General features: G+C 36.4%; 1 pseudogene; it reads right to left on the bottom strand.

The window, feature by feature from the left end:
• Window positions 1-52,140: 52,140 nt before the first annotated feature.
• Window positions 52,141-120,045, bottom strand: LOC131056144 (probable pre-mRNA-splicing factor ATP-dependent RNA helicase DEAH2; annotated as a pseudogene).
• Window positions 120,046-144,179: the final 24,134 nt, after the last annotated feature.

The raw sequence follows: 144,179 nt of genomic DNA, 5'->3' as shown, positions 1-144,179 counted from the left end.
AAGTTGAATGAGTAATTGACAACCGTTATTCACATCATATGACAAGTGATAAAAGAAAATTTGTGACTAGGGAGAAGTATGATGATGGTATAGTGAGATTTGGAGATGATAAAGCTTGTGTAATTCATGGTAGAGGTTCTATTTCTCTTGATGGTAAGCACAATACTGATGATGTCTTATATGTTGAAGGTTTGAAGCATAATATTTTGAGTGTTGGATAGATGGTTGACAAGGGATATGATTTGCAATTCAAGAATGGTAAATGCAAAATTTTGAATGCCTCCGGTTGAGAGATTTCATCAGGAACTAAGACTAAAGGTAATATATTTCATTTGAATGTCGGTGACAAAAGTTGGTTATGGCATAGAAGAATGTGCATGTTAATTTTGACCACATGATAAGGATAAGTTCTATTCAAGCTATTACAGATTTGCCCAAAATTATGGAACCTTCTAATCCAATATGTAAACAATGTTAGTTGGGAAAGAAAACAAGAATTTCATTCAAAAGTAAGTTATATACCTCTAATGGACTATTGGATCTTGTGCATATTGATTTGTGTGATACTATAAGAGTAAGAAACATGTAGGGTGATAGGTATTTCAAGTTGTTGATTGATAATTATTTTAGAATGATATGGGTTACCTTTCTAAGGGAGAAATCAGAAGCACTAGATAAATTCAAGACATTCAAAGCTAAGGTGGAGACAAAGATAGGATTGAAGCTGAAATGTTTGCAATCTGACAGAGGAGGATAATTAACATCCGGTGAGTTTGATTCATTTTGTGACAAGAATGGAATTAGAAGACAATTATCTACTGGACTAGAATCCGTCAGTACAATGGAGTTGTTGAAAGGAAGAACAAAACTATTTTGGATGCTGCTAGGACTATATTGATTCAAGGAAATGTTCCACGGACCTTTTGGAGAGAAATAGTTAGCACTATTGTATACACATTAAACCGGGCGCATATAAAAGGTGATTTCAATAAGACTCCTTATAAGCTATGGTTTGGTCATGTTCCTATAGTTAGATATTTCACAATTTTTGGAAGCAAATGTTATATCAAAAGAGATGAGGATATAGGGAAGTTTGGTGCTAGAATGTGATGAAGGAATCTTCGTGGGATATTCTACTAAGAGCAAGGCCTACTGGTGTTACAATAAGAGGTTGAGAAAGATAGTGGAAAGTGCAAATGTGAAGGTTGATGAATATCATGATAAGCATATCAAAGCATGTAGATATGAGTTTGTTGATCAGGATTTTATCTCAAAGAAAGTTCCTACTAAGACCCTAAAGCAAAATGATCCAGTAGAGATAGTTAATCCAGATATTGCTGCTACCGGTGAAGAAGTTCAAGAACATAGAATCAAAATAATTAGAAGACTCTGAGGTTTGTAAGATTAAATCAATCAGAAAATCAAATTATTGGTGATAAAAATAAAGGTGTGATGATTAGGATAAGTATTGCTAATGAAGAGATATGTTTGATTTCCAAGATTGAACCTAAATATGTTGCTAAAGGTTGTAAAGATTAGAATTGGATAAAAGCTATGGAAGAGAAGCTAAATCAGATTGAAAAGAACAATACATGGGAACTTATTCTAAGACCTAAAGACAAGAATGTGATTGGCACTAAATGGGTGTTCCAGAATAAATTGAATGAAGTTGATGAAATTGTAAGAAACAAAGCAAGATTGGTATGTAAGGGATATTCAGAGATGGAAGGAATTGATCATGAGAAGACTTTTTCTCTAGTAGGTAGAATTGAAGCTGCTAGATTACTTCTTCCATATGCTTCATATAAGAATTTCAAAGTATATCAGATGGACATGAAGTCAACCTTTTTGAATGGTGATTTGGAAGAGGAAGTCTACATTGAGCAACCAAATGGATTTTCATTATCAAATGAAGGAGACATGGTATGCAAATTTAAGAAAGCACTGCATGGACTTAAACAAGCAACAAGAGCTTGGTATGCTAGATTCACAGGTATTTGATGAAGTTGGGATTTTGTAAAGGTACTGCTGATAGTAATTTATACTTTAAGTTTGATAATGATAACATTTTGACTGTTGAAGTTTTTGTTGATGACATTATCTTTGGAGGAGATGATGATTTGAGTAAGAAGTTTGATGATGATATGCAAAAAGAGTTTGAGATGTCTATGATAGGTGAGATAAAATTCTTCTTATGATTGTAGATTACACAGATTGATAAAGGCATATTCATCTATCAATATAAATATGTGAAGGAATTGTTAAAGAGGTTTGGGTTAGCTGACTCCAAACTTGTTGGAACCCCTATGGTGACTGGATGCAAGTTGTCTAAGCATGATGAATCTTAGAAAGTTAAACAGACCTTGTATAGTGTTATCACTATTTAAGAAATGGGTTTTCTTTTCCCATAATTGGCTAAGTTTTTTGAAATTTTGAGTCAAGCACGCTATTAACTGCTTCAAATCTGTGTTCAGTCTTTCAGGTTTTAGGGTTTTTGGTTTTAAATCACTCAAATGTCTGATTAAAACCTTCTGGTTTCTATTCCCATGTTACTTTAATTCACCTAAGTAATGGGTCTTGGGGTTGTATGGAGTGTTCCCCCTTTGTCATTTACCTAGGCAGTCATTAAATAATCGTAAAAGATCATGCCTTATGTCTTTTTCCTTATAATGTTGTCGGGCCCAGTAAGTGTCATGCAACTCTTAGATGGATCTACGGCTTTTGCCATTTTGTTAGGTGAAGTTACGAGTGCTTTAAGACTTGCGAAATAGCGAAAGGAAAAGCATGTTCAATGGTGCGCATTTGGTCTAGTTTAACAAGATTCCATCTCGCTCAACATCTAACAACTGTTGTTGATTCGCAGCCAAAACCAACAAGAAAATTACCTTTCACGAAATGGCAAAAAGGCTTGGCGAGACCCTGAGGTGAAGACTTTTCCGCAGCTAAAAGGTGATCAAGTTCAAGAGAAATCAACGGTTCACGTTGTTTCGTGGCTGATAGATGCTCATGTGTTATGCCCTGTGAAGCAGCGAAAGGTTTTTGGCCTGGGCAAAAGAGGTTTATAAAGAGCATAATAGATGCACAGGTTCTCGAAGATCTAACGGCTAGCGCAACTTCGTAGGGGAGAGATGCTCGAAAGATAGCTTTTGTGAAACAGCGAAATGACATGGCGTTCCAGGCAAGCAGTCCAGTTGGTTGAGATGGCAAGTAAGATAATGGCACGTGGTAGAAAGTCAAAGTAGTCAGCAAGTTGGATCTAAGGATTAAAAGGTGGGTCCAAGAGGATGAGTCATGTCGCGGGGTGTGAAGTGACTTGGCAGATCCACATGGCAAGGATGAAGTGGAATCTAGTGTTTTCTCTCAGTGAATAAAAGGTTGACATGTCAGTTCGGGAATGATTAGACACCAGGTGAATAGAGCTAAGTCAGAGGGCCCACATTTGCCAAACCTTAGTAGGTTGTTAAGCATCGAGCAAGTCAGCCCTAATCTAGCGGTCCGCATGAGTTTGCGAAGGTAAAATGCTCATGCTTAAAAACCTGCAAAATAGCGAAAGGTTTTTGGGGCCCGAAGAACAGATAAAGCATGAAGGTAAAAGGGGATAGACTCCAAAAAGATCCAAGGGCTTGTGTTGTTTCATGGCTGCGAATTAATCGAGCATTAAGGCCTGCGAAATGGCGAAAGAGAAAAGAATGTTCTTCCCGGCATAGAGCTCGATGGTGACGTGTCGATTGACACGTGGTTTCAAAAGGGATTGAGGGCAGCAAGGTGTAACCAGTGGTTATAAGGGAAATACGACACGTGGTTGACTCTGAACTAAACTCGAAGAGTTTTCCAAGGCTAATGGCTGAGTGCCATGTAGTATTTGGTAACCACTGGAAGAGCGGGGTAAGCGATGCAATCATAAAGGTCTCACTTAAAGGATGGTCATCTTAGGATTGATCCAACGCTTTATGTTGTTTCATGGCCCAAATTTGAAAGTGGGTTGAGCTTTATGAAATAGCGAAAAACCGTTAGCCATTAAGATGAGGTGCGGTTAGTGAAAAGGCTGACTATCCGGGTAAGAGTTAAAGGACGGGCGGTTAGAGTCCCATCTAACTCCTGGTGTAGCTTCACGAAAGAAAAGTGCTTGGGGGACAAAGCCCGCGAAATAGCTAAAAGGAAGTAGGGCCCGATGCCAAGGCAGTGGTGTTAAGTCAGTGTAAAGACCGATCAAGTTTCATTTGATCGGACAGCGGGTGTGATTTCGTTAAGCGAAATTGCTAAGATTTTATGCTTTGCGAAATGGCAAAAGAGGGAAAAGGAAAATACACAGGCATGTTGTGACCCGTTGGAGCAAAAGTTTTGAATTCTTCTATGAATTCAATGCTGAAGGGACGGCCGAAGCATGCGGTATCAATGTCACAGTTAAGAGCCCGACTACCGTATATGATCTCATATCAATTGAATGAAGGTATCATTCTAAAGAATAGTTGTAGAGAAGCGGTTGCAGAGATAATTTATTCAGTTGTAGAGCTAATTTCTTTAGTCGCAGAGCAATTTTCTTTGAGCAAAAAATAGGTTCTCTTATACTCTTGTTTGGCAATCACTTAACAATGTGTTTAAATTAAGGTCTTGATTTGTCACAGAATAGTTCAGGGTAATAGTTAGATTGCTTGCATAATTTTTTAAGATGACACCTAAGAGAGAATTCTCAAGAAAGGTTAATTACCAGGAGAGGGCTATCTGTGATGACTTCCTTGAACAGATGACATTGTCAACTAATGTGGCCACAAAGGTAAAAGAACTTGTGCCAAGAGCTCCTCGCCTAAAAATAGGGGAGGGATTATATGATAAGGGTAACTGGCTAAGAGACCCTCAAATTGGGTTGTCTGGGTTGGGATTGTTTAAAGATGGATTTGGCATGAGAAACTCCTTAGCCCCATAGAACAGTATCTGGGAGTTGGATGTTGGCAAATTAGTGGTCCCTGGAGTATTTATGGATGTAGATCTCTTAACTCGGACTGCACACAACTATGACCCAATTACAAAAAGTGTTAAGGATATAAGTGGGAAAACCCTCATTGAAATAAATAATGAGGAATTTAGAAATGCTTTTGGGCTTAGTGAATTTACCAATTTTCTAGAGCCTATTAATTTTAAATCACTAGCTCAGGTTTATAGTGTGCAGAGGAACCACCTTAGAAATGGTCCTCTCAAAGAATTCTTTGTGAAGATAGGTGGGCTAACAGTTGTAGGACCTAACACTGAGGACCCTTTCTCTTTAAATTTGTTTACCCTTAGGGCCAAAGGATTATATTGGTCACTTTGCCAAATTCTAGGAGAAGATGCTGAAGCAAATATGCCAACCCATTACATGTTGATTGTTGCTCAGATTTTGAATCCTTCTCTTGCAGTGACCTTTGATTATGCTTCCTTTATCACTGATGCTATCCATGAACGATTAATAGGAATAAAGAATGGGAAGGTAGATAGGCCTTTTGGATGGTATTCCCTCCTCATGCATTTATTTTTATTCAAGGGTGGTGATTATTTTGCAAGTGGAATGGATCTTGTAAAAGTGAAAGATGGAGAAAAGATGCCAGTGCAGTTATGGAGTACAGTGTTGTCATGGGATAGAGAAGATGCAAGCTTCTTAAAGTTTGATAAGTGTTTTGCATCTAATATTAGGACTCTCCTTTGTTCAGAGAATCCAAGAGTCCCCAAGGTTCTTTTGGAATTTATTAGGCCAAAAGAGTTTGCAGAGGATATAAAAATTGTCCACAATTGGGGTTATATTTACTTGTACCCTGTCTCCATAGTTTTCAGAGTATATGGTTTCAAAGACACTCCATTTTTGTTGCCCTATTAGGTCCCCCTCAAAGTGGGAATTGCAGAAGTCCTCAGGCAGATTGGTGGTGTGCACGAGGAAGAGTTAATAGGTAGAGGTAAAGGGACCATCTTCCCTATAGTTAGCATAGCACACCAATTTGTGATAATTAAAGGAGGTTGGAAGTGCTTTGAAGTTTTTCTTCAACCTTATCATTTGTCAACTGCAGTATCCAGGTGTGTTGACCCTAAAGATTTCTTCAATGGCATGTTTAGAAAGAGGGCAATATGCAGAGGTAGACCCCATCAATTCCAGTTTCCTGAAGACCTCATTAGGAATGAGTTTGATTTAGATGAGCAAGAGCTAAGGAAGGAAAAGTGGGTGGCTTATAAAAAAGCCTTAGACTTTGTACACCAATTTGATACCAGCTATGACCCATTGTCTAGCTTCCACCCTTTTAAGGAGAAGATAAAGTTCCTAATTCTTTGTTTTGAGGATGTGATGCAGACTTTAAAAGAAAAGAGGGAGGTTGTAATTAAAAACAACCCTGAGAAAGAAAGACTGGTTCTAAGTAGGTCTGCATCCACTAGAGCAAGCCCTCCTAGTGACTACATCTTGCATAAGAAGTCCAATTATAGTGTGTTGATGCCTACTAAAGGGGAGCCCTCTACTTCAAAGGGGAAGAAGAAGATACAGGATGTCATTGACATTCAAGATACCCCAAAGAAACAAAGAGTGGTAAAAGAAATACAATCTAATGAACCTTTTTACTCTCCATCTCAATCCCCTATTCATATAGGAGATGAACAGGCAACAGCTAAGCAACTATTATAGTTAGGTAGCCTTGGAGAGATAGCATATACATATGATGAAGTGGAAGAGGGATGGCCAAAAGAGCCCCTTACTGCTGAAATGAACATCACTGCTAATGAGTTGAAAGGCCAAGAGTGGGATCCTAAGATTAAGTAGGCCAGTGAAGATTTCTTAGCTGACAATAACTTTGTCACATCAGGAGCATTCATGCAATTTGTGTGGAAGCAGAACATTGACAAATATAATGCAAGGTGTGAAAAGAGAAAAGGTGAGTAGCCCCACAAAGATCTAGCTGTGGTTGAGGAGGAAATAAAGCAAGAAATTATTGATGAGTTTAAGACCATCACTCCTGAGCAAGGAAGAGACATGGTGGCACAGGCTGTGGTACTCATTCTCCCCGAGTGGGACATAGCAGATGCCTTGGTATTAGAGGCAGTAAGAAAAGAGACCAAACCTATGGAGGGAGTCACTTTCAGCAAAGACAATGTTGCACTGGTCATGTGGTCTCTTAAAAGAGATGAAAATAAGAGAAATAAGAACACCCCAAGGTCAAGTTACCTTGGTGGAATGATAGTAAAAAGAGTTCAGAGCACTGGGGTAGTGGAAGCTGCTAGCACTGTGCTAGAGACTGCAAAGTTTAATGTTGCAGTAGCAAAAAGGGAGGCTAAGGAAAAGGAAGATCTCCAGGTTAAGCTGCAGACAATTTTAAAAGCCCATAATAGTGCCAAGGAAGAGGTAAGTAGTAAGGAAAACATCGTTGCTAAGCTAGAAAGCCAGTTGGCAAGACAGTTCCATCAAGGTGAGTCTTCAACACTAATGATCTCCTCTTCTCCTGCAAGAACTCCACCTACCAACCCCATTATTGAGTTCCCCTACCAACCCCATTATTGAGTTCCCACCATCTCAAACACATTCTGACTCTCAATTGGTTGAGATCACTCCTCATGAGTTGGAGGATTTAAAACAGGCTCAAGGCTCGTATGCAAAGAAATATGAAGAAAGAGTAAGGGCTACAATTTCAAGTTTTGCCGACACCATGGGGGCCTCATTATTGTATAACAACATGAGCAAGATTCTAGATATGTGGAATGAACTTAATGGAGATAAGGCCATTTTAATGCCTATTTTTGACAAGTGGAAGCCTAGAGAGCAGGATTTGGAGCTTATTTGTGTATCCTATGATGAAGCAGGGGCTGATCCTATTATCAAATCCACTTGTGATACCACAAAGGACCTAGTAAAATTAGCAGAAGGAATAGATAATGCAGATAGGAAGATCAATTTGTACAAGAAAGAGTACACCGATCAAGTATTTGAATTACTTCTAGGGGGTTTTGCTAGCCCAGTTGAATTGAAGGACAAACAAGTATGGCTTAAGGAATTAGAAGCCTAATTGTCAGTTAGAATAAAATGAATTATTAACTCAAAAGATGCTTCCTTTTTTGTCATAACAATTGAGGAGATAGAGAGAATCGAATCTCATTATGATTTTCTCAATTAAGAGGTTAACAAAATGAGGAATTCTTGGAAAAGGTTAGCCAAGACAAAAGAAAAAGTGATTAACTTCGCATGGCTAGCTGATGATGTATACAATGAGTGGACAAGAAAATATGCCATATAGGATGTAGATCAGTTAGAAGAGGTTGCAACTGGACAACAAGTAGGAGAAGCTACGGAGGTTGAAAAGGACTTGTAACCACATTTGAAAAAGACTTTGTAACTTCTTCTTGAGAAGTAATGATTGTAACAAACTCTCCTAGGAAATTCCGAAGCTTTGTATGCATCCATATTGTTATAAATGGATACCAGGACTAGTAGAGAGAGGATCGCAAAAGAATTGTAAGAAAATGGTGTAGAAATTTATCTGAGCTTTTCCAAGTTTTAATGGAGAATATTCGAAGGTTTCTTGTAATACTTTTTTGAAGAAAAGATTAATATATAGACCATTGGTTTTGAGTTAAAACTTTGTGTTGTCTTCAAATGTGTTTGCAAGTGTTTACTGTTTCATTCTAAATAATCCAGGGTTATTTTGTTTGAATAGGGGTTTTTAGGCAACTTTCAGTAGATATGTTTCTTAGCTTTTCTCTTCAGGAGGGGAATTGAATATGCAGGAATCACTTCTACCAGTAAATTCCTTGTGAGATATTTTGAATCTTGATGAGTGTAGTTGAATTGGGTATGAATAAATTCTTATGTGTGTAAAGCATATATAGGGATCTATAGAAGCCAAACTAATGGGATATGTAGAGATATTTGATTGTGGGAGTATTGTTTGAACTTAGATGACTCTGTGACCTTGGATAAGGCATTGGTATAGATCAAGGTTGTCTATTACATATTTTGTAGGTCAATACTAAACATGAGTACAATTTTCATTCCTTTGTTTCAGTTAGTTTTAAGGTGATTAGATCCACTGATTTTTGGACTCGTTTGCTGTGGATTTATCATTTAAAAGTGTGAATTTAGTTCACAAAGGTATACCCGCGTGGACTTTGAATAATTCCAAAGTGTAGAAGGTTAATCAAACTGAGTCATATGTTATCCTGGAAGTTTCTTTCTCTTTAATATCTCTTCTGCATACAGAGTTATCATATCACTATAAGGATGTTGAAGTGAATCAAATTTTGAAGACCACAAAAAGTGGCGACTCTGCTGGGGAGAGTCACATTGAGGATCCAGATGCAGATTTGTGCCTAAATTTATAAAGAAAATCATTGTGTTTGTGGATTAGATCGGTGCATGAGTGAATATAGCAGCTGTGCTCAGAGGTCTCTATCTGAAAGTGCCCTTTATTTTCTTTTCATAGATGGTTTTGGTCTAAAGATTTTCAACATTTCTTCAAAGCTTGTTTTCATAATTCCCATAGTCTTGTGGGTGGTGACTCTGTTATCTTGGAACCAGTCCTTGTGAAGTACAAAAGAAAGGAAGACAAGCATAATGCAAGGAGGAAGAAACACCAGATCATTCATGAAGAAGCACCCTCATGAAACTTTGCAAGAAGGTTTGCCAGAACAATCGCAAAGAGGTCAGAAGAGATGAATGTTTCACTAACCATCAAATGCTTCTTGGGTGCAAAAGAATAACAACACCAGTAAGATACCTGATCGACCTATTTATACAAAGTCTAATTCTTCTTCCAAAGATTCTGAACATGACATATTAGGTTTCCATTCTGGATTGTTTGGAAATATTGATAATGCTCATGCTTTAAATCAAGATTTATCTCATGTTAGTGTTTCCACAAAAGATAGGACTAGTTCAAATGCAATTAGACATTCTATGCCTAGAATAATCGATGGAAACATCAGCTTGATTAATATAGATCAAGTCAATATATCTGATTCTAAGGAAAATTTCCCTGATGAAGATAAAGTGTCACAAGAGATTGAAGATTTGAATAGGAGGGTTCACCACTTAATCTCCCTAAGAGCCCAAAAGGAAGCAAATAAGGAGAAGGAAGTCAAAGATAAATTAATGGAGAGAGATAGGCTTCTAAAATAGATAGCTGATCTTGAGGTATTGGCCAAGGAAAAAGAAAAGAGTGATGAGGAAGGCCCTATGATCAGAGAGATTTTGATCCCTAAGGCCAAGCCAGCGTATAGGTCAGTAGTCCAGCCGAACAAGGAAATGCTCAGTGATTCACAGCCTCCTAGGAATAATGTTGATAAAGGAAAGCAGAAATGGGTGGATGATGGAACTGGATCTAAAAATATAGAAGAGATTTCTCATAGGCTGTCAGCACATGAGAGAGAGATGGAAAGAATGAGGAAGGAAAAAGAGGATCTCCAAATGGAACTAGAGAAAGCTAAATTGGAAGTAGCTAATCAGGAAGTGAAAAGAAAAATTAGCTACTTAAAGCTCCCCCTATTATTTTCCCATTAGAAGGCCTTAGTAAGTCTGATCCTCAGCCAATTTCCCTTCCCCCAGTTAAAATTCAACCTACGGTGCCTGCTACTATAGCATCAGTGAGTCAAATCCCTATCAACAACCAGCATATCCAACTATCTCAGTCCCCGATTCCAAAAGTCAGAATGACTATGGGAAACAATAATGTTGTTACCCCTTTTCAAAGGAGACCTATCAATTTGGAGCAGTATAGACAATTGTTTTTTGATGGGATCCCAGGATATCCCAACCATGTTCCTACTGAGTTAAGGGACAGACTCCATAAATTTGCTGGAAATAGTGCAATTAGTGTTGAGGAACATTTAAAATCTTTTGGGGACCTAATAAATGATTATGAGATAGTGGATGAAGATGTCATCATGAAATTGTTTGTTCAGTCCCTAGTTGCTGATGCAAGAGACTGGTACAGAGGTCTTCTAGTTAATAGCATTGGGTCATGGGAAGATTTTAAAAATTGTTTTCAAGAACAATATGGTGACAAAAAAAATGTGAGCTTCATGCTCAATGAATTTAATAACATCAAAAAGTCTGACAATGAAATGGTCACTGATTTTAATGCTAGATTCCAAAAGGCCATGCATAGATTGTATCAGGTGACGAGGTTAGATGATAACATGTGTCTGAATACCTATTACAATGCATTTAATTCTAAGATAGCCTATATCTTGAGGGATGCATTTAGGATTGCCATTAATGTGGAGAGCAATAGAAAAGAATCTGGGAAGTTAGGAAGGAGAACAGATGGTAGGTTATGGCAAGAAACAAAACAACAACCTAGCAAAGCTGCTAAAGAAGAAGACAAGATAGAGAAGTTGGTCATTGTTATGAAGGATCTAACTGCCAAGGTAAACAAAAATGATAAGCCTCATTATAATTGGCAAGATAGACCCCCTAGATTGCATGACATGCCTTATAATACCAACTGGAAAGATGGTAAACCCCAAAATGAGAAGCCTAAAATTACTCAAAATCAAGACACTCCAAATCCCTTAAAAGGGAAAAATGTCCATAATATAGAAAATACTCCTTGGTGTATTGCTTGTGATGGGCCACATTCTCCTCATCAGTGTGCAATAGCTCAAGCCCTTGAAGAATCTATGAGACAAGAAGTTGAGCCTAACATTAACATGTTTGAGACTATTATAGAAAGTGATGAGGAATCTATACAAGGTGAATACAGTGATGTGTTGGATAATGAAAGGTTTGTTCAAGGACAGCTAACACTAGACTGGCATCCTACCTTGAATGTGGTAACAATTGAGGATGAAGAAGTTCATCTTAGAAGGCCTAGTGAGGAAGAAGTTAAAAGTCTCACCAAAGCTGCTATTGCTAAAGCAAAACACAATTATAACTTAAGGAGCACCAAGAAAGACACTGATCAGGGTGAACCTGGTTCCAAGTTCATAAAAAAGATTACTCAAAAGGGGGCAACAAGTAGTGCTACTACTATCCCTAAAATTGGTCAAGAAAAGAAGGAACAGGTTAAAGATGTACCCAAGAGTACAGATACCAATGATATACAAGGAGCTGTTATAGCAAAAAGGACAAATCAGCTTAAGGCAGAAAGAGTTAGAGCTAATACTGAATCAAGCAATAGTTCTAAATTTGACATGGCTCAAGCTCTTACACAAATGAAGGTCACTGTCCCATTAGTAGAATTACTGAAAAATAAAAGAGCACAGGGATGCAACTTTGTCTTTGTTTTATAATATATCTAACAGTGACACAGTCCTACCCACCGGTTCAGCTAAAATTGGAAAGGATCAAGATTTCCAAACCCCAAAGGTGTATGTTGGAACCACCATCACTCAAGAGCCTTCACAAGTAGATCTGTTCTATGTTACTTTGTTGGTAAATAACCGGTTGATAAAAAATTGCATGATAGATTCAGGAGTTGTTGCTAATGTGATGCCCTACTGTGTCATGAAAGAACTAGGACTGTCAATGACCACTGTATATGGAAAATCTTATGCTATGGATAACAGGGAAGTACCTGTGATAGGTACAATGAGAGCTGTTGAAGTAAAAATAGCAACATTCCCTGAGGCAACTTATAAAATGGATGTTATTGTTACTGACACTAAACCCCATTATGGTATGTTGTTGTCCAGGTAGTGGGCAGCAACAGTAGGAGGAAATGTCCAACTGGATTTGTCTTATGCCACCATTCTAATAAATGGGAATCAGGTCAAGTTGTATAGAGAACCACGTGCTCCCAGAGTAATTGAGAGTGTAGATCCTAATATGCTCAATTGTATGATTGATGTGGATCTTGATAATTTCATACTACAACCAATTTTACCCCAGTTGAAGAATACTGACCCCATTGTGGTTGAATTAGAATCACAATAGTATGGTTTATGACAAATGTATTTTGATGGAGCTTGTTCCAAGGAAGGATCTGGAGCAGGGGTTCCTTTTGTATCCCCATCAGGTATAACTTTTAAGTATTCTTTCTTATTGGCCTTCCAGTGCACAAATAATACTGCAGAGTATGAAGCCTTGTTATTGGGGCTTGAAGTTGCAAAAAGCCATGGAATCCAGCTGCTGAAAGTATTGGGGGATTCAAAATTGGTTGCCTCTCGGGTAAGATCCAAATATGTATCCAAAAATGATAGATTAAAGAGATAAACATGCAGTTTGGGATGTCATTGAGCATTTTAGTGCATTTTCTATTAATTGGATAGAGTGATCAAAAATATTATGGCAGATTTTCTAGCTAATGTTGCATTGAAAAATGATGATGCAACACTAACCGACATCTCCACTGTGGAGATAAAATCTAGGCCTGCCATCCTCGATAATGTGTATAATTGGCAAGTTTTTGCTGATGATGAAGATATTCTTAGGTTCATCCAATGTGTTGATGATTATGATGGACAAAAGATTGATTGCAATGCACTGGTGGAGGTGGTAGACAATAAGGAAATAGTGTTTGGAAACGACCTTGTTTAGTTGGAAACAAATGAGATACCTAAAGGGTTAGTATAGCTAGAGAGAATGTTCAGTTATAATGATAGTCACTTACATCAGCAGTCTACCACTAAGTTGGAAGAATTGGAGGAGGTAAACCTGGGGATTGAGTCATCCCCTAAGTTAGTATACATTGGAAAGAAATTACCCCCTCATGTCAGAATTAATCTTATTAATTTATTAAAAAGATATAAGCATGTTTTTGCTTGGTCTTATGAAGACCTAAAGGTGTATAGACAAGACCTTTTTCAGCATGAAGTTCCTTTACTTCCATATGCTAAGCCTTTCAGATAGAAGCAGAGACCTATTAATCCCCTGTTAGAAACTAAGATGCAGTAAGAGTTGACTAAGTTAAGAGAAGGGGGGATTATCAAACCTATAAGGCATTCTTCATGGGTCTCCAATTTGGTCCCAGTAAGAAACAAAAATGGGGACATTAGATTGTGTGTGGATTTTAGAAATTTGAATGTTGCTTCTTTGAAAGATAACTACTCTTCTCCAAATATGGAAGCCATGCTACAAAGAGTAATAGGTTGTGATCTCTTGTCCATGATGGATGGTTTTTTAGGATACAATCAGGTGTTACTAAGGGAATCTGAACAATTTAAAACTGCTTTCACTACCCCATGGGGAACATATGTCTATGTAAGAATGCCATTCAGATTGAAAAATGTTGGAGCTACATTTTAGAGAGCCATGGATGTAGCTTTCAAAGAATTCATTAATATCATCATGGTGGTTTATCAAGATGATCTAGCTTGCTTCTCCAAAAGGGCTGATGATCACTATGGATATTTGGAAAAGGTGTTCAACAAAGCTTTGGAATTTGGTGTGTCATTAAATCCCAAGAAATGTCATTTTGGTGTCACTGAAGGAAAATTATTGGGGCACATTGTCTCCAAGGAGGGGGTAAGAATAGACCCTGAAAGAATTGAAGCAATAAACAAAGTATTTGAACTGAAGAACATTAAAGGTATTCAATCCTTTCTAGGCAAAGTAAATTTTGTTAGAAGATTCATTGCAAACTTTGCAGAGATAGTGAAACCCATTGTCAAGTTGCTCAAGAAGGATACCAAGTTTTGTTGGGATCAAGAATCCTCAAAGGCTTTTGATGAGATTAAAAAGGCCATTTAGGAAGCACCGGTGCTGAAATCTCTTGATTATAGTAAGCCCTTTTCTCTGTTCTCTTTTGCTTCATACCATATAGTAGCTGTAGTATTGTTACAAAAGGATAATGAGGGATATGAACATCCAATAGCTTTCTATAGCAAGTCTTTGCAAGCAGCAGAATTAAAGTATGAAACCATGGAGAAACAAGCTTATGCTTTAGTTAAAGCTGTCAAAGCTTTCAAGCCATACCTTGTGAATGCAAAAATCACTGCTTATGTCCCACATGCTGCAGTTAAGGATATTTTGTCCCAATCTGAGGTTACGGGAAAAAGGTGCAGATGGATCAATAGAATCCAAGAATTTGACTTGGAAATAAAGATCACTAAATTGGTGAGAGGTTTAGGTCTGGCCAAGCTCATGACTAGATCTAATCTTTTGAATGTTGAGATAAATAATGTTGAAGTCAAAAGTACTTCAGTCACTAGTATTGAAAGGCAACCTTGTTATTCAGAGATAGTCCAATTTTTGAAAAATGCTACATTTTCAGAAGGAATGACACATAATCAGAGGACTCTGAAATTGAAGTCTCGGAAATATGTTCTCATTCAAGGTGACTTGTTTTGGAGAAACAGAGATGGAGTGTTACTCATGTGTTTAGATGAATTCCAAGCAAAGAAAATGCTGATTGAAATGCATGATGGAATGTGCAGAGGTCATTATTCTACTAAGACAACTACTGAGAAGATAGTTCGAGCTAGGTATTGTTGGCCTACCCTGTTCAAGGATGCTCATGAATATGTCAGGAGATGTGACCCATGTCAAAGGTTTTTATCCAAACTAAAATATGAAGGAGCTCTACCCTTGAACCTAGTTACAGTGGGAGCACCTTTTGTCCAATGGGGGATAGACTTCATTGGAGAGATTGTTGAGAGATCAGGAAGAGGTCATACATGGATCATAGTAGCCACTGATTATTTTACTAAATGGATTGAAGCCATTCCCACCAGAAGAGCTACAAGTAAAATTGTTATTGATTTCTTGATGGATTGTCTCATAACTAGATTTGGAGTTCCTGTGAAGTTACTAATGGATAATGCTATGAGTTTTAGGTCAAGAGAGTTTGTCTATTTTTGTACTAGTCATGGGATACTCATGTCTTACTCTTCACCTTATCATCCTCAAGGAAATGGGCAAGCAGAATCCAGCAATAAAAGCCTCTTGAATATTATTAAGAAAATCTTAGAAGAAAACAAGAGGTCATGGGATCAAAAGTTGAAACTAGCTTTGTGGGCAGACATAATCATTGTCAAGAAGGCCATTGGGATGTCACCATTTGAATTGGTATATGGTACACAGGCTAGAGTGCCTGTAAACAATCTCCTTCCAGTGTACAGGTTCTTGCAAGCTGAGGACATGGATTTATTAGAGCCTATGGAGGACCGAATGATCCAAATGGTCGAAGTGGAAGAGATCAAAGCTCTAGCTCATAAGAGAAACCTAAAGATCCAACTGCAGTCCAAGTACCTTTTTGATAAAAGGACATCATTAAGGAAGTTTCAAATTGATGATATTGTTCTTCAGTGGAATGCAAGAGGACAGGACAAGGGAAAGCACAAGAAATTTGAATCATTATGGATTGGCCCTTTTGTGGTCTGTGATCTAAATGGAAAAGATTCTTATTTTGTGAAAAATATGAATGATGAAGTACAAGAATTTTCAGTGCATGGACAATTCCTGAAACATTATTTCTCTTGAAGTCCATGCACAGTAGGTCCTCTGTTTGTATATATTTTGTTTGTTTCCTGTTGTTTTGTTTGGGTCTATTCTCCAGATTTTTCGGAGTTTCTTGTGTTGACCTTGCGATCAACCATCCCCAGTCAGAGCCGTTGTTACCACTATTTTAGAAATGGGTTTTCTTTTCCCATAATTGGCTAAGTTTTTTGAAATTTTGAGTCAAGCACGCTATTAACTGGTTCAAATCTGTGTTAAGTCTTTCAGGGTTTAGGGTTTTTGGTTTAAATCACTCAAATGTTTGATTAAAACCCTCTGGTTTTTATTCTTGCGTTACTTTAATTCACTTAAGTAATGGGTCTTGGGGTTGTATGGAGTGTTCCCCCTTTGTCATTTACCTAGGTGGTCATTAAATAATCATAAAAGATCATGCCTTATGTCTTTTTCCTTCTAATTTTGTCGGGCCCAGTAAGTGTCATGCAGCTCTCAGATGGATCTACGGCTTTCGCCATTTTGTTAGGAGAAGTTGTGAGTGCTTTAAGACTTGCGAAATAGCGAAAGGAAAAACATGTTCAATGGTGTGCATTTGGTCTAGTTTAACGAGATTCCATCTCATTCAAGATCTAACGGCTGGCATTGATTCGCAGTCGAAACCAACAAGCAAATTACCTTTCACGAAATGGCGAAAAGGCTTGGCGGGACCCTACGGTGAAGACTTTTTCGTGGCTAAAAGGTGATCAAGTTCAAGAGAAATCGACGGTTCGTATTGTTTCATGGCTAATAGATGCTCATGTGTTATGCCCTGCGAATCAGCAAAAGCTTTTTGGCTTAGGAAAAAGAGGTTTATAAAAAGCATAACAGATGCGTAGGTTCTCGAAGATCAAACGGCTAGCGCAGCTTCGCAGGGGAGAGATGCTTGAAAGATAGCTTTCGCGAAACAGCAAAATGACATGGCGTTCCAGGCAAGCAGTCTAGTTGGTTGAGATGGCGAGTATGATAATGGTACGTGGTAGAAAGTCAAAGTAGTCAGCAAGTTGGATCTAAGGATTAAAAGGTGGGTCCAAGAGGATGAGTCATGTTATTGGGTGTGAAGTGACTTGGCAGATGCATGTGGCAAGGATGAAGTGGAATCCAATGTTTTTTCTCAGTGAATAAAAGGTTGACATGTCAGTTTGGGAATGATTAGACACCAGGTGAATAGAGCTAAGTCAGAGGGCCCACGTCTGTCGAACCTTAGTAGGTTGTTAAGCATCAAGCAAGTTAGCTCTAATCTAGCAGTCCAAGTGAGTTCACGAAGGTAATATGCTCATGCTTTAAAACTTGCAAAATAGCGAAAGGTTTTTGGGGCCCGAAGAACAGATAAAGCATGAAGGTAAAAGGGGATCAACTCCAAAAAGATCCAAGGGCTCGTGTTGTTTCGTGGTTGCGAATTAACAGAGCGTTAAGGCCTGTGAAATGGTGAAAGAGAAAAGAAGGTTCTTGCCGGTGTAAAGCTCGATGGTGACATGTCGATTGACATTTGGTTTCAAAAGGGATTGAGGGCGCCAAGGTGTAACTGGCGGTTATAAGGGAAATATGACACATGGCTAACTCTAAACTAAACTCTAAGAGTTTTCCAAGGCTAATGGTTGAGTGCCACGTAGTATTTGGTAACTAGTGGAAGAGTGGGGTAAGCAATGCAAGCATAAAGGTCTTGCTTAAAGGATGGTCATCTCAGGATTGATCCAATGCTTCACGTTGTTTCGTGGCCCAAAGTTGAAAGTGGGTTAAGCTATGCGAAATAGCGAAAAACTGTTAGCCGTCAGGATGAGGCGTGGTTAGTGAAAAGGCTGACTGTCCAGGTAAGATTTAAAGGCCAAGCGGTTAGAGTCCCATCTACCGCCTGGCGTAGCTTCGCGAAAGAAAAGTGATTGGGGGATAAAGCCCACGAAATGGCAAAAAGGAAGTAGGGCCCAATGCCAAGGCAAAGGCGTTAAGTCAGTGTAAAGACCGATCAAGTTTCATTTGATTGGACGGCTAGCATGATTTCATTAAGAGAAATTACTAAGATGTTATGCTCTGTGAAATGGCGAAAGAGCGAAAAGGAAAATACACAGGCATGTTATGACCTGTTGGAGTGAAAGTTTTGAATTCTTCTATGAATTCAATTCTGAAGGGACGGCCGAAGCATGCGATATCAATGTCGCAATTAAGAGCCTGACTACTGTATATGATCTCGTATCAATTGAATGAAGATATTATTCTAAAGAATAGTTGTAGAGAAGCAGTTGCAGAGCTAATTTCTTTAGTTGCAGAGCAAGTTTCTTCGAGCAAAAAATAGGTTCTCTTATACTCTTGTTTGGCAGTCACTTAACAGTGTGTTTAAATTAAGGTCTTGATTTGTCACAAAATAGTTGGGGGTAATAGTTAGATTGCTTGCATAATTTTTTAAGATGGCACCTAAGAGAGAATTCTCAAGAAAGGTTAATTACCAGGAGAGGGCTATCTGTGATTGCTTCCTTGAATAGTTGACATTGTCAACTAATGTGGCCGCAAAGGTAAAAGAACTTGTGCCAAGAGCTCCTCGCCTAAAAATAGGGGAGGGACTATGTGATAAGGGTAACTGGCTAAGAGACCCTCAAATTGGGTTGTTTGGGTTGGGATTGTTTAAAGTTGGATTTGGCATTAGAAACTCCTCAGCCCCGCAAAACAGTATCTGGGAGTTGGATGTTGGCAAATTAGTGGTCCCTAGAGTATTCATGGATGTGGATCTCCTAGCTCAGATTGCACACAACTATGACCCAATTACAAGAAGTGTCAAGGATATAAGTGGGAAAACCCTCATTGAAATAAATAATGAGGAATTCAAAAATGCTTTTGGGCTTAGTGAATTTACCAATTTTCTAGAGCCTATTAATTTTAAATCACTAGCTCAGGTTTATAGTGTGCAAAGGAACCACCTTAGAAATGGGCCTCTCAAAGAATTCTTTGTGAAGATAGGTGGGTTAATAGTTGTACGACCTAACATTGAAGAGCCTTTCTCTTTAAATTTGTTTACCCTTAGGGCCCAAGGATTATATTGGTCACTCTACCAAATTCTAGGAGAAGATGTTGAAGCAAATATGCCAACCCATTACATGCTGATGGTTGCTCAGATTTTGAATCCTTCTCTTGCAGTTACCTTTGATTATGATTCTTTTATCACTGATGCTATCCATAAAGGATTAATAGGAATAAAGAATGGGAAGGTAGATAGGCCTTTTGGATAGTATTCCCTCCTCATGCATTTATTTTTATTCAAGGCTGGTGATTATTTTGCAAGTGGAATGGATCTTGTAAAAGAGAAAGATGGAGAAAAGATGCTAGTGCTATTATGGAGTACAGTGCTGTCATGGGACAGAGAAGATGCAAGCTTCTTAAAGTTTGATAAGTGTTTTGCATCTAGGATTAGGACTCTCCTCTGTTCAGAGAATCCAAGAGTCCCCAAGGTTCTTATGGAATTTATTAGGCTGAAAGAGTTTGCAAAGAATATAAAAATTGTCCACAATTGGGGTGATATTTACTTGTACCCTATCTCCATAGTTTTCAGAGTATATGGTTTCAAAGGCACTCCATTTTTGTTTCCCTATAAGGTCCCCCTCAAAGTGGGAATTGCAGAAGTGCTCACACAGATTGGTGGTGTGCAGGAGTTAGAGTTAATAGGCAAAGGTAAAGGGACCATCTTCCCTATAGTTATCATAGCACACCAATTTGTGATAATTAAAGGAGGTTGGAAGTGCTTTGAAGTTTTTCTTCAACCTTATCATTTGTCAACTGCAGTATCTAAGTGTGTCGATCCTGAAGATTTCTTCAATGGCATGTTTAGAAAGAGGGCAATATGCAGAGGTAGACTCCATCAATTCTAGTGTCCTGAAGACCTCATTAGGAATGAGTTTGATTTAGATGAGCAAGAACTAAGGAAGGAAAAGTGGGTGGCTTATAAAAAAGCCTTAGACTTTGTACACCAATTTGATACCAACTATGACCCATTGTCTAGCTTCCATCCTTTTGAGGAGAAGATAAAGTTCCTATTTCTTTATTTTGAGGATGTGATGCAAACTTTGAAAGAAAAGAGGGAGGTTGTAATTAAAAACAACCCTAAGAATGAAAGACTGGTTCTAAGTAGGTCTACATCAACTAGAGAAATCCCTCCTAGTGACTACATGTTGCATAAGAAGTCCAATTATAGTGTGTTGATGCCCACTACAGGGGAGCCCTCTACTTCAAAGGGGAAGATGAAGATACAAGATGTCATTGACATTCAAGATAGCCCAAAGAAACAAAGAGTGGGAAAAGAAATACAATCTGATGAACCTTTGTACTCTCCATCTCAATCACCTATTCATATGGGAGATGAACAGGCAGCAAATGAGCAACTGTTACAGTTAGGCAGCCTTGGAGAGATAGCTTATACATATGATGAAGTCGAAGAGGGAATGCCAGAAGAGCCCCTTACTGCTGAAATGAACATCACTGCTAATGAGTTCAAAGGGTAGGAGTGGGATCCTGAGATTAAGCAAGCCAGTGAATATTTCTTAGCTGACAATAACTTTGTCACATCAAGAGCATTCATGCAATTTGTGTGGAAGCAGAACATTGACAAATATAATGCAAGGTGTGAAAAGAGAAAAGGTGAGCAACCCCACAAAGATCGAGTTGTGGTTGAGGAGGAAATAAAGCAAGAAATGATTGATGAGTTTAAGACCATCACTCCTGAGAAAGGAAGAGACATGGTGGCACAGGCTAGGGTACTCATTCTCCCTGAGTGGGACATAGTAGATGCCTTGGTATTAGAGGCATTAAGAAAAGAGACCAAAGCTATGGAAGGATTCACTTTCAGCAAAGACAATGTTTCACTGGTCATGTGGTCTCTTAAAAGAGATGAAAATAAGAGAAATAAGAACACCCCAGGGTCATGTTACCTTGGTGGAATGATAGTAAAAAGAGTTCAGAGCACTGGGGTAGTGGAAGCTGCTAGCAGTATGCTAGAGACTGAAAAGTTTAGTGTTGCAGTAGCAGAAAGGGAGGCTAAAGAAAAGGTAGATCTCCAGGTTAAGCTGCAGACAGTTTTAAAAGCCTATAATAGTGCCAAGGAAGAGGTAAGGAGTAAAGACAACATCATTGGTAAGCTATAAAGCCAGTTGGCAGGATAGTACCATCAAGGTGAGTCTTCAACACTGATGATCTCCTCTTCTCCTACAAGACCTCTACCTACCAACCCCATTATTGAGTTCCCACCATCTCCAGCACCTTCTGGCTCTTAATTGGTTGAGATCACTCCTCATGAGTTGGAGGATTTAAAACAGGCTCAAGCCTCGTATGCAAAGAAATATGAAGAAAGAGTAAGGGCTACAAATTCAAGTTTTGCCGACACCATGGGGGCCTCATTATTGTATAACAACATGAGCAAGATTCTAGATATGTGGAATGAACTTAATGGAGATAAGGCCATTTTAATGCCTATTTTTGACAAGTGGAAACCTAGAGAGCAGGATTTGAAGCTTATTTGTGTATCCTATGATGAAGCAGAGGCTAATCCTATTATCAAATCCACTTGTGATACCACAAAGGACCTAGTAAAATTAGCAGAAGGAATAGATAATGCAGATAGGAAGATCAATTTGTACAAGAAAGAGTACACTGATCAAGTATTTGAATTACTTCTAGGGGGTTTTGCTAGCCCAGTTCAATTGAAGGACAAACAAGTATGGATTAAGGAATTAGAAGCCAAATTGTTAGTTAGAATAAAAGGAATTATTAACTCAGAAGATGCTTCCTTTTTTGTCATAACAATTGAGGAGATAGAGAGAATAAAATCTCATTATGATTTTCTCAATTAAGAGGTTAACAAAATGAGGAATTCTTGGAAAAGGTTAGCCAAGGCAAAAGCAAAAGTGATTAACTTCGCATGGCCAGCTGATGATGTATACAATGAGTGGACAAGAAAATATGCCATACACGATGTAGAGCAGTTAGAAGAGGTTGCAACTGGACAACAAGTAGGAGAAGCCACGGAGGTTGAAAAGGACTTGTAACCACATTTGAAAAAGACTTTGTAACTTCTTCTTGAGAAGTAATTATTGTAACAAACTCTCCTAGGAAAGTTCGAAGCTTTGTATGCATCCATATTGTTATAAATGGATACCAGGACTAGTAGAGAGAGGATTGCAAAAGAATTGTAAGAAAACGCTACAGAAATTTATCTGAGCTTTTCCAAGCTTTAATGGAGAATGTTCGAAGGTTTCTTGTAATACTTTTTTGAAGAAAATATCAATATACAGACCATTGGTTTTGAGTTAAAACTTTGTGTTGTCTTCAAATGTGTTTGCAAGTGTTTACTGTTTCATTCTAAATAATCCAGGGTTATTTCGTTTGAATAGGGGTTGTAAGGCAACTTTCAGTAGATATGTTTCTTAGCTTTTCTCTTCAGGAGGGGAATTAAATATGTAGAAATCACTTCTACCAGTAAATTCCTTGTGAGATATTTTGAATCTTGATGAGCGTAGTTTAATTTGGTATGAATACATTCTTATGTGTGTCAGGCATATATAGGGATCTACAGAAGCCAAACTAATGGGATATGTAGAGATATTTCATTGTGGGAGTATTGTTTGAACTTAGATGACTCTGTGACCTTGGATAAGGCACTGGTATAGATCAAGGTTGTCTATTACATATTTTGTAGGTCAATACTGAACATGAGTACAATTTTCATTCCTTTGTTTCAGTTAGTTTTAAGGTGATTAGATCCACTAGTTTTTGGACTGGTTTGCTATGGATTTATCGTTTAAAAGTGTGAATTTAGTTCACAAGGGTATACCCACCTAGACTTTGAATAATTTCAAAGTGTAGAAGGTTAATCAAACCTTGTCATATGTTGTCCTGGAAGTTTCCTTCTCTTTAATATCTCTTCTGCATACAGAGTTATCATATCACTATAAGGATGTTGAAGTGAATCAGATTTTGAAGACAAAATATAGATCTATGGTTGGTGGACTACTATACTTCACTCAGACTAGACTAGATATTATGCATGTTGTTTGTCTTTGTGCAAGATTTCAGGTTGATCCTAAAGAAAGTCATGTTACTCCTGTGAAGAGGATTATTAGATACTTGAAGGGGATAATTGACTATGGTTTGTGGTATCCAAAGAATGATGATTTCATGTTTTGTTCTTATAATGATGCTAATTGGGAAAGTGATACTGATGACCATAAGAGTACTATAGGTAGAGCATTATTTTTGGGAATGAAGTTGGTTTCTTGGGCAAGTAAGAAGCAATCTATGCTATTTCTCTATCTACTACAGACACTGAATACATTGTTGTTGCTAGCAACTTTACTTAGGTAGTTTGGATGAAGCAGATGTTGAAGGACATTAGAGTTATTTATGATGAGCCTAGTGTTATATACTGTGACAATTCAAGTGCTATTGATATTTCCAAGAATCCAGTACTGCATTCTAAAACAAAGCATATATCAATTAAGTATCATTTCTTGAAGGAGAAAGTCAGTGATAAAGAAGTCAAATTGGAATATGTATCTACAAAGGATCAAATTACAAATATTTTTAATAAGCCTTTGCCTGCAAATACATTTGTATATCTGAGAGATAATTTAGGGGTCTCTGCCCCTCCTAATGAGAACTAGATGCATTGAGATGCATCAATCTGGTGGACTTCATAATCTTATCTTCTTATCCAAATTAATGAGTGGGTGCTACTACTCAATTGGAGTAGTCAGTGTGTGATGTTCTAATTTGTGAGTTTGTTCTAAGGGGGAGAGAATAATAATCTATATGTGTCTTTGGCATTGTTGTCAAAGTGGGAGAGAAGCATGTGAAAAACAACCTTATCTTGGAATCTTGTTTGCATGATCTTAGGGGGAGATTGATGGATATTATTGGGGATTTTTCGGTGTTGATTTCTTTCTTTGCATTGATTTTTTTTCACATTCATATGTTTCCATCAATGCTAAAGGGGGAGATTGTTGGATATTGCTATTGCTAGGATCTATTTTTGTCATTGATGTCAACATATTCTTGTGTTTTGGTGTTCCAATGATTGCAGAGAGTTGATCTAGTTGGTTTATCTATTTGATACACTGAATCAAGTATGTGTTGGTTTTATGATGCTAAGTGGTGATTTGATCAAGTTATCAATTCCAGTATGAGGAATGGTTTTTCAGTGTTCAGTGTTGCAGTTTTCTGGTGTTTGATTTTTTGTGCTCTGGAATAATTACATCTTGAGTTGCGGACTTGGGAGAGTGTTTGGGATGTTCATGTGTATCTACAATTCAGATGGTTTATGATTTGGTCCTCTGCAAGTTATCTTTCTAGTCCCTATTGCTGTTGTTTAAGTGTTCTTAAGTATCAACATGTTGATTGATGAAGATTTGATTAAGTTGTGCTAATGCAGCTATTGCGGATGGTTCTAACATGGTTGTTGGTGTTTCCTAATCGTTTCCTATTTTTTTCTGGTCCACATGGATCATTGTGCATGTTATTGTGGATCTTATGGGTTTGGTGATGTTCATATTGTTATGCAACCTTTTTGGTGGTGTAGCGTTTTGCAGATGATCTTGGCGAGATTTTTGGTGGTGTTGCATGTTCAAGGATTTGATTTAGGTCCATGTTATGTCATCTTGGCATTATATTGGTCTGGTGGTTAATCTATGTATCATGTGATGTAATTTTGTAATTAGGTCTTGAGGGTTGATTTGACCTTGTAGTCAAGGTTGATGATTTGTATAAATGGGTGTCACATTCATGTAATTTGGAGATCGGTGGTTGTTAGGTGTTGTGTCTACATTATGAGAGAATGGTATATGTGCAAATAAGAGAATTTATCTTTTGGTGTAAAGTGTTGAGCAAAGAGTGTTGTAGAGAAGACAAATGTGCTCAACTGGAACTGTCATAAAGAATTTGGAGATGCTATACTTTCAGTTCATGTAAAACGGATTGTTGTTCGAATGTTCTTGTAAGGTAGTGAACCCTCTCTAAGGGTTGTAGCCTTCTGGGTTATCATATTTTGAGTAGTGAGCTCTAGGCAATGTGCCTAAATGTATGTGCATTCCCCATTATAATATTTACACATACTACTGCAGAGTATCATCTTATTGTGGGTGGCTTCCCACTATAGTTTTTCCCTTAACCGGGTTTTCCATGTCAAAATCTTGGTGTTATGTTTTTTTTATTATTGTGTTTATCTGTTTTCTTCTTGCAGTTGATCAGATTTGAAGTTGTACTCAGAGATTACTTTAGTGGCGAATATTCACCAATGGCAAATTTTTCATGTCGGTGACTTGGGAAATGGCAAATATTTTGTACCGACTGTGGGTGGCCATGTCACCAGAACATTATCAATTTTCATCAAATTCATGACCTGATCGCAATATGTTTTATGCGATTAAATGTTTCTATGTGAGGATTTCACCAATACAATTTATGGTGGACACATGGTAAATTTAATGTTTTCGCCTACACTCTCCGAGGTTGCCTTAATAGACAACCATAATTCTCCTATAGGCATATGAATATTTGTTGGCCAGGAGGACCCAATTCGCCCGATATTTTGCTGACACGTGTCTCCATTCACCCCAATTTTTGCCAATTATTTGGATGACCCATAATCACCTCAAAAATTACATGTTGTGTTATAATTAAGTGGGATTCGCCAAATATTTGTATATCATATAAAATTCTTGCGGAATTTTCCATATAAGGATTGGTATAAATGATGAATACTAAGAGGGGGGGCGGTGAATTAGTATGCCAAAAATTACTGTACTTAAACACTTTACTATACTACCAGTAAACCGGTAAAACAGTTTAGCAAACAGACCGATTAACACACATGCAAACCAAATAGCAAATAATGCATTTACCCATAGAAGCACAAACACCATAACACAAGAGATTTTGACATGGAAACCCAAATGGGAAAAACCATGGTGAGATGAAACTCACAAGTAACTATCTGTAAAATAGGAACCGGACTGGTTAAGGTCATATAATGTTCTTTACCAGAACATATCCTATTAGGAATCTCAATCTCTATTAGGAGATAAGTCCGACTAAAGACTACCTTGCTAGAGGATTTTAGATCCATAGATGTGAACCACCTTGTTATAGGATTTACAAAAGGCTTTTGGGCCTACCCGGTTAAGGGATTCAGACTTGTCCAAGATGTGAGTAATCAATAAGTGAGTGATCTAGCAAATAGCATAGATTGCTTGGTTAGATCCTTGGTAGCTCATTTCTAATGCATTCCAGCATTACTTCAGTCTTCAATACATTCACTCTCTACCTCTTCTCATAGACCTGAACTTCTCTTCTATCTTAACACTCATAAAAACTCTTCAACCACATTAAACCCTAGCAATAACCTAAAACCCTAGACATGATGTCCTTAACAAGGAATCTGATTTCATGTCGGTCCAATAGGATTACAATACAATTTCCTAGGTTCAATACATCTAGACATATTCTATAACACAACACAAAAAGCACCGTTAAAGTGTCGGTACTGCCAAACAATCGATGGATGGTAACTCATCATAGAGTATTACCGGTTCATACAAAATATCGGCTGCTAGTTTGACAAAATGAAGACTAGGAAATATGAGTTGCGCCGCTTCATTTGTCCATACCTCTTGAGATCCTCAAACTGCTTGGGGTCTTCATACCACTTCAAATCGGTAAACACTTTTTGCAATACACCGATAGTCTAAACACTATAATACATCATACCAGTTGGAACAAATACCGGTTGAGCTTCAACTTATACATACAAAAAGTGATCTCAAATCAAGTGTGTGTCCATCAATGACAATCACAACATCAATCATCAAAAATTCCAACAATCTCCCCCTTTGGCATTGATGGCAACACTTACGAAAATTTTGACATCTAAGTGTTTTACAACAAAAATATGCCATAATCAAAATTACTCCCCCTAAGAATATACACTATCCCTTTTGCAGAAAATAAAATGTATACTACTCCTTAGCAGAAATAACATGAAAGTATACATCAAAAATTTAAAATTTACATCAAATTTATACTTCTCCCCCTTTGCCAACAATGACAAAAGTATTGCAGACTAACCCCTGTTTGTAATGAAATAATAAGTGTTTATGACAATAAAGAATAAAACTTGTCAAAAACTGATTTGAAGTCCTGCAAAAATTGCTTCATGGATAAGGACCATGAGTCAAGTAGGGAGGTAGCCACCTCTTTTTTTGTCTGCATCTGGGAGACCTGTTCTTCCATGGCATCTATCATTCTCATCTCTTGAGTGACCGTTAGGGCATCAAGATTTAGGTAGCATTTCTGGAGAATTTGCAGTATTGGCAGTAAGACCAGTTGAAGTTCCTGCAAATTTCATGTCCTATTGCTTATCTCTGCCTCTAGTCTTGCAAACTGTAGTTGAAGCCGGTGAACAGTTTGTCCATATGTGGAAAAGCAATCATATGGCATCTTGAAGGTGCTAATAAATGACTGCATATCAGATTGCAGTTTGTTCTTTTGAGTGAGCACATTATCACAGAATAAATAAGGTTGGAAAATCTTGCTGAGTAGAAGATTGCCCTTATTCATTGCATCTCTAATGGCCTTTTGTGCCTTCTGGAGATCAGACTGGAGCTCTGTTAGCTTTCTCACCAGGGTAGTGTCCAGAGCCTTTTGATATTCCTTCTTGGCTTTTGCTTCTACAACCTCTTCCAGGCTTTGCACCTAGTCTTCCACAACTATGCATAGGAGCTTCAATTATGCAAGTGAGGAATCGGTACTAGGAAGGTTCGTACTGGGTATCAAACTGGTAAGTGTTTCCACCACAGTTTGGATAACATCTTCCTCCTTTTTCCTCCTTAGAGCATCCAATCGCTCTTGAGCAAGCTTAATTCTCTACAACAACTCCGATTCAATTGCAGCCAGTTTAACCTGACTATCGGTTGCCATTGGAGTCTCCACCTATGTGCTCTTTTCTGCTGCTACCTTGTCCATGGCTTTTTGCTAGTCTTCTTGAGCCTTCCTCTACTCCTCTTCTTCTTTCTTTCTTTTCTCTTCTTCTTGTCTCTTCTCTTCATCTTTTCACTTCTTATCTTCTTCATCCTTCTTCTTCTCCTCTTCCTTCTTCCTCTTTTCCTCTTCTTGTTTCTTCTATTCCTCTTTCCACTTCTCCTCTTCTTTCTTTTCCTCTTCCTTCTTCTTCCTCTCTTCCTCTTGTTTCTCATTTTCCTCTTCTTTTCTCTTCTTCTCCTCTTCCTCTTTCTTCTTTTTCTCCTCTTTTCACTTATCCTCTTCCTCTTTCTTCTTTTTCTCCTCTTTTCTCTTATCCACTTCCTCTTTCCTCTTTTCCTCTTCTTTTCTCTTATCCTCTTCATCTGCTTGTTTCTTCTTTTCATCTTCTTGCTGCTTCTTTTCTTCTTCTACCTTCTTTTCCTATCCTGTTCCTTCTGATGGTGTATCTTGAGTAACATTTTCACCATCTAAGGCGTCAACATCAATGGGGTCCATTTGTTCTGTGACCGGTTCTTCTTCACTATTATACACCTCATCTGGTTTGCCAGTTTCCGGTTCTTGCTCAGCTTTTCTGTTGTCTTCAGCCACTTGATGCATCTTAAGAGCTTCTTGAGCATGAGTATGTGTATCCTCAATCACTTCATGACCCTTTCCTTCTAGTAATAGGAGTCTTCTTCTTCTCATGAAGAAGAGGCCTTTGTATTTATTTATAACTTTGAAAAGTTCTGAATTTGATACATCAGAAAAATTTTGAGCAAATATTTCCTCCCTCATTCCCTGTTCCTTTTCTATGGCAATGCACCATTTATTGTCTAAAGAATTATACAAAGAATTTGGTGTCTCAGATCTAATTTCTAAAGGTGACCGGTCATTAACACACAAATACTTAATGATTTCCTGTTCAACTTCTTCCTTTTCTTCATCATTGAAATCATCAAAACAATCAATTAAATCATTCAACACTTTTCTCTTAATATTATTTATAGTTCTTTGACAATGTGTCAAAGGTTTGTAAGAATAAATATCAATATTTACTGGTGCAGATGATGTCGGTTCATTCTTTGTCTTTTTCTTTGTTTTCCTAGTCTTCTTCTTAGGCGGTTCTTTTGACACAGTTTCTTCTGAGTCAGGTGTATTTCTTTTTGTCTTCCGCTTCCTCTCGAAGACTTTTGCAGGTGCCACTTTTGGTTTCTTCTTAACTAGTGACCACTTGGTCACTTTGAGACTAGCTGCAGTAACCGGTGCCGATACTGAAGGCATTGCCTTTCCTTTCTTTTCTGAGGGTTCTGCAACCGGTGTAACCCTTTCCATATAGGTGCCAGTTCTCTTTGCCTTAGGATCAAGGGGTGAGGCAATTAGAGTAGAAGCATACCCGTCCAACATATCATTCATTACTTCATAGCCCATAGGCTCTACTTCTTCCTGCCTAGGCTCAACGACCTCCATTATGCATTCATCCACTTTGATGGTGAAGCAGATGTCTTCCTCATACTTTTTGACTAAATCATCGGATATTCTTATCCTTTGGCTCATCTTGCATCTAAACTCATCAAAGTATTTGTTTAGTGCTTCCGGATAGCCGGTTCCAACCGCTTGTAGGCTCTCCTTGATTTTTTTGTCACCGGTTGGTAGGCAGACCACTGAATGTCACCTACTCCTGAAAAGTAGCCTTGGAAGTAAAAGAACAACCCAACCAGTAGTTGTTCGAACTTGAATCTCAGTGCATTCTCCTATTTGTTCAACTTAAGATTCAACATAATTTGTCTTTGCATACAAGTGCATAGATCAAACGATGCATCTTCCTTGATCATCTTGTAAGTGGCATTTACCGCTGTAGCATAGACAAAATTAATTCTGTTGGCAGAGAATGTCCGGTAACCTATCACCATGTAAGCATACTTGACCAGATCATCCTTGATTGAGTTGATGGTCATACCACGTGAGTCACTCACTGAACCAGTGAGCTTGGACATTTCAGTCTTGCTGACCTTCCTTAGGGCTGGCACTTCCCTATATTGCAGAAACCAGTGATGACATGAATCACTTCAAGTGTGATATCATGCATCCGCTCTAGGTACATCTTGTCACCATGTACACTGCTTAGAATAATGCGAATGTGATCATCCAAAAATTCTTCAAGAAAGTAAACTACATTTTGAAGTTTCTTCTTTTCCAGAATGCTAAATACCGGTTTAATCTTCTTATCCTTTCCATAGGACAGGCTCAGCTGGGAAGGGATCACAAGAGACCCTAGGTCTTCGATTTTGTAGTCTATGTAATCAAAAATCCCTTCTTCTACTATAACACCAGTCGGTACTTGAGACATGGCATTATATTTTGACTTTCGCTTAATGAAGTCCATAGAATCAACAATTGCACTAGAGCTATCATGAGATGCGGAAGCCATGCTAAACGAAGAATTATGAAAAATACCTTCACAGATTAAAATTTAGGGCTTCACAATTTGAACTTTGCTTCACACTCCTTCGGTTGCAGAGATACCGCTTTGCATTCTACACTCTTCCAACAGATGTTTTCTTCAGATTCTTCTTTGGGAATTTGATAAATTCTTTGATTCACAGTGTAAATCACTTTCCTTTGCTCTGCACTTGAAAAAATTCTTCATTCAAAAAATGATAAGTGAGAAATGATTTCAAAATTTCTTTTAAACGGGTTCTCCACCTACCATAATAAATGCTCCAATATTAGGGCGTAAACCCTAATTTGTCTTTTACCATTTCCAGTCTTCTGCCGACTGATAGGTATCTCATACCGATTAAGGTCTTTTACTGGTGTAAACTGGGGGTTTGAAGTATTTCACCGTTTGCTCCCCCTAATCTTTTCTGATGCTTAGTTTGTCGGTTCTGTGATTTCCACACTAGGTGTAGAAACCGGTTCCTCTTGCAACACCGCTGGTTTCTTTTTCTAGGTTTTGTTCATATCTACTTGAACCGTTTCAATATCAATCTTTCCTTCCAGAGTGACCGGTATGTCATCCGATATGTTCTTTCTTGTTCTGCAGAATCTAGCAATGTGACTCAATTTGTTGCAATGATAGCAGACCACTCCAGGTGCTCTCCAAGGTCCATTATTCATGTTACCGTTCTTCCTCCTGCATGTTGCAGCAGTGTGACCATGACAATGACAGATCAAATAATTTGCTCTCCATCTAGATGACGCTTGATAGCCATCGCTTCCTGACTGATGATTAAAGGTGTTAAACCGGTTGTGATTCTGGTTCACAAAAGGTTCCGGACCAACTCCTTGAGTTCTCTAAGGATATCTTCCAATGTTATTCATAAAAGACCTGCATTCATATGCTCTATGCCCAAACTTGTTTCATGCATAACAATTACCATTGAACTTATTGGATCTAGGTACATTGTTCATGAAGTAAGGAAAATTATTGTAGGCTTTTCTCCTACACACATTGGTAGTATGTCCTTCTTTAAGATAGTTAAAGAAAACAAGTTTAAACTTTTTCTTACCTTTATCTTTGAATGTCAGTTGCTTCTTCGATGCTTCAACACTTGCACCAAAGGTCTCACCTTGCTCATGACCAGAGTAACCAAGTCCATCAGTATAATTGACAGGTTTGGCCGATTCTTTTCTCTAGCTTAATAGTACTGTTGTTGAACTTAGCAAGTATTTCCTTTGACTCAGAGAGTTCTTTGGAAATAGCAGAATTTGTTTCCATCAAGTTTGCATTCTCGGAGGTGGCTATGTTCAGTTCTCCTTGCATGTCTTTCTTTTCCACTTGGCTCGCATGGAGTTGAGTGATTAGGGCACCGATTTCTTGCTTTAGCTTAGAGATTTCATGATCTTTGTCTTTTACCAGATCTTCAGCTTTCCTCTAGTTCTTAAGCTCTTGGCACATTTGAATAGTCAATCCTTCCAACTCTTTTCTCAGGTTGGAATTGGATTGAGTCAGCTTTTCTACTTCTTGAATTAGGGCTTCCATGTCCACTTCATCAAAAGAACTATTTTCAAATAGCTCCATCCATTTTTCAGCATGTTCTCTCCTTTTTGCTTGAGAGGCCTTATATTTGACCATAAGATCATCATAGGCTTGCTCAAACTAAGTGAGCCAATGAATACGTTCCCTCATAGTGTATTCCCCCATATCTCTTTCCAAGTAGTTAGACTTATAGAAAGGTTGACTCTGATACCAATTGATAAATACTAAGAGGGGGGTGAATTAGTATGCCAAAATTTACTGTACTTAAACACTTTACTAGACTACCAGTAAACTGGTAAAACAGTTTAGCAAACAGACCGGTTAGCACACATGCAAACCAAAGAATAAATAATGCATTTACCCACAGAAGCGCAAACACCATAACACAAGAGATTTTGATGTGGAAACCAAAATGGGAAAAACCACGGTGAGATGAAACTCACAAGTAACTATTTGCAAAATAGGAACCAAACTGGTAAAGGTCAGACCGGTTAAGGTTGTACAATGTTCTTTACTAGAACAGATCCTGTCAAGAATCTCAATCTCTATTAGGAGATAAGTCTGATTAAAGACTACCTTGCTAGAGGATTTTAGATCCACAGATGTGAACCACCTTGTTAGAGGATTTGCAAAAGGCTTTTGGGCCTACCTGGTTAAGGGCTTCAGACTTGTCAAAGATGTGAGTAATCAACAAGTGAGTGATCTAGCAAATAGCATAGATTGCTTGGTTAGATCCTTGGTAGCTCGTTTCTAATGCATTCCAGCATTACTTCATTCTTCAACACATTCACTCTCTACCTCTTCTCACAGACCTGAACTTTTCTTCTATCTTAACACTCATAAAAAATCTTCAACCACATTAAACCCTAGCAACAACCTAAAACCCTAGACATGATGTCCTTATCAAGGAATCTGATTTCATGTTGGTCCAATAGGAATACAATACAATTTCCTAGATTCAATGCATCTAGACATATTCTGTAACACGACACAAAAAGCACCGTTAAAGTGTTGGCACCACCAAATAATCAATGGATGGTAACTCATCATAGAGTATTATCGGTTCATACAAAATACCGGTTGCCGGTTTGACAAAATGAAGACTAGGAAATATGAGTTGTGCCGCTTTGTTCCTTCATACCGCTTGAGATCCTCGAACCACTTGGGGTCTTCATACCACTTCAGATAGGTAAACACTTTCTGCAAAACACCGATAGTCTAAAGACTATAATACATCATACCAGTTGGAACAAATACTAGTTGAGCTTTAACTTATACATTCAAAAAGTGATCTCAAATCAAGTGCGTGTCCATCTATGACAATCACAGCATCAATCATAAAAAATGCCAACAATAAATAAATTCAAAGATCATATCTATCTCTACACAATCTAGTGGGTTCTTGGCTCTGAGTTCAGATCAATAGCAAAGTTTCAGACCAAGGAAAGTCATTGTTGTTGACTGCATTGATGACTGCTAGTACCTAAAGGTGAGCAATCATATTTTTGAAGTGTTATAATATTATTCTGAATTTATCTATACCTATTTTGAGTTCATTCTTATTCAATGGGGACCCATTAGTGCCAAGTGGTCAACCGGAGATTTAGACCTTAGACATCTAGATTGTAGGTCATGGGGCCAATAAAACATATATTATACTTTATAGTCTATTATTACTTCTTCAACAAATTGATATTTTTTTTGCAGCCTTTATTTTGTTGGAGATGTTGAATGCGAAGAAGGGTAGGGAACCTGAATGTGGGAAAGGCCATGAAAGGCCAACAAAAAGAACATTTTCTTTGTACTTTGGCTTTGGAAAAGATTGTGGTGAAAATCAGGAAGGTACATCATCACAAGTATAAGTACGAAATTCACAACCTACATTGCATGTTGAACATGGTGGTGAACCTGATATCTTAAATCTAGATGATCTTGGAGAAGAATATCTGGTAGATACCCAAGTTAGCCAGAATGATATAATCGACTTAGGTGATAATGCCATAGATGATAATGCACGGAAGGGGAAAAGAAAAGCCAAATCAAAAAAAGATCAACCAAACTAAAAAAAGGATCGGGAGTGGGATATGTTAGTGAAGAATTTTTAAATTAATTGGGCATCAAAGTATCCATTCATTGAACCAGTGGAGAATCCAATTGAAGGCAAGCCTCCAATAGAATGCAGGTGTAAGATTTGCACTTGGAAACATAACAAGGAAATTAGGTTGTAGCTAAAATTTGGCACCATAGAAAAGAATATGGGTAAAGTTTATGAAAAATAAATGATAGACGGAGTTGAATAATTAATGATAAGATGGAAAAAAAGGAGGAATGTAAACATGTGAGGAATGCCAAAAAGTATTACTTTTATGAGAAAATATAGACAAAGACTGTTGAAGTTAAAGGTTATATTGAAGCTAGTTTTGGAAAAGCAATGCAAATAGAACAACTCGGAAAAGATGTTCAGTTAAGTGTTGTTTTTAATATTATGAGTAGAGGGCATACTATGATAGATTTCCCATCAATTAGTGGTTTATTACACTTTTTGAAAGTTCATAACTATCCTAATAGTCATTGGTTAGTTAAGAATGGATGGGAATGGGCAAGTTGTCTTGCTGAGGTTGAAAAACAAGATGTAAAGGAAAAAATAAGATAGTCAAACTTTATTGCATTTTCTTTAGATGAAGTTACGATAATAGATAATACTTCGTGGGTATGCATTCATGTTTATACTGTACAGAACCATGCCCACCAACCTCATCTACTATCTGTTGCTAAAATGAAGGATAGTGCAACAACGAATAATTTATTTCAACTAGTAAAGAGATGTTTAATTGAATATGGAGGTATGGATGACATGGCAATTGCCAGAAAAATGGTGTGTGTTGGAGTAGATGGAGCTTCAGTAATGTAAGGTCATAGGAACAGTCTTTGTACGAAGATTGAAACTTATTTTGCACCCTACATTACTACAATTCATTACATGGCTCACAAAATGAATCTAACTTTTGGAATTGTGAGTAAGTATGCTCCAGTAAAAAAATTAAAATTTTAATCAGAGAGCTATACTCACACTTCTTTCGAAGTCCCAAGCAATTTATGGAATTTTAACACTTTGCTGATGGAATAACTGATGGGAACAAGCTTCTCAAGGATAATGATACCAGATGGATCTCTTTGGATGGTCCAACACATCGAGTTTTTTCAGAATATCCATCCTTGATTGGACTATTTCACACAACTCAAGATAAATCAGAGCAACCTAAATTTCCTCACCTTCTTCAGAGGTTAAGTAATCTAGAGACACTCTTAACTTTAGAAGCTCTTTTGCCCATGCTAGAGGAATTGAGGAATATTATGAAGGCTGCCCAAAAAAGAGCTATGTATATTGCAGAATATGTTACACTATGTAAGCTGACATGCATGGCCCTCGATAATCTCTATCGAAATCAACCAACACTATCTGATGAAAAATTTATTAAGTGGCAGATACTCACAGATTTGAACAATCCTGATAATTTTTTACAAATCGGTGCAAATGGGGAGGTATGTGCCAATGTATGGGGATTTGAGATACCAAAGTACCTCTATGCCATGGTCGACCCCAAGGAACCAGGAAAGCACCCTAGGAAGCAACTAGCAAGAGTTACAAGGGAAGATTTCAACAAGGTTGTTGAATCTATAACTACTTCTATGAAGAAAATTTCCTATGATCTTTCCTCATAGATTAGAAGCAGATTCCCTCCTGACAACCTACTCGAAGCCATGTCTATTGTGTTTTCTCAATAGTGGAGTCTCAACAGTGCATCTGACTTTTGAAGTAAGCTACTGACTTTGATAAAATAATTTTGCATATCCAGAGAATTGAATGAATAAATATAAATGGAATATTAGATAAAACTTGTCTTAGAGATAAATCATCTTGTTTTGCATACACTATGAGGGAACAATATGGTAAAATGGAGAACCCCTATGAAAACGGATTAGTAACAACGCTTTGGAAAAATCTAGGTGAGAACTTAGTGTTGTGTGATTCAAGACCAGACTATTTCAAGCTTTCTTATTTATGTCTTACCATGATATTGGGTTTGGTGGAAGATGAGAGAGTTTTCCGTGCTTTGGGATTCCTAAAATCAAAGCTTAGAAACAAACTAGACAAAAATTTGGAAAATTGCTTGAGGCTCTATACATCTAGGTATGATGTCCACACTTTTCCTTATGATAGGGCACTAAAAATCTAGAGGTCCAAATGTGAAAGAAGAGTTTTGGGAAACATTTCAAACCAAAGTGCCAATGGGACTATTGACTCATGTACTGGACCTACTGGTAGCATTGAGATGTAGTTCAATGAAGGAATGCAGACTTGAAGAAAACACAAACAAGAGTCAAGAAAGCTCTGAATTTGTTGAGGAGGAATGGCAACTGTAAGAGATTGGTATTTATTAATCTTATTACTGTATCTCATCATTCATATTATAAACTCATTTTATTATGGTTGATAACTTGATGATATTTTATGACTCTATCAACTTTTTGCAATTAGAATATAATATTGATTTGTAATTGTATTTTTCAACTTTCTATTTCTAGATTTAAAATAGCATAATAAAATACCATAATGTATTTATTGATACGGAGATGTTTATTTAGACATGTTGATAACTTAGATTTTCATTAATTCTTTCAAAATATAGCCATATGATATAATTCATTCAACACACCACTCTGTGTGATTCTCCATGCAAAAGTCAATACAAAGTTTTAGAACTCTTTGCAAATGACCCTGAATCCCCTTTTATAGAAACAAGGGAGCAACAATAGGTTCAGGTCGATTTGCAACATGTGAAGACTCAACATCAAAATCAATTTCTAAGGCACTGAATAGTGATTATATCGTCCCGAATGCCATCATTATCAAAAACTCGACACAAATTTACATTGCCATCATAGGATGGATTACCAATTTAGCAATTTAACAACTGCTACATGTCTTCTGTTAAAAAAAAAGAGTTCAAAATTAAATATTAATTCAAGCCATGAAAAATTAAATATAGATAATAACAATGCCCAAAATCTAGAGATCAGAAATAGAGAAATGCATAAATGTTAAAACTTGGGAGAATTTGAGAATACAAATTTATAGGCTGAAGGTATGCACTCTGCATCATAGATTCATAGGCTGGATTAGCAATAGCGAATGCTGGCTTTTTTCAAGTTCATAAAACAAAGTTATTTCAAGCGATGCCAAATTCCAAATAGAAAAAACATAAAACCTTGAAACTAAGAGTAAAAGTAGAAAACTGAGCAATACATACTATGGTTCTTGAGATTTTTGTGTCAATTTTTGTAGGGTGCTCCACTCTTCTTTTGATGGAAGGTCAATATTCTTTAAACTATGGAAAGTCAACTGCAACTTCGTCAACAATCCATATTTAGAAGAGTGACTTGACATCACTGTTTCACCCAATACCGCATTCAAAGTTTTAAATGGTTTGATGAATTCCAAAAAGCTTTAGGGAGTTGTGATCATAGGAAGCAATTCCAAATCAAACTTCATTTTTTCCTCCATTCTTTTTTTGTAAGCTTCTTTTCCAATAAATTTATTTGATGGGTCAATGAACTTTGGCAAACCAAGTTTAATAAAAGTAGTTGTCTTTTCTTGCAGCTTCAATATCTTTTTGCCACCTTTATCCATAACTTTTGATGTTTTCCTTAGTTTTTGGCATTTTTGAAGGATAGATGATGTCTTAACTATGGCATCAATGCGGTTGTTGATTCCCTTGAATGCCAAATAGCTATCACTAGTACTATAGACTACTTGCAAAATTTGTTTTGTCATATCCTCTTTTGAATAGACATGTATGCTCTTCTCAATGTGCCCTTTTATTTTACAATAAATTAATCTCAGACTTTCATTCAATTCAAACCATTCACACAACTTGTCACTCCTCTACATTATTTGCCCCCAAATATTTTCTTGTATATAATTCATTGTATGCCTCTGTGGTTTCACCGTCCCTAGTCTCAGGCGTCACTAGTCACTATGAGTGTCTCTGGCCCCTGTGAACATCTGTACATTCGTCATGCTCACAAAGTGCAAAAAATCCCAGGTGGAGGCCTATAGATAGTAGGGTCTGAGCTCACTCATATGCCTCAAGAAAGCCCCACCACCAAGACCTACCTCTATCCTGGTGCTAGGGCGGCTATAGTTGACCTTTCTGTAGTGGGGGGGTCGTGCAGATCCAAAGATTCATTCATTTTTCATATTATCTTTAAATCTATCCTCCAAAGTTTTAATTTTATCATTTGCATTATGCAGGTCTTCTTTCATTTGTGCACATTTTTTTCTTTCTTCCTCTACTTCCTCTTCCAAATGTTTTTCTTTTTCCTTCTCGTGATTCAATAGGTCCTATATTTTTTATTTTAGTAGCAGCAGACTCATAAATTTTGTATAATATTTATAAATGGACTCTTTCATCATCAAAATTTTTACTGCTTTCAGCCAATTTTTCCCTCAGTTCCTTTAATTCTGCCTCCATCTTTTCCTGCTCTACAATTTCTACTGCAGAGCTCAATTTTTTCATCCTTTTCTATAAATCATTGCACTTGTTATCTGTTGCTTTCCTCCTTGATTTTTTTTGTTTTCTAGGTCTTCTTGTAACTTTTCTATTTGTTTCTCCAGCTTATTTTTTTCTTTCTCCACCTTTAGCAATGAAGTGTAGACTAGTTCGTTAGTCCTTTTTGACACACTAATTTTGTCCACATTTTGTACTTTGGAAAAATCCATTTGGAGGGTGCTAACTTGAAATTCAGAGGGATATATCTAACTATGTGGTTAATTTTTATCTTTATTTGGGGGCATAACAACCATGAACTCCATCATATATTTGTGTGGGTCATATGTTGGATATACCCTGTTCCTTGCAAGATGTTCCTCTAAAAATCTAGTCAAGGCAACCCTCTGCAATGCTCTCTTTTTTCTTTATTTGCATTTGTTGCATGTTCAAATTTTTCATAGTAATCACAAAATTAAAAATATGGGCTTGTTGAAGCAATTGAATGTTTGAAAGGTGAAATATCAGAGGCTCTAGTTCCACCTATGCATGTGGTTTTAACTAATGCATTATGAGGAGTACCAACAACCATTCCTGATCCTGTCCCACTATCACTTGCATGTTTAGTTTTTATAGTCTTTTGAGGGGTTTGTTCTGAAGCTACAAATGATAGTTTTGTAGTGGCAGTGGCACTTGATATAGTATTCTGAATAGTATGAGTATCTACCACTAGTGGCCTCTTGTGAGAGAATTTTTTGGTTGCACTTGTCCAACACCAAGACAACTAGTATCAATAGTAGTACCCATGCCAACCCCACCAATTGTAGTGGCACTTGACTGAACACTAATAAGAATACTATCCCCAGATTCCCCACCAGTGGTAGTGGCACTTGATTCATCACCAATGGGAATACCATGACGTGGTGGTGGTTGTGGATTTGAACCTCTAACAAATGCATGTGAACCTGGAGGGTAATTAGTACCTTTCCATGATGAATCTGACAAATCAAGTCCAATGAATGGTTTAATAGGATATTTTGATTTTGAATCTAATGGAAGTTGTACCTCTAGTGGAAACCAAATTCCTTCTCCTCTAGGACCTAGACCACCACCTTCAAAACCCATTTTTTCCACAATGTTTGCCCCTTTGCTATAGTTTTCTTTCATGGAATCATTGACTCCACCAAATATTGCAGGGACTATAGTTGTGGTTGGAGTGACCTCAACCTCATACTCATTTTCATCATCACTCCTGTCATATGTTGTTGTGGGAAGCTCCATATTCCACAATTTTCTAAACTCTTCATCCTCGATGGACTCAAATTCTGCACTATCTTTGGTTCATTGATATTCTTCCTCATAGTCCAAAAATTATTTATTTTGGTTTGAGTCCAAAATCTATCTTTACATTCTTGTAGAATTTATTTCGGAATAGATTTGTTAGATGGATTAGCAGATTTTTGGTAGAAATTATAGGACCTCCTATTTTGGATGCCATGCTATGTTGTCCTTTGTGTGTGCAATGCCATAATTTGTGATGACAATTCTTTTTTTGAAATTTTATTGTCAGTGACAATTTTCTCCATCTCTTTTTCTACCTCATCCCAGGAGTGCATGTTTCTAGTCTTTTCTAGCAATAGTTTACTTTCATGTTGACATAACGCTGAAGAGTTCCCATTTTTCTTAATCCTTTCTTGAACTACACCGATTGGATCATATGCTAGAGACCCTCATCACTAAAGCTAAAAACTGTCAAAAAATCATGTGCCACATTGAATGCTTTTCTATCAAATGTGAACCCTCCACATGAGAAAGGCAAGGAAGGAAATATGCTCTTCTTTTACTGACCATGAAAGTGCCTATCTATGTTCTCCAACTGCCGTACATATTCCAATGCAAATACCCTCTTTGTCACATGTATTGGAAGTATGTAGGGTTTTACTACTGATTCGTAGAACCTTAACACAGTGTATTCTTCCATGAAGAACCAGTTAGCCAATTGTATGTGACTTTTGAGTTGAATGCAATCTCTACAAGACAAAGACAATCTAGGCATTGGAGTGCTTGTAATTTCATTATACATTGGTGCCAAAAATAAGTACAAAATGGTTGTAGTTCATTTTGTTATCATGTATCCTTACCGTAGGTGTCCATTCATATATCGGACACTCTGTTCTATTCCAAGTCTTATCATCAATCTTATAGTTCACAATGTGAATATTGTTAGTCCCGAATATTGCACAATACTTGGATAGGAGAAGATAGCGCAAATAGGATGAGAACCTAAATGTCTTACAGGAACCTTGTTTTGATCATTAGTAATTGTTTTTACATGGATTGAACAACGTGCTCAACAAAATTATATCTTATTGGTTGAATTATACAATGGATATTAAAAATCATTTCAAGAAGGCTAGCACCCATTTCCCTATCATTTTCAAATCCCAGACAAAATGTCAGCAAGGAAATAGTATCCTCAACCCATGGAACAAAAATGTTATAATCATAAGGAGGCTTATGATTCTGATCCAATGGAGTACCATGAATTATTAGAGCTTTGATAAATGAATCTCTATGAATTGGATCAATACTCTCATAATTCTCTTCCGACTTTCCTAGGTCAATGTGGACATTTGAGTTTTGTGCTTCAAACCCTAGGTTGAACAAACCAGCAAATTCTCCCTCGGTTATGGATAAAATTTCTTCTTTTGTATTTTTATCGACAATTGCTTTTTTATCTTCATCATAATTTTTGGTGCAAACCATGATAAATTTAGGGCAAGGGAATACTTTAGGTAACACCATGCTTCCTAAACTAGCATCCCACGATGCAATTTTATTTGTTCTTTGTTTTAACATTGTATTGAAAATAGTAATTTTTTTCCTATTTGGATATACCACCTTATTAGACAATGCATATCTAATTTCTATAATACGCTTTTTACTATGGATAGTAGGGTCATAAATATCATGGTATTCATCAGTGAAACCTGGTGTTTTAACCAGTTCGGTTAGGTATATTTTTTATTCACTTGGTTTTTTGTTGAACTTCTACTTTCCGGTTTCCCCATCGTTGTTACTGTTAATAATTCAAAATAATGCTAGATACAAGCCTGAAAATGCTAACACTCAAATTGAACCACGAGGTTCAAAAAAATAAAAAACACGGGATATAGGTGTTCTAGACTTTACCCGAAATTTCTATTTCACTAGATTGGTGCAGACAGACTCTGTTGCATTCCTCAATCTAGTAGCCATTTTTGAATCTCCCTAGATTTACTGGTTTGTCCATGAAATGAAATGCGATTATGGGTCACTTATTTTGAAAACACTAAAAAGTTCAAAAGTAATACCAAGAGGGAAAAATTTCTAAATTCCTTTTGTAATTATATAAATTATTATTAATATCTATTTGCCGCCAAAGGACAAAACATTCATTTCTTTTGTCTAAATTCTGAGGACAATGGACATGTCACCAAGCTCGAGTCACTTTTTAGGACTGTTTTTGAAGTCCTTTTAATCCTTTTCAACTTCCACCCGAAATAGAGCTTAGTTATAGTTAATTAAATATAAAACATTCAATTCCGGGTCAAGTTCTCATAAATGTGTTTACTTCCCACATTTAGGCCGAAATCTACCTGAAGTCGTTGATCTATGCTCATCCAACGGATGATGGTATCTGTTGTCAGTTGTCGTGGGTCCCAGGGATTTTGCCATTTTTCGGCAACGTCACCAAACTCGAGTCACTTTTTCGGACTGTTTTTGAAGTCTTTTTAATACTTTTCAACTTCCACCTGAAATAGAGCTTTCTAGACTTAATTATAGTTAGTTAAATGTAAAATGTTCAATTTCGGGCGAAGTTCTCACAAATGTGTTTACTTCCCACATTCAGACCAAAATCCACCCTAAGTCATTGATCTGTGCTCATCCAATGAATGATGGTATCTGTTGTTAGTTGTCATGGGTCCTAGGACTTTTGCCATTTTTTGGCCACGTCAACAAACATGTCACACGAGTCACTTTTCAGGAATGGTTTTGAAGACTTTTTAATCCTTTACAACTTTTTCCCGAAATAGAGCTTATTACAGATAATTAAATATACAATTACAAATTTAGAATTTAACTATACTTAATTAAATGTTTATCATTTATAGAAGTCTTCCGTTATAAGTTTGCAAAAAAAGTTTATCATTCCCACATTCGGCCCAAAATACACCTCACGTCATTGATCTGTGCTCATCCAACAGACGACAGTATCCTTTGATAGTTGTCGTGGGTCCCATTATACATAAGATTTCTGCCACCCAAACACCACATCACCTGACACTTCATCATCCCATGGGCCATAACCTTTCTTTCCTGTCAGTGTTCAATGACACGCGTTTCCTATGAAAGTTTGCATAAAAATTTAGAAATCCCACATTCGGCCCGAAATACACCATAAGTCATTGATCCATGCTCATCCAATGAACAACAGTATTCGTTGTTAGTTATCGTTTGTCCCATTATCAATAGGATTTTAATATGAATTAAATAAATTAAATATGTAGTTTCAAAACTTGTGTGATATTTCATTTTTTTTATCGATAATTTTTATATTGTATTATTGGAAATAAAATATTACAAATATGCTAGTATAGGTGGTATAGGAAAACCACCAGAGTTCTGCCACTGCAAAAAACACCCCCAAGGGCCAAAACCACCATTCCCAACAAAAAATAAAACCCTACTACATGCAAAAACCCCAAAATTCTAATTCGGCGTACCAAAATTTGTAGCAGACATCCCCTCATACATACAAAGTTGGGGAGAAAAGGGACATGAAAAAAAAGATACAAACAGACAATACCAAACACCACCAACCATAGCAGGATTAACCCAGAAATGACCTATACTCTAGGTCATCATATAATTTTGAGAGCCGCTTCATTGCTTGTGTAGTCTTGGGTCTTGACCGCAACTCTTGACCCACCTCTGCACATGCCACTTCATGAAGGACCATTAAAACCTCATCACACTGCATCAACCTTGTGAACATTTTGAAGGCCTTTCACCCATGCCAAGCAAGAGCTCTACATCTTACCTTCAAATCATCATCAGTGCATCGAATGAGTGGTACCAGTGCCACCGAACTAGCCACCCCTGCCTCAGGAATAATGCCCACCTTTGGGACCACACGAGCATACACACTATCCAGATTTAATAGGTAGTTTGAATCAATTACAACTCTCAGGGAATTTTTTACCTTGTTGACCTCGTCCTCAAATTGGAAACCCCAAGAAACAATCAATGAATATGCCTCCATGTTTGTCCTATAGTGATGACCTACATGGACAATTTCTTCTCCCAACAACATTTTCACACTCTCATACAACCGCTCATCCTTAAACAAGAACAAACCTTTTAGCCTCTTGTCTGTAAATCATCCAAGAAATGGGACTAATTTCTTATCAGTATGGAAGGAGAAACTGGCTTCCTTGCTCCTTAAGAAACCCAAGACAATGATGCAAGTGCATACAGTATGATACCAAGACTTCCAATCCATCCAAGTTTTAAACGCCTCTCACTCAATTTTAATTTTTGACATCCAACGACGATGGTCATCGACATTAATCACAAACTCTACCATCATTCCTTCACATGTACTAGTTCAACCGCATAATTTTTCTACACAAGTCGACATTAAAGTTGCCTAAAGGCTAAATGTTAACCATTCACTTTCAGTGATGTGCGTACCATAAGGCAATATCACTACATATTAGTTGTTAGTTCTTGTGGGTCCCATTATACATAGGATTTCTGCCACCCAAACACCATACCACTTGACACTTCATCATCCCATGGGCCATAGCCTTTATTTCATGTCAGTGTCCAATGACACGTATTTTCGGTGTTCAATGTACATATACCTAGTTAGTTGGACTTTTTTTATATATTCAAATTATGCAAAAAAATTACAACAAGTTGGACTTTTAATTCACTTGTTTTTTGTGAGATAAACATCTTTTTTTATATATATTTATAATCAATTATAATCAATGAATAATCAATGTACAAATAATTAATAAAATGAACTCAATTTTTTATATATATATTAAATATAGAGGAAGAAACATTACATAAAAAACATCACAATATTATATATATTTCCATTGTTTAACAAAATATTGAAATAACATGGCTCATAGACAAAAAAAAATGTATGAGCTAAAACATTGCGATCCTTATTGGATGCTATCACTTGCAGCTAATCCCTGACATTATGTTTTTTCAAATACTTCTTTATCAAGCACTTCAAATATCTTTTAGAAAAGGTCATCTCAGAAGTGACACTGAAAAATATCTTTTAGAAAAGGTCATCTCAGAAGTGACACTGAATTTGATCTTTAACTTTAGAGAAGAAATTAGAATAGACCTGCTATTTTTTTATGCTGAAAATTAAATCTTATATCCACACAAATTAATAACTATTTAAGCTATTTCAAAACATAATGATTATGCTAAGTATCCTGCCATGGCATGATGGCAGCAACAAATAATAAAATGAGATAGAAACCATTTTTTATATCCATAAGAGGCAAACTGAAAAGAACTAGAATTTCCAAAATTATCATTAATATATATTTTTCACAAATTTATAATTTTTACACATCGGAGTCCCTCAAAAAATTTAAAGCCAAAATGAGTGAGGTTACAAGGAAATACTAGGGGGTTGGGGCTAGGGCACAAGAAGTGGACACATTCATGGTTTACCCTAAGAATCTTGCCCTCCCTCTATGTAGAATTTTTCAGACATTATAAGCTATGAGAATTCTTCAAGCCAACTGTAGTTTGGAAAGTCATCCAGGAGAAACCATTTCTGAAGAATGTCCCTACCAATCTGCACCCATTTCCTATGATGCATCAACTGCTCTGCATTTAGGTTCAAAAGAAACGGTTGTCTGGCCATTGTTTGGTCAGGGAGGAGAAGCTTGGTTAATTCATTCACTCAATGGATCCCCACCCCTACTTCTGAAAAGACAACAATAGTAACATTGTCTACAAGGAATTCTTCTTTAAACACCTTCCTTAACAGCAACAACATATCCACCTTGCCTCCTCCGAGGTCCAGAACAGATGCCAAAAACCAGGACGTAATGTCCGTGTTAACACAGTATCTATTTTCACTATGCAAAAACTCTCTTCCCAACACCATCCTCACAGCCTCATTAGTGAACATCTCAACCTTCTTACAGATTGATTGGAGGGTTGGGTCTCGAATGGAGCCCAAAAAGGCCCTCTAGTCCTCCGCAGAAATCCTTCTCAAGCAGATAGGAGGGTCCATCTTGAGAAATCAGAATAATGAATTATACAGCCTAAGCCTAGAGACCTAAACCATAGGCAAAATTTAACTATCGTTAGCTCTGATGATTTATCTACCAAAGGCTAATTGAAGATGAAAGAAGGAGAGATCGTCTATAAATAACTCAAGCTGTTGATTGTAATAATTCCTTCTCTAACCGTATTAATTCCTTTAAATTTTTTTAAATCTTTCGTATATCTCCGCAAATCTATCCCATAATTGCACTAGTGTGCAAAATTGGAAACAACTATAAACTAGTACCAAATACCATATTGAAAGCTGTGGGGGCAGAGTGGATTGCAATTAGTGACAAGACATATATTAAATGATCAACATTATCGACCATGACATTTGATACATGTCTATTGAATACAATTCCATTTTGTACACTTTCTGGAGAACTACGTTCTCTTCAGAAATTTGGGCCAAAATAAAACTTCAGCCATTGATCTATGATCATCAAATAGTTTAAAATCATTGATGCGTTTTAGGTACGTGTGACGTGTCAAAGAGGTCATGCTAATCGATACATCATGCAAAGTCGAGACTCAATATGATCTGATGTGATGTACCTTGTCTATTAATGACAATGAATTCATGAAATCACCAATAAAATATATATTTTTCCATAAATAACGAAATATTAGCCAAATAAATTAAATAATTTTCAAACGGTGGATAAAAATCGCATATACACTTAAATAATTTTTCCTTCCTTCGGACTAAAAATTTTCACCCATACACTTATATATTTGTTCCTTTAAATGAAAAACATTCACCTCCTACAATATATATTTTCCCCACATAACAAGGTATTATTCACGAGAATTTTATGGAATTTTCGTAGCCTAGAAAAATATCGCTAATACAAATTAAATTTTTTTTGCTACTTTGAAAAAAATATCACCATTAATATGAAAATTCCCCCCCAAAAAATAATGCCTCGTTTGCCAGGGTTTTACACTTTTTCCCAGGGGGTGCTTTCTTAAAGTTATCCATGGAACTTGTGCTTAAATTGTCTAATCTAGTGAAAATTAATTCACCCCCGCCCCCCTCTCTCAATTTTCCTCCATTGTTGTCAACAGATCCATGATCTGGGCTCAACATTCACATCAAATAAATTGTGTATATCAATATGATTATTTTGAATTGACCTCATCCTGTGAATATAGTGGAACTACAAGCATAATGGAAGAAGAACACATAAGATGAACAAAGATAATTTTTGGGTCAACATGGAAGGGACCTAAAAGCCTCAATTCATTGCATCATCCCTAAAAGACAATACAAAAGCACATTTATTCCAAAAGAATATTTATATCAGTAGTTCCAAGCTTACTGGGTTTGGTTTTTAATAGAATTTCAACAATGAGATAAGTCTAAAGGTGAATTAAAATAGGTTTAAGCAAACTATAGTGGATAATAAAGTCACTAAAAAAAATATACAAGTTAAATGCTTGCAATATAGAAAATTTCTATCAAAATATAATCTTTAATAGAAAGAGGTTTTCACATAGTTCATTTAAGAAAACTTAAACATAAAAGAAACCATCTTTTAAGATTACATGTCTATAATAAATTATTTTAATTGATCCAATTTGAATTAAAAAAATATTTATTGACAAATTAATATAACATATAAATAAGTTTTTATATGAGTTCCCTTTAAAAAGAAGGATAAAAATATGTTTCTATATAAAAATATTGGTACATTAAGAGCATTTTGTAATAATTATTTTGAAATTAGTTGACATAAATCTGTTGACAGATTAATAATAAACATGACCAAGTTTTAATACAGAATTTTTAATTCTAATTGTTCTTTATATTCATATAATTTAACAATCAGTAACAAAAATCCCCTTTTAAAATTAAATGATTATTTAACACTTTTTTATTTAAATAGAATTTTTTAACAAAAAATAAAATATAATAATATTAACAAGGTACTTAGCTTTGTCTGGTAGTGTGAGTCTTTTATGGATAAAAATTTCAATCTTTAACATAACTATGACAGTACTTGAGCTGAAATAGTCATATAGGTATTACTTGCTATTCGTATGACAGATAATTAAATGAATTTTCATTAAATATCTTTTATGATTAAAAATAAAATGAAATGGAAGTTTTTCATTGATATTCAAGAGATTAGTCGGTTTATGGGATCTAGGAATTGGAGTTGAAACCATCTGAAACAAATGAAACAATTGAAAGTCCTACCAATTACTTCTTGTTGTTTCCTAACTCTTTCCTGATCTTGCTTCTTCAGCTATGAATTATCAGATAGATTGTCGTTTTTGCTATCTTCTCCTCGTTAAACAAGTTTGTGAAAGATCTGACTTTGAGCATATCTATATAATTATACTGGATGTCTTAGTATACATTAAACTTCATGATGTAATGTCATTCTATCTTCCACTAATCTTGATAAAAAGAAACAACAAATTCTATAGACTATTCTTCTTCTTTGATAATAAAAAGATGCTACATATCACAAAGTTTTCATAAAACACTAAAATAATTATTATTAAATAACCTGTAAGATAAATTTTCAATGCTACAGATCATAGTGTTTTTATACAAGCGGCGCTAGAGGAATACTTGTTTTTCAATTAATATCTGCTCAAAACTTGAAAAACATATGCTTGATAAAATTTTGGAGCTCACATGTCGATAAGGTTACTCTTGCTTTTCATCATGGGAACTTATTCTAAAGATACCGATTACAAACCAATATTTATTCTTATTCCTTGTGTACATATACTTCATGTTTTAAGGCAACTTTAAATATCAACCAATGACTAAAATTTCTTCAAGTCTATATGTCAGTGTGGTATTGAAATGGCATATCAACACAGGGCGCTATTGTTAGTGTTTATATTCTTTTAGTGAGGCAGTTCTTATAGGTCGAAAAGTAATACTTGATAATAAAAGAGGGGTAAACATTTATTCAAAGCTAAAGAAATACAAAACAAGGGCATCAAACCGCCTTGTCAAGATCCACCAAGTGATCTAACTGAAGAGACAAATCCAAGGGTAACTAACCTTTATCCTCAACATTCAAGTTATGCATATGATGAGAAGCCCATTTGGCTAGATAGTCCGCAATACCATTCCACTCCCTAGCAATATGTGTAAAAGTAAAAACTCCAACGAATCACTCAAATGAAGAATTTTGTTAACCACCAACTCAACCCCTTCCTCGACCATGCCCACTAGCACTACCACCCTCATTGGCATTTTGTGAATCTATCGGTTCTTCTTTGCTTGATTGGGGAAGAACATTATTTTCTGATGTCGGAAGAAAGCCATTAAGGATGGCAAAATCTCTGAACACTATTACCTTATTTGGGTCTGGAGCACGATCTGATAATATTAACTCGATTGCCATGGCTGCAATTTGCCTGTGTCTTCTCAAGGCTGGCCCTTTGAGGTTGAGTAAGAAAGGATAGATAATAATGTCGTAGTTATTGAAGTTGTCTTACATGTAAAATGGTAATAGCTTAACTCCAACGTACGAGATATTCATATAAAGCATTATTTTACTCAATTTGATTGAAGTTTCTTTGTAGAAATTCAACATAAATTTATCCATCAAAATTGTAGTCAATATACTAACTATTTATGTGGAACTCGCCACCCCATTTAATATTAGTGAAACAAAAGTATGAAAAACACATAAAAGTATTACAAAATAGACAAGACCCCATGTTCAAACCTCTAAAAATCTCCATGTACAAATTGCAAGTTATGCTTGTTGTGGCAAAAAATGCACTCAAACTAATTTACTATACTTGAATTCACTTTCCTTGTGTTCTATTTTTGCAATTTCGTGATGATTTGTTCAATCTTGTTGGGCTTAAGGTATCTCAACTTGAGAGTCTTAACATGTTGAATTATTTAATTAATTGTTGCCGAATTGATTTATCCTAAGTTATAGACTTCCTAAGTTGTCATTCACTTTGTGGGACCTCTTGGTGGGGAGGCATCCTACATGGCAGGTGATGAGATGACATATTCCCTATTTTTAAGAAGTTGGCACCAAATTGGAAGATGCTATGTTTTGAGAAGATATTGTCATATATTTTCATTTTGAAATGAAAATTGTTTTGGCAATGTCCTATGTTGACTAAAGAGTTTTGGTGTTCAATTTCTATTATGTATTGGAGTTGTATTTTTGTTATTGACATTTATGGTGGAGTTCACTTTTGACAAGTCGTGTGAGGTAAGGAGGGTGCCTATTCCTGGTCATAGTATTATTAACCTAATGCATGGTGGTGATGTTACATTTCATGGTTGTGGGAAATAGAATTTTCATGTTGGATATTTGTTTTAGGCTCCATGTCATTATGGAGAAACTTGGGTTGTCTAAGATATGGTGTGAATCTACTTATATTGGGTTCTTGTTTTACTCTTGATATTGCAAGGCATTGTTTCATCATCCCCAAATGCATGGAGGCTATGACATTTATCATTGGATGATTTAGGAGATTTTGGAATATCTTATTTACCTTAGAAGCATGTACTAGTGGTGGTTGTGGAGTTGGCTCACCAATGGGCTTCGAGTTCCTGAACTATTTTTTCCTTCTAGGTAGTTGTACTTGCATGGCTTAGATTTTTGTTCCTTGGATCTAAAGATTTCATAGATTTTATGTTCAGAATGTATGGTGATGCTCATCTATGATAATTCCATTATTATGGTTTAACCCTTTTTGGTGTTTTTAGACTTTTGAGTCTTCTAGATGTAAGGTGGGTATGTATGTTCATGGGTGTTTTGAAACATAGTGGTTTTGCAGGTTTTACATGGTCAAAAAAAAATTGTGGTTTTCTGGATCTGTTGAAGAGCTATTTTCTAGACCCTACACTACTACAAAAACAACAATATATGACTAAAAAAACTACTAAAAATTGCATATAAATGACTAATCTTGATCACGCGACTATTAGTAGTTTATTGCTGGTATTTATAACGCGACCAAATTTATGACTAAACTGTTTTAGTCATTTATTGGTTGTTTTGATTGATCAATTTGGTCATTGATTTAGTCATTGATTTGGTCATTGATTTAGTCATTGATTTAGTCAATAATTTAGCCATTGATTTAGTCATTAATTTAGTCATTGATTGTTGTTAACTAGTCATTTATTTAGTCATGGTAGCGATTTATTTAGTCATATATTGAATCATTGATTAATCATATATTTAGTCATCAATTTAGTCATTGATTGTTGTTAATTGGTCATTTATTTAGTCATGGTAGTCACTTATATAGTCATATATTTAAAATGTCTTGCCAATTAAAGACAACTGAATTGACCCCATTAGTGCAAACCATCGCTGTGTGCTACCCATCAATACAATTGTATGGACCACTTATGTTAGCCATATTGAAGGTGATATTATGTCATTCAATGTCTTAGGGAAGCAATGATGCCCAATAATATAATAAGTGATGGCAGTATACCAAAATAAATGACTAAGATGGCACATTAAATATGAACCAACACAAATAAATTTTTTTTATTACAAATTGGAATCCTACAATAATGCAACCATGAAACCTCACAATAATTGTGTATTGCATAAATACCAAAAAAACTAGGATTATAAAAAGAAAATGGCTACAATATCAAAAACAAATCTTTGAGATATGCTGGAGAATTTTTTCAATAAAAAATACATGCAATACCTCTAACTTAACCTTCAAGTCAAATCAAATATAAATATTTTTGGTGCTAACTCCAATAAGTGCAAATTTGCATACAATTGAGTTGTCTCTAATAAGCATTATTATCTTTATGCTAATTTTACATTGATACAGACAATAAGAAAGCATTTGCCACTATCCATGTCAACCATTTTTTGCTGATCTTTATTGAATGGATAAATGACAGCAATGATTCAAGAATTTCACTTTCTGTTTGATTCTTCTTTCTCTCTCTCATGTTTAAGAAAGATCCCCTCCAATACATGTCGTTCCTCACACTGGGGAAAATTACTCAAATCATAATAATAAGGTGCAATGTCAATCAGTGTGTTAAATAAAATTGAGATCATGTTTTAATTATAAGTTGGTATAAAGAAAATGATAAAAAAGACAAGTCTATGATACAGTAATGCTAACAAATATATCTCAATGGTTTCACAGACCTTTTGAAGAGATAAGCAAAATAAAAAGATCTAAGGATATACTTACCACTTTCCATGGATATTTGTAACAATGCGAATGAAGTTTCTACTTGTCAATACATATTCATTGTATATGGCCCACTCTGGCTTGTTATCAAGACAATTGGAAGGATGTAGATGGACCATCTGAATAACAACAAAGGCAATAAGACAAGCATGAATAAACAAAAAAAGAAAAGCAATTATACAATCAAAGTGATTGACCCATTACATACCTGATTTTTTTCACTGTTAGGTAATGGCCTGTGTGTTCCAAGCGAGCTACCTGCATGAAATATCCTGGTAGCATTGCCTCTAGTATATATACATAATAGTCACGACTATTAAAGTCGGTGCTACATAACTTGAGATTGTATCTGTTCATCATGCGTACAAGTTGTTGTCTCACATTGTCAGCAGATTTAAGAGCTCTTATATTGATGAAGTTTTCATAACACTGTAGGATCTTCATCTGCGAAATCGCAACATCACATCTAGTTAAGAATACAGCTATTGCAAAGAACTTGTAATAGCCTGCTTTTTCTAAGAAAATGCTTAGTATAAAATTACTAGGTTCTATTTGTTATGAATCAAATATAATATAGAAGATGACAACAAATATAATATTGCAAACTGATTAACATAAAGAAAAAGTCATACCAAGAATAACAGAAAAAAACTAATAACTAATTTAGCAATATACTACAAAATTAATGAGAACCTACTATTTTGCTTGCAGGCATGGTAAACATTCAACAACGTCAAGTGATCTATATTAATATTATCACAGATGAGGCCCACGGAGGTCAGCAGACACATAGAGGTGAGATGATATCATGTGCATCAATACTGCAATTATCTACATCATCACTAAACTTAAGGAAACTATGTCATACACAATCTAGCAATGGTGTGGATCTTCGATGCACATGAGAAACAACTGGTGATTGTAGACAATGCATGTCTCACCTCCAACATGGACATTTCAAGAACAATTTCTAATAAACTAACAAATGCATGTTTCCTATGAAACCATGGAGGGGAGATATAATCAAGCAACATCATTTTAACACATCACACAAGGTGACTGGTACCTTTAAAATCAAATTTAAAACAAAGGTATATGAATGTAATTGAAAGCATTGCAAAAATAGAGAGAATTTTATTGGAGCAATTGAATTCAGGGTTGACAACTAGCATTTTGGACATCTGCGGATCTAGTGGAAAGTCACTCATCATTTCCCCCAACATTGTTAAGTTTCTATCATCATCTAAAGCTCCCAAATAATTCAAAACCTCCAATGCTCACATCAAAGTCTCTGGTGCAGGTTGATCCATGAAATCAAAATGTACTAAATCATCAATACCAATCTTTTTCAAAGTGAGAACTACATTTTCTAGATTGGAACATAGAATCTATGGATAAGTTTGTGCTTGAAGATCATTATGAAAATAAATTTCAGTGTATAATCTAAAGCACTTTCCAGGCTATGTACAACCTACACACCCTGATCTCTGATAAGCACTTGCCTTTGATATTGGTGAAACTAACAAATATTCTACAAGTATTCCAGGATTGTAGACTTTTGGCTTGGAGAATCCAGGGTCAATCACATAAACTATACTATCAATTGTCAAAGTGTTAGGATAATCGGTGGACAACTGAGAGGGAGGGGGGTGAATCAGTTGTCAACAAATTATATTAATCAAGCCACTTTATAAGCTTTAACCGAAGCACATAGACATTGAATACCAGAATAGCAGAAACAAATACCGATAAGCAATAAAACTTAAGAATGAAACAAAGAATTAAGACAATGCAACCATACTACATCACACCATGATTTGTACGTGGAAAACCACAGTGGGAAGCCTACCCACAGTTAGATGATACTTCTGGAGGAAGTATGTGATACAATAAGGGGCCTGTACATGCAGGAAGGTACACTGCCTAGAGCGTTCTACTTATTACAAAGGAGTCTCACTGACTACAAAGAGGTTATAACCACCTCAATATAATTGAAAAACAATCTAGAAGAATGAACTGCCAAAGATAGCATCTACCATGCCTGATTACAATCTTGGTTAAGCTCAATACTAGAGGACTTTGACCTCTTACTTAAACCCAATTCGATCACCTATGATTGACCAGATCTCCTTTGCATATGATATTTCATTCCACGACCACAAACATATTTTCTCACCACCATGATCTGCAATGAGATCCTACATCAATTTATACAAACCCTAAGGCCTAAACCAATTAGGTCAGCCACCTAAAAGATATTACAATAAGATCATTACATACATCTGGATTACAATGATATGCCATGTTGGCTTTAGACCAAAACAACATTAACCAATCCATAAAACATCCCGATAACGTGTAGAGAATGCATTAACATGATATTGGTCCATAACCTAGATAGGTTCCGAACCTAACTGGGTCCGCCACGCCAAAGTGATGTCTCCAATCAGTCGAGGCACAATCAAGGATCACCTTGTGCATCCTAAATTCCATCTAGAAGCCGCACCAACACTACTTATGCATTTTGTCAAAGTTTCTCAATAGAAGCTCTGCCGGTAAAACCTTAAACCTTTACCGATAACACTAGTTCTTATATTGGTAACCAAAACTCATCTGTCGGTAACCAACCATAACAACTAGTGTTGACATCATTGACAAAACATCAATGTAACACATAATCAATTCCTCCATATTGCCAATATTCTATCCCTTTGGCATTGTTGGCAACACTAGATGTGAAAAATAAAACATCTAAGTGCCAAGAAGTGCCAAACATTTCTCATAGAAGATATAACAATGAAAAACTGAAAAATCCCAGTAGCTCCCCCTGAGGAGTGTAGTCCAATCTGAAACTGGTCTGAATCTCATAAACATTATTTTTCACATATAACTATCCCCCTTTGACATCAATGCCAAATATATGGCATTGTAGCGTCCTAAAATTGAGACACTTGCAATTTCGACTGCATTTCGGTCTTCACGATGGCGACGCAACATGCAACCTGAATGGAGACCCCAAAACTTGCTCACGACACCAAAAACTGCATTTTTCAAGCACCATTGGCCTGAACCTCCTTGCACCCCGCTGTCCCGGAGGTGGGACCAGAGTGCCCAGCGCCCTGGTCCCTCAGGACCATGGCGCCCAGCGCCCTAGTCCCTGGGTCCTATTTTGGGCCCGGTTTCCTAAGTGATATCGGGTCTTTTTTATTGCAATTTGGAAATATACTTCCCTGGTCGGCCTAAGGTCGGGAAAATCAGTCTATCAGCCCTAATTGACAAGTATATAAACTACATTTTCCTCTTTCATTCGATATGATGGAAAAGGCGTGGAAATTATACTCAAGCATTCAAGCATTCAAGCATTCCTTCAAGCAATTGATCATTTCAAATCTCCATTCAAGGCTAAGTGTTGCATTCAAGACAAGGATTCAACCATTGAAGAGGAGATCACCTACTTCATGCTACAACATACAACATACAACATCTAAACCTTTGCACATAAGGATACCAACATCCTTAGAACAAGGTATTAGTACTTGTTTACATTACAGTCATTTACATTTACAGCTCTTGCTCATTTCTTGGTTAATTCCAAAACCGGGGTTTGACCTAAAGGCAAACCCCTAATCCCTAACCCCCCAATCGTCTTCGCTTTTCTGTGTGTAGGTTGCAGGTACGCGGCTGAGATTGAAGATCTGGAATCCTTGTGCAGAGACGAACCGATCCCCCTTCGTTTGACGGATTTTTCGGAGGACCGTGGCGCCGGGCGCCATCGTCCCAACAACTTTTGCTCAAATTTGCAGGACAGCGCCGTATCGACATTTTACTGCTAATTCCAGGTCCGCAGCTTCATCCTATAACCTAAACTCAGTTTATAAGCGAATCTTTATGACTTTCTATGTATTCTTGGCTTAATTTCCTTAACAACATTCTTTACAAAAGAGGGTAGCCTTGCTTTCCTAACCCTTGAAATTCATTTAGCATCCAATCTTACATTGTGTGGGATTGAATCTTATGAGTTTCAACCCCTCTTTTGAATGTAAAGTCTTCCCCCTAAGTGAAAACCCATCGAATCCTAGCGAACCTCCCTTCTCTCTCCTCGGAGTTAGAAGAGGGGAGAACAACTAGGGTTCGACCGCGATTTTCCGCTTTACAGGCATATATATCAAAATTATGTGAATCTCAAAGATGACTACTCCCCCTAAGTAGTAGCACCACTACATCAACCCAGAGCAAAGGATAAAGTTGATGATGCATACCGGACTGATGGTCTGCTCCATCAATTAAGTTTTTGTCAGAGGGGTAGATACCCCTAACCTGTCTCTCAAATACTCAAATGATTCCTTAGACAACGGTTTAGTGAATATATTTGCAATTTGTTCTTTAGTGTTCACATAAACTAATTTGACTTCCTTTTCTTCCACCTTGTCCTTCAGAAAGTTATATTTTATTGATATGTGCTTAGTCTTAGAGTGAAATACTGGATTCTTAGACATGTCAGTAGTTGTAGATTTATCACAATAGATAACTATCGGTTCACTATAATTTACCTTAATATCCTTCAACATTTGCTTCATCCACAAGACTTGAGTCCAATTAGTTGTTGCTGCAACATATTCAGCTTTTGCAGTAGATAAAGAAATGCATGACTTTTTTTGCTGATCCATGAAACCAATTTCTTTCTAAGAAAGAAAGCTCCACCAGAAGTGCTCTTTTTGTCATCAATATCTCCTGCCCAATCTAAATCTGTATATGTACATAAAGTGAAGTTATCATCTCTAGAATACCATAAGCCATATCCTGTTGTTCCTTGCAAATACCGAAATATCCTCTTTATTGCACATTCATGGTTTTCTTTAGGATTACTTTGATATCTTGAAACAATACTTACTGCATTGATAATATCTGGTCTAGTCTGAGTTAGATATAACAAGCCACCAATCATAGACTTATACATTGTCGAATTTACCAGTGCAGATGTGTCTTTGATAGATAATTTTTCACTTGTCACCATAAGAGTACTTACCGGTTTGGAATTATCCATACCAAACCTTTTCCAAAATTCCCTTAGATACTTAGTTTGACAGATAAAGATGCCTTTACCAGTTTGATTAATCTACAAACCTAAGAAAAATATCATCTCACCAATCATGGACATTTCAAATTCATTCTTCATATTATTAGAGAATTCCATGGACAATTTATCTTCACCTCCAAAAATTATATCATCAACAAATACTTCAATAATCAGAATATCATCATCAGTGATCCTATAATATAAATTACTGTCACCATTGGCCTTAGTAAAACCAAGCTTCAAAAGATATTTATCAAGCCTTGCATACCAAGCTCTAGGAGCTTGTTTCAATCCATATAAAGCTTTCCTTAACATGCAAACCATATCTTTGTCATCTGTGAGTGAAAATCCATCAAGCTGCTCAATGTATACTTCTTCCTCAAGTTCACCATTCAAAAATGCACATTTAACATCCAGTTGATATACCTTATAGTTCTTATAAGCTGCATAGGCAAGAAATAGTCTAACAGCTTCAATTCTAGCTACAAGTGCAAATGTCTCACCATAATCAATTCCTTCCATTTGAGAATATCCTTTACAAACCGATCCAACCTTGTTTCTTACAACTTGACCATCCTCATTTAGTTTATTCTTGAAGACCCATTTAGTTGCAATAACATTCTTATTTTTAGGATGGGGAACTAAAGTCCAAGTGTTATTCTTCTTTATCTGATCTAATTCATCTTCCATAGCCTTTAACCAATTTTTATCTTTACAGGCTTCAATAACAGATGCCAATTCAATTTGAGAAATAAGACACACCTCTTCATTTGCCAGTATTATTCTTGTCATAACTCCCTTGCTCCTATCTCCAATGATTTGATCTTCAAAATGATTTAATCTTACATACCTTGGTGTCTTTTGAATTTCAAGTCCACTGTTATGATCATCAGTCACAATTGAATTTTCTGATTGTACTGGTGTACCTATCTTAGTGTCTTGTACCGGTTGAGGCATTTTCAATTCATTTATAATCATTTCCATTGTCGGTTTGCTGCCATACGATATAGATTGATTTTTGTATTGCTCATCCACTTTCACATTTGCGCTCTCCACAACTTTTTGCAATCTTTTGTTATAACATCTATATGCTTTGCTTTGAATTGAATATCCAAGAAACATCCCTTAATCACATCTAGGATCAAACTTCTTAATTGAATAATCCCTTTTGATATAACATTTACTTCCAAAAATTTTGAAATATTTAACAATAGGTGTATGTCCAAACCATAATTCCTAAGGGGTCTTACCGGTTTCACCTTTGATGTGAACTATGTTGAATGTGTAGACTGTTGTACTCACTGCTCCTCTCCAGTAGATGTGATGCAATTTGTCTTCCATCATCATAGTTCTTGCTACATCCAAAATGGTTCTATTCTTTCTTTCGACTAATCCATTCTGCTGAGGGGTCTAAGATGTAGATAACTGTGTCCTAATTCCATTTGTCTCACAATAACTGTTAAATTCATGAGAAGTGAATTCACCGCCTTTATTTTATCTCAGACATTTGATTTTCAATCCAGTTTCTGTTTCCACCTTTTCTTTAAAGATCTTGAATTTCTCAAATGCTTCGGACTTCTCCCTTAGAAAATTCACCCACATCATTCTAGAATAATCATCAGTTGTCAGCATGAAGTATCTATTACCTTGAAGGATTCTAGTCCTTGTTGGACCACATAAGTCAGTATGAATCAAATCAAGCACATCATTAGATTTATCATATATGCTTTTAAAATAAGTTCTAACTTACTTTCCCAAGTGACATTCCTTACATACCGGATTATTAGGCTTTATGATCTTAGGTATATCTCTAACTGCCTTTGTTGAATTGATCTTAATAATACAATCAAAATTAACATGACACAACCTTTTATGCAATAACCAACTCTCATCAATATGAGCAATCAAACATGTCTTATTATCAGTGTTCAAGTGAAAGATATTACCTCCAGTCTGAGTACCGGTTGCAATCTCCAAACCAGTTTTGTTAATGATTTTGCATTTTCTCTTTAAACTGAAGTTGGAATCCCTTGTCCACCAATTGACCAACACTTAAAAGATTATGCTTTAAACCTTCTATATAATAGACATTATCAGTATTATGCTTGCCATCCAGATAAATAATACCTCTACCTTTGATCATACATGCTTTGTCATCCCCAAATCTGACTTGATCGCCATTGTATTCTTGTAGGGACATAAATTTTCTTTTATCTCTAATCATATGATGTGAACATCCACTATCAATTACCCATTCATCCTTGTCTTCAACATTTGCTACTAGGGCCTTTTCTTCATTCTTGATAGTCGGTTCTGGTTCATCTTCTTTTAAAGCATAGAACACCCATTCCTTTCCATTGCCAGATCCACTAGTAGAGTCTGTTGTCGGTTCATCCTCAAAGTCATCACTTACTCCTTCCTCATCCGCTATGTAGCATTGTTTGCTTTTCTTGAATCTATTTATGTTCTGATTAGTCTTAAATGATTTCTTAACTCTTTCTTCAAATCTTGCATTCCTTTCAGGACATCTAGATGCAAAATGACCAATCTTATTACATGCAAAACATTGAAAAGGTGTTTTTCCTTCATACTTACTTCCTGTCGGTCCTTTAGGTACTCTTCTAGCAAATAAGGCTTCAAGTTGCTCAAATTATTCATCCTCTTTCGTCATACCTTCCAATTCTTTTACATATAAGCCTTTCCAATCACTTTTGTCGATAGATGATGATGCATGAAAAGGAGGTTCAGACTTTGCAGCTCCAGAGGGTCCAAATTCTTCAAGCTCAAAAGCAGATAATTTCCCAACCATAATGTCTTTGTTAACTGAAGTGGTTGCCATTATTCTGAATTCATTAATTGCAATCACCTTCATCTTGTAAGCCAATGTAAGGGCTCTCAAGAATTTGGAAACTATTTCATCTTCACTCGGAGATCCTCCACAACATTGAATTCTCATGACAATCTCACTTACTCTTTCCATAAATGTACCAATTCTTTCATTATCTTCCATCTTCAAGTTCTCATATCTTACCCGATAACCATCAAGTTTATCAATTTTGATAGTAGGATCACCTTCATTCAAATTTTTCAATTTATCCCGCATAACCTTTGCCGATGATTTATCAGTCAATCCCATGATTTGCTAATCAATAAGTGCACACATGAGGGCTTCTCTAGCTTTGCAATCATTTTCAATATTCTTGTCCAGGTCTACAGGAGCAGGATTACTAGATTCCGGATCATAAGGTGTATATCCTTTCTCATTGATCTCCTAAATATCCTTTCCAAGACATCTAAGATGAGTCTCCATTCGGATTTTCAATATCCCATAATTTTTTCCATCAAGCTTAGGGATTTCTCTTCTGAAAATAGTTGGTGGTAGATTTGAAGTATTAGTTGTCATAGGATCTACCTCAAGCGGTTAAGCTTCTGCAAAAGAGGACCAAAGCTTTGATACCAATTGTTAGGATAATCGGTTGACAACTGAGAGGGGGGGTGAATTAGTTGTCAACAGATTATATTAATCAAACCACTTTATAACCTTTAACTAGAGCACATAAACATTGAATACTGCAATAGCAGAAATAGATATTGGTAAGCAATAAAACTTAAGAATGAAACAAATAATTAACACAATGCAACCATACCACATAACACCATGATTTCTACGTGGAAAACCTAGTAAAGGGAAAAACCACTGTGGTAAGTCTACCCATAGTCAGATGATACTTCTGCAGAAAGTGTGTGATACAATAAGGGGCCTCCACATGTAGGAAGGCATATTTCCTAGAGCGTACTCATCATTACAAAGGAGTCTCACTGACTACAGAGAGGTTATAACCACCTCCATATAAATAGACAACAACCCAGAAGAATGAACTCCTAGAGATAGCATCTACCATGCCTGATTATAGTCCTAGTTAAGCTCAATACTAAAGGCCTTTGACCTCTTACTTAAACCCAATTCAATCACCTATGATCGACCAGTTTTCCTTTGCATATGATATTTCATTCCTTGACCAGGAACATATTTCCCCACCACCACGATCTGCAATGCAATCTTACATCAATTTATACAAACCCTAAAGCCTAAACCAATTAGGTCGACCACCTAAAAGATATTACAATAAGATCATTACATACATCTAGATTAAAATGATATGCCACGCTGGCTTTAGATAAAAACAACATTAACCAATCCATAAAACATCCCGATAACGTGTAGAGAACACGTTAACATGATACTGGTCCATAACCTAGATAGGTACCAGACCTAATCTGGGTCCACCACAACAAAGCAATGTCTCCAATCAGTCGAGGCACGATCAAGGATCACCTTTTGCATCCTAAATTCCATCAAGAAGACGCACCAATGCCACTTATGCATTTTGTCAAAGTTTCTCAGTAAAAGCTCTGCCTCTAAAACCTTAAACCTTTACTGGTAAAACTAGTTCTTCTACCAGTAACCAAAACTTGTCTGCAAGTAACCAACCATAACAGCTAGTGTTGACATCAATGACAACACATCAATGCAACACATAATCATTTCCTCCATATTGCCAACACAAAGATGTTTCTACAATGTTTGTGGATACCACAATTTTTCTTCTAATTGGACTACTTTCTTTTATAGCAGGTGGAGTTGCATAAAATATTATTTTCTGCATTGCTAGAGTTAGAGTAGATTACAATGGAACAAGTTTAGCAGGCTCCACTTGATCACCCAGATTCTAAACTTCTTTTGTGATTTTCTTTAATACCTGTGAGAGACCACATACATAGCTTTTATATGGGCTATGGAAGGCTTAACTATTAATGATAGGTGTAGTTGAAATTGGATTCAATCAAAATATTAAGTCATCAATGACGAGCTATGTTTGGAAAAAAGGATATCACATAAGAGTTTATTAGGAATATTCATAATGTGAGGAAATATATGCACAATAACCAAAAAGCTTCAACACGTTTCCTTTTTGCTCGTAAATTTTCTCCAAGTACATTATGCATTGTATATTTTTTTGCATATGTCGTCCAAAGTTTTGGAATTTGGTTGAATTGGTATTGAACATGATGTGCAAGTAGTCTGATGGTATTGTTTGTACCATTTACAATGGGCTTCGATTTTGGTTTGTTGATCCATGTTACTTCTTAACAATTTCAAATCCCTTCTTGGTGATATGCTTTATTTCCACATTAGAAACCAATGTGACTTGGGTTTGATTATATTTACTAAAGATTTCTAAGATTGTGTTGTTAATTTATACACTCTTTGATTTTCAAGTTAATAAGTTGCATTCATGGGTTGATCTTTTAATTGCATATGTTAAAACTTAGTCTCGGAACATCTTTTTTTGGAATTATATTTGGTTCTTCTTTGGTTTAAGGGGTATGTTGGTGCAAGTATTGCATTTTTGTTTTATCTTGTCTCCTTGAGATACTGGTTTTTGGCAATCCTTGGTTAATTGGGTCTCCAAGCAAATCTATTTTTTGTTTCTTCATGCCGAGATGCACAGAGGATATTGGTAATGTTGTCTTCTTTCATTCACAAGGCGATGTTAGTCCAAGCATTGCACATTGGGTTCCATTGACTTGTAGTCATGAGATATGGGACTATAGCATCTTTGAAATGTTTGTGGGGGATTCGGTTCTATAGTATTGATATGTGCCTCTACCTAATGAGAATATTGAGATTATGTTTTTTCTTTTTTTTGCAGGTCTTTGTTATGTAGGCCACTTCCTCCTGATAATGGCCATTGTACATGCTTTATTGTGAGAGAACACTCACAATAACTTGACCATGCTTTCATTTATTCTCTATATACAAATGTATGTTTCATCTCTAATGTCTTGCATTTTTCCATTTCTTTTTACATTGTCCAAGTTTTTTTCAACTAGAATATCCTTTGTAGACTAATACTAGACTGCATTTTACATTGTGAAAAGGCTTGGAATGTTGTGAATTTAGTAAATTTTCAGCTACTTTGAAGACTAATACCAGATTGTATTAAATGTGACTTTCCAAACTTTTCTTAGTTGGATTTCCAAAATTTTCATCTTCTTTTAAATTTGAGAAAAAGGCTTCAGTAACTTTGTAGCTACTTTGCAGAATAATACCAGACTAGTTCTTAGTTGGATTTCCAAAAGTTTAAAACATAAAGGCTATTCATGTACCAACCTTCTTTCAAATAGTTGTATTAAATGTGACTTGAATGTTGATCATCAATGTCCATCATGTTTTATGGCCTTAAAATAAAGCAATGCAATGAAGTTGCAATGGCTTGTACATACCATGATATTTTCAAAGAGAATAATCACCATTGATAAAGGAATGTTCAAAAGGGGCAAGTAAATCATACACCTATATGCTTTTTGTTCTCAGTATACAGAGAAAACAACTCAGTTTTAACATTCAGGATATTCTATATTTTCAAAGGCCAAATTTCTTTTGCTTAGGTTTCTTTAAAGGAACTTACTCCCAACATTCTAGTGTTTCCTTTAGAGGTCTAACCTTCAAGGATACAAGAATACAAAAGCTTGATGTAAATCACTGTCAAAAATCAAATTAATTGTTGGCATCCATGCTATTTCTATAAACCTTATAAACCAGGACTTCACTCAAGTTTTAGTACAAAATAATGCCCATGAAGTATAATAATAAACGTTATAACAGAATTCCAACTTCACTTAACAAGAAGCAAAAGACAACCACACTAGTGATTAACCAACCATCTTGTGACAAACAAATTCTAGTTAAGAGATTTGCTACATAGGAGAAGCAAGAATGTAGAATCTATAACCTCTACAATTGTTATATGTTCATTGCAGCCTAGCTACGTAAACTAGAAAATGAGAATGAATTGGGAGCTATTTCATAACACCCACAACAAATATGAATCCAGTAGAATATATGCAAAATGAATAATTTAAGTAAATGGTTTTCAATTTTCATACAAAAAGCTATAGGTCCTATTGAGTATTTGTAATATCCCCATTCTGGATCTAGAAGACAACTAAAATCGATAAAAGATTAAATAAGTTTAAATATTTTTATTAACAGAACAAGCAATTATGACGTATTATTAACCAAGGGAACTAGAAATATGAGATGTTAATCCAAAAAATACGAACTGCTCAAGATTAAGATTATTAGAAAACAGATCCCTCACGTATCACCATCAATCAGTTCAGATAAGATTTGTAATTAAGTTACAGACCGTAACCTCTTGTTCTTCATGGTATGCATGAGATTAGTTCATGGCTAGCATGCATTGATTAATGATAAAGGAGAGTGACTTGGGCGAATAAGGAAGACGATATCCATGTGTTATATAGTTTGTATAATAGACTAATTGGCATAATTCTGGGAGTGAAACAATTAAGGAAGTTAATGGAGTCAACAACGAATGAATGGCAGTACGATTAGAACCAATAATTAATATTCATATTAAATTCAGCGATCTGCAAGCATTATAACAATCTGCAAACAAGGACTTTAGTGCTATTTAATGACCGACTTTATGTAGAATCGACATAATACGGTGATAAGATAACCAAAAACAATTTAAAACAATTGTGTTGCTATCTTATTCCACCTAACTCGAGCTCTCATGTTTGGTGAACAATTCTTCAGCATATGCGTGTGACTTATGAGTATTCAGCTTCATGGCCTACTGCTCATAAGCACGGTTCGCTGTTATCAGAAACATATATATATATAGAGAGAGAGAGAGAGGTTATAACAGAACTAGAAAGGAGGGACATACGAAGAGTTTATAGCAGACTATTGAGAAAGAAGACTTATAGTCATTACATAGCTTTTGAAGATCAAGTTGAAGGGATAAACTATAGTATAAGTTGTGAAGAATATGTTTTATTAGGACTCCAATCTGAAGGCTCAGTTGAGAAACAACACTATATAATATTGAGATATATATATCTCAAGTATACAGATCAGAAAAACTTATCAAGATACGTCCTATTTTTTTAACTATTCTTAAACTTTAAGTTAAATATCATAATAAAATGTCTTCGATTTGGGTAAAAATTGTATTACACTTCTTACCTTAAGTTGGAATTGTTGTTTCAGGATAAAATAAAAGAAATTTCCAAATGGGGACATTACAATACTGGTGGTTGACATTCAATTCAATATGTGAATATCCACTCTACAAACCCCTAATAATTGAAACACAGTAAAACTACCCTGCAAATCAAGTTTCATTCTTGGTCATACTCATGACAGAGCAAGCGGAAGCCCAATTTAGTCTGGGTCTTCGCAGTTGCTCCATTGATATTAATTATTCTGTCTACTAAATTTGTCTTTGCCAGTCAAACTGATCAGCATGGTGTTCAAATTGTGAGAGTGAAACATCAATACAATTCATTATTTTCTGTGGGTTTCTTTTAAGGGAGTTAAGTAATTTTACATGAAGGTATAGTTGTGGGAAGACATTTGCTTCAATCAATGATTACCACATTGATGGAAACAAAGAGATGATGGGCATTGGTTTGATGAACATGATAGTTTATTGCACTTCCTGCTATCTTACAATAGGTATATAGTTAATACATACTCAATTCAATTCAATTAGACAAAGTTCAGAGCAATGTAATGAACTGAAGTATGAAACCCTCCATTGTAGGATCTTTCTCTCACTTTGCAGTGAATTATAATGTCGGCTGCAAAACTTTTGTTTCGAACTTAGTAATGGATGTATCAGTCATGGTCACTCTTCTACTCCTTACACCTTTTTTCTACTACAATCCTAATGTAGTTCTCTCTACCATAATAGTTGGAGCAGTTTTGGTTACCTCCCTTGGGTTCCATAATATGGAGTTAACCTGAAAATGAAGTGCTCCCTTGGGTTCCATAATATGGAGTTAACCTGAAAATGAAGTGCTCCTCATAGTCCACTTCTTGGAAGATATAAAACTGGCAAATCCAATTGCTACAGCGAATAAGGGAGTTTGTCCATATTTTTAGGTGGTGGGAGCAAATTCTTAGCTAGGCGAGTGGTATTGTCCAACCATTTAGCCAATGATGATCCTGATAGTCAGAATGGATGATGAAGTTATCAACAATTTGTAAGCAATGCTCAATATACAAAACCATCTCGGGGTTAAGGGCATGTGAAGGAGAATGCTAGTGACCTGAATGTATCGGTGGTATATATCTTCTTTGAAAGATTTATATAGCTTCTCTGAGAACTCTATATATCTTCTCTGACAACTCTACTGATTACATCATGTGAGGGGAGAAGCTATAGAAGTTCCTCTAATGAGGATTTGATAACATTTTGATTAACAGAAAACTCATGAGATGACTTCACAAACAGTGTATGGTTTTCATTTCAAAATTATTTAGTATACTTTGTGTACTTTAGTGTTCCCATATTTAATTTAGCTCTTGATATTCTTCTTTATCAATAACATGGGATAAACAATTTGAATCTAAATAAGATACTTGTATCATATACAACATATCCTCTTCAAAGCTTACAAATTCAAAGATAACCTAGCCCAAAATTTTTGATAGGGTTTTTTAAGCAATTTTGGCTATATGATCATGAAGACACATAATTAGTGTTTAACATGAGTCAAATCTGGTAGACTTTACAATCTTTACAACATATTAGGAATACTTGAATTCAAGTGTACAAGAAGAATGACGTATTTAGACTATATGAAGAAAATTAAAGATTTTATGGACAACTGTGAAGCTCCAAGGAGAGCTCATTTTTTTTATTTTTGCAACCAAAATAATTTTATTTTTTTGCAACTAACTCAAACTTTGCTTTGTCTATCCTCAATATCATGAGAAATTCTTTGTTTCTTTTTTGGTTTCAAGACTATGATGAGGAGACAAAGTAAAATAGATCTGGTTTTTTGCCTTCAGAGTTATCCATAGACTCTCTAATGCCCTTATACATGAAACTTTATTTTTTCTACCCTTTGCAACCAAAAGCAATGTTGTTCCTTGTAACTAACTGAGGCTTTATTTTATCTACCCATAATGTTACCATCACTTCTTTGCTATCTTTTTGGTTTCAAGGCTATGATGAGGAAACAAAGTAACATAGAACTCTTTGGTTGTCTTTAGAGTCATCTGTAGACTCTGAATTGAAAACTTCCTTCATGTGCTGAAGATTTTCCACAAATATTTTCCAGTGTGTTGGCAAGATCGATTGGGTTACCACCCTGATGAAATAATAAATGACAAACCACTTGGTTTTCTAAATGATACATTCTCTCACATGTTTGGTTACCTAGTTAGGACTTTGTTCCAATTTTATATCAATATGCTTCTCTCACATGTTTGTTTACTTGGTTAGGAATCTGGTCCAATTTGATACCAATATTCTTCTGATATTATTATATTCACTTCTAAAACCATGTGTTTATTAATTTAACAAAAATAGGGGTGCCACATTTGAGATATGATCTTCCCATAGACAAATAGAGATAACACCTCTGCTTTTGCATCTTTTTGGAAAAATTAAACATCCTTTTAGAAGCAATTCTAGATATGATTAGCAGTTCTAACCTTAAATTATCAGGTTTCTGTAACTACAAAGAAGTCTCTCTAAACTCCCAAGAAAGGTTTCCGTGGAATTTGTCTCGTGGTCTCTAATCATCCAGATTTCTTGAATTTCATTGCAAGGCACAGTCTTTCATTCTTAAAAGCTTAAAATGGCTCTGTTGTACCACTCTTTATTTCTGACAAATACAATTGACTGAGATACAATATTTTGAATATAGACATATATATATTATATCAGCCTAGAAAAATAATGAACTAAAAAATGAAGCTGCTTAATAGATTTGTCTATGTTAAAAAAAAAAACTCTATGCAGTCTTGGCTTACAGTAATTGAATTATTGTGAGAACTCATCCTGGCCTTACTTCTAGTAAACTTCAGTAGTGGGATCAGCACAAATGGTAAATCAAATGACAGGATCATCTATAGAGACATATGAAATTGGTTAGTATTAATTTGGGACAAGAAAATAATAAGAAACAATTAACATGATAGAAAGAAAAAAGTATTGATCAGTTATCACGGAATAGAATTGTTACCATTTATTCAATGGACTATTTTGATCTGGTTTTTTATTTTATTAAGGAAATGGTTATCAGATTTCCAGGACTAGAAGATCCACTAATGGTAGACAGCACTAAACTTGGTATGATTGTAATGCTCTGTGTCATAAGATTACGAAGACATGGCTTCAATTTTAGATCTAGAAATCCCTACAAGCCTGTATTTCAAAATTGTGGCTAGATAAGAGCTTAGATAAGAAGCACATAAATCACTGTTTTAATATGATCCTTATTACAAATCATGGAGTGTGATTTGAAATACTAAATAAAAAAAACTTACACACAGTCTATTTTACAAACAATAGCAAACAAATATATGAATTGTGAAAATCTTATATCATTAATCATTGTTTGAATATAATAAACTTAACACTTACCTAGAGAAGACCCCAATTCTAGAACAAAGATAGTTCAATTGTACAAATTTGTTGAAGATAAAAAGATAAGACTATGAAACTATGATCTTTACCTGCATCACATACTACCCAACATATGTTCGTATGATAGTTGAGCTCTGCCCTGAGGCTAATAAAAAAATTTACGCACAATCTTTTTTTAGAAACAATAGAAAACAAATTTTTGAATTGTGAAAGTCTTATATCATTAATCACTGTCTGACTAAAATAAACTTAACCCTTACCTAAAGAAGACCAGACCCTAATTCTAGAACAAAGATAGTTCAATTGTACATGCATGCTAGTCATGGTCTTAAGGATATTCTGCAATTTAAATGATTCACAAATTCCTCACCTCACTTTTCAATCAAAATTTTCTTTTTGTTATGCCATTAAAAAAAAGAAATAAACTTCATAAGTTTGTCTCATTTTTACTGTCACAATTTTGGATTAATCCAACCACCATGGGTGATCTTTTGAGTTATCTAATAGCATAACCACCAAAAAATGTTTGATACTTAGCTATCGGTTCATCTTGTTTATGTCACATTCATAAAAAAGTGTTAATCATGTTTGGCATCATATGCAAATTGGTCAAAGAGTTAGGAAAGCCCAACTATCACTAATTATTTGATGGGAGGAAGATTGGATATCCCTTATGAAAGCTAAACGTTGGTGAAAGAAGTTTGAATAGTCCATCATCTCCCATATTTTCATGAAAATTTGTTCTTTGCCAAGTCCTAGAATGGTGGGCTCTAGCACACAAAAAGACTTGAAGCTCATTTCAACTTTTGTAATAAGCCTTGTCATCCAAATTTTCTCTAAACTCCACGTTAATTATATTCGGCAACTATGCATACTATTTCTTCTTGTAGGATTTGTAGCCTTGAAGTTTTCAAGATGAAAATATTTATGAATGAACATTCTAGTTAATTGTTGTGTGAGTTGAATAGTTTTGGATAAGCTATAATGTTGCCAATATAATAATATCTAACTATATAGTAATATAGTAGCATTCTAGTTAACTCTTGTGTGAAGTGAAGGATGAACATGCATGGCATATATAGTAATATTTAAACATTCATTTAAGTGAAATTTTAGGTAGACCTTTTCTACAACTTCAAAATATATTTTGAACCGTGAACAATTCAAACAAACTAAATTTGTTGTACAAAAACAAAGAATAAAAAGGAGTACATACAATGGGAGAATATGTCTTGGTTTCAGGAGAAACCCATTCGTTTGATACTTTCATGTATTTCTCAAAATAATCAAACATATTAACAGAAAAAATGTGTGCTTTGTTAAGCTTGTATCAACTTAAGTTTCACCTTAGAATTTACGTGCAACTCACTAGTCCATCATGCAAATATATGAAAGCTACAAGAACTCAAGATTCAACCAATGAAACAACATGAAATAAAGAAAATAAAATTGTTATACCTTCATAGATAATGTCTCATTGTGTCCTAACCCAATCGTTCTTGGTTGCACATGATTTGCTCTCAGACAAGCACTAGTAGCTTCCAAGATGGAAAGTGTGGAATAGATTGATAGATGATATGATATGCAAAACTGTGCTATGAAAATGATTTATGCTAATTTTCTCAAAAACTCTAAAAATTCTAGACAAATGAACTCATGGATGCAAAGATTAATACTCCTAGTTAGTATAAGATTAGCTATTAGTATCAAAAATGGCTTAGGAGACCTCTATTTATAGATTTTTTAGTGCATAAGCTTAAATGGCAGAGATCGACAGTCATGATTAAATCTTGCAATTTGGATGTCTATTAGAAAGAGGTTGAGATGTGAGAGATAATGGTGGAAGATGTTCCTCCTACACTGCAAGGATCGAGGAAAAGGTGGAAGGAAAAGGCAAGTGTCAGAAGGCTCACCTTGATTGAAGATGAAGACTAAGAGAATCTAGGATAGTTGGAGAATATTTAGGGATAAGAGGAAAAATGGACTCAACTCCCTCCAAATATGTAGGAAGGTTGGAGAAAATATAGGTAAGTTGAGAAATGTGTGTACATACACATTATTTGAAGAATGATTTGGAAGTTGAAGATAATGATGTATTAATATTTAAAATTTTTAATATCTTTAGCCACATGATGGATGAGTTGGAAAAGGAGACGATGATGTGGAGATGAGATGAGTTGGAAAAGGGAGATTAAATAATTAAATAATTATTTAATTGATGAGACTATAGAATTGTAGAGAGGAGATAACTAAATATTAGATATTTAATTAATTGGTTTAGAAGAAAGAGATATAAATGAATTAATTAATTAAAATGTTTCAGTTTAATTAATTAATATAAGACTATCTTAAATAAATCAACCTTTTCAAATTAACTATTTAATAGAAGAATAATAATTAAATAAATATAAAATATTTATTTAATTGCTCATAGCAAATTTTATGTGTATACATTTTGCCCCTCTTTGAAATGATGTTGAGACTGACATTGTTTCAAAGATTAAATCAAGTCTCGATGATACCCCTGATGATGAAAATCCTGATTGTGTGCCACCTCGGGAGATTGATCGTGAAATTTTAAAAAATTTGATTGAGCGATTAATCTCACGATAATTGATTGAAAAGAGTTGATTAAAAAAAGGCCCATCCAATTAAATTCATTTTTAAAAAATAAATAAAATTGCCCCACTTTGAAAAATTAATTACCCTTTCAAAAAAAAAAGGTAATAATAAAAATAACCTTGGCCCATTGTATCCTCATTTGCAATTTGTTAGCTTTTGGAGAAAAAAGAATTTGGAGTACTGACCTAGAAAGATGGTGATCCAGTACGAGAATCATAGATTCAAATGCATCTGTCGATATCAGAGACCTGCTGAGTACAGCCCACCGGTGAGTGACCTATCCCGAGCTTATTTTTTTTCTTTCCGTACACATTTTCCATATTTTTCTCATGTTTGTGGGTGTTTTGAGATTTTTCCGATATTCGTGGTTTAGTTTCTCGCTTTTGTTTGGTAGTTTAGCGCTTCTGTTAGTTCAACACATGTGTCCTATTTGTTCACGTCTTTGTTATGTTTGTTAGCACTTTTATCCAGTTAGCACTTTTTCTAGTTAAGTTAGCGCATTTTTTTGCTATGTTAGCACACTCACTTGAATTCTCGCTTTTGCCAGCTGTGATCACGCTAATGTATTGTGGGTTGCATTTACATGGTTTAGTGTCTGTGACCTGTTGGTTAGCGTATTTGATTGATTAGACAACGCTTCGGTTGAAAATTGAACTATTTGATTGATAAATGTTTAAGTTCATTCTAATGATTTGATTGGATGTTTTGATGTGTCAATTTGATAGATTGATAGACAGTTGTTGATGATGATCAATTATTTAAGTGATTTGATTTAATTTGATAGATATATTGTTGATTGATTGCTTTGATAGATGTTTTGATCGATAGCTCTTTATTTTTTGATTGATGAGTTGATAGGAGCTCAAAGAGACCAATTTAGTCTCTGATAAAGAGCTTGATATGTTTATCATTTGATTGATAGCATGATTTTCTTGTTAGAAAATATTTGCTTGAAATGTTGATTTGATAGGATAGATGATTAATAGACAACTTGTCTGATTAAACAAGAGAAACTCGATGTTCTCCAATGTCGGGATAAAATTCTCGACCATGCACCATTTTGTTCCAGAGTTGAGTCAGAATGATATCAGACACATTTATGTGTGTGGTCTATGTCACCTCTTATACATGCTAGATATTATGCATAATAAGGGTCTGTTGATTGCATTAGATGAGAGATGGCATAGCGAGAACAACACGTTTCATCACCTACCCACTAGTGAGATTAGTGTGATGCTTGAGGATGTATATAGGATCCTTCACATCCCTATTATTGGTGAGCTTGTCCAGTATGATTACCAGGATCTAGGTGGTACTGAGGCATGCAGGGTAGTGTTTGGAGATCAAAGCATTGATGGCGGAGAGATTCAATGGGAGGATATGATCATGCACTATGATAATCTCCCAGTGATACTCATAGGTTTGATTGGGGGATTCATCTGTCCAAATAGGAGATCATGAAGTTTTGTTGTTGGATGGGGAGGCATTTTGCAGAGCATATTGGACACTGTACTCATTATGCATGGGGTGTTTGCATGTTGGCACATCTTTATCATGATTTACATTAGGTTGTGTATGATGGTGAAGCTAGTCTCTCTATTGGCTGCACAATTCTCCAGGTCTGGTGTTGGGAGCACATTTTTGTTACTCATCCAGTACATGACAGAGTTAGAAGTGATGGTTAGTCGTTTGTCTATTTGTATAGAGGTATCATTACTCAGCCTAAGCTAGGTAAGCTCAAGTATTGGAGATGGGTACTTGATTCCATGGATACTGTTATTTAGAGACCTTATATTCATTGTGAGCCTTGGTTGGAGGACACTCGTATATTACCATTGATTTTATAGAGTAAATATCTGGTTGGCCGTACTCCTTTTATCATTGAGAGGAATTTATTTAGTCACATTTTGAGACAGTTTGGTATTATTCAGCATATGCTTGCTGGTGTTACCATGTATGCATTGGCATACAAGGATAGACGTGATTGGGGTCCTTATTTGTCATTTGATATAGCATACGTAGAGTTTTTAGTTGTTCCTATTGTTTCTTATGATTTGGGACCACACATTTTAAATGCAGGGATCACAACAGATTATGCACAATGCCTTTTGACACATCCATTCCTTCACATCACTGATCCTGCGGACCCTCCTCGGAGCTTAGGAGATGAGGAGTCAGATTCAAACGATCCTATTGTGAGGAGGATTAGATGGAGATGAGAGCTCAGAGATGCTTGTGAGGTCAGTAGAGATGAGGGGGATGAGGGTGGTGATGGCCAAGGAGGGAGACAAGGATGGAGAGAAGGAAGGGTTAGAGTCTGAGGGGGACCTTTTGGACAGATTGGTCAGGATGGCAAGGTAGGGAGGCCACTTCCTATGGCAGGGAGAGATATAGTCCAGATTGGGAGTGATGAAGGTAGAGGAGAGATTGGAGCAGCAAGAGTATTACCTTCTCCTGGATTGGACAAAGGTGGTGGATTGGAGAAAGATCAGGGAGGGGGGTTGATTTTGGGTAGATCCGTCTAGATCCTGGGGTGATAGTAGCATAGGGAGGTTGGGATGAGGAAGAGGATTCAGAGGACCATGTGCCACTCATCTATCGACGGATCATGAGATCCACTCGGGTTTAGACTCCAACAGGTGGAGAGATAGGAGAGAGGGTTGATGAGGAGGGTATGTAGGATGCACCTCTATAGGATATACCTTGAGCAGGAGACCATGGGTGACCTCAGAACATAGATTGATTAGCTTAGAGCACAAATTGAATAGCTCAAATTATAAGTATAAGCTCTCACTATCGAGAGAGATAGGGCATTGAGGAGATATCAAGATGTACAGGGTAGTCTCGATCATATACATCAGGTAGCAGGTTGGTTTTGGTACACTCTCAACTGACACTGTCAGGGCATTATTTCGGGTTGGGAAGGAGATTGCACATTGGAAATGGTTATATGAGGATCTGGTCTCAGAGAGCCAAAGAGCAAGTAGCTATGCGACCACAGTCAAGATGAATACAAACAATGGTGGGGTTATGGGACCTCCTCAGAGAGATAGGGATCGAGGAGCAGGACTATATAGTGGGTCTTCTCATCCACCTCCACAAAGATGGACAAATTCAAGTGGGAGTGTCACAAGACATCCTTGATTTGAGACTTGAGTTATTTTGTGAGACATTGTATTATTGCTTATTTTTTTGAGATATCATTGTATACTTAGACTTTTTATGTTTATGATGATATGCAGATATGGACTCTATATGATACTTTGATTTGTGATTTATTATGCATGCTACTATGATGATGATCTATATGCATTGATTACATGGATGATGCTATGATGATATTTTCTTTTCTTTATGTTTTATGATGATCTATATGCCTTAATGATATGATGATGATGCTTCTATGATTTACATGATCTATATGCAAATAAAAATGGTTCTATGATGCTTAACTTACATGATGAAATGCAATGATCTATGCGGAAATGCTTATAATGATGACTTATGCAATGCATGTTTATTTGTATTCCATGATGTACATGCATATGATGATGAAATGATGCTAATGAAATGTATTTGATTTTGATTTTGGATGCAATATGATATTTATAGATGATAAATGTAAATGCCTAACAATGATGATGAATAATATGGTTAATGAATCTAAATGCACAAATGCAATTAAATGAAACTAATGGATAAATTATTCTATAGAAACTAATGATGACTGACCCTAATGCAACTAATAATGATATGATCAATGCAAATGTCACTCTATTCAACTAATGCAATCCTAATGTAATGAATGCAACTAATTAATGATATATGATGACATGCAAACCTAATGATTTAAAAGATGAAATGAACATAAATATTTGAATGCAACTTAATATGATAAGTGCAAATTGTTTTTGTTGTCCAAATATAGTCAATCTTTATTTTGACCATTGATCTCAAATGAAATGTGATGGAATGCTTATAATGCAAATGGCAATGAATGCTTATAATGCAACTGATAATGAATGCTTATAATGCAACTGATAATGAATGTTATAATGATAATGATAATGAACTAATCTAAAATGATCTAACTTAAATGATACTGTCATTCCTCATATGCTTTCTTGTAACAGTGCTTCATTTCATCATTGAGATTTTAAAATGTTGTAAGAAAATACAAGAAACTTGACATAATGATTCAAACTGGCCTGAGTACAACTTACATAGATTTTTATATAGCAAGTTAATACAAGCAACTTCATATGATGAATCAAGTTGACCTAAGTATTTCTTGCAGAACATACAAGGATGATCCCCTTTCATGCATAACTCATAATGTCCTCCATGATATTTTTTCCATCATATCCTTAGACAAGTGCATACCTTACTAAGAGATAAACTGCAAACATCAAACAAAGAAAATAATCATCCCCCATCATAGCTCCTCTAGTGATGGACATCATCAAGTTGCATAGGGTACATGATTAGCAAAAATCAAGATATAACATTGAATCATGCATGTCGCACATATGTTCTCATAGTCATTAACTAATATAATCATCTTGATGAATGATCATTGATAATCCTTCATTTCTTGCTAGTTGAATCTTTGTATTCTGAGTTTCATGATTTAGTTGTTACAAATGTCTTGGTCTTCATTGCCTTGTCGCCTGTTTCAAAACCCTAGGTGTTTTTGGTTTTTCTAAGTTTTTGAATGTTTTTGGATTTTTCAAAGCTATTAAAGATGCCCTTAGCAAAAAGAATTTAGGATTTTTCCCCCAACGGAAACAAACTTTATGATGGATATACAGAGGATAATTCAAACCATGGTGGGATATGATGCAAATATGATTGATTTTTATAAAATCCAAGACAGTGACTACGCTAAGTATGTCAAAGATTGATAACTGTTGATAGGCTGCATATTTCTTGCTAATGGTTCAGAGAAATGGATGCAATAGATGAAATGGATAAGCTAGGATGGATATATGTGATAGATGCGATCTCTTAGATGGAAGAACCCACTTTCAGATAGCACCTATTTACCAAGTTCTCACCATCTAAATTTATTGCATTATTTTTCACATATATTTGAGTTTTTTTTAACTGTTTTTTCATTGTTTTACACTGTTTTTGTATTTTTCTCATTATAATTTTTAGGGATTTTTGTTGCTTTTATGATTTTTAGGCTTTTTTGTTTTTTCACTATTTTTTGGTATTTTCTACTGATACTTTTAAGCACAAAATTTATTTAGATGCATAGTTATTGATAGGCTCATCAAACCAATCACCTTCTGGTGTACAGATAATCTGTATCTCTCGAACCATATGCTACTACCATGACAAAGGGACCCAACCAGTTTGGCTCAAATTTACCTTTTTTTTTCTTGATCTTGTTGATTGCTTGGATTTTCTCTTAGGACTAGATCTCCAATTTGAAAAATTCTTGGCTTAACTATGTTATTGTAACTTCTCGCCATCCTCTATTGGTATGTGTTTAAATGATCTGAAGCATTTTGGCGACATTCTTGAATCAGCTCAAGCTCTTTAAGCCTAGAGACTCTCTATTCTTCCTCTAGGATAAGACCTTTGAAAGACACCCGTAGAGAAGGTGTCTCTACTTCTGCTGGTAATATTTCTTTTGACCCATAGACTAGGAAATATAGAGTTGCCCTCGTTGGTGTGTGAATGTTGGTTTAATATGCCCATAGAGAAGGATTTAGCTAAATATGCCAGCCTTTACCAGCTTCATTGACTGTCTTCTTCAAGATATTTAGGATTGTTTTGTTTGATGCCTCAACTTGACCATTTCCTTGTGGATAATATGGTGTTGAGAACCTTTGTCAGATATGAAATTGCTCACATAGTTCTTTCACGTCTTGATTCTTAAATGGCCTCCCATTATCAGTGATGATGATCATAGAGACTCTATAGTGACAGATTATGTAGTTCAAGATGAATGATGATATTTGCTTTCATGTCACCATTGTCAAAGGCACTGCTTCAATCTATTTAGTGAAATACTCAGTAGCAGTCAAAATGATATGCCCATTAGAAAATGAAAGATTTATCTTACCCACTAGGTCAAGACCCCATTGGGATAATGGCCATGATCCTGCCATAGGATGTAGTTCTTGTGTTGTTGCGTGGATGAGATTCCCATGGATCTGACATTGTTTACATTTCTTGGCATATGTAAATGAATCTCTCTCCATAGTAGGCCAATAGTAACCCAATTGAATAAGTTTCTTATCTAGCTTTAAGCCACTTGAGTGTGTGCCACAAATACCCGCGTGGACTTCATTGAGAAAATTCTCAGATTCTTCCTGTTCAAGACACCTCAGTAAAGTGCTACCTATACCTTGTCTATAAAGTATCAGCAATGATAGTATAGCGGGATGACTGACGGATAAAATTTCTTTTCTCATTGTGGGATAGGTCTGGGGGAAGGATATTCTCCTTTAGGTATTGATAAGTTTGGCTATATAAGGATTGATTGGTTTCGGATATATGGAAAATCATGTGGGTATTGTGTGATTCAATAGTAGGATGCAATATATCTTCCACCAAGAATTCATAATGTTGTTGATTCTCTTGGTTCTACAAAAGAGATATTATTGTAGCCATTGCATCTGTCACTTTGTTCTCATTTCTTCAGATCTGAGTGAATGATATTTCTTCAAAGTTCTCTTTAAAATATTCAACTAGTTGTTTATAGGGCATTAACTTGTCATCCTTGGTTTGATAATCATCATTTATCTGGTTGATTATGAGATATGAATCTCCATAAACATGTAATTCTTTGATGTTCCATTCAATGGCCATTTTGATCCCAATGACAAATTACTCATACTTTGAAGTGTTTTTGTGCATGGGATTCACAGTCTATATGATTTTGGAATTGTGTGACCTTGAGGTGTGATAAATAAGATTCCAGCACCTAATCCATGCTTTGTATAGGAGCCATCAAAACTATAATTCCCAAACATTTGTGCTAACTATCAGAATGTCTGCATCAAGAAATTCAATGTGCAATGGTGTGTCATCTTGCAATGGTACTGTAAAGCGGAAAAAATCGAACCCTAACCGTTCTCCCCTCCCCAACTTCAAGGAGAGAGAAGGGGGAGTCACTAGGGTTGATGGTTTTCACTTAGGGGAGACTTTACATTCAAAAGAGGGGTTGAAACCCACAAGATCCAATCCCACGCAATGCAAGATTGGATTCTAAATGAGTTTCAAGGGTTAGGACATCAAGGATACCCTCTTTTGTAAAGAAATGTGGAAAGAATGATTGAACTACGAATGCATGTAAAGTAGGGAAGATTCGCTTATAAACAGAGATAGGGATATGGGATGAAGCTGCGGACCTGGAATTAGCAGTAAAATGTCGAGATGGTGCTGTTCTACAAATTTGAGCGAAAGTTGACAGGACGATGGCGCCCGGCGTGCACACGGTCCTCCGAAAAATCCGCGAAACGAAGGTGGATCTGTTCGTCTCTGCACAAGGATTCCAGATCTTCAATTATAGCTGCGTACCTGCAACCTACACACAGAAAAGCGAAGACGATTGGGGGGTTAGGGATTAGGGGTTTGCCCTTAGGTCAAACCCCGGTTTTGGAATTAACCAAGAAATGAGAATGCTGTAAATGTAAATGATTGTAATGTAAAACAAGTACTGATACCTTGTTGTAAGAATGTTTGTATTCTTACATGCGAAGGTGTAAATGTTGTTGTATGTTGTATGTTGTAAGTGATCTCCTCTTCAATGGTTGAATCCTTGTCTTGAATGCAACACTTAGCCTTGAATGGAGACTTAGAATGCTCAATTGCTTGAAGGAATGCTTGAATGCTTGAATGCTTGAATGTTTGAATATCGCTTTCGCCTTTTTTTTCTCCTTCTTACCAAAATGAGCGAGGAAATGTAGTTTATATACTTTTCAATTAGGGTTGAAAGATTGATTTTCCGACCTTAGGCCGACCAGGAAATATTATTTTCCAATTTGCAAACTTAAAGACCCGAAGCCCCAAAAGAGACTGGGCCCAAAATAGGGCCAGGGACCAGGGCGTTGGGCGCCATGGTCCTGGGGGACCAGGGCGCTGGGCGCCATGGTCTTGGGGGACCAGGGCGCTGGGCGCCCTAGTCCTGAAGGACCAGGGCACTGGGCGCCATGGTCCCACCTCCAGGGACAGTAGGGTGCAAGGAGGATCAGGCCAGGGTGCTGAAAAATGCAGTTTTTGGTGTCATGAACAAGTTTCGGGGTCTCCATTCAGGTTCAGTGTTGCGCCGCCATCATGAAGACCCAAATGCGGTCAAAATTGCAAGTGTCGCAATTTTAGGACGCTACATTTAGCCCCCACTTTAGCGGGAGTATAAGCGTATGCTCATACTTCCGGTAAAGTACAAGGAAACAACATTGAAAAATTTTCACCACGTCAAGGAGGCAAGATACACCAAGCCCCCAGTGGACTAAGGATCTTACGACTTTGATTGACAAAGTAAAAGGGAAGATCACGAGGGAGAACCATGACTGTCAGTAGTAAGGTTCCCTCACTATGAGTCATGCAAGAAAGATATCAAAAATTTTCAAGGAAAAGCTAAATTTGTCAAGAAATTTTCAAGTATCTTGAAAAGATATGAACGGGATGTATGCCCCCCTACATTAAAGCGATCGCACATGCCTCACCGGGGGTGATTGCTTTAAGGTAGTGATACATATACGAAATGAGAAAGGAGCACGTTATCACAAGGATTTAGCCCCCAAGTGTGAGATAAGCCCAAGGATAATAGACACAAAACACAAAGCACAAGGTGACTTCGCTTTCCTCAGGGTCAGTATGCTGTGTGATAATTCATGTATATCATATGTATGTATGCATAATTGTTCTTCATTCCCCAATCAAGGAAGGTCACCTAGAAGAAGGGAACACATGTGTCTTTTGAGTCAACATGAGAGAGACCAAAAGAGATCTCAATGTTTTGCATCGTCCTCAAGTAGACAACACTAAGGACAACAAATAGAAGAATGAGAATAACACATAGAAGAAGTCACAAAAGAGAGGAGTAGAGAGTCTGCTATGCTAATGAACTAGTCTAGCACGTCATCTACCCCCCGATCTTGCTGATCAATATTTCAGGAAGGTAGGAAACACGCTAGAGGAGGAACATCCAACACAGCAGATGGAGCTATCACAAGATCCAAACAAGGGCTATGTTCATGTTCCGAGCCACGTTGTTCTTGTCTAGGAGCTAGGATAAGTGCTTTAGAAAATTCGTTAGATAGATGGTTATCAACATCAACATATTCATATCCACTATCAGAATGAACAGGAGTAACATTTTCATCATGAATAACATTTTCATCTATATCATCATCAAGATTTATAAAAATAGGATCTTTAACTCGCACAGGATCAAGGCCATCATGCATCTTATGTTTAGGAGATTTCGGCTCAATCATCGGCTGAGGAGAAAATGGAATAATACTAGTTGAAGGTGTTTTTGGGGATTGCAAAGTTTGAGAAGCAGCTGCCTGAGCTCTAAGACGACGCTTTCATCGGTGTTCACGTGCAGAACGATTCCGTCTAGTCTTAGTAAGGAGTTGAGAAGATTGAGGAGGAGGAATGTTCTCATCCTTATCACTTGGGTGTTTAGGTTGTGGTCTCTTAGGTTGAATAATAGGAGAAGAGGAAGGTCTCTTCTCTCCATAAGAGGAAGGAGGAGGAACTGCTCCATATAAGGGAGGAATACTTGGTTTAGGAAGGAGACCAAGTCCATCATGACGAGGAGGTATAGGTCTACTTTTAGGAAGTTTATTAGATATAGGCATAGTCACATTCATAGGGATAGGTTGGGAATCTTCTTGAGGAAAGACATTAGTTTTATCTTTCAAAGGAAGAACTTCCTTCTCAAGAATGATAGGAATATCAAGTTTGGGTGTTCTAGGTTCACTTAGAGATAGGATCATGTCTTTTTTCCACTTTTGATAAGATTTGAAAAGATGATCACTTCGCGGAGGAAGAGATTGGAATTGTTTAGGCCAAAAGTAATCAATAGGAACGCTAGAAGTTCTTTCAGCTGGTTTAAAGAGACTATGATTGATAGTAACAACTTCACCATTATGGGGAAATTTCAAACACTTGTGAATATTAGAAGCAATAGCTTTCATGGAAGATAGCCAAGGATAGCCTAGCTTCACACGAAATTGTTCGGATGATGGAATAATAGCAAAGTCCACATTAAGGGATTTGTTATGGACCTCAATAGGTAATGTAATAGAACCAATTGCAGGAGAAGAAAATGCATCAAATAATTTCACAACCACATTTGTTTCGTCATAGATCACTTGATTCAATTGCAAAGTAAAAAGAAATTCTTCAGTAATGACATTAATCATACAAGAAGGATCAATAAGCACTCCACGACAAGGTGTATTTTTTACTTTTGCAACTATATATAAAGGACCATCAGGTGCCCTGATAGTCTCACTGGAATCAAATGTGATGGAAAGTTCTTTGGGGATTTTCTACTGCTCTACAAAGTTAATCACATTCGGAGTCATAGACACAAGATCATCAAGTGAGACAGAGGAATCATTAGTATCAATCGCATTAGAGGTATGAGAAGGTAATGGATCAGTAAAAATCTGAAGATTTTGGTTAGGAGGAGCTACAGATGTATTGCCTTTATCATTCACACCAGAAACAGAGATAGTATTATTATCAATCAAATCTTGAATTTTACCCTTTAAAGCAAAACATTTTTCAGTATCATGCCCAGGATGACGATGAAATTGACAAAAAGATTTGTTATCAAAATAGGGTGAATTAATTTTTGCAGGATCTATTTGCCTTATAGGGGGAAGAGTAAGCACATTTTGTTCCAATAACTTATTCATAATACTATGCAATGATTCGTTCAAAGGAGTAAACTTTCTTTCTTTCTTGAAAAACTTAGAAATAGGAGGCACACCTGATGCCACATTCACATTGTTGTTGATGATGTTTTCATTGAATTTAATGGACTCTCTATTCGGTTTAAACTTCCCAAATGGTTGTTGACTACTATCACCCTTATCACTCGGAGCCATAGGATTTGCTTGTTCCATTTGACTCACAGTCAGTTGATAATTGTGAAGAGTTGCGCACAATTGTTGGAAAGAAGTAAACTCAAAAAACAGGAGTTTTTCTCTAATATCTTTTTGTAAATTAGAAATAAAGATTCGTTGAATATCATTGTCAGGCACTGGAAAAGAAATTTGAGCATACAAATGCTTATATCTACCAATGAAATCAGTCATTTTTTCTTTAACACCTTGTTTACAATGCATTAAATCAATCAAAGTAACCTTAGAACTTATATTGTTTTGAAATTGTTGAATAAAAGCATTTGCAAGTTGTTTGAAAGAAGTAATAGAATAAGAAGGCAACGAGCAATACCATTGTAGGGCTTTATCTCTTAATGTTCTAGTAAACAGTTTTGCAAGCAACCTTTGGTCATAAGCAAAATCAGTACATATTGTTTGAAAGGTCTTAACATGTGTTAAAGGATCACCCTTAACATTATAAAGCTCCAAATGCGGAATTTCAACATGTTTAGGGGGAATAGCTCGAACAATGTTAAGAGAAAGTGGGCTCGCAACATCAAATGTGGGCACACTAAACTTAGATTGATTCATAGAGGCAATTTGTTGCTGTAAGGAAGAGACAGTTTGTGCAAGATTGTTAATGGTCGCTTCAATCAAAGACTTCATATTAGAGGTGTTAGATTGTGATGGAGGTATTATGTTATTGAAAGAAGGTAGAGAGTAAGGTGGTGGGACACTATGATAGTTAGTCATAGGAGATGATTGGACAGGAGGAACACTACAAGGAGGAATGGAATGATTAAACGAATTGCCCCCTTGCGTCATGTTCATTTGTGGTGATATAATAGGGACACTCATTGAAGGAATGAATGAAGAAGTCAGATTGAATGAAGGAAGAGGGTTGATTGAAGAAGAAGGATTGCCCCCATGACTGGTGATCATAGGTGGAATGTCTTGTATTGAAGTAGTCATTATGTTTGATGTAAAAGTAGGTATACTAGCAATAGAAGTCGTCAAAGGAATAGAATGATTAACTTGAGTAGGAGGTTGTGTATAACCTAAGGTTTTGGCACAACTTTTCATAGGCATCACATTCGAATCCACAATGTGTGCAATACCACGCAAAATATCAATTCCATTCTTATCACTTTGAACCATACGTTTTAGACCCTCAATTAATGAAAGAGCTTGACTATCCGGGTATTCTTGAGACATCCATTGTTGAAAATCATCAAATTGGTTATCCAATTTTGAAAGTTGTTCTACAGAAACCTCATGGAGAGCTTCTTCATCATTAAGAGGATTAGAGGAATTACCCATGTCCTCGTTAAAAAGGCCATTCAAATTAGGTTCCATCTCCTCGGTAATTACACCTTGGAAAGACTTAATTCTAAGGCTTCGTCTAACGGGAATAGTGTAAGTAGGACTTATTGTTGTAAAACTCATGCACTAAAGAAAGAGAGAAGATTTTGAATTTTAGAGGTAGCAAATTTCGGAAAAAATGTCCGGGACCGTGGCGAATGGAGTGCACACGGTCCTCGCAACTTTTTTCAAAATTTTCAAGGATGAAAGTTATGATGATTTTAAAGCTAATCTGAAAAAATTGAGTGATTTTACGATCTGTAGATAGGCCAAATTAAAGTTGCAATCTCAAAATTGAACCCTACCAAGATTGTTGAAAAATGTAAAATTTAAATTTTGGAAAAGAGGGGGAAACTGAAATTTTGAATTTTATGATTTTAGAGGGAATACTGAAAGCAATGCAGGCTTTGAAATTTAAAAGTTGACTCGATTTCATGCAAAATTCAAATTTGAAAGTGGAAATCAAGGTTGTTGCAATTAAACATTTAATTTCAAAAGTCACAAATTGTAAAGATTTGAATAAAGCACTGAAATTTCGAATGAATGCTAACACACTTTTCAGATTTAGGACAGTAAGGAACACAATTTTGACATGAATTTCAATTTCAACAATTTTTGAATGATTAGAAGCCTCAATCCAAGAAATCGCTAGACCAACTTTGACTTTAATTTTGAAAGTGTTAGATTTGATAAAATCAGCCAAAATTCTAGATTTTAGCAGAAAAATACAGTAAGATCTAGCTCCCGAAATTTCAGAAAAAATGTCGGGGACGATGGCGCTCGGGGTGCACACGGTCCTCGCAACTTTTTTCCAAATTTTCAGGGATGAAAGATATTGTGATTTTATTGCGGAATCCAAAGTTATAGCCGATTTGGAGGTGTTTTGATTAGTGAAATTATCAGTCAAAGGTTGAATCAAGAAGGTCTTAAAAATTAGGGTTTTGACATTTAACCACTTAATTTTCAAAATTAAAGCACAAATATGAATTGACAATTTGCAATAGAAGGGTAGATCTGAAACAAGCATTAACAATTAAACATTTCACAAGTTTAATTACTTAAAAGAAAATTTTAAGGTTTTTATGTAATTAGCCTCTAAAATTTGCAAAAGATCAAACATGGAAATGTAATTAGGAAAGCAAATTTTTCAGATCTAACCATGAATAATCAGAATGAGGATGTTCACGTCGGGTTCACCAAAATGTAAAGCAGAAAAAATCGAACCCTAGTTGTTCTCCCCTCCCCAACTTCAAGGAGAGAGAAGGGGGAGTCACTAGGGTTGATGGTTTTCACTTAGGGGAGACTTTACATTCAAAAGAGGGGTTGAAACCCACAAGATCCAATCCCACGCAATGCAAGATTGGATTCTAAATGAGTTTCAAGGGTTAGGACATCAAGGATACCCTCTTTTGTAAAGAAATGTGGAAAGAATGATTGAACTAGGAATGCATGTAAAGTAGGGAAGATTCGCTTATAAACAGAGATAGGGATATGGGATGAAGCTGCGGACCTGGAATTAGCAGTAAAATGTCGAGACGGTGATGTTCTGCAAATTTGAACGAAAGTTGATGGGACGATGGCGCCCGGCGTGCACACGGTCCTCCGAAAAATCCGCGAAACGAAGGTGGATCTGTTCGTCTCTGCACAACGATTCCAGATCTTCAATTACAGCTGCGTACCTGCAACCTACACACAGAAAAGCGAAGACGATTGGGGGGTTAAGGATTAGGGGTTTGCCCTTAGGTCAAACCCCGGTTTTGGAATTAACCAAGAAATGAGAATGCTGTAAATGTAAATGATTGTAATGTAAAACAAGTACTGATACCTTGTTGTAAGAATGTTTGTATTCTTACATGCGAAGGTGTAAATGTTGTTGTATGTTGTATGTTGTAAGTGATCTCCTCTTCAATGGTTGAATCCTTGTCTTGAATGCAACACTTAGCCTTGAATGGAGACTTAGAATGCTCAATTGCTTGAAGGAATGCTTGAATGCTTGAATGCTTGAATGTTTGAATATCGCTTTCGCCTTTTTTTTCTCCTTCTTACCAAAATGAGAGAGGAAATGTAGTTTATATACTTGTTAATTAGGGTTGAAAGACTGATTTTCTCGACCTTAGGCCGACCAGGAAATATTATTTTCCAATTTGCAAACTTAAAGACCCGAAGCCCCAAAAGAGACCGGGCCCAAAATAGGGCCAGGGACCAAGGCACTGGGCGCCATGGTCCCACCTCCAGGGACAGCAGGGTGCAAGGAGGATCAGGCCAGGGTGCTGAAAAATGCAATTTTTGGTGTCATGAACAAGTTTCAGGGTCTCCATTCAGGTTCAGTGTTGCACTGCCATCGTGAAGACCCAAATGCAGTCGAAATTGCAAGTGTCACAATTTTAGGACGCTACAGATACTTCAGCCAATTGATCAGAAATTGTAATGGTGTGTCATCTTGCAATGTTACTTCAGCCAATTGATTAGAAATTGCTTGTCCTTTGATAGCTTTCCGATCAACATATTCTATGTCAAACTCACTTAGTATCATAACTCATTTGGCCAATCTACATATCAATGTTGGCTTTCTTAGCAAATACTTCAATGGATCTATTCTTTCTATCAATTTCACAGAATGAGTCAACATATAATGTCACAATTTGTGAGTTGCAAATACAACTATTAAGCTTGTATTCTCAACTGATGTGTAGTTCAATTCATAGCCCACAAGTGTTCTGCTGATGTAATATACTGCTCTTTCTTTTCTTTCTTCATCATGTTGTGCTAAGAGAGCTCCAAGTGGTACATTTGTTGTTGAGATGTAAAGTAACAATGGTTTCCCTTTGATTGGTGATACCGATACTAGAGGATTTTCTAGATATTCCTTGATTTGCATGAAAAATTCCTCACATTTATGATCCCATTTGAATGGAACATTCTTGTGTAATAGGTGAGTGAAAGGATGACATTTATCTGCTAGGTGAGAAATGAATCTTTTGATTGACTGCAAATTCCCTTGTAGAGAATGCAATTGGCTTATGTTCTTAGGTAACTCCATCTCCTTGATAGCTTTAACTTTTTTAGGGTCTACTTCGATTACACTAGCTGATATAATGTACCCAAGAAGTTTTCTAGAGGTAACTCCAAATGCACATTTCTTTGGGTTTAATCTTAACTGATATTGTTCAAGCCTGTCAAAGATCTTGCCCAAGATATTCAAGTGTTCTTTCCTTGTATGAGATTTTGTAAGTATGTCATCTACATAGTCTTTCATTACTGTGTGCGGGTAAAAGTACAAACTTGTGTCACACTTTTACAAAGGAAAAAGGTTAACACAACAATAATTGTTCAATTTCGTCACCATAAAAGTGGCATTTGTATTTTAAATTTGAAGATGATGTAAACTGATTAAATGTGTAAAATTTGGTGAAGTTTAAGTTACTATTTTTCAATATTTTTTGGTCAATAACTTATATGTATTTTTAGCTTTAAAGTCCATTTTTTTATTACTGAAAAACAGGGGGTTTAGTTCCCACCACAAAAAAAAATGTAAATCAACTTTTTTTTTCGGATTTTGATATCTATTATAAATGACATATATATATATAGTGTATCAAAAAAAATAAATTAATTTTTGATGTATATTTTCTTTGTTATAGCATTTGGAAGTCGAATATACCAGAATTTGACAGTTTTTGTCTCCCACCACAATTTGTCTATTCAATTTATGATAATGAAAAAACAAAAAATACCCTTTTGGAGAAGACTCTCTCCTCTAGTGAACCATATTTTTTTCAATTTTTTTTGAAGTTATTCGATATTCTTTTTTGTTTTTCAAACTAGTCTCTTATCGAACAAAAGAATACCTAGTTGTAGTATTTTTAATTTTTTATATATTAAATATAATCAAAACATTATAAAAATTATATGAGTAGAATTGTGACTTTGATCTCTACAAAAGGATATTTTTGAGTTTTTTTAATAAATTTAATTTACCTATTGAATTTTTTTGTAGAAGTCACAAGTTTAAGAAAATCGACATTTTTGTTGATGTGGTAGCCACCTAACATTCCACATAGATAGTTCTGGCCGGAAGCGTTCCAGCCAGAAACGTTTTGGCTAAAAGTGTTCCAGTTGGAACTATGGAGGCCGACGCGACTAGTCGTACAAGTGACCGGTCGCTTCAACCCCAATAAAATAATTTATTTTTTTTCCCATAAAAAAATCAATTTCAATCAAGTGCGAAAATAATGAAAGTGATTTTTGAATAAAATCATTTTTTTTCCTAAAATAAAGTGGCATTTTTTATTGAGGAGGAAGATCTTATAAAGGGGCAATTATTTCTAATTTAATAAAGGGGCGAAGATTTTAATTTTTTTTTCAAAGGCGTCTACCCTTTCCAAGTATGTTTTTTTAAATTATTTTTTCAATCATGCTTAATTTACAATATTGGATGTTTTTGGGGAAATTAAATATTTTTTAGATTTATTTAAACTTTATTTTATTATTCATTAATTACGCTTCAATCATTTATTTTCAATTATGTTATTTTTAATTATTTTTTTAATTATGTTCAAATATACAAATATTTGAAGGTTTTTTGAAAACTATTTATATTTTTTTGATTTAATTAAACTTTATTTTATTAATCATTAATTATGGATTCAATAATTTATTTTCAAGTATATTATATTACACTTTATTTTTTCAATTTTTTTATATGAAACGTTTATTGTGGATTCAATAATGTGTATCTTATCTTGAATCTTTTATTTACGTGTACATGGATTCTATATGTTTTTATTTATATATGTACGGATTCATTTATATGTTTTCATATATTTGCGTAGATTCATTCTTATTTACATACTTAAAAGAACTAAATAGTGAATTTGTAAAATATATATTAAACACTAATGAAATTGAGTATATTCATCACTATTTATTACTTAATTATAATTTTTTTGAAACTAATACATGACTCAAATTAATAATAATCTAGCCGCCACCATTGATGGTTGTTTCATCTAGTTTCACAAAAGAAAATTTCAAAGCATCTAGCATGGGACAGTGACAAGGAATGTTAACAGTTGAGATTTTAAACAGCGCTCCTCTCTGCGAACCCTAGCTGCCGCCATTGTTGGGACAATGAAGCTCGCTCCTCTCTGCGAACCCTAGTTGCCACCATTGTTGGTCGAGTCATGATCTCTGTGAACTCTAGCCGTTGCTATTGAAGGTCGGATCATGACCTGTGTGAACCCTAGCCGCAGCCATTGCTGGCCAAGTTGTGATCTCTGCGAACCCTAGCTACCATTGTTGGTCGGGTCATGACCTTGGGTGTTCGTTCCTCTACGAAACTAATCGGAACCTGATCCTTTGCAAACCTTATCTACCATTGTTGGTCGGGTTGTGACCTTGGGCTTACATTGTGTCTCTGTGTTCGAATCTGGAGGGATTAACTGGTCTAGAATATCCACAATGGTTGTGATTAGTGGGTGTCACTGCAACATGGAAGCATCATGCGATAGTAGTTCATGAAGATTTTGTTGGTGACTCCTAGCCGACGAAATCGGGGAAGAAATAGGCAGCTAAAATTCATCACGGGTTCCTTTACTCTGTGAACATGATCCTCTCAAACCTTAAGCAGAGAGGCTACAAGGGTCGGTGGTGGGGCTGCAGGTGGCCATCACAGGAGGACGTGAGGCGGCAGTCATCAAGTGCTTCATGCCTAGTATTGATGTTGGAAGTATTACCATGCATTCATCTTCATGATCGTGCATGGTGAGAGGAAGTTGAGCATTGAGTAACTCAGAGTGATGCATTGAAACATGCAACCAGGGTTACTAGGACCTGGACCTGTGGGAGTTAAGCAGGTTACGTGGTAGCTACATGATGATATATCAGAGAATAGATTCTCTTTTGATGGAGTCTAGTGGTTTCCAGGCAGGCTTTAGGATAAGGGGAGAGAAAGAAGATTCATGTGACATCGGTTTGCATGCCAACTAGATCAAACACCACAGCCCTCATTTGACATTTGTGAGGGGACACCACCATTCTCACATCATTCTCTATCTGAATCACATTCTAATTCCTCTAATCTTCCATCATATGTGACTTGGCCAAACAATACCCAGTTGATAAGCCCCAAATTTCTTTCAACCCCAAACAATCTCCCAATAAACAACTTGCTCCAAGGAGCACCCTTCAAACCAAAACAGATTACATAGATCTCGAGAAAGAAAACCCCTTCCACATTACTTCCTGATCCACAAGCACAAAACTCGGATGCAAAAGGTAATGGGCAATGTCTAAATGAAACAGCTAAAGAGGGTAGTCGGGCTCCAGTCTCGCCAAAGAACAAGATTGCTGCTAATACTGGAAAATCAAGCAAATTTGAAGGTGTGTATAAGATCGTTTTGCCGGACCACCTTATTCAGCCTCAAATAGATCTGCTATGCACCATAGCCCTCATTGGTAAAATTCATTCTATTATTTCCTTTATGCAACTTTTATTTTGGGCTAAACAGAATTGGCTGTGCTTGAAGGATATTTTTTTGATGGATAAGCAGTCTCTCTTTTTTATTGCCATTTTTTATTCTAAAGAATATAGAAATTGTGTTCATAGATATAAGGGATGCTTCTATAAGGGTATTTGTATTATCACTTTGGCGTGGGTTCCAAATTTTATCTTGGAGTTAGTTCCCCCTCTTTTCATGCCTTTTTGGATTACTCTCCCGGGGCTCCCGCTTGAAGATCGTGATCCAGATATTGTGGAAATTTTGGCTAACCAAATGGGTATTTTTATCAAGCATGATCTTATCCCATATGAATTGGCCCATTTAACCATCATGGTATGCTTATTGCTAAAACTCACAAAGCCACTTCCCAAGTCCATTATAATGACTTCCTCCATAGGGAAATGGAATCAAGACATTTGCATACAGGGTACTAGAGATATTGATGACCGTATAGATAAATCGGGTCATTTTAATTCGTAGTGTCAAGGTTCGGGCATTGATGTTGTTAGGGTCTGCAAGGACTTTGTGACCGATTACCATAAATGCTCCTTTTATCAATCTGCTCTATCTCCTCCTTCTACATCAAATGGGACAACAGGTGTAATTGACTCAACAGAGAGCTCCGTACCTCTAAACAATGTTGATAATATTGTAAGACCTTTCCAGGGTGTTCAGTTTCAAGATGTTCCTCCTCTCTCTTTGATTCCCTCTCAATGCTTTTTGGGCTCTATGACTGACGCTTTACATCTAGCAGAAAAAAGAACAAAGCCCTCCAATTTGAAGAAATCTCCTCACTATCAGGTTGCTATTTCTAGTTTAAGTTCCCTACAAAAATTTGGGGGGAGATACAAGAAAGTATATTTTAAGATCCACTGCTCTTCAATCCTGGTGGATTGGTTGTACAAGAAAATATTTGCTTCCTCTCTCTTTAGGCAGCCCACTTATTCTTTTTTGAGTTTAACTTCTGTGGGAAACTTGGATACTCAACTCCAAGAACTCTATATATCACAGAATGCAAAGGTCAACCTGATTCACAACTTGATGTTTAATTGCCAACCTTTCCATGTCATTCAACGCAGTCCTCCCATTGTTGGATCCTCATCAGATTCTCCAAATATTGAATTAATGACACATTGATATCCTTATCTTTGTTGCATCGGACTTGATAGATGACATTGCTCTTGAGGAATTTTTGGAAATTCAGGGTGTCCCTGTTGTTGATGCTATGCCTCTTGCTCTCAATACTTCACCACCCATTTCCTCATCCTTATTAGAATCTAGTCATGTTGAACACCTTGTGGTTGAAGATAATTCATACCAGCCCTTTCAGCCTTCCACACAGCTTGACTTTGATTTTGATCAACATCTCTCTCTTGTTCAAACAGTTTCTTCATCTCCTCTGTTATATAAAACACCTAAAAAAAGAGGTCAGAAGCCAAAGATTCTTAAAACCCAAGAAGAGATTGTAGTAGGTATCCAGACCACAATTGTAGATAAGTTTTCACTCCACACAAGATTGAGAAGAACATGTTCTTCTTCTCGGATGCAATGAGGATCTTATCTTGGAATGTCAGAGGTTTGAATGCCTCTGACAAGAGGGGGAGGATCAAGCATCAGTTGGATTCCTCCCAAGCAGACATCATTTTATTACAAGAAACAAAGCTTTCAGATGAAGCCTTTCAAAAGATTTTTAAAAAATCAACTTTATGGGATTTCATACATATTCATGTAGTAGGGGCTTCTAGTGGTATTCTAACCTTGTGGAATGCCAGGACAATCAAAGCAAAAACTTTGAGTCAAGGGACAAATTGGCATCTTATTCTTATTGAAAATTTTGATTTATCCTTTGTTCTCTTTAATATCTATGGCCCAACAGCTCCTCAAGAGAAACATGCTCTTTGGAATACTATAACTTGTCAGATCCAACGGCAGGGAGTTCATAAAATCATCTTAGGAGGTGATTTTAATGCCATCTTGTCTCAGGATGAGAAACAGGAAGGGAATCCTACAACATCTAAGGATATTGAAGACTTTAGATCTTTCGTGTTTGATAACACCCTTTCTAACATTTCACCTTCTAATGGTCAATTTACATGGACAAACTGGAGAAATTCCCTTCAAATTGCAAGTAGATTGGACAGGTTTTTCACTTCATATGAATGGATCCTTTAGAAATATGCTTTCAGCTCTAAAATTCTATCGTTCTCTGGGTCTAACCATTTTCCTATCGAATTATGTCTAGATAAACATGAAGTTTCTCATCATAGATCTTCTTTTAAGTTTGAAAGAATGTGGTTTCGGCACCCACATTTTCATGCTCTACTTCATCAATGGTGGGTGAGTGCCCCCTTCTGCAGGGGGAACAAAATGTTTCAACTTTATATGAAAATGCAATTTGTAAAAGCAAATATCAAAGTCTGGAATATGAAAGTATTCAAAAATATCTTTGCAGAAAAAACAAAGGTAGGGAAGGAATTAAAGGACGTCAATGAACTTATGTTTTCTACTGGGATTAATCTAGAAATTTTCTCAAAGTAGAAGCATTTACAAATCTACTGGGAAGAATTGTGCTCTAGAGAGGAGGAATACTAGAGACAAAAATCAAGGGAATTATGGCTAAAAGAAGGAGATAAAAATACTAAATTCTTCCAGGCATCTGCAAAGATTAAGCAAGCCACATCTACTATCTTTTTTATAAATGTCTCTTCTTTGAGGGAAAAATTAACTAATGAACAAGAAATTAGGGAAGAGGGTGAACTCTTCTATAAAAATCTTCTTGTTCCCTCCCCTCCTTTTGTTCCTGAGGAGTCCAGTGTCGACATATTGTTAGACTCCATTCCTTGTCTGATTTCAGAACGTGATAATGATTATTTGTTGCAACCTTTCTCTCTTGTTGAATTACAAGAGATGGTAATTTTGATGGCTCCTGACAAGTCTCTAGGCCCTGATGGTTTCACCATACTATTCTTTCAAAAGTGTTGGGATGTTTTAGGCTTTGATCTTTTAATGGCTTTGGAGGAGTCAAGACAAAAAGCTTTTATTCTCAAGAACTTCAATTGAACCCATCTTGCTCTTATCCCCAAATCCAATAACCCTCAATCTTTTGTAGATTTTAAGCCTATCTCCTTACGTAATTTAGTGTACAAGATTTTCACAAAAGCTATCTGTCTCCGGTTAAAATCCTTGATACCTAAAGTAATATCTCTTCAACAAGGAGGTTTTGTTCCTGGCAGGGAAACGTCAGAAGGTGCGCTTGTGGCCCATGAAGTTCTACACTCAATTAATTCTTCACAGTCCCCTGCTTTTATAGCTAACTTAGACATTTTGAAAGCATATGATAAAGTATGTTGGTCCTTTCTTTTGAGAGTGCTTAAAAATTTTGGCTTTTCGGATAAGTGGTGCAAATGGATCAAAAATTGCCTCTCTAAGGCACATTTTTCAGCTATTGTTAATGGTAATCCTTTTGGGTTTTTTTGAGCCACCCAAGGGGTTCGACAAGGTGACCCACTATCACCTTTTCTATTCATTATCATGGCAGAAGCTTTTAGTAGATTGGTCAATAAGTAGTTGAGTCTGGGTTTCTTGAACGGGGTATGCATTCCTAATACCTCAATTTCTATCACCCACACTTTATTTGCAGATGATACACTTTTATTTGGTTGTTCCAATATACAAGAAGCAAGGCATATTAAGAAAATATTGGACATATATACTTATGGATCTGGATAGAAAATCAGTGTGCATAAATCTAAACTATTCATATTCAATACTTCTAAAATGGTGTTTAACAACATTATCTAGACATTGGGCTTTCCAGTGGATTCTCTTCCATCATCATACTTGGGCATCCCTTTCTTTATGGGACTAGGGAAACCTTATTTTTGGAATTTTGTGATTGACAAATTAAAAAGAAAAATTTCTGTGTGGAAAGCTAGATGGTTATCTTTGTCAGGCAGAATCCTTCTTGTCAAAACTGTTCTGGCTACAATTCCAAACTACTACATTTCATTCCATCAAGCCCCAAAATCTATTGTCTCTCATATCGAAAAAATTATTCAAAATTTTATTTGGAAAGGTAATCTTTCAGAAGATAAAAAGATCCCACTTGTGTCTCTCAACAAAATGACTCCAAGCAAATCTATGGGCGGGGTGGGTCTGCATGATCTTTCAAAAGGGAATAAGGCCTTTGGGGGAAAGCTAGTTTGGAATATGTATGAAAAACCAAATGCTTTGTGGTGTCAAATCATGCAAGCAAAGTTTTTAGATACTCCTACCCCTTCACGTATATTTACTATCCTTGATCCTCCATCAGGGTCTGCAGTTTGGAACTTCATGATGGACTCTAGGAATGTGATTACTAGATACTTATCGTGGCAAGTAGATAATGGCAAAGAAGTCAACTTTGGGCATGATTCATGGAGTGGTCTCCCCCCTCTTAATGTTGAGGAGTACCTAGTAGATGTGATCCCTATATTTACTGCACATTGGGGTTCTCACCTTTATGATTACATAGATGATTTTGAGAAGCCTTCAAATCATGTCATTTGGAAGAAGCCAACTCTACTCCCAATCTCCCCGGATCAAAAGGTAAAATTTTCTCTGATTCTCAAGAACCACATTATCTTTATCTCTAATGGTTTGGACAAATTGATATGGTGCCCTATGAAGAATGGAAAGTACTCTATCAAGGAAGGGTATAAGGCAATTCATCAAAATTTTGTTCAATCCTATTGACAAAGAGCCTACAATTTTTGTTGGAACAATAGTGTTCTTCCCAAGGAAGGGATGTTTGCTTGGCTTGCTCTACATAAGAGAATGCTCACCAGTGAGAGACTTGTTAAATTGAATATTGCACATCCATTTGCTTGTGTAATTTTTGGTGAACACAGTGAAATGTTAGATCATCTCCTCCTCCAATGTGATTTTTCTCACTATTGTTGGATGTTTGTGCTTGATAAGCTTTCCTTTAGCACCCCTCTTCCAGATAATGTATGGGATTTGTTCCAGTCATGGCCAGTCTTATACTCATCCCCTCTTTTTGCATGTATTTAGAAAGTGATCCCATCCATAGTAGTATGGGCACTTTGGTGGGAAAGAAATAAGCATTCTTTTAGAAAGCAAACATCTCCTCTTTCTGATGTTTTCAATTATAATGAAAAATCAGTATTAGAACTGGTTAATACTCAAGTTTCAAATCAGTTCAATTCAAATAGGGAATTTAATTCTTGGGATGGTCAAGTTATTAATTGCTGGAAGGGCATCTCTATTCCTATATCACCTTGTCTTCTGAGAGTGAGAACTAGTAAAATTGATAGAAATAAAGTGAAATGGTGTCCTCCGGATTCAATGCATTTCAAACTAAATTTTGATGGCTCCTCTAAAGGGAACCCATGTGATGTAGGGATAGGAGTATGAATAAGGGATCACACAGTATGTGTTTTAGCTTTGAAAGTTGTTTTTATTCCAGTGAGTACTAACAACTTTGCAGAGGCATATGCTTTACTTGAAGGTATTCTACTAGTAAAAAAACTGAACATCTCTTATATTCACATTGAAGGTGATTCAGCTATTATTATCAACGCTTGCATAAAGAGAAATATTGATAATTGGCAGATAAGATATTTACTTGAACAAGCATGCACACTAATTGATACATTTACAAACTTCACCATTTCACATGTGTATAGAGAAGGGAAGCGGGCTGCAGATCATTTGGCAAATATGGGAAGTTCCAAGGAGGAACTTAATATGATGAGTCTGAATTGTGATTTTGATTCTTATCCAATTCGTAAGGGAAAATTTTTTGAGGATATGGCTATAGGATAATATTACATATAGCTATACAGTGGTCTTTGTTGGTGTAAATAAATATTCATTATGTATATTATTACACTTTACTTAAGTTAACTTAGGATAATGCATTTCTTCATAGTTTGGATTTGAGACACTTAGGGAAGTGTGCACATAGGGATAGAGCTTGTAGGAGAAATTCCACCTTTCGTGGTCTTGTTTTGTTGTTACACTCCACATTCAGTGGGTCATCCACCTCTTGTGAAATATTATATTATTTCTCCTACCTACCCCTAGTATTTCTTACCTACCCTTGTTTCTCATTGAGCCACATGTCATGATTGTGTGCTCATACATCCATATGGCCTTGCCTATATAAGAAGACCTATATTCATTTTATTGGAGAATCAAGTTGATCATTTTCATATTGATGAGAATATAGTTTGTTCTTGTCATTATTTTGTCTCTAATTTAATACTTTTCATTGTGCCCTTGATCTTGGCAAAATCTCACATGGTATCAGAAACATTGGGGCTTCATTGATTGGTTTTTGGAGACATCGTGGAAGGCTTCTATTTTCGGATCTGAGGAACTGCATTTTTTGGAGGCATCTTAGAGCGTTTTCAACCTCACCATTGTGTCCAGGAGGCCGTTTCCATAAAAATCGAGTATAAATTTGACCTATTTTGGCAAAAATCGATTTTTGGGTGTGAAGGAAATTTTCTGCCCAATTCGGGCGGTACGGTATGGAATTTTCGGATTTTTTTCAAAAAAAAAAAAATTTGAAAATTATTTTTGGGATCCATACTTTCTGCCCAGTCAGCAGCACATAGTCAATGCCCAGTCAGCTTTTGTCCAGTCACCAGCACACAGTCAATGCCCAGTCAACATTTTGTTTGGAAATTTTTAGACCCCTCTCCGTTGAGCAGTTTGGATTTTTGGGTCAACTTTGGAGGCCATAACTTGCTCAATTTTGCTCCTTTTTGGGTGCAATGTTTTTTGATTTGGGCTAATTTTTTGTGCTCTTCATAGTGGTGTGGTTATTTTCTGGTTTTGGTGCACAGGTTTTTCAGAATTTTTAGATTCTCTCAGTTGTACCTGTCCAATCCTCAATGTTGCAACTTCAAAGGCCTCATTTGAGCTCATATGACCTCTTTTTTATGTGCCATTTTTTTAAAAAGTGCATATTTTTTAATCTAATTTCATAATCTATGATCAGGTTTCAGATATTTTGAGTAGAAGTTGTACTTTCAGATATTGGTCTTATTTGGCCTATTTGGTATTTGTAAATTGCTTGGATCTTAGTTTAGATCTCTTGCACTATTAGTTTGAGTCTCTTTTGGTCTTATTGAGGCAATTGTAAAATTGAAATTAGAAGTCCACTTTGCCATTTTTTGCAAGTGGCCCATTGTACATGCACTAAGTATAAAGTGCCAAATCATCACTTTTGGGGGGGTTCTTTGATTGAGTGAATTTTGGGGGGTGTCTTGTGTGATTGTGCATCTATTTCCTTGTGCTCTTTAATTTTTTTGCTATGAGTCCTCATAAATTTCCACCTTTAACTCCACATAATTATGCATCATGGAAAATTAAAGTATGGAGCAAATTAATGGAAAAAGGTCTCACGCATTACATAGATGGAACAATAGCAGCACCACCTGATCCTAAGGCTGATTCTAATGCTCAGTTAGAATGGCTCACTAAGAATTGCATGGCTCTTGGAACTTTGTGCAAGTATGTATCAAATGACCTCATCTTTCATATTGAGAAGTGTACTACAATCAAAGATGCTTGGGATATGTTTCATAAATTGTATGGTCAAGCTGATGAAATCAGAGGTTATAAGATTGACAATGAGCTCACCAACTTGGATCTCAAGAGTTTTGATACAATCCAAGATTATGTCACCAAAGAAAATGAGCTAAGAGAAAAGCTTAAGGATTGTGGAATTGACAAAAAGGAGGCTCAGTTGATATTCAACTTGTTGGACAAGCTTGCACCAGAATATGCAGCATTTGCATCTAGCTTCCAAACTCATCATTTGACAGTGGGGAGTTCCTATGTTATGCCTTCATTTGATGCTTTCATAGAAATGTTGATATTGGAACAATCTAAGTTGTTGAACATGGGGCTTCTCAAGTCTTCAAAGTCCCAGGCTTTGGTGGCTAATCAAGGGAATCAAGGAGTCAAGGCAAAGATTCCAACAAGAAGAAGAAGTACTCCAAGTCTAAGCCGCAACAGGAAAAAGGACAATCATCCTCTCCATCACAAGGCGATTTTTCATCCTCTTCCAAGAAGGGGACACCACCTAAGAAGGATAAACCAACTTGTGCATATTGCAAGAAGTATGGTCATGATGAGCATCGATGCCACACAAAACAAGTTGATGAGTTAACTAATCTTCTCAAGAAAAACAACATCAACTTGCCATCCGCCTACACAAAGAAGGATTCATCTCCTTCCTCTTCCGCACATTCTAAGGGAAAAGGGCAAGCATTTGTGGCTACAAAAGGTTCTTCACAACAATGGATACTTGACTCGAGTGCCTCATATCACATGGGTTCTACAAAGGAGCCGTTTTCTTCATTGGAGCCATCTAAGGTACCTCACATTTACATAGGTGATGATACATAAGTAGAGGTTGAAGGGAAAGGTTCAGTTGACATAGATGATGGAATATTTGAGAATGTTCTCTATGTTCCTAACTTGTCTACCAACCTTCTCTCTATCTACCAAATCACTCACTATGGGAATGGGAAAAAGGTTGAGTTTACACCAGATTCAGTTGTGGTAAAGGAACTTGATGATGATGCCTTGGTAGCAATGGGACAAGTCAATGACAACTCAAGGCTTTATTCATTCTCCCACTTTGTGCCAAGTTCACCTTCTAGGGCCTTTCTTACTCATTCAAATTCAGAAAGTAAGCTATGGCATGAGTGGTTTGGTCACCTCAACTACCGCTATCTTCAGCAGCTCAGCACTAAAGACATGGTCACAGGACTACCTCGAATCAGTTTTTTAGAGGGTGTATGTTCAGATTGTTCCATGGGAAAGCATCCCAAAGAGAAGTTTGATAAGGGGAAAGCTTGGAGAGCTTTGGAAGTTCTTCAACTTGTTCACAATGATGTAGCAGGTCCATTTCCAACACCTTCATTTAGCAAGGCCCGCTATGTCCTCACCTTCATTGATGACTACTCTCGCTTCACTTGGGTCTACTTTCTTATTCATAAGAGTGAAGTCTTTGACAAATTTCAGGACTTCAAGACTCGTGTGGAGAAGCAATCCGGGAAAGTGGTCAAGATTCTTCGTACAGATAATGGAAGGGAATATGTGAACAAGAGGCTTGAGGATTTTTGTACACTTGAGGGGATTGATCTTCAACATTCTGTAGCATACACTCCATAGTAGAACGGAGTTGTAGAATGCAAGAATAGAACTCTCAAAGAAATGGCTATATGTATGATTCATGCACGTTCTCTTGATCCCGCTTTTTGGGCTGAGGCTATCAGTTGTGCCACACACATCCAGAATCGGGTTCCTCACAAAGCTTTGCAAGGTATTACTCATTTTGAGGCTTGGGCTGGTAGGAAACTGATTGTGAGACATTTCAGAGTCTTTGGGTGTCCAACATGGGCTCGCATACCTCCACAGAAATGCAAGGCATTGGAACCATAGTGTTGGTATTTTGGTATGGTTTTGTCATTGATGTCAACACCTACTTTGAAGATCCAACAACATTCACCGGCAAGCAAGTAAACTGTGCAACAGTTACTGGTATATGGTTCACCGGCAGGATATATTGTTCATCGGTACCTGGAATGATATGGAAGACACTTGGTAATGTTGAAGACATCATGTGGACACTTTGTTTTGAAGAATTAATCATTGGTATATTCATATTTGCATATTTTCTTTTACCAGCAAATAGGTCCAAGTTATCTAGGGTTACGCCGACAAGTTTATCTTTTCCAAATCAGCATGGCGCGCTATGGAGATGATTTATTATTGTTGTAAATGCATTTAGCCGACATGTTTAATCAGTTATTGCATCGAATATTATATTGTATAAAAATGTTTTATTGTAATATCTTGTAGAGCCGACCTACTAAAATTGGTCTTAGGGTATGGTATAAATGTAAGATCTTATTTGTAAGATCAAGTGTGGAATGCAAAAAAGAATTGAGTGAAGGTATATGAGAGATCAAGCAGGGATATACACGAAGACATCATTTGAAGGTGAAGTTAGGTTTTTGTAAAAGCATATCAGCATTACACCGGTACTGAATCCAGCATATGAAGATGCTATTTTGTGCAGTACATTCTTATTGGATTTAACCATCCAATTGTAGTCAGTATGACTCCCATTTTGTGATTGAGTAGTGAGCTCTAGGCTATTGGCCTTTCTGCATGTGCAGACCCCATTTATGTACACTTACTATCTACAGTAGTATCTTCTAATTGTGGGTAAGGTTTCCCACCGTGGTTTTTCCCCTTACAGGGTTTCCACGTACAAATATTGGTGTTATGTGTTGTGGATGACTTTATGTTTATGTTTCATGCATTAATCCTTACCGATATAGAAATTTACTGTTAACACTATCTACCGACATACTTAACTGGTTTACCGGTATTAAGCATTAAGTTGGTTAATTAGTTTTTGGTTACCTTGTATATTTGTTGGATATCCTGAGGGTGTTAAGGCATATAGATTGATGGATCCTAAGATACATGAGGTGTTCATTGAGAGGAGTGTTCACTTTGAGGAAAGCTCTCCTAGCTTAGCCTCTCTACCTCCTCCATCTTCCTCCATTATGGGTAGTGATGCTAGTGATTCAGATGATGAGACTCCTTCAACTCTGACTCATAGGGTTACACCTATGCAAGGTCCACTTGCAGTTGAGCAGCCTTGTTCTCCACCTCCACCTAGACCTCATTGGGCTCGACAAACACTTGAGTCCATAGGTTCTCTTGTTGGGGATCCTTCAGATACATGGAGAACTCGATCGCAGCATCAGGATCTTCCACATGCATTCATTGCTACCACTTCCAATCCATAGACATTTTGGGAAGCATCAGGGGTTCTTGAGTGGGACCAAGCTATGGAGGAAGAGTATAGTTCCTTGATGAGAACAACACATGGGATTTAGTCCATCTCCCTAAGGGGAGAAAGATGGTTTGATATAAGTGGATCTATTAGACCAAGTTTGCAGTGGATGGTAGTGTGGATAAGTACAAGGCTCAACTTGTTGCGAAAGGTTTTTCCCAGGTAGAAAGTGTTGACTATACCGAGACCTTTGCGCCCGTAGCCAAGATAAACTCCATTCGCTTGACACTCGCTATTGCTATAGCTCATGGTTGGGTTGTACATCAGGTGGATGTGAAGAGTGCTTTTCTTCATGGTGACCTTGATGAGGAGATTTATATGGAGCAGCCACAAGGTTTCATCTAGGATACTTCCTTGGTTTGTAGACTAAGGAAATCTCTCTATGGCCTTAAGTAGGCCCCTAGGGCTTGGTATGCCAAGATGGATTCCTTTCTTCTCTCCACAGGGTTCACCAGGTGTCATTCCAATCCAAATTTCTACATTTTGCGATAGGATGACTCTCACTTGATACTTGTGCTCTATGTTGATGATTTGATCATTACAGGGAGTACCACATCCATCATTAGCAGGGTCAAATCTGATTTGCATGACAGATTTTCTCTGACTGACTTGGGTCTTTTGCACTACTTTCTCGGGATAGAGATTTCACAGTCACCTTTCGAGATTACACTATCGCAGCCCAAGTATACTCTTGATCTACTTGCACGCTTTCATATGGCTAATTGTAAGCCTACACCGACTCCCTTTCTTTTCGGAGTCAAGCTTGAGGCTCAATGTTCTTCTCCACCAGTTGATGCCACTTTGTATCGTCAGCTTGTGGGTAGTCTCATCTACTTGACCCATACACACCCTGATATTTCATTTGCAGTTGGCATGGTTTCCCGCTTCATGCAGGAACCACATGAGCTTCATTGGAAACCTACCAAACGCATCCTTCATTACATCCAGGGTACACATCACTATGGCATTCACTATGCAGCAGGCACAGGACTTCGCTTGGTTGGTTACACAGACTCTGATTGGGCTAGCGATCTTGATGATCATAAGTCTACTTCCAGTTATAGTTTTCACCTTGGTTCAGGCCCCATTTGTTGGTAGAGCAAGAAGCAACATGCTATTTCTCTCTCTTCGACTGAGGCTAAGTATCTAGGTACTATTAACAGAGCAACTGAGACCATTTGGCTCCAGCAAATTCTCACAGAGTTTGGGTTCACCACTCCATGACCGATAGTTCTACATTGCAACAATCAGAGTGCTATTGCAATCTCGAAGAACCCGATCCAGCACCAGCTGACCAAACACATTGAGATTCATATGTACTATATCCGAGAGCTCATTCAAGAGTAGGTCATTGATTTGCAATATTGTCATACAATAGAGCAGGTTGCAGACATATTCACCAAACCTTTCACCGAGAGTAAGTCCCAGCAGTTGCGATCTCTCTTGGGGGTGTGGGATGTGTCATTAGGGGGGGTCAGCTTACTTCTCCTTCCTCTCTTATGGGGGGGACTTTTTCCTCTTTGAGGTTTTGTCCTTCTTCTTTGAGAGTCTTTTGTTCTTTCATCTCTCTTTTGGGGGCGAGTTTTTTCCCACTGGGTTTTCTCCTTTTCTCCGTTTGTGAGAGATTGCATTGCATGGTTTTGCTTGCATTTGCATATTGTACATGGGTATCTATCATGGCCTAGTAGTGGGGACCCATCTTGCATTTTTTACTTGAGTCTTCATTCCCCTAAGTTGCACTTAAGGGGGGGTGTTGGTGCAAATAAATATTCATTATGGATATTATTACACTTTACTTAGGTTAACTTAGGATAATGCATTTCTTCGTAGTTTGGATTTGAGACACTTAGGGAAGTGTGCACATAGGGATAGAGCTTGTAGGAGAAATTCCACCTTTTGTGGTCTTATTTTGTTGTTACATTCCACATTCAGTGGGTCATCCACCTCTTGTGGAATATTATATTATTTCTCCTACCTACCCCTAGTATTTCTTACCTACCCGTGTTTCTCATTGAGCCACATGTCATGATTGTGTGCTTGTACATCCATATGGCCTTGCCTATATAAGAAGGCCTATATTCATTGTATTGGAGAATCCAATTGATCATTTTCATATTGATGAGAATATAGTTTGTTCTTGTCATTCTTTTGTCTTTATTTTAATACTTTTCATTGTGCCCTTGATCTTGGCAAAATCTCACAGTCTTTTTCATAATGATATAAATTGGTATGTGTGGTATTATAAGTGCAGGGTCCTGTGGTTTTGTTGTATCTGTATATTGTGAAGGGATATCGATTTGAGAAGTGTGTTGGATTGTAAGTTGGATAAATTCATAAGTGAGACAGATTTTGGACTGCTATGTAAATGTGCACAACTCTCGTGATGTTTTGGTTCAGACTACATCTTGTTCAATACATTCCATAAAGCATTTGATACTGGGGGATGTTTTATGGAACTCAGTATTCTGGACACTATAAGATATTGTATTTTTTGGCAAATTTGAGATTTAAATCTCACAACCTTTCTATGTATTGTAGAGCAAGGATCGGAGTTTTTCTTACTGATTCTTTTCTCCGGGAGCTCTTTGAATCAGTGTTATATAATAAAATATATTATGTGGCACTGCCACCTTGTTTTGAAAAAAAAATACAGGACTTAAAATCTTTATATATTAGATACTCTATATTTCAAGCAATTAATGTTATTAAATTGCATTCATATGTACATTGCATGGTTAAATGTAGAATCCAACTAGACTTAATTTTTTACTCTTTGTCTTATGTTTGGTAGAAACTAGGTCTTATTTCTTGAATGCTATTTTTTTATTTTCTAAATTTTTAAAAGTGGAGTTCATGTCAAATCATCTAAATGGATGAAATTTACACATGTTTCATTTATTCAGTGTATAAAGTTTAAGAATGCAAAATTAAATTTACATTTCATTAATTATATTTTGTTTGTTAAGAACAAGGAAAAGTAACTATATAACTTTTTTAACTTTCATAGTTTACAAATGAAGTCTAGATTTATAGATTTAACTGTAACATTGTTCTGATAAGTATATATATGTATATAGATAACTTCTATAGTATAAAATAACTTGAAAGGTGCACGCAAATATATTTTTTTCTTATATATGGTACATTTGCATCTGTTTGTTTAGGTTCAAAGCACAAAATTTTGAAGATCTCAATGTTTTCTGTATTGGGGAATAAGAGGACTAGGTCAAGGTTGTATGATTGTAAAAGGTTGATAAGATGAAAGGTCATACAAAACATAGTCAACAATAATCTGTTGATGTTCAAGAAACATCTACTCAAGTATGTGATGAAATTGCTAGAGGCTCAAGTTCAAAAAAAAAAATCTGGTATGAAAAATTTGAAGGAAATGGATGACGATAGTCTTTTCAATAAAATTCCATCTGAAGATATGATACCTGAAAGCACATTAAAATTGCATTTTAAGAAATTATGGGATTTATTTTAAAAATAAGTCTATTATTGGAAGAGCACAATTATTTGCTAAGCTATTTAGGAAAAGGGAAATGAAACCATTTTTGGAGTTGTTGGGTGTTGATAATAAGAAAAGTTCTCTTGATACATTAGTAAAAGAAACTATAATTGAAAATTTACAAGAAGCATTGAATTGTATTGACAACACAAGTCGAGGTGTTGATTTAAGTGTTGCATGTAGAGCATTGATGGCTATGATTACTAGTAAGAAATTGACTCGTAGAAATCAAGTTAATGCAATTTCTCAATTAATGCATGTATCTAGAAGAATTGTTCAAAGATACATTAGGAAGAGAAATATGTTGGGTGAAAACATTGAAAGGAATTGGGTAAATATCTGTAGGGTTTCTAGAAAAGACAGAATTTCTGAAGATGTAAAAAGATAGGTCATTGATTACTGGTCCAACCAATCTTGTGTCTCTTCCAATAGAAGGGACACTATACAGATGATAGATGAAGATGGTAAAAATATTACATATCCAAAACATTTCTTAGATACAACATGAAGTGAATTGTTTGAAGCATTCAATCAAGAATTTTTAGATGTAAAGATTTTCCAAAGGATGTTTGAGAGATTGTGTCCTTGCTTTGTATGCATAAATAAGGTACGTGAAACTTGTTGTTGTTGAAATCATGTTGAATTTCATCTACACTTGCAATCATATAAGAAGTTCATGGCAACAATTAATCCAAATCTAGTCATTCCTACAAGTACAACACAATTTGTGAAGTCTATTTTATGTGATAAATTAGAAGATTCAGATGAGTTTAAAATACAATGTATAAAAGGTGAATGCAATGATTGTGGAGTTTTGAGTAAGTTTGTGTTGCAAACTGAGAATATTGATATTCATGCACTGGTGGTGGGAATGGGCTTCGGATAGACTAGCCTAGTCTATGCTCTTTGATCCTCTCCTTGGATCACTAGGTGTTCCAACCACACCCTAGGGTCTCTAGGACTTCCCTTGCTTGTGGAATCCTCTGACCTTGCCCAATCCACCCACCAACAACATGTGATTCTTCTGCTAAGCTCTCACCTACTCACAAGCTTCAAAAACCCTTACATAGGCTAATAAGGGTCTAACTCTTCCTACACCTTCTCAAGTCCTAGCAAGGATAGGATAGGTCTTTGACATGTTTCTCCATCCACTCATGTGCCCCCAAGAGGTTTTGACATTCCTTCTTGTTACCGATTTCACAATTTTGCTTTTTTCCGACAAAATAGGGCTACAAGGAATGAGCCCCTATTAGGCCTCCATTCTGGAATTTTAGGACTTCCTCCTGCAAACAATGCCAAAACTCATGAAACTCCCCAAAGGGACTACTATTCATTTTCCCAAGGCTCAAGTATTTTCTTGGTTTTGGGACCCCAAGTGTCCGTACACTACCCTAGATGAATTTAAGGGTTTTTCTTAGGGTTTTTAAGGGTTTTTAGGCCTGCCAAGGTCACAGTGATGGTTTGCTATCTTCACCACCTTTTCTAGATTGGTGGAAGATCCTCCTTCTCACCAATGAGGCTCCACACACCCCTCTACAACTCCTCCATAGGGTGCCTCCTTCCTTTTCCTTCCTTTCTCTCACGGACCTCTACAACCTTAACCCTTCCTAGCCTAGCACAGTCCAGTCTCGCCTAGGAGTGGGTCTTTGAAAGGCTTTCCTGCATCTTCAAGGGCCCTGCTTCCTCTAAGATATTTTACAAGGTCTATACTCCTATTCCCCATGGTTTTATGGTGTTTCCACAATGGGGATAGGAGTTGTCAACACATTTATACAAAATAGTCCAAAACTGGACAGTAAGGAAGAAATTTACAAAATATTTACAAACACACCAAAACTTGCAAAACAAACTTAATCTAAATGCTCAAAATGAATGTTTCAACACTCAACAATACTCCCAATATGGTTTAGGTTCCAGAACAATCCATTAACAATCCTTCATTGCTCCATTTGTGTCGACTGGCAACAAAAACACAGTTGTAGTCAAGGAGTTTTTCCTTTTTTCCATACACTCTGACATCCAGCCCCTCATTTTAGGGTTTTCACCAATTTATAATGTCTTTGCCTTAGTTTATGTGCCACGGTTAGGGTTCCCAATGCCAAGCTAAGGTTATGACCTATTTGGTGGAAAAGTTGCATGACAACTTTAAAAAGTTGTCATGCAACTTTTTGCAACTTTTGCAATGTTGCTTTTCTTGACTGTTAGGCCTACATTAGGCTATCCTATGGACACAACAATGCTAAAAGGACCCCAAACTCACCAATAGGCACACATACCCTCAAATCCAAGAGAAAACTCAACCTAGACTTGTGAACCTAAGACCTAAACTAGGACCTAAACAAAACCAATGAGCTCTTGGCTCTTATTACATTTACATGGCTTCTTAAAGAGGCAAAATCCCAACAAAATCAAATTGTGGAAGACCTTAGAAGGGTTCTCCTACACCATACTCCCCCTCTACACAAAATTAAGGAACTAGGGGAGAGATGAGAGCTGGGTCAATACCAAGTTTCTTGAACCTGCCCTCTTCAACCCAAGTGGCTTCAGAGTCAGGTTGACTTGCCCACTTCACCAAGTGTTCCATGTAGACCTGGTGTCTAGTAGACTTCTTCACCCTTGACTCCAAGATCTCCTCTGCTATGGGCTGCTTCACTTGAGGCAAGGCATTCACATCCAAGTCCTACAACACCTTGGCTTTATTCTCAGTTTGCCCTGTTGTTTCACCTTTGTACAATATCAGATCAGCAACATTGAAGACTGGTGATATAGCTAAACCTAAAGGAAGATCCACCTTGTAGGCGTTCTCACCATATTTGGACAAAAGTTTACAAGGTCCTACCCTCTTCATTTGTAGCTTAGTAGGCTTGCCTCTTTGCATTCTAGCTTTACTTAAATGGACCATCACATAGTCACCCACTTTAAACTGAACCTCTCTCCTGTTTTCATCCACTTTAGCTTTCAATTTTTGAGTAGACTCTAGGATGGCTCTCTTGACCTGTGCTTGGACTTCCTTGATGGTTTGAGTGAAGTCCTCTGCTTGCCCACTCTTCATCTCCATGAACCAAGTTCTCTTAGTTCACACACCCCTCTAGGATGTCTGTCATAGACAACCTCAAAAGGACTCCTTCCAGTGGTCCTATTTACACTGTCATTGTAGGCATACTCATCTTGTGGAATAACTAGATCCCAAGTTTGCTCATACTCCTTGGTTAGACACCTTAGTAAGTTGCCTAACACCCTATTAATGACTTCAGTTTGACCATTAGTTTGTGGATGGTAAGTTGAGCTGAATGATAGATTAGTTCCTAGTCTTCTCCATAAGGTTTGCCAAAAATGGCCCATGAACTTGCTATCCCTATCTGAAACAATACTTAATGGGAGTCCATGAATCCTTACAATCTTCTTAAAGAAGAGATGTGCAATATAGCTAGCATCATGAGTAGTTCTACATGGAATGAAGTGGCTCATCTTAGAAAACCTGTCTACCACCACATAGATGCTCTCCATACCTATCTTTGTCTTGGGGAGTCCTACCACAAAGTCCATGCTCACACACTCCCAAGGCCTATTTGGGACTAGTAATGGCTGATAGAGGCCTGCATTGCTTGATCCTCCTTTTGCCCTTTGGCACACACCACATTGCTCCACTTACCTTCTCACATCCCTTGGCAACCTAGGCCAATGGCAGTATCTTTGTACTAGATCTAAAGTTTTATTGATTCCAAAGTGTCCACTTAGGCTTCCATTGTATTTCTCTTGTATGATATTTTCTCTCATGGATCCTCTAGGCACACATAACTGATTGCCTTTGAACAAGAGACCATTTTGAAGAGTGTAATCTGCATACTCACCATAAAAATGATTCTCAAACTCCTTGCAGACCTTGTAGGCTGATGAGAAGTCTTCATCTTCTTCATAGAGATCCTTGAAACCTTCTATCCCTATGCTCTGCAATTGTAATCCTTGGACGGTCAATAACTTCCGGCTTAAAGCATCTGCCACCTTGTTAAGCTGCCCCTTTTTATGCTTGATGGTAGAGGTAAAGGATTGGAGGTACTCCATCCACTTCAAATGTCTGTTGCTAAGCTTCTCTTGAGTGTTAATGTAACTCAAAGCCTAGTTATCTGTGAACACCACAAATTCTTTTGGGAGTAAGTAATGCCTCCACTTCTTGAGAGACCGAACTAATGCATACAACTCTAGATCATATGTTGAATACCTCTTCTTTGCCTCATTAAGCTTCTCACTAAAAAATGCCACAGGCCTTCCTTCTTGACTTAATACACCCCCTACTACAATTCCACTTGCATCACACTCCAATGTGAATAGCTTGTCAAAAGTAGGTAAGAGTAGGATGAGTTTTGTGGCTACTTCTTGCTTCAATAATTGGAATGCTTCATCAACTTGTTCAGTCCATCTGAACTTAGTTTTTAGGCCTCCTTTTATAGTGTCAAGTACTAGTGCACATATGCCACTGAAGTTCCTCACAAACTTTCTATAGAATTGGGCTAAACCATGGAAACTCCTAACTTCAGTCCCTATTTTAGGGGCAGGCCAATTCAAGATTGCCTCCACTTTGCTTGGATCCATCTTCAAGGTTCCCTTAGACACCAAAAATCCCAAGCAGACTAACTCTTTCTTCAAGAAGTCACACTTCTCTAAGTTGATTGCCAACTTCTCTTCATGCAACCTCTCTAGGACTAACCTCAAATGTTCAAGGTGCTCCTCTTTGGTTCTGCTGTAGATGAGTATGTCATCTAAGTACACCACCACAAATCTGCCTGTGAAGTCCTTCAACACCTCATTCATCAACCTCATGAAGGTGCTTGGGGCATTGGTAAGTCCAAATGGCATCACAAGCCATTCATACAACCCTTCAGTGGTCTTAAAAGCGGTCTTCCACTCATCACCCTCCTTAATCCTTATTTGATGATAACCACTTTTAAGGTCCAACTTAGTAAAATACATGGCACCTCCTAAATAGTCCATCAAATCCTCTATTCTAGGAATAGGAAATCTGTACCTTATGGTGATCCTATTTATTGCCTTTGAATTAGTGCAAAGTCTCCACTTGCCTCCCTTCTTTGTTGCTGGTACTATCGGGACTCCACATGGGCTAATGCTCTTCTTGATCAGTCCTTGATCCAACAACTCATGCACTTGCCTTGCCACCTCCTTGTTTTGATTAGGTGTGAGCTTATATGCTACTTTATTGGGCAGGGATGAACCAGGTACAAAGTCTATTTGATGGCTAATAGACCTTCTTGGTGGAAGTGTTGCAGGTGCTCCATCACTCACTATGTCCTTATATTCTTGCAACATTTACTTTACCTCCTTAGGTACTTCTGTCTACAACTTACCTTTCTCCTCCTTTGGCTTCACAAAGATGGCACATCCCACTATCTCCTCTTCATGTAGCAGGTGTAAGAACTCTTTACCAGTGTTAAGTAAGACACTAGGTGTTCTTGAGGTTCCCTTAACATTCTCTATCAGAGACTGAATCTTAAAGGTTCTGTTGTCCTTCTTGAAGGAAATGGAGTTCTCCTCTCCATCATAGATCACCTTCCTATCAAATTGCCAGGGTCTACCTAGCAGTAGATGACAAGCATCCATAGGTAGCACATCACAAAGGATCTTGTCCTTTTACCCTCCAATAGAAAACTCTACCCAAGTTTGTTCATTGACAAGCACACTCTACTCTTGATTTAACCATGTCACCTTGTAAGGACTAGTGTGGGGTATCCTTGTGAGTTTCAACTTCTTGGCTGCCTCATCTAATATGATGCTATCAGTTGACCCTAAATCAACTATCACCTTGCAAACCTTACCAAGGATTTTGCATCTCACCCTAAACAATGCTCTCCTATGCTTAGGTTCATCGTTAACTGACTGTCTTATCAAGACCCTATTGAACATCAGATTTTCTCCAATTTTTGATTCAATATGGTCCACCTCAGGTGTTTTTTTTCTTGATGTGTCTTCATGGGCATAAGAAACCCTCTTTCCATTGTTTGATGACGTAGGCTTGTCAGAGCATCTATAGCCCGGGTGTCCCAATTGACCACAATTGTAGCATTTCATGGTTGCAAAGTAGGAATTACCCCTGCCAGTACCTCTGCCCCTATTTGGACCCCCTTGTGCACCTCTTCTCTAGAATGGCCTCCTCTGAGAGTGGTTTCACTATTATTCTCAGTCAACTTGGACTCTCCTTGATTCCTTTGCTCACTTTCCTTGCTTTGGTAACCACCTCGGTGACTCATTTGATCTCTACCTCTACCTCTACCCCTATTGTTGGAGTCTCCCTTCCTTTTGTTCCTCTCTTCCACCTTAGCAGCAAGCTGATGACATTTTTGGATAGTGGTAGGAGTCCATAGGCTTATCTCCTCTTGGATGTTCCACTTTAGGCCACTTAGATACCTAGCCACCTTGATAGATTCCTCTTCTTGGACTTTGGATCTAAGACAAAGCTTCTGAAACTCCTCTATGTAAGAGGCCACATCAAGATCTTTCTGCTTCAATCCTTGTCTCTTCTTATGAAGTTGGACTTCATAATCCTTTGGCAAGTAGTTCTCCTTGATCTTACTCACCATGGCCTTCCAGTTTGCTATAGGTAGCTTCCCCATGCTAATTCTCTCCTCTTGCAAGTACTTCCACCATGTCAAGGCTGCTCCCCTTAGTCTTGATTTGGCAACCTTAACTTTTTGGGCTTTTGTTACCCCTTCACACTCAAAATGGTTCTCCATACCCTCAATCAATTCCATGATGGTGTCAATATCCATTCTTCCACTGAAAAGTAGCAATCCTTCAAAAGATTTTGTATTCAAAGCCTTAATGGCCTTTACAAAAGGTTCTTCATTGATTAAGGGGCCTAGTTTAGGTATGATGTCATCTATATCAATAGCTTTCTTGCCTCTGTCATTGGTGTCCACATCCCAGAGTTCTTGTGCTCTCTGATCAACCACTTCTTGCAGCTTGTTCCTTATCTCACTCATAGCATCTTCAAGGAGTCTATTTTTCTCCATTTTTTGGTCTACCTCCCTAGCCAATTTTGCATTAGTCACCATTATCTTCTCCCCTACTGATTCACCAAAATATAGAGACATGCATGGTCCACCAAATCTTTAACTCACTCTGATACCAATTTGGTGGGAATGGGCTTGGGATAGACTAGCCTAGTCTATGCTCTTTGATCCTCTCCTTGGATCACTAGGTGTTCCAACCACACCCTAGGGTCTCTAGAACTTCCCTTGCTTGTGGAATCCCCTAACCTTGCCCAATCCACCCACCAACAACATGTGATTCTTCTGCTAAGCTCTCACCTACTCACAAGCTTAAAAAACCCTTACATAGGCTAATAAGGGTCTAACTCTTCCTACACCTTCTTAGGTCCTAGCAAGGATAGGACAAGTCTTTGACATGTTTCTCCATCCACTCATGTGCCCCCAAGAGGTTTTGACATTCCTTCTTGTTACCGATTTCACAATTTTTCTTTTTTCCTACAAAAAAGGGCTACAACGAATGAGCCCCTATTAGGCCTCCATTCGGGACTTTTAGGGCTTCCTCCTACAAACAATACCAAAACTCATGAAACTCCCCAAAGGGACTGCTATTTACTTGCCCAAGGCTCAAGGACTTTCCTATTTTTGGGACCCCAAGTGTCCGTACACTGCCCTAGGTGAATTTAAGGGTTTTTTTGAGGGTTTTTAAGGGTTTTTAGGCCTGCTAGGGTCACAGTGATGGTTTGCTATCTTCACCACCTTTTCTGGATTGGTGGAAGATCCTCCTTCTCACCAATGAGGCTCCACACACCCCTCTAAAACTCCTCCATAGGGTGCCTCCTTCCTTGTCCTTCCTTGCTCTCACGGACCTCTGCAACCTTAACCCTTCCTAGCCGAGCATAGTCTAGTCTCGCCTAGGAGTGGGTCTTTGAAAGGCTTTCTTGCTTCCTCTGAGATACTATACAGGGTCTATACTCCTATTCCCCATGGTTTTATGGTGTTTCCACAATGGAGATAGGAGTTGTCAGCCCATTTACACAAAATAGTCCAAAACTGGACAATAAGGAAGAAATTTACAAACTATTTACAAACACACCAAAACTTGCAAAAAAAACTTAATCTAAATGCTCAAAATGAATGTTTCAACACTCAACAAGACTCCTAGTATGGTTTAGGTTCCAGAACAATCCATTAACAATCCTTCATTGCTCCATTTGTGCCAACTGGCAACAAAAACACAGTCACAGTCAAGGAGTTTTTCCTTTTTCCGTACACTCTGACGTCCAACCCCTTATTTTAGGGTTTGCACCAATTTATAATGTCTTTGCCTCAGTTTGTGTGCCAAGGTTAGGGTTCCCAATGCCAAGCTAGGGTTATGACCTATTTGGTGGAAAAGTTGCATGACAACTTTGAAAAGTTGTCATGCAACTTTTTGCAACTTTTGAGCAACTTTTGCAATGTTGCTTTTCTTGACTTTTAGGCCTACATTAGGCTATCCTATGTACACAAACATGCTAAAAGGACCCCAAACTCACCAATAGGAACACATACCCTCAACTCCAAGAGAAAAATCAACCTAGACTTGTGAACCTAGGACCTAAACAAAACCAATGAGCTCTTGGCTCTTATTACATTTACATGGCTTCTTAAAGAAGCAAAATCCCAACAAAATCAAATGGCGGAAGACCTTAGAAGGGTGCTCCTGCACCAACTGGTTATATCAAAGAGATTTGAATATGAGACATACCAAACTAAGTCAGTAACTGAATCCAAAAAAATTATATTGAAAGAGGGTGAATAGCCATACATTTAGTTTATAGATAGATTTCATAATATGATATATCCACATATCCAACATTGTCATGGTGCAAGATGGCAGGCTAAATAGTTTCGTGATTCAAAGAATTGTTTTCCACGAGGTTGTATTCTTTCAATTGTAGATTTCTCTGAGAACTATACATTTAGTCCTCACACAGAAATTCAAAGTCAATATTATCATTCTGATCAATTTGCAATATTTGTACAAGTTTTCTATAGACATGCACAATTTTAGGTGGATGGTATAGAAAATACTGAAAAATTAACGCATTATCATCAAGGAGGTTCATTTCTATATCAGTGATGATACATGTCATGATAGGAGCTATGTAGTACATTGTTTTGGAATGTTTTTGGAAGAATTAAAAATCCTAGGATAAAATGTACACAACATTGGATTTGGTTAGATGGATGTGCCAGTAAGTACATTAGATTTTAAATTGATTACAAGTTGGTTTTTTCTTATATATGATTTGATTGTATAACAGGTTAAAAGTTTAAATATGCATATGTTATTCATGTCATGGCAATTTAAGTCTACAAAATCTTTTAATTGGTTATCCCTTCAACATGCTTGACGTAGCATAACATTTTTGTGGAATTTCTTTGAGAGTGGACATAGAAAAGGAGAGCATGATGGAGTAGGAGCATGTGTGAAGCATGCACTTCGCCAACATGAACTTGCAGGTAAATTATCTTCATATTTGTGTACAGTTTAAATTCTCTTCATAGATTAATTTAAATATATATATGTATGTACATGGGTTGTCCAATTTTCTAAAGCGAGAGCTTCTGTATAGGTAACACCATACATAATTCTAATGATATTGTTGAATGGTACAAAAATCATTTTGTTGGTCGTGATACAACTTACAACAAGCATTATTTTTGGGAAGTTAAAGGTATATATATATATTCTTAAACATTCAAGTGTTCTTGAATTATGTTTAAAATTTGTATATATATATATATATATATATATATATATATATATATAAATGTACATGCATGTGTGTAATGAACTAAAATGGACTAAATAATTTGTGTTATCAGATATTGATTGATCAAAGCCTTGTAATTGTCAATCAATTAATGTTATTAGAAGTTTTCATCAAGTCGTGACTACGAGATTTAGCAAGCCTCGTATTATTCTTGCAAAAGGAAAATCATGCTTTTGTGTTTATTGCATTGTGAACAAAACAAATACTCACTTTTAGAATATTGTTGATGGATATGTTTTTCAATGGGAAATGAAAGAATTTTACACAATGCCTCCTTATGAAGATAGTGACATTATTGATATTCATGATCCTCTATATTCAGTTGATTATGAACGTGTTTCTGATTTAGTTGTTATAGGTGCGTGCATGCATATTTTGAAAATTATATATGTACAAGTACAAATTTTTAAATTCTTATTTAATTTAAAATTGTTCAAAATTAATTTAAAAATATATAATGAACTAATATTGCTTGAAATATGTATACATGTGGTTTATTTTCACAGGTGATATTTTTGCAGTGATTACTGATTTTGACAATATTGAAAGTGTAGATTATTATCTACTGAGACGCACACAACCAAAATGCAAGTTATTGGAATTAGTCAATGATGATGATGGGCAACAATATCCTATTGGTTCAGTTGTCATTGAAGGCACATATTATGAACAAATAAAGATAGATACAAATGGTGTAACATTCAATGATTATATGCCTATCCAAAAAGTTCTACACTACAGTCACTTAGTAATAGTGACAAGATTGTAGTTGGAAACATTTCCAAAAAGAGGACGTGGCAACCAAAAGTGGAGGTTGCCTATTGAAGATCATGAAAAATATTTAGAGATTATAAAATATAGGGAGGATGCAGATTTTATGTACCAGGAGCTTTAAGTTCACTTGTCATGTTTGAACAAGCAAATTATATTAGATAGGTCTTATTTTGATAAACTCATATATATTTACATATTTAGACATGTGTTTACATTCAGATAACTTGTGAAAATTTAGTTTGGCTGATGAATCTATTTTACATTTTATACGCTGATTTACATGTTTTATTCTTAAATTAAATATTTTGTGTCTATGCATTGAACATGTATGTATTGATTTTAATTTTTAATTTTATTTGTGTATGGATTCATTTCATTGCATGTTGTCTTAAGGGGTCATTTAAATACATGTATGGATTCATTTATATTTGTACACATGCATGGATTCATTTTATTCATATATGTATTCATTTAGTTTATATTTACACATGTATAGTTTCATTTAATTATTGTTGTATGGATTCATTTAATTATGTTGTCTCAAGGTGTTTTAAGTGGCCTTAAGGGGATTTCTGCAAAGTGGTCATAGTGCATGTATATATAGTTACACAGGTAGCTTGAATTTTCAATGTGTGAATCACCTATTAAATCATATTTAAATGTATGTATACATGTATCGATTCATTTATAGATATGCATGATCCAAGAGATCATCTCTCTCTCTCTCTCTCTCTCTCTCTCTCTCTCTCTCTCTCTCTCTCTCTCTCTCTCTCTCTCTCTCTCTCTCTTTATATATATATATATATATGTTGTCTTAAGGGGTCTTAAGGGGATATTTGTGTCATGGATTCTTTTATATTTTTACACATGCATCGATTTGTTTTATTCATCTATGTATTCATTTAATTTATATTTACACATGTATGGTTTCATTTAATTATGTTTTATAGATTCATCTAATTATGTTGTCCTAAGGTGTTTTAAGTGGTCTTAAGGGGATTTAAGGGGATATTTGTGTCATGGATTCTTTAATATTTTTACACATCCATGGATTCATTTTATTCAATTATGTATTCATTTAATTTATATTTACACATGTATGGTTTCATTTAATTATGTTATATGGATTCATCTAATTATGTTGTCCTAAGGTGTTTAAAGTGGTCTTAAGGGGATATTTGCGTCATGGATATAAGTTCATTAAATTTAAATATATAGATATAAGTTCATTAAATTTTTGAAGTAATTTCATTAAACATACATAAACACTTAACTAAAATGAGCAACTAAATTAAATTTTAACGACTAAATTTATTTAACAATGAACAACTAAAATATACAAAAACACTTAACTTTCAAAAATGTACAAAGTCTAGTATGAAATGTAGATTCCTAACACATATATGTATATGTCTATCTATCACATACACATTTGAAATTCAAATGACTATCTATCACATACTTAACTAGAAGACTTAACTAAATGCAAATGACTATGTATCATTTAAACACTTAACTTTGAAAAACGTAATCTATATATATATATATATAAACATGCAAAGTAGTATGAAATGTAGATCTATCTAACACATACATATATATGTCTATCTATAGCATACACATGTATTAAATGTCTAGTACACATATGTTGGTCATTCAGAGGAATTGATTATGTGTTGCATTGATGTTTTGTCATTGATGTCAACACTAGCTATTTTGGTTGTTTACCGACACCCTTCTCATCCCAGTAGGATGTTTGGTTTCTGGTTAGATTGGATCCGGCATGATCCAGTATGCTCCAATATGTTTTTTTTAATGAAATTGGATTATTCATGTTCATGTTCAGTCAGTTGGTTTTGATTTGGTGATCGGATGCTATCGGCCTGTTTACTAGTAAGCTTGGTTTGTTGTTTCGGTGAGGGTTTCACTGGTAGAGCTTTGATGAAAATCTTTGATGAATTTCATAAGTGGTGTTGGTGTGGCTTCTAGTGGAGTTTCAGGATGCTGATGGTGATCATGTTTGAGACTTGGTGGATTGAGATCATTGCTTTAGCGTGTGGACCTAAATTGGGTCTCGGTTTGTCTAGGTTATGGACCGACTTAATGTAACATGTGGATTGGACCTCTCGATGTGGTTTTGGGATGTATTATGGGTTGGATATTATCTATTTGGTCTTAGGCTGACATGTATTGTAATTATGTAATTTTTTTATTGTCTAGTGGCCGATTGGGATATGGATATGTAACGAGTGAATAATGTAATAATCATTCAGGCAAAGGATTTGGTCAATCATTAATGATCGAGTTGGGTTTATGTAAGAGAATTTAGTCCTCCGGTATTGAGTTTAACCAAAATTGTATTATGGCATAGGAGATGTTATCTTTGCACTTCATTCATTTCTCCAGATTGTAGTCTAGATTTCTATGTAGCCAGTGAGACTTCTTTTGTGATGAGCAGTGCGCTCTAGGTTGTTGGCCTTCCTGCAAGTGCAAGCCCCTCAATTGTAATTCACATACTTACTACAGAAGTATTATCTGACTATGGGTAGGCTTCCCACCATGGTTTTTCCCTTTACCGGGTTTTCCACATATAAATCTTGGTGTCATGTGGATGGTATTTATTCTCTAATTATTGTTTATGCTTAATTGGTTTATCTGCTATTTCGGTATTTGGTTTATGCATTTTGGTATTGATCTTTTGGGTTCCAATATTAAAGTTTAAATTGCTTAAGGTTTCAGTAATCTGGTGACAACTGATTCACCCCCCCTCTCAATTGTCTTCTAGTTATTTGAATTGTCTAACGACATACATATGAAATATGGAAAATAAATATCTAGTGCACATACGCATATGAAATGTGTAGTACACATGTATGAAATGTCTAGTACACATGTACAAATATGAAATATCTAGAAAATATGTGCACATGCACATATATAAACAATGGGTCACTCGGGGCCCTATCTTGAACCATGTCCCGATCCATGCGCCTGCAATAGAGTATGCACGCATAAACTCATGCGGTAAATGTTTAATTCATACTAGAGTAATTTTTCTTTAAGTAACACATATTAAGAGAATTTGTGTGTACATGTACACATTGTATACAAACATACCTCTAAAGGATCTCTAACATCACCACCATGTGCATGTAGGATTCTAGGATGTCTATGTGATGAGGAGCTCAACCTGCATGATAGTAGTGCATCATGCAATGTTGAAATTTTGTTAGATATACATACACATATATTTATAACTTGGAACCTAACCCTTTAAATATAAAACTTAAATATTTAAGAAACAATTAATTTAAAGTTATAATGTATACCCGTGTCTCCTGATGAACAGGGCCGGTGGCAATGTGCAAATCCTCAAACATCGCCCCCTTCTCCTACAATATAAATTACACATGAACTCACATGTACATTATTTAAAAAAATAAATATATATATATATATATATATATAATTTATTTTAAAGATCAAATCGAATCTACCTAACATGTACATGTACGTAGTTGTAGATAAACATACCTCGGGGTCTCTAACATCTCCACCACATGCATGCTAGACTCTAGAACGTTTGCAAGATGAATGGCTCATCCCGCGCAATGCTCAAGCATCCTAGACAATGCACACATTTTGTTCAATATATATAATTTAAATAAGTTGAAATTATTTATTCAACACCTAGATATCCCTTTTAAATAGAACTTAAAAACAAAACAAATAAATAGTTTAAAATTTATATATACCTGTGTCTCCTAATGAACACTTGGGTCAGTGGCAACATCCAAATCTCCATACATCGACCCTAATGTGATACCCTATATAGTTCAAAAAATACAATTCAATATATAATTAATTTAATCTATGTAGTTCATGTGTACAATCAAGTAGCTATATAAAATTGCTAAATTAAAATTAGTAAATTATATATTATAATTCATACCTCTCCTGCATCATGTAAGGCTTGTTCGATCTTGTTGATGTTAGAATCATGCAAGGAGCCCACTGCAACATGATCCCCCTCACTGTCTGGCTCAATAAGCATGGTAGTGAACATCCCTACAAATTAAGTACCAGGTATTGTGGCTCAATCAACTGATGTATAAACAAGATGAGGAGGTTTATCCTGACAAACTATTGTATGCTGGGGCGGAGCAATAGGATGTGCAACAATAGTAGGTTGAGAATCTATATGCTCACAACCATGACTAGAAGTAGCCAGTCTACCAAGTCCACGCCTAACATATGATGGGGCCTCCTCTAGTGGGATCCCATGCTCCATAGCAATGACCTGATATGAATCCAAGAGATCACTAGATAAGCATGTGCTTATTTGTCGTAAAGGATCTATGTCATGCATGCATGCAACATCCATCCACGATGGTATTTCTACTCGAACATATGGATCATCACTCACTGATGCATCATGGGCTCCATGAATGATAGTATGAGAGCACAACAAATATCTACCCACCCGATCTGATGTCATCGCATCCACCTATTTGGCTATAGTAGTAATACTTGAAAAGATGGATTGTCGAGTGTCATCTGGTACACTATCTACAGCATGTGCTAGGTCGTAGTCTTGGGAAGAACCATGAGGTTTGGACCAATAAACACCCACTTATTAACAGGCGGGGGTGCACCTGGTCGTATGAGCTTATTTGAAAAAAATGCCCTTCCCTTGCCCAACATGTTTTAGAAAATCGGTGTAGTCAACATCATCTGACAAATGAAACTCTACAAACAATTGTTTGCAGAAATAAAGGGGCAACTCATCCTTTTAGGGCCACCTATGATGAGTGGCCAACCATCTAGGATAGATAAAAGGTGCTACTAGTGCATCCATGCACCTGGTAGGCATATAACCCTTAACCCTACCAAAGGCCTGATAGTGAGGAAACAAGGTTTTCACATTAGTTGTGGAAATCTTATCATTCATTGTGTCCTATTTCACCATACCACGTACACTGCATGAAAGGGATCTATAGAACTCCTCTGTGTTGACCTCGTCATATGGATTATAATTGTCAATGAGGTCAATCATATGAAGTAGCTCTTGTTTAATTATCTCACCCCTTTGCGTATTTCTTTGATCACGCTTGTTTCCCAATGTGATATTTAAATGATCTAGGGCACGTTGGACTGCCTCTAATGTGTGATTGTAGAGTTGTTGTCTCTCTTGTGAAGTTGTGGTAGACCTATGTGACATCTGCTCACTCCTAGGAGGATGAACACTAGGCTCAGAACTACTAGTGTTATGGGATCCAAGCTCATCAGACATGATGTAAGTGGGTAATGTGTGTGTGTGTGTGTGTGTGTATATATATATATATATATATATATATATATATATATATATATATATATATATATATATATATATATATATATATATATATATGCACATGTGCATGTATGTAGTACACATTACAATAAATATAAAAGTATACATACATTTTCATCATTTTGAACATATTTAAACATGTAAATTAAAGAAATTTAAATGTCATAAATGCATCACTAAAAATTTCTATATAAAGACAAATTTAAGATAAATTTATACATCTATGCACAAAAGAAATTTAAACAACTATAAATTTAATTTTAAATTTCACTATATGTCCAATTTACAATTACATATATTTGCATATACAATAATTAATTTTAAAAATAGTCAAATTAAGTCAAATTAATTCACAATTATAATTAGTCAAATTAAGTCAAATCAATTTAAAATTACAATTAGTCAAATTAAATCAAATTAATTTACAATTGCATATACAATAATTAATTTCAATATATGTCTTATATGGTCCTAATAGGTCCTAAGGGGTGCACATGTGTAGTACTAGGCCTTATGTAGTCCTAAGGGGTCACCCATGTGTTAAAACACATGTGTGACCCCTTAGGACCACATAAGACCCCTTTCGACACCATTTGGTCTTATTTGGTCCTATTAGAGCCTAAGGGGTGCACATGTGTTGTAAGGGGCCTTAAGTGGTCCTAAGAGGTCACCCATGTGTTAGAACACATGCATGACCCCTTAGGACTATATAAAACCCCTTTCGATAGCATTTGGTCTTACATGGTCCTATTAGGTCCTAAGGGGTGCACATGTGTCGTAAGGGGCCTTATGTGGTCCTAAGGGGTCACCCATGTGTTAGAACACATGTGTGACCCGTTAGGACCACATAAGACCCCTTTCCACACCATTTGGTCTTATGTGCTACAATTAGGTCCTAAGGGGTGCACATGTGTTGTAAGGGGCTTTATGTGGTCCTAAGGGGTCACCCATGTGTTAGAACACATGTGTGACCCCTTAGGACCACATAAGACCCCTTGCGACACCATTTGGTCTTATGTGGTCCTATTAGGTCCTAAGAGGTGCACATGTGTCGTAAGGGGCCTTATGTGGTCCTAACAGGTCACCCATGTGTTAGAACACATGCGTGACCCCTTAAGACCACATAAGATCCCTTGTGACACCATCTGGTCTTATGTGGTCCTATTAGTTCCTAAGGGGTGCACGTGTGTCATAAGGGGCCTTATGTGGTCCTAAGGGGTCACCCATGTGTGACCACTTAGGACTACATAAGACCCCTTTCGACACCATTTGGTCTTATGTGATCCTAATAGGTCCTAAGGGGTGCACATGTGTTGTAAGGGGCCTTATGTGGTCCTAATGGGTCACCCATGTATTAGAACACATGTGTGACCCCTTAGGACCACATAAGACCACTTGCAACACCATTTGGTCTTGTGTGGTCCTAAGGGGTGCACATGTGTCGTAAGGGCCTTATGTGGTCCTAAAGGGTCACCCATGTGTTAGAACACATGGGTGACCCCTTAGGACCACATAAGACCCCTTTTGACACCATTTAGTCTTATGTGGTCTTATTAGGTCCTAAGGGGTGCACATTTCGTAAGGGGACTTATGTGGTCCTAAACGGTCACACGAGTGTTAGAACATGTGCATGGCCCCTTAGGACCACATAAGACCCCTTTCAACTCCATTTGGTCTTATGTGGTCCTAATAGGTCCTAAGGGGTGCACATGTGTCATAAGGGGCCTTATGTGGTCCTAAGGGGTCACACATGTCTTAGAACACATGTGTGACCCCTTAGGACCACATAAGACCCCATTCGACACCAATTGGTCTTATGTGGTCCTATTAGGTCCTAAGGGGTGCACATGTGTTGTAAGGGGACTTATGTGGTCCTAAGGGGTCACCCATGTGTTAGAACACATGCACGACCCCTTAGGAACACATAAGACCCCTTGCAACACCATTTGGTCTCATGTGGTCCTATTAGGTCCTAACCCCTTAGGACCACATAAGACCCCTTGTGACACCATTTGGTCTTATGTGGTCCTATTAGGTCCTAAGGGGTGCACATGTGTCGTAAGGGGCCTTATGTGGTCATAAGGGGTCACCCATGTGTTAGAACACATGCATGACCCCTTAGGACCACATAAGACCCCTTTTGACACCATTTGGTTTTATGTGGTCCTAATAGGTCCTAAGGGGTGCACATGTGTCATAAGGGGCCTTATGTGGTCATAAGGGGTCACACATGTGTGACCCCTTAGGACTACATAAGACCCCTTTTGACACCATTTGGTCTTATGTGGTCCTAATAGGTCCTAAGGGGTGCACATGTGCCGTAAGGAGCCTTATGTTGTTCTAAGGGGTCATCCATGTGTTAGAACACATACATGACCCCTCAGGAGCACATAAGACCCCTTTCAACACCATTTGGTCTTATGTGCTCCTATTAGGTCCTAAGGGGTGCACATGTGTCGTAAGGGGCCTTATGTGGTCCTAAGGGGTCACCCATGTGTTAGAACACATGTTGTTGGATATCATTGGCATATGATGAACCAACATGTTGATATGATGATAATGTATGTTGTCATTGATGTCAATAAGTTCAAATGAACCAGTATGAAGAGGTATGAGGAGATGCAGTGAACCGGTGTCAGGGTTTCACTTAGTGTGACTACCGGTTGGTAGTCTCAGCTCTAGGGTTATCGGTTTGGTGATCCAGCTTGTGCGATGCAACCGATTATACTCTATGATGAGTTAGCTAAGAGATGTGAATGAGATCAAGGTGCCACGTTAGCTTTGTGCACGTGAAGGATTTCCTTGAGGATCTTGCATGAGAAGATCAACCGTGTTTGAAGTCTACCTCGGGAATGATCATTCTTCTTAGTGGTATGAGAAGAGAGCATGATGGGTTACTGATTCCCATGTGCGGTGAAGAATGAACAATGCAGATTGTCTTGTGATTTGTTTTGAAATTGTAATACTCTATGCAATGTGTTTGGACGGTCAGGGTTGGACCGCCTATGTTGTAAACCTAAGATGCTTAGGGTTTAGGGTTTATGCTACTGACCTAACTATTACCTAAAAGGTTGATGATGTTTGTTATTGTAAAGTTGTTGGAAAATATTGTGTATGTGTATCCAAGTGATGAGATACTTGCCAGACCAATGAGTGGAAAATTGTAGAGTATGATTGCAAAGTAGAGGAAATGAAAAGGATCTGCCTTGGCATGTAGTGTTGTTATCAGATCAGAGTTTTACATATTGTCTTCTAACCATTTCAACAGTTGGAAAATCCCTTTACCGGGTAGCTTTAACAGACTTATTATAATACCTGTAACTAGGTACCTAAAGATTGTTGAGTTCTTCAAATCCTCTAGCGAGGTAACCTTTAACAGGGTTTCAACCTTTAACGGGGTATATAGCCATCCCTTAACCGAGTGATCTCTAATAGGATCGGTTCCTAGCAGAACCTATTGTAAAGTCTTTAACCAGACTAGGCTCCTAACAGGACAAGCTTCAAAAGAGTTCAAAAACAAGCTTATGGGTATTCATCCCCACCATGGTTTTTCCCATTTGGGTTTCCACGTGAAAAACCTGTGTTATGTTTTATACATTTTTCATGTGATGATTATGAATTATTTGGTTGAAAGATTATGCATGTAGAGTTAATAGGTTATGGTATTACTAGTATACCACATGCATATGTTTATGGGTGAAGTTAATGTCAAGTATTGATCGTATTTGAAGTGTTCAGACATATCACTTTATGGTGTTTGGTGTCTTACTATGTTTAACCGATATTGCCATGGTTAAGTTCAGTAATGGTGACAACCAGTTGGTATTTCTTTAGCTAGATAAGTTGTTGGGAGAGTTTTTGCCTGTACTGATTCACCCCTCGCCCTCTTAGTACCGATTGGGGTATCTATTGTTCATCATTATTCATCAATTGGTATCAAAGCACCTCCAGGTCCTTGGTGATATAAGCTTAACAGCTTGAGGTAAAATATCCTATTGTAATGATGAAGAGGGAAGGTCCTAAGTTTAATAGAGATAACTTTAAGATATGGAAGGATAGAATGAAGATTTACATCAAGAGTATGGGTGCTCAACATTGGAGCTATGTTGAGAATGCCTATGTGGCTCCCACTGACACTCTGATTGATGATCAAAAGAGAGAGATCTAGGAAAGTGGGCAAGTCATGGAAGCTTTTATCAGCAGCCTGTCAGACATTGAGTTTATTGATGTACAAGACAAGGACACACCTAAGGATGTATGGGATGCACTGGAAAAACATCTATGGTGGTGATGAGCATGTAAAGAAAGCTAAGGAAGGAAGCCTTAGAGGTAAATTTGAGGATATGAGGATGGTTGAAGATGAGACCATTCAGTAGTATGGCATTAGGATTAAGACTGTGGTTGGTGATATCAAAAGCGTTGGTGGAACTATTGATGATACCACTATTGTTAGTAAGGTCCTTAGATAATTTTTATCAATCTATGCAATCAGGGTTGCTGCTATCTAGAAACTTAGGTCTATTGATAAAACCAAGGTATCCTAAGATTCTATTATTGAAAAGGTAACTGCATATGAGTTGAATAGCTATGATGGCAGTGTTCAGAAGACTGAGTTAGACTTTAAAGCATCTACTATACCATCCAGAAAAGGAAAAGAAACTAGTACCAATTATGAATCCAGACAATGCAGAGATATGGATGATGAAGAGATTTTGATGGAGTTCAAAGCTCTTCTTTCTAAAAGACTTCCGAAGGGAACTGGAAAGTATAGAGGTAAACTTCCTTTGAAATATTTTTCCTGCAACAAGATAGGACATATAGTTGTTAAGTGTCCTAACAATGACAATAAGGATAAACCAGAGAGGTTTAGAAATTATAAAGGAGGAAACATAAGAAATTGTCTAGTTGATGTGGATGAAGGTGTCATTGATGAAGAATCAGAGGATGAAGAAAATGAAGACATAGTGTTTGTATCAGTAAAGGAAGAAGTGTCTAAGAAGAAAGCACTTGTCTCTCACATTGACAACTCTAATGAGTGGATAATTGACAGTGGTTGTTCTCACCACATGACTGGCAACTGGAGAAATTTTTTGTCTCTAGAGAAATATGATGGAGGTGTTGTTAGATTTGGCAACGATGCACCATTCTTGGTGAAGGGTAAAGGATCCATCTCACTGAATGGAAAGGGCAGTGCAGATGATGTCTATTGGGTAGAAGGTCTTAAGCATAACTTGTTGAGTGTTGCTCAGTTGAATGACAAAGGACTAGTTCTGGAATTCAAAGGCGAAGTCTGCAGTATAATTGGGAAGAGTGGTGAACTTATTGCCATCGGTAAGCAAATGAGAGGCAACCTATTTCAGTTGAACGCGAAGATAAGTCGGTGTATAATGGCTAAGTTTGATGATAGTTGGATATGGCATAGGAGAGTCTGTCATATGAACTTTGACAATATTGTTAAAGCCGAAAAGATCAAGGCTGTAAGAGGATTACCTTTGCTGAACAAACTTGAGAATTCTTTATGCAGAGAATGTTAACTTGGGAAGATATCTTCCTCGACTTTTAAAGGTAAGTCTTTCTTAGCAGAACATTTACTTGATCTTGTGCATACTGATTTATGTATACCTATGAAAACTAGAAGTATTTAGGGAGATAGGTATTTTATGATTCTTATTGATGACTACTCAAGAATGATGTGGGTCACATTCTTGAAAGATAAGTCTAAAGCATTTGGAAAGTTTAAAGATTTCAAAGCATTAGTAGAGAAAGAAAGTGGCAAAAAGATAAAATGCCTAAGAACTAATCAGGGAGGAGAATTCACTTCTAATGAATTAAATAAGTACTGTGAAGATAACAGTATCAAGAGGAAGTTGTCTACCCCAAGGACACCTGAACAAAATGCCATAGCAGAAAGATATAACAGGATTGTAGTTGAATTGGCTAGAACAATGCTAATCCAAGGAAAGGTTGCTCACACTTTTTGGAGAGAAGTAGTGAGCACTACAGTCTATACTATGAACCAGATACTCATCAAGAAAGGCAAAGATAAAACCTCTTATGAGTATTGGACTAGGAAAACTCCCATTGTGAGTTACTTTAAAGTGTTTGGTAGTAAGTGCTATATCAATAAAGGTGAGCATTTGAGAAAATTTGATGCAAAATGTGATGAAGGAATATTTCTAGGATATTCCACTAAGAGAAAAGATCTCAAGTGTTACAACAATAGAACTCAAAAAATTGTTGAAAGTATCAATGTTAGGGTTGATGAATCCCCTGAGGAACTTGAGGAACCATGCAGCGAAGAAGTGGAAGATGAACTGGGTATATCCTTCTGGGAACCGGTTAAGAAAGAAACTTGTAAAGATCTCAGTGTTCCTATACCGGTAGAAGTTGCAGTAAGAGAAGAAGAAGAGGTTAGTGAAGAAGAAGAAAAAAAGCTAGCAGTTCAAGCTAGAGTCATCCCCAGATATGTGAAGCTGCATCATGATCCCAAGAAAATAATAGGAGATAAGGATGCAGGGATACTCACAAGAAGAAAAGTGAAGGAGAACTCTTGCATGATTTCTGAATTTGAACCCAAGACTTCTAAAGAAGCTCTTATAGATGAAGACTGGATTAAAGCAATGGAAGAGGAGCTAGATCAGATAAAAAGGAATGCAACATGGTCTTTGTGCCCAAACCAAAACATAAAAATGTCATAGGTACCAAATGGGTCTTTAGGAATAAGTTGAATGAAGAAGGCACATTTGTCAGAAACAAATCTAGGCTTGTATGCAAGGGATGTGCTCGGGAGGAGGGAGAAGACTATGGAGAAACCTTTGCTCCTGTGGCTAGACTAGAAGGTGTTCAAATGCTACTTGCATTTGTAGCATTTAAGGGATTTAAGGTTTATCAGATGGATGTGAAGTCTTCTTTTCTAAATGAAATCCTAGAAGAGGAAGTGTATATAGAGAACCAGAAGGGTTTGCCTTATTAGAAGACAGTGACATGGTGTGTAGATTACACAAAGCACTGTATGGACTGAAACAGGCACCTAGGGCATGGTATGAAAGACTACACTCTCATCTTGTGAAGATTGGATTTCAAAGAGCAAGTGAAGATAACAATATCTACTTGAAATCAGAAGGTTATCAGATTTTGATCCATGAAGTGTTTGTGGATGACATAATCTTTGGAGGAAATGATAAAATGAGTCATGCATTTGCAGATGAAATGAAGAAAGAGTTTGAGATGTCTTTAATAGGAGAGATAAAATTCTTCATTGGTTTACACATTTAGCAAATGAAGGAGGGTATCTTTATTACCCAGTCCAAGTATGTCAAAGAGGTATTGAAGACTTTTGGAATGGAGGAAATAAAACTGGTTGGTACACCGATGGTGACTGGTTGTAAATTGACCAAGGAAGATGATTCAGCACTGGTGAATGAAAAAGAGCATCGGTCAATGATTGGTATACTGCACTATGTGGTGCACAACAGACTAGATATTGCTCATGCAGTAGGCATAGTAGCTCATTTTCAGAAATGTCCAAGAGAATCCCACTTGGTAGCTGTCAAAAAGATTCTTAGATATCTGAAAGGAACAATTTATTATGGATTGTGGTATCCATATAATGGTGACTATAATCTCAAGGTATATACCGATGCCGATTGGGCAGGTAATCTGGACGACCGAAAGAGAACAATTGGTGTAGCATTCTTTCTCGGAGGAAGATTAGTATCATGGAAAAGTAAGAAGCAGAGCTATATTTCCCAATCTACAGCTAAAGAAGAATATGTGGTAGCATTTATGAACTACACTTAAACAATTTGGATGAAGCATGTATTGGAAGGTTTCAGGGTACCTATATCCAAAACCGTGAATATATTCTATGATAACACAAGTGCAATAAATATTTCCAAGAATTTGGTATTGCGTGCTAGAACTAAGCACATTGAGCTTAAATATCACTTTTTGAGAGAGAAAGTTCAGAATAAGGAGGTTGTACTACAACATGTTTCTAGTAAGGAGCAACTAGCAGATATATTCACTAAGCCCTTACCAAAGACTGCATTTACCTATTTGAGAGTTGAATTAGGGGTTCTTCCCCTTCATGAAATCAATTAAAGTTGTGTGCTCTGCATCAGTCAAGTACTAAAGTGACAAATTCTTCAGGATTGATGTGTTGAAGGATGTTACTCCTTAGGGGGGGGCAACATAGTAGATTATGGAAGCTTGTGCCTCCACTTTGGCATTGTTGTCAAAGGGGGAGAAGATATTTGATGTATGGGGAGAAGATATCTGATGTATGAGGAGAAGATATCTGATGATGCAGATAAACTCGTCTACGATGTTTTTTTTTGCAATCCTACACTGAGTATTGCCATCAATGCCAAAGGGGGAGATTGTTGGATATCATTGCCGTATGATGAACCGGCATGTTTATATGATGATAATGTATGTTGTCATTGATGTCAATAAGTTCAAATGAACCAGTATGAAGAGGTATGAGGAGATGCAGTGAACCGGTGTCAGGGTTTCACTTAGTGTGACTACCAGTTGGTAGCCTCAGCTCTAGGGTTATCAGTTTGGTGATCCAGCTTGTGCAATGCAACTGATTATACTTTGTGATGAGTTAGCTAAGAGATGTGAATGAGATCGAGGTGCCATGTTAGCTTTGTGCACGTGAAGGATTTCCTTGAGGATCTTGCTTGAGAAGATTGACCGCATTTGAAGTCTACCTCGGGAATGATCATTCTTCTTAGTGGTATGAGAAGAGAGCGTGATGGGTTATTGATTCCCATGTGCGCTGAAGAATGAACGATGTAGATTGTCTTCTGATCTATTTTGAAATTGTAATACTCTATGCAATGTGTTTGGACAGTCAGGGTTGGATCGCCTATGTTGTAAACCTAAGATGCTTAGGGTTTAGGGTTTATGCTACCGACCTAGTTGTTGCCTATAAGGTCGATGATGTTTGTTATTGTAAAGTTGTTGGCAAATATTGTGTGTGTGTATCCAAGTGATGAGATACTTGTCAGACCAATTAGTGGAAAACTGCAGAGTGTGATTGCAGAGTAAAGGAAATGAAAAGGATCTGCCTTGGGATGTAGTGTTGTTATCAGATCAGAGTTTTACCCGTTGTCTTCTAACCATTTCAATAGTTTGAAAATCCCTTTACCAGGTAGCTTTAACAGACTTATTATAAAACCTATAACCAGGTAACTCAAGATCGTTGAGTTCTTCAAATCCTCTAGTGAGGTAACCTTTAATAGGGTTTCAACCTTTAATGGGGTATATAGCCATCCCTTAACCAGGTGATCTCTAACAGGATCGATTCCTAGCAGAACCTATTGTAAAGTCTTTAACCAAACAAGGCTCCTAATAGGGCGAGCTTCAAAAGAGATCAAAAACAAGCTTGTGGGTATTCATCCTCACCATGGTTTTTCACATTTGGGTTTCCACGTGAAAAATATGTGTGTTATGTGTTATGCATTTTTCATGTGATGATTATGAATTATTTGGTTGAAATATTATGCATGCAGAGCTTATAGGTTATGGTATTACTAGTATACCACATGCATATGTTTATGGGTGAAGTTAATGTCAAGTATTGATCGTATTTGAAGTGTTCAGACTTATCAGTTTATGGTGTCTGGTGTCTTACTATGTTTAACCGGTATTTCCATGGTTAAGTTCAGTAATGGTGACAACCAGTTGGTATTTCTTTAGCTACATAAGTTGTTGGGAGAGTTTTTGCCTATACTGATTCACCCGCCTCTCAGTACCAGTCAAGGTATCTATTGTTCATCATTATTCATCACATGCATGACCCCTTGTGACATCATTTGGTCTTGTGTGGTCCTATTAGGTCCTAAGGGTTGCACATGCTTTGTAAGGGGCCTTATGTGGTCCTAAGGGGTGACCCATGTGTTAGAACACATGCATGACCCCTTAGGGCCACATAAGACCCCTTGCAACACTATTTGGTCTAATGTGGTCCTATTAGGTCCTAAGGGGTGCACATGTGTTGTAATGGGCCGTATGTGGTCTTAAGGGGTCACATAAAAATTATTATATACACCTTAGGATGTATACATACACATACATACATACACCTCAAGACATGCTATCAGGGGTCGTGTGTGGTCCTAATGGGTCAGGCATGTGTTAGATCACATGTGTGACCCCTCAGGACCACACACGACCCCTGATAGCATGTCGTGAGGTGTATGTATGTCCTAAGGTGTATATAATTATTTTATGTTTATATATATATGTATGTGTATGTATTTATGTATGTGTATGTACATGTAGGTATGTACATATATGTGTGTGTATGTATGTATGTAGACCTATGTATGTATGTTTATGTATGTATGTGTATGCATTTTTATGTATTTGTATGTGTATGCATGTATGTATGTATGTATGTATGTATGTATGTATGTATGTATGTATGCATGTATGTATGTATCTATGTATGTATGTATGTATGTATGTATGTATGTATGTAGGTAGGTATGCATGTAGGTGTATGTATGTATGTATGTATGTATGTATGTATGTATGTATGTATGTATGTATGTATGTATGTATGTATGTGTATGTATGTGTATGTATGTGTATGTTTGTGTATGTATGTGTGTATTTATGTACATGTATGTATTTATTTTCTAATTTTCTAAACAAATATGATACAATAAATACAATATATATATATATATATATATATATATATTTTTAAAATTATTTAAAAAAACTTAAAAAAACTAATTTGCTATCAAAAAACTAATTTTCTATCAAAAACTATTTAAATAAAAAAAAACATAAATTAATATGATACAAATTAAAAAAATGAACTCACCACTGAAACACTTCCGACTAGATCTCTTCTTGCCCTCCTTCTTAACCCCAAGTCGCTCAATGCAAAATGAGGGGCTTGGGCCGACTTGCGGGTTTATATAGTGCAAGGGGTTTCGGCCGGAACCCTTTCGACCGGAATGTTTCCGGCCAAAAATCCCTTCCCATGCGAGCATTGCGTGGCTGTCAAATTGGTCCGACTGGAACGCTTCTGGCCAGAACATACATTATTAGCCTAAAGTGTGACACAGATCCATACGATCACCCGTGCATCATGTCATGGAAAATTATTGTCATGGCTCTTTGATAAGTTGCTCCTGCATGTTTAAGCCCAAATGGCATGACATTCCAATAGTAGGTACCCCATACACAAGTGAATGTTGTCTTCTCTTGATCTCTAGGGGCGATTTTTATTTGATTGTACCTCGAGAATCCATCCGTTAAGGAGAACATCTCATGACCTGCTGATAAGTCTACAATTATATCAATGTTGGGCAGTGGGAAATCATCTTTGGGACATGTCTTGTTCAAATATCTGAAGTCGGTGTAGAATCTTATGCTTTTATCCTATTTTGACACTAGCACAATGCTTGGGACCCACTCTAGATAAGTGACAGGTCTTATAAAACCCACATCTAATAGTTCCTTTAGCTCTTTTTTGACAAGGAGAGTGATATGTGGATGCATCTTCCTTAGATTTTGCTTAATTGGTTTTGCATTTGGATCTAGATTGAGATGGTGCATGATAAGATCTGGATCAAGTCATGGCATGTTAGCATAAGACAAAGAAAAATTTATCTGCCTTTGTTTGAAGAACTCTATGTAGTCTTTCTTTTCCTCATCTGATAATGATGCAACAGGATGAAGGACCTTGGGATCCTTTGGTGTGCCAATGTTTATTGCTTCTATTGGCTATATCAATATGGCAGATCTCTCTTAAAAATATGTAGGAGGAATGTTAAACCTTCCATCTTCTAGTGCCTCAAGGAGGTTTTCACTCTCAGATTCGTCCTTTATTTTTCCTCTTCACTGATCTAGTGATGCCATGAAATGGTTTTCAACACTAGGTCTATTTCCTTATTTTATTTCAATTTTGCGATTGGATAGTTTGGCACCCTCCTGACTATTAGGATTCCCAAAGATACTGAGAGGGGGGGTGAATCAGTATTTAACCGGTTATCAAATTTTCTCATCTTATTAAACAACTTGCATTCTAAAATAGTGTATTGGTAAGCAAGAATTAATGCAGTAAATAAGAACAATAAGCACAACATAGAAAGAACACCATAAAACAAGTTTTTTAATGAGGAAACCCGGTGTGGGAAAAACCTCGGTGGGATTTTTGACCCACAATATTCACTCACTGGCCAATGAATGGATATTACTTACAATAGGGGCATGCACATGCAGGAAGTCCAACTGCTAAAGATCACTGCTTAATTACAAAAGGAAGTCTCACTGACTTACAAAATGGATTATGCAAATCCAATACAATGTACTGCTTCAGTTCAGCATCTACTATGCTAGATTCAGTACCGGTTTAAGCTCATACAATAACCATAAACCTTACTCCAAAATCTACCTTTAATATTTGCACATTACTTCTGCAATAATCTTCCCATGTTTGCATCTACATAATGATCTACAAGATCTCATACTTATATATGAGTCTTATTACAACTCACCTTCTTGGCTTACAAAAATATATTATAATTAAATACAAAATGCAACAAACAAAATCCTGTCGACCAGGGTGCCCGTAACCATCTTTGCTGTTGTCGGTAAACTATCTACCAGTGTAGAGTTTGTCGGTGCTAGTGCCTGCTGGTGCCATAGGATTGCAAGGTTGCCATCAATAAAAATACCTTCAATCACCTGCAATTTCTCATTGGAGTGTGCAATGCCAACAATCTCCCCCTTTGGCATTGATGGCAACACCGATGAGAAAAATCCAAAATTGTAAAGAGTTGTATAGGGACACATGCAAGACTGATATTCTAACAATGGATATAGACAATAAAATCAATAAAGTATAGAAAGAAATAAATGACATTTTTGATAATCTCATATGTTCTGAACCCATATCGGTAATAGAGCAGGAAATAGCAGGCTTTGAGGAGAAAATTGAAAATTTTGAAAAAGAGAAGGAAAGAATAAAGTTCAAGGCTAAGGAACTGAAATGCAGACTTGGTCTAAAACTTGACATCCTCATCTCTTTGAGAAAAGAGATTTCAGAGGCACTTGTTCCAGGACTGAAGACACCGGAAGACCAAATGTACACCCTCACTAGTACAATACAAAGGACTGAAGCAGCATTGAAGGACAGTGAAAAGTTCACTAAGAGCCTAAATTTTGTACTAGCAGAACTTTTTCAGATTGTAACCAACCGATTACAGGGTTCTAGCTGAGAACTACACTCAGTTGACATTTTTGACAACCTTTATCATTGATGTCAAAGGGGGAGTAGTAGATATGAGAAAAATAATGGACAGGAGAGATCATTTGCTCATGGGGAGAACAATGTTTTGGTAAGATTTTTGGATTTTTCTCATGGGTGTTGCCATAAATGCCAAAGGGGGAGATTGTTGGCATTACACACTCCAATGAGAAATTGTAGGTGATTGAAGGTATTGGCATTGATGGCAACCTTGCAATCCTATGGAACCGGCTGGCACCAACACCAACAAACTCTACAGTGATAGATAGTTTACCGGCAGCAACAAAGATGGTTACCGACACCCTGGCCAACATGATTTTGTTTATTGCATTTTGTATTTAATTATAATATATTTTTGTAAGCCGACAAGGTGAATTGTAATACTAAACCTAGCATAGCAAATGTTGAACTGAAGCAGTACATTATATTGGATTTGCATAATCTATTTTGTAAGTCAGTGAGACTTCCTTTTGTAATTAAGCAATGAGCTTTAGGCAGTTGGCCTTCCTGCATGTGCAGGCCCCTATTGTAAGTAATATCCATTCATTGGCCAGTGAGTGAATATTGTGGGTCACAAATCCCACCGAGGTTTTTCCCACACCGATTTTCCTCGTTAAAAATCTTGTGTTATGGTGTTCTTTCTATATTGTGCTTATTGTTCTTATTTACTACATTAATTCTTGCTTACCGGTACACTGTTTTAGAATGCAAGTTGTTTAATAAGATCAAAAAATTTGCTAACCAGTTAGATACTGATTCACCCTCCCCCCCTTAGTATCTTTGGGAATCCTAACACTGACTACAAGAAGCATTACTTGATTCACCGGTGGAAGATATCTTAGGTGTTCTTGGTTCAATGAGATTAAGATATACGGCTAAATCATGATCATTGGAAAAGACATCCAATTCGGGGTTTTCTAAGCTGTCCCAATCAATCAGTTCTGGATGGAGCATGGGTAGGTAATAGTCTTCATCATCATTGGGTATTTCAATATTCATGACGTAATAGTCAAAATTTGGTGTTGAATTGGTGATGTCATAGATAGAACTCTCTTGAGGATAATCTCTCCCAATTGATCTCCAATTAGCTCTAACAAAGTCAGGATGGGTATTTTGCGATTCATTCTCAAGTGACTCATCACCCGACGTTTGTCCCTCAAACAAATGAATTGTATCAACACATACATCTTTGGTACTGTAGGTTCCCTCTAGGTCAATTTCATCAGATTCATTTGTGCCTTGGAGTTGACATACTTGTGCACATGGCATAGAGGATTTTGTTGTTGTTTTCTTTTCTAGCTTTCACCTTCTCTCAAACTCAACTTCTTCTGGACTAATAGTCATTCTTGCTTGACTTTCAATCAGTTCTTCTAGAGTTCTTCCATATATTAGTGTTTCTTTCTCAATGTTTGATATAGATCTGATATTTTGTTGATCTTCTGATGATTGATTAGTGACTATTTGTGTTTCTTGTGTTGTCAATTCTTGATTCTTCTCATTCTTGTTTCTGTGTTGTCTTGCATATGCCTCTTTTCTCTTAATCTTAATTTCTTCTTATCTTCTTTCCAACTCTATTCTTTGTTTCGTGAAAAGTGTGTCTTCACTTGTAACAATAATTTGTTCCTCATCATTATCTTCACTTGATGCATCAGATAATGTATCTGGACCCCATTCATATTTATTTGAATCTATCTCTGAATCATTGTCTAGAATCACACAAATATATCTAACAGGAATGTTATATGGTGAGAATAATTTTTGATTTTTTCCATCTATTCTTTTACTATTTTTGAAATATTGTAATCAGGTCCCATTCTTTCTTATACTCTTTAAACTTCTTTGTAAGATTCTTCTTCTCTTTTGATAGCAATTTCTTCCTATTGTCTCTCATATTCTTCTTGTTTGTGTTTGTTGGCTATTGTTTCTACTGCTTGATGTATATTTTCTTGCCATGGTTCTTCTTTAAAAATCACCCTTTTTCTCCATTTTTGGTGTTGATAATTATGCTTCTTTTGCTTTGATTTAGAATACCCAAGTCCTGATTTATCCTCTTTAGATTGTATGTGAGAAGCAATGGGTTCTGAAATACCTTCCTGATGCTTGCCAATTGGTCCTTTTCCTTCATATCCCATCTTTTGCATGATTTTGTAATCTTTTCCATATTGCTCTATGGGAATACTAACTTATGCAGTTGTTTCTATAGTTTCATTTTCATCTTTGTACAACTAGCTAAGAATGTCCTTGTCTTTAGTTTCCTCTAAAAGTGTCCCGCCTCTAACAAAGGCTCCATCAAACATTTCAACTAATTTTTGTGGGATCCATGGTTGAGAATTTGTAGGTTTTCCATATGATTTAGGTGAAAGTGGTAAGTTATGTAAAGAGTACTTCCCCATTCCTTCATCATTCATCTTGTGATTTTTTTCAAAATTCTGCCATAAATTTATTGACTTTCCTTGGTGGGATAGACTGCTTCTCTATTACGTGGAACCCTTGCATCTTGTGTTGGTCTTAGATTATTGTAATTTTGGCTATAGTTAGCTTATATAGTCATTTCTTGTCCATTATGAGGAAACTTAACACACTGATGGTATGTAGAAGGAACTGCTTGCATGTCATGAATCCATGGTCTTCCCAAAATAATTTTATAAGATAAGTTCAAATCTAGAACCTGGCACAATGTATCTGTTTCTACTGGTCCTATTTTGATTGACAACACCAAAATCCCTTTAGAAGAACACTCTTCTTCATCATAAACCTTGATGGTTATTTTCTTCTTTAGATCCACTACATTCTTTGAATATCCCAAAGCCTTTATTAAACTTAATGCACAAATGTTCAAGCCAGCTCCACCATCTATGAGTACGCGTTTGACACAGGTTGTATGAATGGTGACTTTGATATGTAGGGGAGCATTGAGAGGGTGTTGTAAGGATGCGTCATCATTTTCAGAAAAGAATAAGCAATGAGGGGATATGAGGTGTCCCACCATGCTTTGGAATTGATCCACATCCAGGTCTTTTGAGACCGTTGTTTCTGCTGGGGCTCTTTCCAATATTTCCTTATGCATAGGTGAAACTTTAAGGAGCTCCAAAATTGATATCTAGGTAGGTATCTTTTGTAGTTTTTCCACTAAGTTGTATTGCCTCGAAGTGGATGTTGATTCATTTGTTGTACCTAGAAATGTAACATTTGCTTTGCTTCTAGTAATAGCATTGATCGGTTCTGAAGGTGTTTTGTCATTGACAATGATGACATTTACCAAATCATCATATGTGTAGGTGTATTTGACTTTGGCTTTTCCCTTATCATCATTTGGTTTAGATTGTTCACCTTTTTCATAGTTTAGGAGTGGATTTTTGAATGCTAGATGCAATTCCTTCATTTTATTACCATCCACTATGATAGTTCCATTATCAATTAAGTCTTGAATGAGGTGCTTCAATCTTTGACAATCATTAGTTTGGTGTCCTTTGTTTTAATGATAGTTGCAAAAATGTTTGTCATTCCACCAACTCAGTTTGATTTGAGGTTCATAATTTCTTTCTTCTGGTAAGATAATCAATTTATTCACAAGAAGAGTCTTCAAAGCTAATTCCAATGGTTCCCCAATGTTTGTGAATTTCTTGTGGGGATTGGAGAAGAAATACTTGGGTTTACTATTCTCTTGATTGTTGTTGTTTGACACTTGACTTGATAAGTTAAAGATTGGTTGTTGTTTGGAAGCATTGTTATCATAATTTCCTCCATTGATAACGTTCCTATTCTTAGACCAGAATTTAGGTTTGTCATTATTATTGTTACCATTGTTGTTGTTGTTGTTGTTATTGTTGTGATTGTTGTTATAGGAACTGTTGTAGAGTTTTAACTCTCTTTTCTTTACCATTTCATCCTCTATCTTTAGTCCATTTTCAATTATTTTTGCAAAAGTAGGAGGACATTGCAATTTGAGACGATAACTCATTTCACTAGTAAGGTTATCAATGAATATGTCCATTTTCTCTTGATCTAGTACATCTCTCGGATATCTATTAAACAATTGTCTCCATCATTGTAAAAAGACCATGAAAAGTTCACCATTCTTTTGTTTGATATTGCATAGGTCTGGCATTGTTATCTCATTTCGTATGTTATAGGAGTATTGTGAGATAAATCTGTTCATAAGTTCTTCAAAAGATTTAATCCTAGATGGTAATCTTGAGAATCATTCCATTAATTATCCACTTAAGCTTCTAGGAAATAGATGCATCAAGTAAGTTTCATTGTGTGCAAACTCCATACTCATAGTGCAAAATTCCCTAATGTGATCTTCAGGATCATATTTCCCATCATATTTATCATATTTAGGGATTTTACAATATTGTGGGAATGGTATCATGTTTAAATTCTTGTCAAAAGGATATGGACAGATATCCTCCAATGAATATTTCTTGTAACTTGTTCCATTCTGCATATCCTGTATTTGTTGTTGCAAGGTTTGAATTTGTTGAGTGAGAGTCAATAGAGGGTCCTTGCATCATCATGGCCTCTTCTTGTTCTGTCTCCTCTTGTTTCTTCATGGTTCACTTGGTTTACGTCATCATCATTGGGTTCATCAGTGCTTTGATCATGACTTGTTTCTGCATCTTGTTTCAAACTTTCCATGTTAAAGCCTTGTGACAATTTTGCTCTTGAATTTGCCTGTAATGCCCGCCAAAAAATACCCCAGAGAAATATAGCTAAAAAAATGCTAATTTAATTTTTTTTTTAAACAATACAGTACATAACATCACTTAAGCAATGTAGTGAGCACATAACAACAATTAAGTGTTATGAACATCGAATAATTCACTCAAGCTATTCAAACAATTATGCAAGCGGAATACAATAAATCAATACTACTAACTCCCTAGGGTATCTCAACGCCATTACTTAATCTACCTACATAAGCAATAAACATTTACTTTCTTCTAGATCAATACCTCATAATCTTAATCATTATACACACATAGGTGCAACATAGAAATACCTAACACCCATGATATGCAGCCTATCTAATCTTTCATTTAATATGAGATTCTATCTTTTAATGCATAGCTATTTCCCTTTTTCTCTTAGGTTCATTTTATATACCAAGTCCAAATGTTCCTATTACCATTAACCAACCTTCGACTATGAACATCACCATCCATATATCAAGATTAACCCTTTCATTGCATTAACATAATTTCAATTTACAATTAACACCTACATAGTCACTTATAATTCTATGCTCCTAGCATACTTATTACTTCATCATGATTCCAGAAGCACATAATGCAATACTCACAAAGTCTCCTTAAACATTTAACCCATAGCTTGTTTAGTACTCATAAAATATCTTACACTGTATCAATTAACTAACAATCATCTCATTACAAATCAGGTAACTACATGAATTCATCTCAACACAAACTATGATACAATATCCTAATTCCATAACCACTAATAGCATCCACCAAATGGAGATATAATTCTTAAACTATAACACATGATACATTCTAATCCTTTCCTGAAAGACAAGAACTCATTTAATCGTCTTCCATACACTTACTAGTAATTTCCATTAATAAGATTAGTAATTCATTCATTAAGAACATCCATACAATATTTTCATAAGGAACATTCAACTACATCCCAAGCATGATAAGATTTTCAATCCTACCATTAGATCACTAACTATGAAGTATGATGATATAATTTCACATTCTTTAATCACAACTCATAAACATGTCCTAAGATATCTTCCAAAATTACTCAAACTCATACATCCTATCAAGACATAACATTTCTTCTACTTAAATCATTAGTTAAAGACATCATTTCAAATCTAATACCATTATCATAACATTTACCTGATTTACTTTTAACATGACTCATCAAGAATACAAAATACATCATTTCATTTTAAACAACAATACTTATCCACATCTCATGCATCTATTTCATTTAATATAAATATGTTACAATACAACTCAAGGTTCATCATTACAATCACATACCATAACCAAAAGCTATTACTATAACTAGAACAACATAATCATTTCTCATAAACATGATCTCTTTTACAACCATTACATAAGAATTTCATTACATAAGTCACATCATCATTTACATTCTTATTGTAATTATTATCCATGAATAATCTAAAGAAGCATCCTCATCCACGCAAGAAGAATCCAAAGATAGGAACATCCCAATGGTTTAAAAGCACCAACCACCCAACCATGTGGAACCAAAGGAACCACCCCCCGTGCTAGGAGATGACACAAGGTCCCAACACACATTCTACATCTAGGCTGACACTCAAAACCAAAGAGACTAACCAACAAGGAATCTCAAGCAAGAACTCACATAGAGCTACAAGAATAAACTCCCAGAGGCATAAAACTCATTAGGACATAAATGCATACAATAAGCATAATCATAAATCATAAAGGGGGAACATATGTAGGAGTGGAGTGTCATCACATGCCATCCTCATAACACAATAACATAATAACACAAGGTACTAGCCTGATGGACATGTGGAGCCATCTCAACCTATGAGAGACTAAGGGAGATTATCTTACCATCTTCACGGCCTTCTCATGCTTATCCTAAAACATCCTCCCTAGGACATAAGTCATGAGGCTCAAAACTATTCATTATCTTGTTTAAGTGAGTTATAATTTTCCCATCCCAATTAATTCATTATCAATGTTATCACTTATTTACAAATTATGGAAAACTCCAATGTGCCCTGGTGGTCTAGACTTCATGCATCCTTACAAGGAACCTCATGCCAGCCTATCTCTCATGACCCGAGTCATCACAAGGAAGCCCACTCCTCCTAACATGGCCCAACAACACATCACAAGAGGCTCTACCAACATAAATACATGAAAATAATACTCAATGCAGCCAATAACTTCCACACATACTCTCACAATATATGCAAGACTAGAACAACATCAATATAACAAAATGAGTGTCTTGGCTAGAAATCAACAAAGGCATATCAAGTCATTAAATTTGTTTTTATTAATGAAAGTAAAACCATAGCAAGTCCAACTCACTTGCTACCCCAAAACAATAACACTTCCAACTCACCAACCATAGCACATCAATATGGATGAAAGCACAATTCTTTCCCCAATAAAATAGAAAGGTAAATATGCTTGAAACCAACACAATACATCAAATAAAATCAGATATAAAACTATAAATCATCAACACCCTCAACAATGCCTCTGGAACAAGAATTAATCCGGAAAGTACCACACAATCAAGCAACTAGCAAATTAACCTATAGGAAAAACCAGTCCAAGCCTTTAAACCAATTTAAATCCAACCATTAGAAATCTTCAAATTAATCTCATAAATTCATTCACCAAAGATGCCAACCCTCGTGAATGTAAGGAAGACCTATTTATCAAAAATAAAATAAAAAACAAAACAAAACCAAGAAAAACCATGCTCCAATCAAAATATTTCGAAAATATTATATTACATACCTACCTTCCCAAAGTTAAAGAAAATAAAATATAATTTCTACCTACCATAAACTTCCAGCCAATCAAATCCAAGGGTAGGTAAAAAAAATTAAACCATTGACCTAGGGTGAAAATGACTTTTAAATAAAAGAATACAAATTACCCCCTTTTAATTACTTAATGGGTAAACTAATATTACCTAATAAATTAAATTCAATTCAACATTAAATAAATAATAAACAATTGAAGGCCAATATGAAATCAAAACTCCATGCACGACACAGACTCAGAAAGACATAGAAGGCTTTCAGCAAACCCAGAAATACAAATATTTCCCACAAACTATAGAATAAAACCTTACAGCAAATTTATGCCTTCATATATTTCCTTCCTCCCTATACAAATTTTAGATTCATTTCCCCAAGCTCACACATTCAATCTGCAGACACGGAGCATACAGGAAAATTGTAAAATAAAATATAAAAAGGTAGAATACATCTCCAACTCGCAACCCGTGTTATGGAAGAAGTTGAAGAAGAGATTCCACCAGCCAAACCAAATCCAACCCAAGCTCTAGCCAAAATCCAAGAGAGAAGAAAACCAAAACCAAGAAGAAAACTTGTTGGAGAAAATTTTCCAGAGAGGAACCAACCCACGAAAAATTCACGGAAAATAAAATAAAAAGACAAACATTAACCAAAAACCCTAGCCTCAATCTCAGCCAATCACAATATTCCAAGCTATAATATAGTTTACCAACCCCACCATATAATATAATTTTACCTCCCTTTTTAAATTCATCCAATAAGAGATGAGGGTAGGTAAGGTAAATATAAATCATGTTTTTAACAATTTGGTGGGAATGTATTATCATTTTATTATTTATACAACCCACTTAATATAAAAGTCAAACTAATAAATAAAACATGAGCCACAATTAAATAAATTATATGGAGAAATTAAATTAAATAAACCAAAGGCTCATAAATGAATTAATGAACTAGATAAACATTAAAAGCCAAATAAATATTAAACCATAGGCGATTAAATAAATAAATAAATACCAATAAAGGTCAAATCACAAATAAATTTAAAACACATCATAAGCTAAACAATAAAAATTAAATAATCATTAAATCATCATTAAAATAAATAAACATTTAAAAATCAAATAATCAAATAACCAAAAAGGAAAGAATCCAATAAATTAAATTTAACATTAGATAACCAAATAATCAAACCACTATTAATCAAAATAATTAAAATAAACATCATTAATTATTTAATCTCGCATCAATAATCAAATAGTCAATCTCAACATAAAATGAATAATCATCCAATACTAACATACTCACAACACAGAAGAAACCTAGCTTACTAACTATCATGACGACTTGCGCCAAGACACTAATGACTCACACTGAACAACTTAGACCTAGAGTATGTGAGGGGAAATTGTGCCAACTCCGAACCACATACCATTGGGATTTAAAGACACGCTCAAACCTGTAGAGCCAGGTGGAGTCGATGTCTGGTACCTGCAAATCCTGCATCCACAAAGCAACGATATGACATATATATATATATATATATATATATATATTCTAACAGTCAAGGGTTAGAGAATTGCAACAACACATCCCGCTCGCAATGAGTGATGTGGAATTGTCTCTATCTCGAAAACAGTCATACAACAATCAAACACACCATAAGATCAACTCATCATAGATAATCATTAAATATGGTTAGTACATAAAAACATCATCAAGTGCATGATTAGTATAATTCACAATTATAGTAAGGCATGTAAAATCCATCAACAATTATGCTTATCAAATCACATGATCAATATAATATTTCAATTGTCATTCACATAATAAGCATATAGTGTCTAATAAATCACACGATCATTAATGATAGTATCAACATCCTATAAATCATCTGAAATAGCCTATGCCCAATAGTGTCTATCATGCATGAATTAAAGGTCAACTTTAGTCAAACAAGTCAAGTCAAGGGTGGACACTACATCCTCCCCTCCTTAGACTCGACTTACTCTTGGAAGTCATAAGATTTAGGGTGACAACTAGCACACATAAATCAAAAACTTTCTTTTAACACAAACATATTATAATATTTTCTAACTCCAAGAAAGATAATGGCAAATAAATTTCCTCTTTATGCTTCAATTATTCAAAATAAACATGTTACACAAGAGGTAAATGAAGCACCAGTTGTTATTAATTATGATATGTAAACTAATTTGTTAAAATACTTATAAGGGAACTTCATTTTAACCACACTTGCAATACAACGTTGTACTTTCAATCATTGATTCAAGCATCAATAAGAAGAAATCACTACATTTCGCACTAGTATTCATAATAATACTCCCTCAACATCTAGTTGCATGCAATAGAGAGAGATATATATATACATTTACATAATATCTTACACATATGCACCTATTATATTATTGAACAAATCATGTCATAAGCCTAAATGAGTGA

This window comes from Cryptomeria japonica, chromosome 2 (assembly GCF_030272615.1).
Source record: "Cryptomeria japonica chromosome 2, Sugi_1.0, whole genome shotgun sequence".
Taxonomy (NCBI): domain Eukaryota; kingdom Viridiplantae; phylum Streptophyta; class Pinopsida; order Cupressales; family Cupressaceae; genus Cryptomeria; species Cryptomeria japonica.
This window is presented reverse-complemented; position numbering and strand designations above follow the sequence as displayed.